Below are 134,216 nucleotides of genomic sequence, written 5' to 3'. Positions count from 1 at the left end.
TATGCACAGGAATGTATCACAAGCAGTTGCTGCAGTGTTTCTTAATTTCTGCCTGTTACCCCATTACCAGCCCACTAGGATTTGCAGACTTTACCAATAGAGAAGAAATGACCTTGCCATAATTTGTCTTTCACAATCTTCAAAAAATTGTTTCCATCAACCTTCCTGCAGTCCTACCGGGACTGAGACTTACTCAACATTTGCATTATAAATGTATCATTTCTGCCAAATCAAAAGCTATTTTAATTCTTTCCGCACACAATTGGGTAACACAGCGGGAATAGTAGAAATATTCATCGTTACTGCAGTTGAATGGCTCTGAAAGAACTATATCTTAGACCAGAGAAATGCTCTGCTAACAAGCACTCTAGACAAAATGAACTAAGACTGACCCTCAGAGCATCAAGATATTGCTTGACTGGCCAGTCATAAATGCAAACAGCAGCTTTCAGGCCTATTGCTGATATGAAAAGTGAACAGTCTTGTTTATTTTTCTATGATCTCAATAAATATTACAATACAAAAGTGGATTTGTTTATCATTGTGAGCCTACAGAAAAACAAGCATGCCTCATCATCTTATCTGATGATGAATGATTTATCAGGCAGAACATGAATCTGCTTCTGAGTCTATTTTCCTGTTTATGCTTGTTGAGCAGATACAATTTAATGAAGAATATAAAGTACTTAAAATCTGTCTACCATTAATAGTTTAATTAAACTGACATGTACTTCAAAAACAGAGAGACAGAAAACATTAATTTTGGTTATAAAGGGCATGGCATTATTAAAGTGCAATTAAAAACAACATTCACTTACAATTAATAGCTAAAACAATTTAATTATTTAACATCTAATTGTCAGTTCCGGCTAACCTAGCCACCCCAAGATAGGTGCATTCTTTGGGCCTCATGTAAAGTATATTACATGGCCGAGACCCAAGCATAAGATAACAAGTTGCTCCTGAGCAATATCTTACTGCAAATCCCCTGACAAAGACCTCACTGTGCCAGTGGTGGCACAGGGGACCCCGATGCCCCTGAGGTGCCAGTTCCCAAAGAATCCCTCCTGAACCCCTCCACTGGGGCAGGCAACAGCCTCTGCTGGGGCTGGTGCAAAGTCTAGGGGATGACTGGTGAGCTGGCTCCTGGTGTTGTGATCACTTTCCCTGGCAAAAGCACTCTTCCAGGACCCTTGGACATACTGAAGAACCTGTTTTCTTCCTAAACTTCATGTCTCACAGCTCTCTCCTCTCTGTCCCACTTGACTGGAATTGATCAACTGGCTCAGCAATTATTTGACAGAAAGCACTGAAAAAGAGGAGCAAAGAAAAGCAGCTCTGACACACAGGTCTCATTTTGCTTGAAAGCAGGACAAAACCCCCTCTCCTGCCAATTTCAAAGTTAAAACCCAAAGAAGAAACATGAGAGTCTGCCAAAGAATTTGTTTAAGATGACTTCTCAGGAGCATAAATCCTTCTTGAACAAAGTAGCAGTGGAAATGTCCCTGAAATTCAACCTACATTTTTTTAAGAACATAGCAACAAATAAGTTTAGAAATTTCATATGAATTTTAGGTTCAGAAGAAAATACAGAGTTAAAACACCGGACTAGTCTGAAAACATGAATACTGTTCAACAAGGAATTTCGGTACTTTCAGAGATATATTGAGAAGTCAGATTTTTGATGCTTTCCACCAAAAGTGAGATGAGCTGTCCCTCATAGCCAGGCTCCCCACTGCAGAGACATCTGTGAATGGAGTGACCATGCCTGGGTTACACCACTTGCCAGGCACAAGTCACCAGGCAGCTGGGATTTCTGGGATACCTTTGGAAGAAAGTTGGGTTTCAAGGATTTTCTTTAGAAATACTATTTATTAAACAATTTTCCAGAAACATTGTCATAATCACAGTTAAAGAAAAACAGCTGCTAGTTTTCTTCATGTGGGCAGCATGTCATGGCAAGGTCCAGGGCTCTCAGCAGAACTCCACAGGTCTCAAAAGTTGACTCCTACAAAGAAATTGCAGAATTAATATCCTACCAAGCCCACCGATCCTTGAACACAGCCTGGAGCAGATGTTATTTCAGGACTATTTCACTAGTTCCTATAACTTTTATTTACTCATTTCCTTATAAGTTGAGGTGTGTGGAGTGGTTGCAACTGCTCCCATAAACCCAAAAGAAGACACAGTCCTCTATTACCTCCTCATGTGGAAAGGAGGGAAAAGCCCAACAACTAATGTATATGTTCACATAAGGTTTTCTTCGTGCCTTTTTTCCAATCCAGAGAGTGCCATCACCTTTGTCACAGCACCTGCTGGTTGCTGGCTCTCTTCTGAAGCCTGGGAAAAGGAGAAATCCTTCTGCCCAGGCTGCAGGTGGCTGAGGCAAGCTGGAGCCTCTGTGACTGAGAAGAGACATGTGCTCAGCCTGTGTCTGCCTTGCAGGGACAGCTTTCACATCTGGGGTGACACCAGGGCTCCAAACCTTTACACTGTGCTGCAAGGAGGGCACCCGGGCTTCCCCTAGAAGAAGCTGGTTGAGGAAAATGTGGTTTTATCCATGATTCCATAGAGAGCCTTTTACTGACAAAAATACGTTTTCACTGCACCTGTAAGCAATATATAAAAATTAGAATAAAATTAATCAGTACAAAATAATATATTCCTGCACTTCAGTTTCTCCATGGAAAAAATATTTTTCTTTATTTTAATCTCTGTTATATTTAACACTTAAATTTCTCTGTGGAGAAATTTAAAAGAAGAGTGAAATGGCAAAGAGTGGGATTCAATAGGATCATTAAAAAATAAAACATAAACAGTGTCACATGACCTTTTCTCCTCTAAAGAGTATTATAATAATATATTTATTTTCAATGCAGCCATTAAGGCAGGCACCTTTTCTTAAAAACATCTGCACTGACACATCTTAGGGTTTGAATTCAGATAAGTCATCCTCAAAAGAGTAAATAGAATCATAAATGGTCAGAGTTAAAGCACTTCAACCAACCAGAAGAAATTATTATGAGAATGGGTGTTCATTTGAAGGTCTTGTGAGGAATTCAGCCACTGAAGCATTGAGAAGTGTTTGCTGGGGAGGTACCAGATACCCCCACTGCGGAGTGATGAGCTGCCTTTCCACTGAGCAAAGCACAGAGAGGTGGCTGCTAAGCAGCTGAAGCCTTTCAGGGGGTTTGGCTCTGCCAGACCACATTAAAGCTTTGTTCCCACTCTTTTCAAGATCTGTAACTAAGATTTAATTGCAGTCTAATACAGACCACCAGAGTGGTCAGAATAGAGGATAAAGTAAATGAAGAGATATGAACAGCCTATACAGCATTGCATATAAGCCAGAAGTGAAATCCCTTGTGCCTGGACCAAGCCTCTGTGCTTGCAGGGGGATTTCTACCAGATTGCTATAACCACACCAGTAATCGGATGTTTGCATATATAGAACAAAACACCAGCAATTACTGAGCTGTGTTTTATTCACGGTTTAGTCACTGTTACATGACTGATGCAGCCTGAAAGACAAACATCTTATGAAGTACTGTATTAACTGACCATGAGTTTCAATGTTTGCTTTGAAGACAGAACACTGCCTATAGATCATACTCAGTTCATACTTTTAAAGTCTATATATCAAGCCTTATCCTATTAAGAACTATATTTTTTTAGATTTTCTGCAAATTTTTGCAATTTTTTGTGCAAAACCACCTCCAAATACTATAATCTTTCAATCAAGGCTTTGCCCCACATAAAATGCAGGTAAAGTATGTCTAAAGTATTCCTGACATATAACTAGTGAGAAAAAACCTACGGAAGTGTGTGGCTGTCTAGGTAGCTTTACAAATGAAATCAAGGCATTAGACATAGACTTTGTTATTATTGTGTTTAAATTAGGCTTGAAATGCCATGCAAGTGAAATAAAATTCAGATGCAGAACAGGGTATCATTTGGTTTCTGAACACTAAATGCAATCAAAAGGTAATAGTACTTATAGACTTTTCACATTCAAACAGATTTATGAATTTGCTCATTGAACTTCAGGAATTTGGGTGGCTTCTTCTGTGAATAATCAAATAAGTTAACTCAGGCAGCTTCTCTGTTTCAATGCTACAGACATACACAATTCATATTTAAAGGGGTACTTTTTAAAAAGCAAGTAACTTTACCATGAATGTAATTTAAGATACTGAGACAAAATATAGTATTAAAAAGAAACCACGTTCAGTGTCCACAGTTGAAAAAAATGGGAAGTCAGCAATTTTCATTTTGTTGCTAATAAACTTTACTTTCACATTTGCATACATAAGAATTTATTCACAAATCCTGAAGGAAGGAGACATTTACTTTAACAATTTTTTTCCTATATATTTGTATTTCACGATTTTATTAAATCATTTTAATTAATTTAAAGTTCCTGAAGAGCTTTTTTCAGTTCAGAAAAATCTTTCAGTTATTTTTCAGCATCTCTGATTACTTTAAGTAACCTGCAGTCTCAGTAAGAGCAGAAAGTTTATTGACTCAGAATTTTCTTGTGATAGCTTTTCAAAACTTAGTATTTAAATTAGTTTATATATTAAGCAAAGCAGCAAAAATGTACTGAAAATTTTAGGGGCCCTAGGGCCTTCTCAAGATGCATGATGTCTCTTCCCTGCTTTGGAGTCTCAAGAATGCTAAATAAGGAGAGAAAAAAAAACCTTATTTCAGAAGAAGAAAATAACCCAAACCAAAACGAAACACACCACTCTTAAAATACCAGATCACATCAAAACTGTGGGAAGAGGTTTCAGCTACTCTTGGCTGTGGGTTTATATTCATGTTCTGCTTGCCAATATTTTGGGTAAGATTCCGAAGCTGCACTTTGATCCTTCAAGGACCTCCTACCCCCTGGGCTCAGGTTTGATTAAGTAGTGGAAGTGCCAGAACAGCAGCTGCTCTTTGAGCAATCTAGATGAAATTTCTCAAGAGCAGTTTTTCTTGCAGTATTTTAAACCAGTCTGAATTGAGAAAAGTAGGGACAAAATAAAAAAGATAAACACAGAAATCAGACAGAGTAAAACCTGGAAGGGGAATGTAGAAAGCAGAATGGGAGCTAGGAAATACACATTTGTGGAAGGACTCAGGAACCAAATGGAAAAACTGAGAGAAACATTTGGAAAAAAACTGAGGAGCAGAAGGCTGACAGAGGAGGCAAAGTCTGTGAGGAGGAAAAGTGAAGAGGGATAACAAACAAGCCCAGAAAGGAAACAAAAAAATACCACTGAAATAGGTAGAGGAAGGACAAAGGGCAGAGAGACAGTAACCAACCACATGAAACAAAAAGAGCAGGGCAGAGAGATGGTGAGGAAGGTAAATTGGAAACAGATCCAAAAGGAAGGCAAAAATTTTACTGAGTGAAAGCTCAACCTGTAAGGCTTCATTAAGTTTACAGGAAATCAGTTTTGAGCAAAGTCCAGGCAGCACAAGGATGGAAGCATATTCATTTCTTTGCCTTCAGGTTAACAAAGGAAACCCAAAAAATAAACATCCAACCTATTGGAACTGGTAAGAGGGACATGGCATAGCTACTGCCTTCTTCCTGTGAACAATGAAATCTGCTCCTTTCGTGCCCTGCTTTTAGAACAGCAGGAATAAACAGGCAAAACATAATTTACAGTCTTGATTTATCTATATCCACAGCCTGTCTGCTGATTCAAACACAGCAGAATGTGTATGTGTGCATTCAGAGACGGCTGTCATTAGACCAACCAAGTTAACCAAGGTAGAAAAGGCAGCACCAGATCAATAATAAAGTTTACACTTCATTATGGATGTCAAAATCCTTGCTGATTTTTTTCCCCCGCAAGAATCTACCTTATTAAATTTCACAAGCAAAACCATCTCCGAGTGAGCATTCAGGAATCAGTTACTTGGAAGCCTTCAGGATTAAAATCTGAAACCAGATATTTCCCTAATAAATTTACAGAATTAGAACAACCGGACATATTAACATACATCTCTGTTTTCATGGCTGTAAAATGACTGGATTCTTGTCTCATCAAATATACATTGTAGAATCTGAATATAGTATGATTAGACATTATTTTAACAACTACATTACAATACAATTTAAAATAAAATGGCCCTTTATATCACACTAATATCAGTGTTTTAAATAACAAAGGGGACTTTTTTAAAAATAAAGGAAAGGATTAGCATTTAGTTTCAATCAGTATAAGCAATGCTGTACCAGTTGGTGTCTCAAAGATTCAGAATTTTATTAATATTCCAGAGATGCATTTGTGTTGCCTCTGGGTACACTGAAAAGCCACTTAAACTGCACTTAAAGCAGCACTACAGGATCAAATTGATGTGCATCAACCATTTACAATAAAACTTGATTATTATAAAGGCATACATATTTGCATAATTACATGTTTGATTTTTTGATAATGCAGCATACACTACAAAATGTTGCTTCGTGTAGAAAGGCATCGTCAAAAAGCACCATCTGCTGTAGTGTTTAATGCACTGCAATGTTTGAAAAATTCTGAAGGTAGATTGATGCAAATCAAAGGAGAAAGCAAAGGAGTTTTGCTAGAACAAGGGACACAGGGAGGGAGGAGGGGACACAGTACAGTACAGTGTGGGCCTTTTGTTAGGCTGTCATCTGTTTCTGGCTATTTTTAAATAAATATTTCAGGGGACAAAGGTAAAATATAACAGAGCAGCACATCCTACAGTCCACAGAACACAGGATTTCTAACTTGAGAGCATTTGGCATAAACACATTTTTGATGTTTTCACTAAAAAAAAATCAGTAATATATGCAATGAAGGAATTATAATGGAAAAGAAAGCAAACTTAACAGGAATGAATATTTTCAAAGGAATCTCTATTAAGCATCACAATAGCTGAAAAGACATAGAACTTGGAAGTAAGAATATCTCCTTATCTTCTCAATTCAAAACAAGAAGCCACCTGATCTTCAGTAATATCTGATCATGACTGAGCAACCCAAACAGAAGCCCAATGGGTTCAGGAAGTTGGATGCTAAGATTGCAGAAGTAAATGTGTATCTTTGATTACAAGAAAAAGCAAACACTTCTAGACTGAGCACTGTTAGCCCAGAGTTCTTGTATCCTAAAAATATGCATCATTTTGATTAGCAATACATGTCTATCATTTTAATACCTGAGGCTTTTTTTCAAAGTGGATTTTGAGACAAGACATTAATCAAATGTAGTTGTAACTGTTTGTAATAATATTCTGCCATCCTGAGGAGTTTTATGCATGCATCCAGAATACACACACACAGAGAAAAGGGTCATCTGTGGCTTTTTCCAAGTCTGTTGCTACCTCTGAGCTATGCTGTGAACATTTTTGGACAATGTGCTGAGCAGTAAAGCACAGCACAGCGCCAAGACACGGAGGATCTGGCAGGGAAGTCAATAGGCATGTACTAGCCTGTTGCTTCCCAGTAGGAGCTCATTCCTTCACAAATTGGCCTTTGGTAAGCAGTGTGATTCATTGCTCAGGGACTGGATTACAAGCTGGAAACCAGCTGACAGAACTTGGGCAACTCATTTCACATCTCTGTGCTATCCATTTTCCTTCCTCCTGTTTTTCACATCACGTTAGTTGAAAATTATAAAACTCTTCAGGGCAAGAAGGACTTTTTCATAATACAAGTTTCCAGCATGTTGGGTATTAAACAAGCTTTTATCTCTGTGGGCACCTCAAGGTATACCAGGATACAAACAACAGTTGGATTATATGCCATGTGTGGGATAAATACCAAGTCAATTAAAAAGCATCTTTAACAACACAATCTGACTGTAAAGTCTAGCAGTCAAGAACAGCATCTGGCTCCAAGATGTATTCTACAGTCCGTGACACCAAAGAGCTTCAGAAACAGATGAAATTTTGTCCAGACACCTGAAGGAAAAATGTGGTTGTGTATGTGTGAATGCAAATATCTCAAAGCCTTCTGTGCCCAAACCACAACAGCTTGCATGTAGATTCATTGAAACCAATGGGATGGCCATAGAACTGGAAGCCCTAAAGCTGCATTGCTGGCCTGTTAGGCTATGCTACATCTGGACTATAATAAATTTACATTCCCACCAAGAAAATAGCCACTGTTGTGTAGTTATGAGACAGATTTTGTTTCACATTATGGCAGAATGTGCTTGAGTCCCCTGTTATGCATCAGATAATTAAACATCCAGGTTTCTTACCCTGACTTATCAGGTACAATTATAGCTTGGCATCAGAGATGCTGAACACCCACACTGTCACTGACTTAGATCAGCACTGTGAAATCCAATGCTTCTAAAAAATCAAATCTTTTGCAGGAGAATATGAAATCTTTTTTTTTTTTAAATAACAAACATATGGTTGTGTGTACACAGTTCATGAAAAACTCAGAAACATTTATCTTTTGGTATTTTCCCCATACCAATCATTTACTGGGTTGAACTGGACTGCGCTATGATGCAGTGCCATTTCTTCTGCCTGCACTTGAAGCAGAAACTGAATGGTTTCTTGCTCATCGGGTACCTGCACTGAAAAGATAATGTCGACTTTATAACATAGTATTGAAAATAGCCCCAAACTATAACAAAGCCTCAAAGGCATCTGTATTTCTCTCAGACTGAAGTCTCTCTGCAAATTTGGTCATAGCACTCAAAAAGGAAACAAAACCAGCCAGGCAGGCACAAACCTTTAGATACAATGTGTTTCCCTTTCGTGCCTCAATATTCTGCTCTTGGTGAGCTTCTCTAACAAAGTCTGCACTAATCGTTGCTGGAATCAGCACAGCAGCGGCTGCTAAGAAAAGTCTTTTTCTCCACCTCTCTGCACTAGGCAGACAGGGTTTTCATTACATATATCATTTTCAACTTGCTGCAGTGATTCCACAAAGACAGGAGGATTTAGAAAGCTAATGAATGGGGGTGGGGAGCAGGCTGGAGTTGGAGCTTCAGTGCTAATGTTTAAGGCTAGATACTACGAGTGGCTTCACACACGGGGCATTGCCACTGATTTTATTTTCATTTCATGGCACTGACAGACTTTGACAGCCAAATCGTTCATCTCTAGTTAATTAATCAAAGTTGGGAGTGGGATTTTTTTGTTTGAACATTTATTGCTACAGGATTTAGGGCAAGGCTCGTTGGTCATTGCCTTGCCCTGATTATTATTGTGCTGAAATGACAGCAAAATTATTTATCTTTTTGTTGCTAATTAAGAACAGAAGTGAAGAATAGGTTTGGTCTGAATACACTATGGTATCTAGGGACCATTTACTACATCATAATGAGATGCAAGAGATGCTGTATAACTCAGTATATCTACAAGTCTCTTACTGCTGTATTATTAGGAAAAAATTTCATCTTGTAACTTAACTGACACAAAGTTACCAGCTAATAAATAAGATTAACATGAATGAGAAATACAACATTACCCTTCTCTCCCCAGGTGAAAAGATACACCCCTTTCCAAGTTCCCTTCCAGGACAGAATACTCTGTTTCACCAATATCAGCACCCTTGCTACTGCTCAGCAGTTTGGTCTAACTCACCTTTTGCAGACATGTCATCAATATTGCCTGCCACTTGGGAGAACAGACTATACTGATTACAAAATACAGGTTCTATAAATCTGATTATTTTAATGACAAAACAGGATATTTTAGGCTTTCTTGTCCCTGAAGAACAAAGAACAATTGCAGATTGATTGTAAACCAATTAAGGACCTTAGAGCTATAAGTTGTGAATATAATTTCTTTCTCCGAGGGGAAGAAAACAAAATAAACATAAAAAATTTTCTAGTTCCTACTTCTCTGCATAATAACTTATGATGTGAAGCTGTTAATTCAGATCTGAGTGTTGAATTATGACTTAAACTTTCTCAAGCCATAGTTATCACCAGATCCTACTCATCTGCCTCTTTCAATGACCAACATTCACTGACATGTCAGGCAGAGAGGGAAGAAAGTGGTGAACATCACAGAACACACGTATATGGCCAAGCATAAGCAATTTTGCTCTTTAGAGGATGTTCTCTGCAGCACTTCACATAAATTAAATAAACACTAGTTGTAGTCAGTGGCCCCACTTCAATACCAATTCCCCCCTTAAATGCAGAATGTTGGGCACTTGAGGAGCCTCAGGGTACAGTACAGCCTTTGAGAAGACATTCTCCAGACTGACCACAGCAATCTACTCCCATCATGGCAGGTCACCACTGTCCTTAGAGCTGAATGGAAACTACAAGGATTAGTTAATATCCTTTATCTTATATTTAAGGCTATTCCCTGCAACTATATCCTGCTGCCAAAGCTCAGTTAATAGGCTCCTGTAGTGAATAACATCATGTGCTCTGTCAATTATTCATAATGAGACAAGCGTTTTCACATCAGAATGCCAACTTGGAATGTGATGAGCCTGTACTGCACCAGCGTATCAAAGCTCAGTCTCATAACATCACTAGTTTACTAAGTGAACTTTGAACAGGATTTATTCCCCAGTCTGTTCAGTCCTAATTTTCATGAATTTTGAAAATAGAAAATGTCTTCTCCTTGGCAACATTTTTAGATTATGGTTTGTATTTTAGATGCTTGATTTACTGCTACATTGCATTTATTCTAACACATCATTGATTCCCTGTCTCATACATCATATTTAGTTACTTTTTTTTTGTATAATTTCTAGGTGACAGTGGCTATCCAGGACAGAAACAGCTGATGGATCTAATTTGATTTTGCCCTTATACCAGCAGAAGTTCACTTACTAGTTCACTTACTCAGAATTCATTGATCACTCAAAGGTCTTCTGGGATTGTGAAATCTCATTCTCAGTGTCTTTTCCAATTGTCAAAGCACAGACTCAATACCACATCTGACATCCTTGCAGCCTGCCTAGTTCTGCATAACACAGCAGTCAACCATGGGGTTATAGTCAATGATGGGACTCTCACAAAGGATGACAAGGCTAAATCTTACTGACTTCAGACATGCCAAAAAGGTATATCTTTCTGAAAGGTGGGTTTGCTGATGATAAGCAAGGGGCAGCTCAGTGACAGCCATATCTTTAACAAGGAAAAGGAAGAGCTGGGAAAGGATGATTAGAGCCAGAAAAGTCGGATAGTAAAGGACATGAAAATGCAGAAGGAGTTTTACACAAAGATCCATAGGTCTAAAAGCAAATAAATTGCACTACTTAGTGTAGGAGGATGACGGAATTCCTCTATCTGTGGGTTACAGTTCCCAGCTAAAACACAAGGCAGTGTCCTGTGCACAGCCCCTTCAGTTCAGTGGCAAGCCAGCAAGCCTCATGGAGGGTACTGTCAGAACAAAAGCCACTGTTAAAGTGGGTGTAAACACCTTCTACTCACTAAGTGCACACAAGGAGGCAAGATGAGGTTTATGAAACCTCAACAACTGCTTATGTTCAGTAAGATTCATCCTGAGGTTTTGAGAGCAGATAAGGTAGAAAAGAAAGATATTGGGAAGGTAGATGACATTTAAAAGAAGCAGTATTAAAGTCCTCCATTACAAAAAAAAAGACAACTATTTTGTCAACACAAACACATTTATCTTCATCTGGGAGAAACAACTGATAGTTCGTCTTACCTGAGGGAATTCTAAACCTGGAGCTAATCCGTGCACCTACTGCAGAATTTTGCAAACATTCATCAATATTTAGGTCACCAGTTTTGGAACAAATGCATGACCAAATACGAGTTTCTTTCACAGTAACAAACACTATAATCAGAACAGACACTCTTTAATCACAGATTGTTTTCTGAACACATTTGCCAGTCTCATTTCAAACTGTTTGAGCACCTGAGCTTTCATTACTCCTATCTGGAAAGTATTCACTATCCTAAATGCAGCCAGCTATGCTAAGTAACTTTGCTCTGATAGGCATTGTTCATTTTCTCCTTTTTTCACTCATCCTTTGGAGGACATGAAAATATTTTTCTCCCTGTGCACTTAAAATCCTTCCACAAAAATCAGCTGTGCCATCTTCTTGTCATAATCTTGTTTATATTCAAATAGGCACCAGTGTTGCAACTTTCCATCAAGAGACTTGGTCAATAGTTCCAAAAACACAAAAGTCACAGGGGAAAATGATGGGGAATTACATTCCCAGTAAAATGGTATTTAAATGGTTGGCTTGCAGACTATGATACTTCCATTTAGAAATACTGTTTTATTTCAAATGGAATTTTAGTCTAACAGAATGAAAGCATAGCTTCTGAGGCAAGAGCTGAAGCCTTGGAACAGAGGGGGAGCGATCCCGTACTTAACATCACCACTCAGAGCTCTGATCACTCTCCATTTTGCTCCAAACACACTGTGCAGCCTTAGTCAAGTTGCTTAGGGTTTTTCTGTGGCTTAATCCCCTATCTTTGAGATAACTATGACTTAGACTCCCTATCTCATAGGCACATAGTGAGGATGAATGCATTAAAAAAAGAATTAATATATCACAATATAGTGATAGGAGTTCAATACCCTGCATACAGAGTAATTTATCTTTTAGTCTCCTGGATCAAGCACAATTTCTAGGTGTGTGCAACAATAAAAACCTAATCTATTAATATATAAGGAAACTAAGCAATCTTCATCCCTACATTCCTGTATATGAAACCATGAACAGAAACACAAACTTGTATGTATAGAGGGGAAATGCTGGGGTAGAAAAGAACAGAATTTCTTCCTTAATTACAATGGGCTTAAGACCAGGACAGGAACCACAAGCTAGATATAAATAAAGAAATCTGTTTGTTCCAACGGCATAAACAAGAAACACAACAAAACCAAAAAACTGCAACAGCTTCATATATAAAGTAGATATATAAGTATTTAGACACATTTGAAAAAAGACACTCCTTCCTGCTATCTTGTGTAAGGAATACACTGTAATTTACTAGTATATGAATTATATACTGTTCCCAGGGTGGAACCTCTGTATTTCTTGCTCCAAACTACTCTGCCTATAAAACAGCTTTATTAGGGTTTAGCGATGTTAGGGAAAAAAGTAAAGGTAATGTTTACAGCTCCCATTAAAAACCAGATCATACATTTTACAGTGATTATAGTGCAATATACTATAAAAAATTAGTTTTCACCAAATATTCAAAATTATAGATTTATTCAAATTCCCAGCAAAAAATCAAACTTGTGAATTGTGCAGATTATATAGCAAATAAAATATTTATTGTTGCACAATGTATATTGTTAACTGTGTTGACTACTTTTCACTAAGGTGCCAGAGAAATGAAAAATTAACAAGTGCAGAATATAAAATACAGGGGGGTTGCGTCCTAGAGCTAGTTCATGAGCATACAAAACAGATTGTATTCAGAGCTGTAATATAGAAATTCTTCAGTGAAGAAGACACCAGAGCTGAATACCTGACAGCAGAACAAAACAGAGAACAGCATTAAAGCCTTGTAGTTGAGGTGCTGCATGCAAATGCAGGAAGAGCTGAATTAATAATGTTGAAGGTCTAGCTAACGTAGACAGTGGCTGTGTCAATGAATGTCTTAATGACATCTTACTAGTTTTAAGGACTAAGAAGTGCATACATGCAGCCTGATGGAACTCTGGAAGTACAGCGAACATGTGGTTTAAAAATCTTTTTGGATTTACAAAAACAAGTAAATATTTGAATATCCTACTTCTCTGCAACTTCGTAAACTGATCTGTGAAAATCACACATGTGGTTTGAGGTGCATATTCCTGTTTTCAGCATTAACCATAATCACTACGAACCTCCTATTGTCTACCATTTATTCTTTTACAAAATTTACATGAATATTCATTTAAATGTCAGCTACAGGGCACCAAATGTTGATCATGCTATGAAAAGAAAATTTGAATAAAACCCAACAATTTTAAAGTATCCTCTAGATATTTTGAACCTTAATGCTGCGGCTTCAAATGCACCTTTTTGTCCTCTTGATTTTGAGATTACTTACAGAGCTTCCTAATGGAGAACAAGGATAAGAAGTAGGCTGGCAGCACCAGACAGAATAGGACTCAGGCTGTTGCTCCAGCCACACTGCAGAGAAAGGCATTTCTGACCTGACCATTCAAAAATTACAGTGGGTAAAAAACCCAAATACACCAATACTCTGGAGTGAGGACTTTCATTCTTGCCCTTGGTCTCTCTATTTCAGCATTTCTTCTTCCAGCCTTTAGCACAGACCACACCAAGTGTGGAAGTGCAATTGCACACTCAGAGTGAGCATGTCCCAACCTGATAAAGTCCTGACAAAACAGCATTTAAACTCAACTTTATTCTGTAGCTGTGGCCCAGCTGGACCCACACTCCTGCCCATCCTCTTCCACTGGAGTGGATTCCTCAAGCTGGGGGTAGGGACACCCCCTCCTCTATGGGAGAAAGTCCAAGCTGCTGGAACAGCAAATGTTCTGCCTGATTCTCCATAGCCCTCCTCATCCTCAAAGCACCATGGTGCTGACAAAGGAAAAGCAGCTGCCTCTTAGGGTTCAGAATTTAAGAGAACAGTTTTTCTCCTCTCACCCCAACTGGTCACGCTGCTTGATATTGAATGACATTGAAGGCAATATATTTGACAATGAAAAACTTTGCTGAATATTTTAGAATTAGCTATCCTAAAGAAACTGGTCCCTAGACTACCCTAGCTCATGTTAAAAGAAAAATAATACAACGACATTTCAGAAAGCCCTTGGAGACATGTGCTGACTTTCTCAGGCCAGGCACACAGCAGCCACAGGTCCTGCTTCTTGAAGAGGAGGAACAAACAGCCAGAATTAATTGAAAAATGCAGGTTAGGTGTTCTCTTAGGATCTTACAGTTCCTGTATTTTTAATTGCTTGTTCTGTCAGCACTTGACACCTGCACATTTTTAAACTCTTTTTGATTTACACTGAAGCAGCTGGATTGTGCCATCAGACAGCATGAACTTGGGGAGAAACACTGCCATTGTCTGCATGCTCCTGGTGTGCAAGGCTGGAGAGGGGAGCATGCGTATGCTTGCAGGACAGAAACCCCATTCCAGCATCTTTTTGCTTAGACAGACTACACCATGTACCTACACAACACCAGGGCCAGATCCAAAAATCTGGGTATCTAAAACTGGGTTCCTAAAATTAAAGCTTGAGATGCCTAAAAAACAATCTCTTGCAAAATTTAAACTATGAAAAAGCTCTTTTGAGACCAGTCAAAGCTTCAGTATTTCCGAATCCACTTTAGTACCTAAGTCCAGGTTCCCATTTTAGGAAATCCTGGACAAGAACCTGTCCCATCTTGATATTTAAATGCACTACAGAGCAGAAAAAGCTGAACAGGTCTGGACAACCTGCACAAATGGGCAGGCAGCAGCCAGGCAGAGCAGTCGTTCCACCCTGCTGACTTACTGCCGTGGAAGGAACCTCACTGCTGAGGATAAAGACAGGCAAGGCACAGAAAATTTGCAGCTTTTTACACACACTAAGCAAAAGGATTAAAAACACCATATAGAACAAAGATTCACAATAGATCAGCCACACAACTCTGTGGAAGGAACAAAGGTTTCATAAAAGAATAAATGAAAAAAAGAAATTCCTGAGACTATAGGCAGCCCTAGAGACTTTTAAGTATCAGTCAGACCAAAGGCTGCCAGATGCTTCCAGAGTCCTGACTGCTCACTGGGGAGCTCAGGACTTTCCAATGGGGCGAGGCAGGTCAGCTGGAGACTAAAGGGGACAGAGCTCTCCAGAGAAAGACTTTTTTGTTATGTTTGGGTTTAAGTGTGTTTCCTTCACAAGACATGGTCTGAGGCTCCATTATGTTTTCTACTTTTATTGTGAGGAAAATAGTGACACTTTCTCTTTCTTTTGACTACTGCCCTCGCTTGAAGAGTTTTGCAAAAACCTGGTGTCTAGCTAACAGTGGCCAGTTCATGTTAACAAACAACACTCTGCAAGTTCTGTCTTTAACAAACTAACTCAGGCTACCCACCCAGAAGAGCTTTCATTCCCATCCCCCATAAATTCTTTCTTTTGCCCAACTCATTTCCCAAAGTAAATGAAACTAATAGCTAAATTATTCTCTTTTTTTCCACCTTTCCTCTAGATTCCTTATAGCTTAGATTTTGCAATCTGAATATTAAAACTTATTTCCCATTTCCATACAAAAGTAGAGTAAGGCAGAGCTGTTGTACAATAGATAGACACAATAGACAATGTACAATAAATGCCTTTATTGTGCCTTCCTTCCACAAGAAGTTCTAAGCAGGCATCACCTGCTCATCCCCACAACATTCCTGGAGCCACGGGAGCTGAGCTGCTCACAGTAAAAAGTGCTTTGGGAACATCACACAATTTTACTTGTCTATGTTTTTCAGTCTCTCACAAAAAAAAAAAAAAAAAAAAAAAAAAAAGATAACAGACAAAAGTTCCCCAAATAATAAATAACCAAAACAAGAAAACAAGAATGGTTGTGTAGGCAGTGCACAGACTCAAGAATTGGATGTGATATGCAACCAGAAAAACAGTTCACTTTTTGACCATCTATTCTCCAGGGACCACTAGCAGGAGATGATAGAGATCTGTGGAAAAGAGAAGTTCATTACTTTAAAGCCTAAGCAAAAAAAATTAGGAACATGTAATGAAATGCGAAGTCAGAAGGTGAGGCTGCCTTTCATTAGGAAAAGGCCCACCACTGCAAAAACACCCCTTATCTTCATGGGAATGCAGCCATGAAGCACTCCTGTGACTCCCAGGGAGGTTCAGACCTCCATGTTGGAGGCACTGCCACCAGAAACAGGAAGTCAATTCAGGAAAAATAATTGCTTTCTTCATTGCTCCATTTTTACTTTAAAGTGATATAAACCTCCACAGATCAGTGAGAAATTTAGTTAAAATATTATATAAGGTGTTCATCTTGATGCCTAGAGAGGCTACCTGGAACAGAGCCTAGACAGAGTTAAAGGAATAAAGTAGGTATTTATTAAAAGGCCTTCAAAGGGTACACCTTGGGCAGTACAAGAGCCTGACTGTGTCTCTACAGAAGATGGACCCAAGATGGACCACAAGTTTTCACACTTTTATAAGTTTTGGTCCGTTTACATATTAGGGTTAATTGTCCAATTACAGCTTCAGGTTATGAAGTCCCATCCTCCCAGATGGCTCTCCTCAATTCACCGTGGTTTGCACTTTTTGGACCTGAAGCTCCAACACTGTCCGTGGTTCTCAGGCTGGAAAAGGACTGTTTTGTTTAACTAAACTGTGAAGAGAACTTGCTGACATTTTATATGAAGTTTAGAGTTACACATTAAGGCAGTATAGAATACGAAAAATATGAAAGATAAAACTTAAGGTATCAGTCTTTGGGGAAGCCAGTGTCTGGCCGCATGGAAGAACTGAGTGAGAAACAATGAAAACACATGCCTGCCAGACTTGCACACAGCTTTCCTTAAAGATCTATCCAAATAAGAATCTACTTTCAATTACTATCAAATATTTCAGAATTGCTTGTTCTAAAACAATTCTTTTTAATTCTATTAAATAATGACAGTACAATAACATGAATGCTTCTTACCTTTTTAAGTTTATCTGATGAGATGGCAATTTACAATATACACTGAAGAACCTCAACTGTTGGCTTTACAAGCTCTTGTCCTTTAGTTAATCCCAGGAGCTCAGTTCAGGGTACTGTAGTCTTCATTCATTCACTTTAATTCTATTTCATATGATGACAATATAATTCTCAGGTGAATTGTCATGGTCAATTGCAACATGATCACTATATTTAAGGTCTTGTTGACATAGAAAAGTTTTTCACAGTGATATGTGTTAACATACATATTTCACTCCTTTTTCTAGAAAGGAATGGTGATACACACATATATATACACATATACACATGTATAAATTTATATACTTCTATATTTAAAAAAATATTAAAGTAAGAACTCCATTAAGGGCAATGATTCATTTATACCTCAAGAGTCTAACAAATATTGTACCAGGGTGCCCCATCCATGCCCAGGACAGGGCACAAAATAAAAGCAAGGGATGATCAATTTAACAAAACTGAAGAATGACTTAACAGGAGGTAGATGATTCTCATTCTTTTTTTCTGAAAGATATGTTGCTTCTCCTTTCATACCTCTGACCAAAAGAGGTGAGTTCAGGTATCTATTTAAACACAGAAGAGAAAAAAAATGGCACACTGTTGTCAGAGGTAGCTAAGGTTTAGATACAAAATACCGAACCTGATACAATTAGATGCTAATACACTAACAGGGTAAATTACTACAATGAGGTATTTTCCTGCAATTTAGAAAAGCTCTTTTGCTTCTTACTAAATTTTCCATGGAACATATAGATGAATATATACAAACGCATATGCTGACACCATCTGAAGTGAGCAGTTCCAACCCCTTTCCCTACAGCCTCCTCCACACCAGATGACACGAGTTCCCTCTCACTGTGACGCATCCTTGTGCCTTCCCTTTTCCCAAGGGCACCTGTCACTTCCCAGCCTCACTGTGGAAGTGCAGGCTCAGCACAGGAGTCCAAGGACAGCTCCCCCCGGTTTGGGGTGGGTGCCGCCAGCCACGCCACGGCGCCAGGCTGCACCATCCAGGGCCAGCAGCACTCATGCACTTGTTTGGATTTTCTGCCACTCTATGGGAACATGCAGAAAAGTTTCAGACTGGATGACCTGATATTTGCAGCTGCTTGTTGATAATCAAACAAAAATTTAGTGCATGGGAATAAATAAACACATATGTGCTCAGTGCAGATCCTGATATCACACTACACACTGATAACAAATGGAAAGGAACCACCATTCACCTGTGGTTCTCAGACCAAGTACAGCCATTGCCTAGTACAGTTGGATGTAACTGTTCTGAGACACAAAACAGATGGGATAGGAAGATGTGAAGTGCTACAAATAAAATCTAAAACTGAACTTTTAAATATTCATTCTGAACTATAAAGAGAGCTGTGGCTTTTGTGTGCTACAGATGGCTTGGAAATGCAGTGCAAACAAAGGACCAATTTCTGAATACTCATAGCTGCTCTACTATAATAGCTGGAGGCCCAAAACTCCAGGGGTTTGAGATGATTCAACTAGATCCTCTTACCTGCCAAATTTCATCAAAGCAACATTGCTTTTAACATCTTATAAGGGATGAAAGAAATATGAATAGTGTGGGGTTTTTTAATGAAACATGGACTGCTTAAGCTTGAACAAAAAATTACAATATGAATGGAATGTGCAAGGTAAAGGAAAAACCATCGTTTTATTCTACATACTTAAAGCATCTTATAAGATGAAATCTGCACTTTTTACAGATTGAAAGATTAAACAGAAATATTTCCTAGATTTAGATAAATGAAGGAAACAAAACCAAAAAGAAGCATAATAAAAATCCCTGCCAGTCATAGTCAATGAGAAACTGCTGACTGATTGCCAAGCATGGCCTTATGTTTAAACCTAGGAAAGACACATGTGTTTCTTTGTAAGGTAGTGGGGCATGACCTCATCAATCAGAGATTATTCTCTGCATAATAGTTTATGGAAAGAAACCACTAACGCCAGCTCCTCATCTGCCTTCCAGACAGAGGCCAGCTGATATGAATACAACTGGAAGGGGACTCGGCCCAAGCAGCACTGCAGTAAGACCATACACTGCTGCATGGATGTAGCAGTAAATTAGCACCTCCTGATGCTATTAGCTACTAGCACAGATTATAAAGTCTTTGGGTCTAGAGAGGGGATACCCTCACAACTTTTGCACGTATTTGAGCTTCTATAAGAATGGAACTGGACAAGAAAATCCAAAAGAAAGATGAAGTCTCTGTGGGGGAGCAGGGAACACCCAAGAGGGAAAGAGGATCCCTGAACTGCCAACAGTCCTCCAAAGAGAGAAGCTACAGAAACAAACGTGCAGCACTGAATCCCAGCTAGAAGTCAGGTTTATGGGTAATTATGATGTGCCACTGCCAGCTGAAGGGAGAGAAAGCGCAGGAATAAGAGGAAAAGGCATGAAGGTCTTGATAAAAATGTAACCATGCTGTAATGACAGTGAGAGCCAAGAGACAGTTGCAGTCTGATACCAAGTGATGGGTGAAAAGATGACAAGTGGGTTTTGCTATCTGTGAAATCAAGGGAATTAGCCAGGAGGGACGGGCAGAGGGAGGCAGCCTGGACAGCATGAGCTGTTGGGGAAGGGATGGTTACTGCTGCATTTCCCAAGGTTAGAGAAAAGGGTTCTGTCAAAAATCAAGTTAAGATGATGGGAGTTGGGTTACAGGTTTTAACTGCTTCTAGAAAAGACAGGAAAAGTGGCACCCTATGGCAGGGAACCAGCCTGCTGCTTTGGGGAACAGCCCAGGTAACAAGTGTGAACTGAAAACTTGAAACCTTGCTGCAGAGACACAGGATCCTTTCCTGCTGGCAGGAGGAAAGGAAGGAGGACTTGGCAAAGCTGGAGGAAACATGGTCAGAGGACCAGGGCCTCCCGTTCAACCATGTTTGTCTGGTGCTGGATCTGCATCCATCAGAGTGCAAGCAGGGATTGCAGTCTGACAGTGTGGCTTGGCTTCTGTTCACAACCAAGACAAGTGGCAGATGAACTTGAGAGAAAAGGGCAGGATCCTCTGGCAGAAAATACAGCTTTTCCAATGACCTTGCTGTCCTTTTGAGAGTAACTGCTTTCCAGGACAGTGTCCCAACAGGACACTTAAATGCCTTCAGCACAGTACAGTACTCAGAGATAAAACTGAACAACTTTTCATGAAATCTGCCTCCAATAAAAACATCTTTACTGCCCTGGGCTAATGTGTAAATTAGTGAGGGATTATAGTTCAGCTTCTATAGCCATTTTATGTAATAGGAAAAAAAAAATCCACAGGGACCTCATCTGTTGGTCCTCTAAAATACAAAAAGAAGTGTTAAGCTGCATTTAATCATGGTAATGGGCTATCAACTATTTTCCTAAACCTTCACACTCACTGCTGTCATTCTAGGCAGAGCCAATCAACCTGACTTAATCATCTTCTTGTGACTTGCTCCACTGTGCCCCTTCCTTTTGAACATATATAAATTCTAATTATTTTTTAATCCTTTACTAAAACACTGTCAAAAAGAGTGCTTCCTTTCTAGCATACAGCTGTAGAAGTTTACAGGGCCTGTTCCCTTGGGGTTGCATGTCACTGGCAGGGCTTGGCAGAGAGCACCACTGCCTCTCCAGGAGCAGTCCTCTTCTGGCTTCTCCTGCTCCTCTTCTAGAATGACAGCAAGCATTATAGTGAGGTTATATTTGCATGTTGTAAGGCCACAGTGACTGGTGCTAAAATAACATAAACCTAACCCTGAGGTGAGTTTGCTTGTCTACAAAGGTATGCATTTGCAAACCCAAACTGCCAGCCCCCTTCCAGGATATGGTTTCCTCATGGACATCCTGATCTGCACCTTCCAAATGCCTTCTTCTGGGCTGTCTCTGCCCTTCTCATCTGATGGAAATGGGTTCCCCTGTGTCTCACCTACCCTCCAGTGTACTTTCACCTGCAGCCTAAATGTACATATGCAGGCTTGCCTGTGCTATGCATTACTAAGAGAAAATACTCCAAAATCAGAAGATGAGCTTTAAAATTATAGGTTGGTTTCAGTGATCACAAATACAGTTCACATTGCAGTTTTGGCTCCATTCACCTCTGCTGCAGAAAGGGGAAGTCTAGCTCTTCATAAAACACCAAGTGTTCAGTGAGACCCAGAGTGAAGGAGGAGTTATTTTTGTTGGTCTGTTGCCTTCTCTAAAGTCTATAATATAACAATTCATGCATACATATCACAAGAGGCAGCAGGGCTGTCACCACCAGTTTGCTGCCTAATGCCTCATGTTTACAGTAGCACAGCTGTGTCCCCTGTCAGCTCCTGCAGAGTGGCAGGCTGGGACCAGGGATCCCACAGGGACAGGTGTTGTCCCAAGTCTCCATGCCTGCAGCCAGAGACAGAGGTGGAACATGCACTGTGTGCTGCTCTAGCTTCAAGACACTGCTCTTAGCATCTGTTGATAAAGTGGGAACTGTCCCACAGTTCCCAAGCAGCAGATGCACACACAGGGGCTGGGTCCATACCGCATTCACAGACCAACCTGTGCTCCTGAAGCAAGCCGTTCATGATCCAGTTCCCAGAGTTGTCCTAACACAGTTGACCGAGCAGGACCTGTGCTTATAAAGAGCTCTTGGGCTCTCTCAAAGTCCTATCCAAGTGTAAAGTCAGGCATTTTCATTCCTTTACCCTCCCAACCAGAAGATGAGACCACCAACATCTCACTGTTCCTCCAGCTATACTACGTATGAAGCTTTCACTTCTGTCACAAGAATAAACAAACCAGCGGAAGCTTGCTCTGCCTACTTTAACGTCCCAATTCCCCAGCCTATGAAAGACTATCTACATTGCAGTATGTTTCTGTCCAAGCCTTAATGGTTAACTCTCCCCTAGGAATCACTTGTTCTTGGGGAAAGAAGCACTGAAAAATCAAACCCCTTGCTGCAGTTGTTTATAGAACAGATCACCAATTCTGAGAGATCAATGGGATAAACATGGCCCAAACTGTTTCCTGTATAATCATAGTAAACTCACAAGGATGCTCTTATAAAATGTACTTTAATTGGAGGAGCTTACTTTTTAATTTGCAATTTTAAATGTGAGCATGTTATAACTTGTAGATGAACATTTCTATAAAGATAATTACATATGGCAAGACAGAAAAACTTTTTAAAACATTTTCTCTTGAATGTGTGCCTGAATTCATTTACAACTGTTGCTGCTTTAAACATTTCAGGCAGAATAAGTGGATGGCACTAAACAGCTTAGCTGCAATTATTATGGAATGTCTGAGGTATAATTTCCCCTGCGGTTTTGTTAGGCGTGCAAAATTCATAATTCTGATTTGTGGCAGGTACTTATTACCCATCGCAGGTGGAGATATGCAAATATTTTTCTAGTAGGGTTGAACAGTCTTTATTTCTGTATTCAGCTATTAACGAGATTTGTGAGTCTGGTACTCTGGGGCCATTTAATTAATTAGATGGTACAGATAAAATATAAATTGTTTTGTAGGCTACACAATTCCAGTTCTAGAAGATGTAAAATATGGCTAAATGAACTTAGTATGGACTGATTTATTGTTTCATGTATAGCAGTGGGTAAAGGAAAATTCTGCCTGTTACTTTTGCCTATATAACCCTGTACAGTATCCTTGCATTGTCAAGCATTGTGAGAAAGGGATGTTATTTATTTGTCATTATTATTAAGAATGTCTATCAGTTATCCTCTTTACAAAAAATTGCTGGCATGCATCAAGCAAACTAAAAAATAGGCATGTTCTTTTATGGAAGTCAATATGTGCATGTTTCAGAAAAAGCACGTATTTCCAAGACATTTAGATTTGGTAGGATAATATTGTCTCAAGGTCTGACACTTCTATTTTAAATAAATCATTTCCATGGGGTAGATAAGCTTAACTTGCTAGGGCGAATGCAGAAGGAAGCTACAGCAGTATGTTAGCATCTAGAATTTCAAAGAATTCTATTAACTGGTTAATTCACATATTTCTTTTCCTAAATTATGATCTCTCTACTCCTCCAGAAGGTTTCTGGATAATTTTGAATACAGGAATTGGGGTTAAAAAAACCACAACGTGCTTTTATTCCCCAAAGTGATAGCTATAATGGCCACTATAAAAGAAACAGCATTTACTAGGAGTTACAGCAAAGTACATGGTGAGACATTCACCCTCCCCTCATATGGAGGAAATAAAATGCACAAGGCATGAGACCGGAAATTGTTAGCAAACTGTCGGCATTTAAAGACAGGCATTGACCATTATATTAGTTTTAAATTGCAGGAAAATACTACACTACACAATTACAGTACTATAAACATTGAATGAAAACCAGTTAGTTTTGCTAAAGGAGGAGTATAAACAGCAGTCACTCTTATTGGTTTATTGAACATATTTTGGGGCCCATTCCAGCTGTCTTTATTAGCTCTAATGCAAATGATTTTGCACTGCTATTTTGCCAAGCTCTGGTAGCTGTACTGCTGCAAACAGAGCCTGCTGCTTTGTGTCTGCTGGAGATTTACTGACAAATATGATAAAGGATACATAAAATGAGTAACAATACAGAACTGGCACCATACAGGAAAAGGAAAACTAACAGGGGGAAATTATACCATAAGGGTAGGAGCTGGTATGGTCTTGTGCATGTAAATCAAAAGCATATAAGTTTAAAATTAGATACATACCAGGAGTTTCTCTGGTCATTCCCCCGCAAGGTGGGCAGAGCTGGTCATGGGCCTGCAGCTGCATCCCCCGGGACCTGTCCACCTGCCTGGAAGGGTGAAAGATTCAGGCTGACAGACCCCACCAAGGTCTGGGGCTAGGCAAGAACAGGAAGAGTCTCATGGAGATGGGAGCAGGCTAGACCAGGCCAAGTGTCGGAGAGGGAGGAGATCTTCTGGCATGGGAGAAGGTCTGCAAAGACATAAGGACTGCATTTTACCCAAAGAAAGAGCTTCTGACTTTGGAAGCATTCTGCACAGGAGAGGTACAAACTCCTTCAAATAGAGCTAGGGAATGACCTAGAAATATGGCTGCAGAAATGAATAAGTGTAATGTAGAAAGTAAAGCCAATTAAAAGGAGAAGGCATTGATTGGGATCTGAGGAAAAGGGCCAGTCATATTTTGTGGGTGAACAGAATTGATCATGTCAGATATTTACTGTGGCTCAATTTTCAGTAAGAAACATCAATTGACTATGGGGTGAGAAATTCCCTGAAGCAGAGGAGGCTGCAAAACCAGGATAATGTGTGGGGAAAAGAGCTGTGGGCAACCGAGTCTGAAAACGGGATTTCCAGCACAGGAGAGCAGTGGGTGTTTTCATTACAGCACTAGCACAGGTAACTTCACATTGAATTGTCAGCTGTGATCTGCACACTGAGAAACTTGGGGAATCTGAGTGCTGGTGCAATGGCAGTGCAAGAGCTATGCTTTCATGGTGCACTTGTGGAAACACCCAACTGAATATTATGACACATTGTGAATATATCACAATATTCAATTCCTAAACAAACCCTGCCAGCGAGCGCCAGAGATTGAGTGAATAGCTTGTGTGGACAAACAGAGCAGAAGTACTGTGACCAGAACTAGAGAAAATCTCAAGGAGGAAAACATATTTTTAGTTAAATACAGAACAATATAAATGACAGTGATATCCATGGAAATGTTTTACTAGAAAAACAATAAATACTTAAGGTGTTTAGACACAATGAGGCCAAGTTACCTGCAGGCTTTAGACAAAATGCAGCAAAGAATCAAACTCATTTCAATCTCACCTCTCATAGCAGTTGCAGAACATGGACTGCATCTCCTCCACATCACAGCAAACTGTTTAGGAAAAAAATTAAGTCTAGATTTCCATAGAATAAATACACCAGAATAATATTCTGCATTTCAATACCTTAAATTGGATAAACAATACCCCACGGGTAGAATCTTTAAAAGACCATTTCTGCAGAAGATGAAATCTAGAAAACAGTTTTAATTAAATCTTTCCAAGGACTTCATAAAAACCCAGGCACAGAAGCAGTGCTGTGTGCAGTACCTCCACAGCAGGTCTGAACTATACAGTCCAAAATGAAGGAGAAGTTCTAGTATTTCCTTTTTTTTTTTCCCTAGGTATGCACACAGACACACATCATTAGTTAAAAATCAATGCACAAATGAGAGATGTGATCAGAGAATTACATCTGTTCACGGTAGCACAGAGAGCAGTGCCATGGGCCAAGGGCAGTTCCTGAGCTGTTGAGGGGAGCAGTGCTGCATCAGGCATTTGATGACTCTCAACTCAGAGGGAACTGCTGCCTGCTGGTGGGTGATTATCACCAGCTTTTTTTCAGAATAATGTAAGTAAGGAATGTTTTAGGTGGCACAATAATATCTACCAGACACAGTATTTGCAGAGGGATAATGGAGCAAGAACGCCTGTGTGAAGAACCTCTGCTCCACCCAAAGACACCGCTGGGCAGGCATCACCCCCCTCCTACAGCAAGCACTCCTCAGCACCACAGGCCCCTGGATAAGCCCAAACCTACATGCAGAGAATCATATGGCCAGCTGGGAGGAGTGACAGGCACTTGAGGCCATGTTCCTGTTGGGCAGCAAGGCAGGAGCAGGAGGGTGAGACCCACAGAGTGCCTATGGGGTCAGAGACACACAGTACATCAGCGCGAGGGTGGCACTGCACCAAGGTGCTCAGGACGAGCAGCACCACTTGCTTTGAGTTCAGCTGAAAACATACCACAGCCCCCCCTCCCCGGAACATTAGCACAGAATTTCTGCACCTCTGTCATACACACAAAACACTGGCAATCACAATAGGCTGGGTAAGGGCTGACTGGCCATTTTGAGAGCACTGGAAATCAGCCTAAAGCTCTGTGCCATATGTATAGATGATGAGCTAAACCAAGAGCAGAGGATGTACTTGAGAAGAAAACAACAAACAACAACGAAACATTACCTTGGAGGAAAAATCTGATAAGCAGCCTAAACCAAAACAGTGCCCAGCCCCATCAAACCACAAGTTTGTTGACGATTCCCTGCCTCCTGTTTTAACAGCTATGTTTATTCACATATTGTGCTTTTTAAGCTGTACATTCAGCCAGTACAGCTCAGTGTAGCTCCCCTGCCACCACAGTAAAGTAAGCCTGCAAACATGACTTCTGCAAGGTAAGATCAATTTACACACACTAAGAAAGCATTCAAAAATTAATGCAACTAATCTCCTGGTTTCACTTGACAGGAGGTAAATTATTGATCTTTGCAATATGAAAGCACCAAAAAGAACAAACTCAGAACAGCACACTTTCATGTGCACCCTTGCCTCCTCTTGTCAAACTTAAAACAGTCATATCCAAAGAGCTGCAGGGAGATTTGAGAAACACATGTTCCCCCTGTACGATTTAATCATGGTGCGAGCAAAAGGCAGATGCTCCAAGAAGCCTGTGGTTGTGTAAACAAGAAAAAGCATAACCTGAACCCATGGCACAACCCCAGGCTCACAGAAATACATGCAGAAGACTGGTAGTTTAGGCTTTTGGAGTCTTTTCTTAATCTTTAATATGCAATTGAGGATGTACAGCTCTACAGCCTGGTACAGGCACTAATACATCACCCATGCTTCTCACTCGAGGGACAAACCTGTTTTATTAACCCAACTTCCTTTTTTCCCATTTTTCCCCCCTCTCCTGGCAACTCTCTACACTGCAACATGAAGCAGAGCTCCTACAAAGGCACTGACAGGCTGACACTGTGGAGTGAAAGCCTCCTGCACAGCAGCCACCCCCCTCACACCTACCTGCTTTCTTCTGCATAACCACCACAAAAATGTGGCATGGGAATTTCCACCCCCAATAGGCAATATATAAAAGAGGAACACAAAATAACTCTACTAACAGTCCCAAATATTTTCCCTTCTTCTTCACTGTCATCATCGTGGAAAAAGGAGCAATTCCTCTTGGAGAGGTCATTGCCCCTAGATCCTAAACACACAGCATCACATCAGGCCACACAAAGTCCTGGGATACAGGTTAACATCTGCTGATATTAGCTAAAAGAATTATTTTGTTACTCTTCCAGTCTGTATACCATGTGCACGGATTCATTATATGAATGCAACAGATAAAATGGTCTGAGGTTTTCATTGAAGACACTGAAATTATATTTTTCTTTTTTCATTTTGTCTATTTTTTTATGCCTGAAAATTCTAGGTTACACCAAACCTTTTTGTCTAACACACACTGTGGCTTTCAAATGTATTTCAGTAGGAGTCTCGCAGCTTCCACCAGGTACATCCCACTCTTCACAAAGCCTATAACAGCAGGAGGAGTGTTCCCGAACTTTGTTTCAAACTGCAGCTGTATTTAGGGTGGCACATTCAACTGCATCTCCCAAAAATTATCCTACTCTCTGCTGGAAAGCTTTTGGCCCTACCCTGTACGGAGAAACATTATCCTGCATATTCTGGCTTTGAGCAGAGTTTGAGCACAGGATAATGGAGAACCCCAGTGTATGGCTGTGACACGATCCTTTCCCAAAATGCATTCAAGAGTGAATTTTGCATTCTACTGAAACATGGCACAACATAGAGCTCAGACACAATTTCGTGGGCAAACCATACCATTGAGAACTTGGCTTAATATTTATCCTAATAATTTTCTGTATTTTATCTCACTCTTGTCTCTATCTCAGATGATGAATAATTTCTCTGTCTTTTCCATTGTTTTATCTCAGAAGTGCTATTGATTAGGAATAGGTCCTTTAGGTCTTTCCAGTTCTACAGATCTGGTTTAATTTTCATCAAGTTATTATTTTCTGCTGTTTTCTGCAGTACTGCTTTCTCCTCCTGCCTTTTCACCTTCCTTTCAAAGACTGGAAATGAGTGAAATGGAAGTTAATGGTCCTCTACTTACCCTGGTAGTTCTGCTAGCTTTTAACTTCAATATTGGTAGTAGTTCACATCTAACCACTACACCATTACTGCCTATTTTGCCTTCAACATGCTCATGTTAACCGGCAAAGATGGTTCTAAAATGAGCTCTGCTCTAAATTTCCTTATAATACCATATTAGTGAAATTGCCCCTTTGTTTTAGGAGAACTTATAGCAACACTCTTCATTATTATTCTGTCAGCTCATCCCTTAGCAAAAGTTTTGCTGCAGCCCCACTGGAAAGACTTTTTTTTTTTTTTATACTGTGCTTATGTATTTCCAGGAGGAATACTATAGGCCATCAATTTCTTTTTTCTTCACTTGTTTTGCAGCATATATAGAGTTCTCTTTCTTCTTTAATCTTGATTGTGTTACTTGATTATATCCCCTTTTCTTGGTTCAAGCACAATCCTTCCCATCTCAATCCCCCTTTAACCTCTGCTTCTTGCTCTTGTACCAGTATTCACTCCTGTGAACTAGAGAGATGGAAGCAGATGAAAGATAGACTTAAGTTTTCTTCTTTTTTTCTTATTATTATTTTATCAGAAGCTTATAATTTTTCCAATATTTGAGGTGTCACAGAGTACAGTCAAAGGCTGAGTAGTTTATCACATTTTCCCCTCAATGCATTGTAATTCACTTGCATGCTGTCTACTTTAAGCACTTAAGTATTATTTTCTATGCCCTCAACAACATCCTGAAATGACAGCAGCATCTTCAGCAGACAGGTTATGTCAGAAGCCAGTGGTTTGCACACTCTCTGTGCAGCTCTGTATCAGTGATTTCCTGCGTTGTACATCCTGTCCCAACCTGGATGTGTCACACTGAGCCTCACTGTACTGCACGAAATCATGGAGAAGGGTAATTCCTTTTGGGACCCCCCCACCTTGTTTCCCGACAGTCAGTGAGTGCAGCAGCTCAAAGGTGCAGCATTTCAGTCATTAGGCACTCTGCCACAGAAGCAGCAGAAGAGTCTCTTGCTCCAGATCATTCAAATCACTGCATTCCCACCACTGATGCTGTAAGCGCAGCTTCAGTGCACTGCACTCTGCTGCAAGCACGGGGTGGGAAAATGCACCTCAGCCATGTGCCCAGCAGGGATTTGTTGATTGCTATTTGCAGTAGACAGCTGTGATTTGCTTCAGCAATCAACCACAAATTAGCATGGTCACATCATAGGCAAACACTTATTTACCCAGAGGTTTTACATTCTTTGTGAAAGGGAAATGGCTCCACATATGCTATTGTCCTGCTGCCTCCCAAGCACCCTTTAGACTACAGTTCATTTTAGCCAAGTGTCTTTCTGCTAGCAAGAACCAGGAAAGAAGGAAAGAATTAACAGTAAGATCATAGGAGTATGCCAAATGATTTAGAGTTGGTATTAAATCCTCAGTAGCATTAGAATCACTCTAGCTGTCACTGTAGCTTCTGCAGCATACATATACATGCAGGTTACCACAAGACATTTCTGAATAGTACCTCTATCTAATAAAAGTTTGATATACATTGTAGTTAGCCTTAGCATGGTAATTTAACCTGTAAAGATTCAGAACTTGTGTTCTAGGAATTATTTGAAAATGCAAGTAACCAACTCGCATCTGGAAAATAATTTAGCACTGAAAGATTTCATAACTATTTCTAGTATCCAGAAGAGATAGCAAAAGAAAAGATTGCCGGGGGAAGGCTCTCCTCATACTTCCATTAGTTCCAAAAAACTAATATTCCAGCTCTGAGTTGCAGGGTACTCAGACAAATTAATTTTGGTGTCAGTGCAAAGGGTGTGGCTTTAGAGGCTTTCTATATGGAAACACGGGTCTTGCTCACTACACCACTAAGAAGAAATAGAAAATTAAATAATAAATGGTGCAATTAGGCAAAACAGTTTCTTTTATCATGCCTTCTGCATGGAACAACAAAACTCATTGTTTGCTAATCAAATACAAAAAGTAAATCTTTTGTGGTGGAATCTGGGCTACTGTCAACAGGGGAGGAGAAGAGACCTGCTGTAGCAGCTGCGTGTGCGGAGACGCCGCATCCTGGCAGGGGCTGGAAGCACCAACTGCAGAGCTCCATCTGATGGAAACCCTAATGGGATGTCTTTAAAACCTTCACACAGGAAGGCAAGTAGGTAATACATGTAGCTTTGCTTAAGCACATTTCAAGGATTTGCACCGCCAACTGCACAGAGGTTTCACTACACACAAAGACTACTTTGTGTTTAATGGTAAGAATATCCATATGAAAGCAGGTCAAGCAGCAGTTGGAGCACAGCTTGATGAATTACAGAAGGTTTCATGATATCTTTTTAATTTGATTTCTTATTTCTAAAGAAGAATTTTCTGGTGTGACAAGTACAAGCCAACTATTAACTATTAAACAAAGGGGAGAATATTTTGGTTAACAGTCTTTTACTCTCTTTTTGAATGTCAGCACATGTCCCCCTGGCAGATTCCACAAATTCAAGAGCTACCAGATGGCTGTGTAACAGCAATGCCCAAAATACACTCTAGAAATTAAAGAATCACAACAGAAGACAATGAGTGGGTCGCTAAGAGACACGAACAACATCTACTCTCAGTCATCACTTGCATTAGGTGGACAGAGCAATGTAAAACAGCACCAGGAATGGCACATCTTCCACCTAGAAGACAGTGGAGCACAGCCTGCCCCAGTGTGATGCAACACAGCAGCACACTGCAGATACAGCTTGAAATTTATATATTTTAGAAGAGTCGATTTTAAAATCAAGGTAGTGGAAGTGAATGGAAAATGACAAGAAACATTTTCTTGCAGCATTTGCCTCTGGGAATGATTTATCTCCACACACAATTTTCATCTGAGTTTTGAAACTTCTACACAGGATTTTTCTTTTTTTTTCTTTTTTTTTTAACTAGGCATTTTACATATCCCCTTTCCCAAATCTATACTCAGTTTCTTTTATGATTATAGGGTTTGGGGGTTTTTTGGGGTTTGTTTTTGGTTTTTTTGGTTTTTTTTTTTGCTATAGTCAGTAACTTTCCCACTTGAAAGCAGGGCTACAAGAAGTGTCCTCAGTTACAGGTGTGTAATTCAGTCATCAGGGATATGTAGATAAAAATTATTCACAGTTTCAATTTCCCCCCATCTTGTTAGCGGCTGCTGCACAAAGTCTTGCCTGACAATGGTATTTTTATGAAATCTTAACTCCCATCGACGAGACGTCATTGATTTAGGAAGTGTGGTCTAAGTGAATATTTATATTCTGAATTTCTGAGAAAAGAAAATGTTACCCAGGAAAAACGTATATGCTCACATGAAGCATTCTCTGCAAGAGGGCAGCAGAACACGACTTCAGTCAGACACCACAGCTTTTACATAAAAGAATTTCAGAGGTGGGAACAGCAGGGCACTGAGTGCTGAGAGAGACAGGGATTTGGGGCTGCTGTCTGTGAATAGGACAGTGCTACAGGCTGAAGCCTTCACGGTGCAGAAGCACATGTTTACAAGAAGATCTCGGGCTTGTAAACAGCAGGGCTTTAAGCAAGCAGAGAAGAGTTCGTGTTCCTGAGAAGAGAGTGCAGCACAAAATGTCCTGCTTCTTCACAGAGTCACCCCGCTTGCAGCTGTCTAAAATTAGAGACACAGCCATTGTTCCAATGGATAATCAGGGCTAAGAGCTTTTTCAGGGCATCTCTTGACAGCCTGAGGGTTGGTACAATTCAGCATGTCAGTTTAGCTGCACTGAAAATCTGAAAAGGCCAAATTACAGGGGTTTTTTTCTGTATTGCATTACAAAGATACTAACAATATCAACAGGATTAATTTGATGATGAGATTAAAAACACATTAATGCCTTTTAATGAGATCAATCATGTTCTGAAAAAATTGGGACTATATCAGGAGGGAGTATGGGGAGTTGGTTAAATGTGAGTGCAAAATTTGGTGCCTATGAAAGATTTCTTGGTAAATTTTTAAATTCCCTTTAATCTCCACATAGTAGAGTCTGGAAGTCCATTAAGGAAAAAAACTACAGTGTTCCAGTTTTGAAATTAGTGCTTGAATTCACCAGAAATTAGTGCTTGAATTCACCAGAAATGGCTCTGCCTCCACTATGCTATCCAAGACACTGTCTCCTGAAAGGAAAATGGATGATTACAGAAGACACCACAGCAAAGTGGTTGCAAACTAAAGAAACAAAACTGTGCAACCTAGGTTCAATAAATAACAAAGAGGGAAAATAGTAGTTACTAAGCATGCCTCATAATCCACAAAGTAATCATTAAGTATCACAAATTATTCAACAGCTTTCTAAGTTTAATTACATTAGGTCTTCGTACAAAAATCCACACCTTTGCAGTGGAAATGTGAATATGACATGAGCAAAGCATTCCAACAATGTATCAACTAGCCAAAAAATGACATTAAAAAGTAATTGCAAACCAGAGCCATTTTTGTGCTCTACAGCAGTAATGTTTCTTTTCTCAGCACAACATGCAGTCTGCTGTCCATGTTATCAGGAACACACTGGTTCAAAGTTTCACAAACGTTGATTCAAAGTTCAAGTAAGCACATCCTGTTCTGTATGATTTCAGACGATTTCAACACTCGGAGTTTATTTTTCTCAGAATTCACTGAGTGCCCCCTCCACATCAAGGAACCTCAGAGGACTCCATAATTTACATAACAGGCTTTCTAGTAGCCTTATCCCTCTGCAAATATATGAGGATGATTTTTCACTGCTATGACAAGGTTATTTTTTCACACTGACTTCTAAACTTGCAATTTGACTGTGAACTGACATTTTGATAAGGACTTAATTGCACACTCCACTCACCAACATGTGTTCACATGTCCTACAGGTAGCAGAGCCTGGTGCACCAACACTCTTTCCAGATGAACTGTCTGAATATACTGACTCAGCTGCACTGCAGCCACCTTACCCTTAGTAGCAACCACCATCTCTAAAAGAAGTCGGACTGCTATGAACAAATACCACGTGAGATACTGCCACACCTTCTCCCTCTGCTTCAAAAGCCCAAGGAAGCTGCCTAGTCAAACAGAAATGCAGCTGGCAGCAAATGCAGTTCTCTGAAGAGCACCACCAGAGCCCGTGCAGCTCCTCAGCCCCGCAGTGCAGCAGCTGCACCCTCCCATCCACATCGCGCTGCCACCAGCTCAGTCCCCAGCAGCACGTGCAGCGCGCCAGGAGCCATCATCCCAAAAGCACAGTCTGTCATGTTCCTTCTTTTCTACACTCCCACAAAATGCCTGTGCACACAGGGAGGAACAGAAAATGACCCTTCAAGCACCTGGGTGGGGAGAAGATGTTATTCCATGGCCTCAGCTCTCCATTTTATAGCTGGCTTCAAATTACTGTTTTTTAGGAAATCTTCATTTCCACCAAACACATTGCATGCCATTTTTACAGCCTATGCTCCTTTCCCCAATCCTATACCATTCCCTATCCTGGCTACAACTGTACCAGTCTGGTATTTTACATCATTTTAATGCCTATTTCTTTCTAACTATCTAGGATGCTACCTTCTCACTGCTTAGGACTGCTCCAGCCTGATGAAGGCAAACAGGATTATTCAAGATAATTAACATTTCTATAGGGCACTGACAATTGCACACAGATTTGAAACCCAGGATACAAAAGAGCAACATCAATTACACTGCTAGGAGGATTCTCATTCATTATCGTGTTTACTTGCAAACACAAAATTAGTAATGCCTGGATTAAGATTAGAAACAACATAAACTAGTATCAGTCAAAAAAAAATCCTTTCAAGCGTATTTTACACAGAATACATGCAGTACATCTTAAGATATGAAAAATGATGCTATCAAAGACACTTTAATGGAGGGAATCTTTTTCTCTAAGAGTAGAAATATATAGAGAATCGAGAAAAAGGCTTATGATAATTTATTTAGATTTCTTGCTAGTAATATACGTTTTAAAAGAAGAGGCATAACAAGCTGTAAACCAAGGTATTATAGTTAAATTAAACTGCAAATTTCAACTTTATAATTCTGAATATTTAAAAAAAGAAGTAAAAAATGGGTCATAAACACAGTTTCTCTTGTTTAAAACTGTTTCTGAAGTACAGAATTACACTTAATTGTTAGAAGCCAATTTAAAAGATAGTTTTGCCATATGCCAGAGGTCATGAGATACAGCTAGTATGTGAAAGACACCAAAGTTGTACTTCAGCCCTACAAAGGATAGTTTTTTCCTAAAACCTTGATTTTGAAGGTGATTGTAAGTAAGAAAAAAAAAACCTTGCAATAATTAGCAGCATTTAGTAAGTCAGAATCAACAAACAGGAACCAATTAAATTCTTTAAACAGAATTCACTCATCCCTGGAGTCACAACCACCCAACTCAAAGGCCCAAGGAAGACCCATTCTTTCACTCTGAAACAGCTCTGATCACTCAGACAAATTCTTGGCTGCTGCAGACTGCCTGGTTTCACCTACAACAAAGGCCGAAAACAAATACACTCATTTTTATCTTTCATACAGAATAATCACAACCATCAAAATCTTTCTTCACTTACAAAGTCAATCGAAAGGACAAGTTCCAGTTCTTAACACCTCTTCCAGCCCGAGACAATGATGTCCTTGGGTTTCCAAGACTGAGGGGATAAAAGAAGCCAAACCAAAATCAAAACCAACAAGACATTATTTTTTCTCAGGTCTTAGGGTTTTTTTGTTGTTGTTGTTTGTTTTTTTGTCCCTGAAAATGAAAACCTGATTGTCTTCTGATCTAAGTCTATGCAAAACAAAAAGCACCAGGTCTCCAGCCTTTGCTAGGGGTCATTGACTTGCCCATACTCATGATGCAAGTAATAATTCCTACTTTACTATATTACACCAAACATCACGGAAGTGTGACAGACACAGTGAAGTCAATAAATACAAGGAAAGCTATAAAGGATTTCTGCACATAAAACAGACTTTGGTTTATCAGGCTAACAGGAACCTCCCCAGAGCCTCCAGAGAGTGGTTGTACAAGGGTGCCCCAAATTCTGGTCCCCCAAATGCTGGTAACAAGGCTGCAAAAGAATTTCACAGGTATTGTTTTTACAGTATTTTAAAGTACTTTCCTCATTTTAAGACAGCTGTAGAAGAGTAACAAAAGCCATTCACCAGACTCATTTTGAAGACAAAAGGAAAAAAAAAAAACTAATATTTTGATTCTGGACTTAAATTTAGACTATAACAATTTTTAAATGAATACTAATAGAAACAAACTGAGTTCTTTCTCACCACTTCTTGTTTACAGTCTTGGAAACTGGGATACCACACTACCAGTGTCACACAGGATGTCATTTTTTCTCTTGGCAAGTGAACACATGTGAAAGAAAAGGCACTGCATTTTTAATGAAAGTAACAGAGCTTGATAACGTAGTTTTTACCAGGTTCCAAAGGACAGCTTCAGGTTTCTGATGTACAGTACAATGTCTTTAAGATCCATGTGTATTTTTCCACCCTGCTGAGTACAGTTTAAAATGCAAAGGCAGCATTTTTCAATATTAGACTATTTCACAGCGCACATGAGTTCAAAACAGAAGAAATAACATTAAAAGCAGTGAAATCAATCAAATGAATTAGCCGAAATAAAATTAGAGCATAAAACAACAGTAGGCCCAGGAATAGGCAGGCCGTCTCCTCTTTTACTCTTGGGAGAGATTTCTTTTAGTATGGGCTCAGTCAGTCACCCTGACATTTCCTTGGATTCCCTAGAGCCCCTTGCAAGGCTGGCTCAGGATTGAGCACTGAAGTTAGAAGATGCTTCTTAGCATTTACTTAACAGTTAACAAGGGAAAACAGCCTCCTTCTTAAAGCAGAGCATATCTGCATTTTGTGCAAATTTCCTAAATCTTTCATCTAATATGTAACTAATTCTCAAGTACTTTTGCAATTTTTTTTTAATCTCAAGACCTCATTCCATCAGGGCTAGCTCTCATCCTTGATTCTACCAGATTTCAGTGTTTCTCCTCTCCAGCATGCTGCCAGTACCAGACTGCTGCTTGGCTCCTGCTCCTAACTCAGTTCCCTTGATTTGAAATAATTTCTCCCTTTCTCCTCAGATATTATCTGCAATGATTGATGGTCAGTAGCTGCTCTGCTCCTACAGCAACTGGCAGCAGGCAGGGGGAGATAGGGCTGCTGCAGAGCCCCCAGCCTGAGGTTTCACCTGAAACCCAACACCAGGAGCAGTGAAAGCCAGACCTTGAAGACAAGCAGCAAGGGATGTCTGCTGGCAGATCTCCATTTAAAAGCAAAAGCAAATTCACAGTGTGAAACTGGAGAGCTCCTTCTGGGAGGAGAAGGAAAGTTTGGGGGTTCCCCCCCCTTCACCAGGGTGCACACCCTTGAGTGGGGGGGTGAAGTGTGAATCAGAAATACATACCATATTTGCAAAATATTACAGCAAAATACAGAGCATGTCGCAAAAGGAAAGAAAAATTAAAAAAGGAGTTACGCTTAAAGGCAGCCCTAAAGGGAGAAAACTTCTGGTTTCTGTAGGAGGAATAAAAGGTTATTGCTCCTACATGACAAGAATAGCATTTTTTACATTCCCCTTTCCAATAAAAGCAGCTAAATTCTCATAGGATTCAATGTTTACGCTCAGAAAAATCAATTTTTCCCTTTTATTAAAAAATTATGTACAGTAAATTGCCACTACAACACAATCTACATTGTTTAACGTACCCTGCTTTGATTTACTGTTCCATTCATAATCTGCTGATGATTAAGCTTCTCAAAAACAATCCACCAGCCTTTCTAAGTGATATCAAGTTGTTTGTTTTTAATCTGCTGAAAATCATCCTGTAGACAGATGCATTATTGAAGAATTACATTTTAATTTATTTTCACGCAGTGCCTGTGATGGGCATTTGGATTAACAGAGTACAATAATGCTTCTTTATGCCTGTATCTATTCAAATCAGAAATTACCTGCATACACTGTCTCTGATGGTGGTCAAAAACTGTACAAAGAACTGAGAATAGTGCTTCTTAATATCACACAGCCCTGCTGCTCATCAATGAGTCTTTTTCTGTTCTAATGCTTTTGTCATGTATATGAAAGTCATTATGTAGTTTAGAAAACAGGAGATGAAGTGAAAGAGGAAGATCAGGGACCTGGGATGCATTAATATTCTACCAGCGTCAAAGATATTTCCCTCGAGGGGCTCCTACAGGCCACACTGTTATTACAGTGCCTATCCATTATCTTGTGCTGTACTTGGTATTAAGACAATAATGGAGAGAATAGGATTATGTGCAGATGATAGGAAATGCGAAGGCAATTCAGCAAGATAGGAAATGAATGGAGACATGATTCTTTCCTCGAAGCTGGGAATGGTTTAGCATAGGGTAAGGGAGAAGATAAATGAAGCAAAATGAAATCTTTACAGGTTAGCTGGGGTAAAATGAGTGTTTACATAGAATCCGATGAGTTTAACCTTTTTGATACAGAATATCACAGCATCTTTCTTTAATGCACCAGTATATATGCCTTCAGAGGTCTGGTTTGATCTGAAAACTCACTCAACACACATGGGGAAATGACTGGTATTAATTTGACAGAGCAGTCTTATGTAATGGAGAACCATTTAATTTGCTCCAATAAAGGAAAAATTCTGAATCCCCCCTCCAGATTTCTGTATTTAAACTACAAGCTTGAAAAATTCTGGCCACTAAACAAACAGACAAAATAAATAAATACTTTTTTAAAAAGCAATAAAGAAGGATCTAGCATAACCAAGTGAAATGTTGATCCCACACCGAAATGCTCACATTCTGCCTTACTATTGCACACCATTCCATTTCACAAGAAAGATTCCATGGCTATTAGCAAGTCACCAAGGCTAATAATTTTAAGAGGCCAGCAATGCATTATGATAGTGATAAACAAAGACAGGACCAGATTGTGTCATTTACAGACATTTCTGTGGCTTATGTCTGTCATATTTTTTTTAATAAGGATAAATCACACACACACAATTTGCAATAACAGCACAATGCCAAAAGAGATCATTTTTGCTCCCTTAAGTACAACTATAATTTTATTCCTTTTAGCAGCACTTGAAGGCTTTCCTTCTGTTAGGTTAAAACCCAACAAAGTAGATCAGCAGGGCGACCATCTAAAAGCAGTCAGCCCTCAGAGGGGTGAGGCGGCTGCGCCGCTGCCCTGCAGCCACGGCTGCCCTCGCTGGCATGGCGAGCGCGTGGCGCAGCGTTCGTCACAGGGCTGAAACGCCACCTTGCACGAGCCAAGGCAACTGAGGCTCCCCACTAGCACTGCCAAGTGACAAAATGTGCCTGTACGCTCAGCAGAGCTCCCCACACAGACAAACCACGCTGGAACTGCTTTGCCACAGCAGGCCTGGCCCTGCATCAGGCCCAGGGCCGCGCCAGCGCGGCTCCATGCTGCTCTCTACTGCTGCCTCCCACTCACATCTCTCACTCCTCCCTTTGTCTCAGGCCCTGCTCTTCGCCCATCGCCACTCAAACATTGACTTTCTTAGGGTGGTGCTGCGATGTACTGATTGCAGTTGCCATTCCAGCTCCATACCTGATGGCCCTCCTGGCTCTGTGGCTGTCCCTACCAGTGACAGCCATCTGCCAGCCAGCAGCTCTTACACTGCTCTGACCCCACAGCAAAGCTTCCCTCCTGGGGCCTCTGTCATGATAAGATTTTTCCCCACTGGAGAGCCTTCCTGTGTTTCACATTGCCAGGCCAGACCCCAAGCAGATGAAAAAGTCTTTGTGCCCCAGAAGCACACACCTGTGCTTCTGCACTACATTGGCCACTACCTGGGCAATAGCAGAACAGTTGTGTTTAAAAAAAAACGATTTCTTAGCTTTCTGACACATCCTACACTGCTTCCTAACATACTGTGCAAGGAGGCAAAGCCATCAACAAAGCAATGAGGGAACCAGGACCTCGTTACAGCTCCTGGGCAGGCAGGGGTAGGGTGGCAGGCCTCAGCGAGGAGAGCAAGCTGCCTCAGAGCAGAAATGGAAACTGCAGCAGCCCAGTAAAACCAGAGCACACCTGATGCAAGGCTCTGCATCCCAGCCCAGCCAGGCTGGGGCAGGGGCCTGGCTGTGTCTCCCTGCCAGCTGCACCCAGACCCAGCACTGCTCAAACCCCATGGCCCCAGCAGTGCAGAAACTGAGGCAGGGAGCTGCTGTGCAGACCCTGGAAGGAGAAAAATGTCTGGAAAATGCTACATTTCAGTAGTGACCCACAGATGACTGGTAGCCCTGACGAAGCCCTCAAACACCAAATAGCTCAGGGCTCTATAGTGACAGGCTGAGATAGCAAAACTTCCCAGCTTGAAGCAAGGAAGTCATCTTGTACCAATAACATTTATTTTACATTTTTGTCTGTTTTCCCAGTATCAATAGGTGTGAAGTTCTGTCCCTCCATACCTGTGTTTCACCCTGCTGTTCAGCGAGACCAGCAAGAGCTGAAAGTCAAGCACTCACAGTGCAGCTAGGAGTGAGGACAAGATTTTCCCAGTGCCTTAAATCATCTTTCCTCACCAGCTTTTAGAGACAAGAAGCACTTCTGTGAAAAGTGAGAATCAGCAAATTTGGGGAATTAGGAACATACTCAGTAATTTTACACAACAGCCACAAATATGGGGAGATGTGAAGCAGCACGAGCAGAGCTAGGTGTCAGGATTGCCCCTTACACAGGCAGGTGGGGACTGTGCTGCACGGCTTGGGGCTCTCTACTCACCACCTCATATCAGACTACACACTCCAACCATACTGCTAGAAAACCCACCAAGAAAACTGTCTAATGAAGAGTAATAGTCAAAACAATGTAGTGTGGCTGGCCAGTTGCTTAAAGAGTGTTTATAACCATGTTTTAATGCTTCTTAGCATAATGAACACTTATATAAATAAATGTTTAATTATGTTTTGAATTAAATTATCAATCCAGACTATCCATAACATATTACAGCAATGAGAAATCACAATTCGTTATCTTGTCACCTTTTAATCTTATGTTATGTTGCTAGTTTTTATAGTAGCAGAAAGAGTTAACACGAACAGCCAATTTAATTAATCTGCTCTACTTACTTTGTATACTGCCATTTCTTTCTCAGTTGAGTACAGGCGAACTACACATTTGCACTAGAAATTACAAGTAAGTGAAGCAAATACCTTCATGAGTCATAAACTTTACCAATCTCCTATATCAATGTCTCTTGTCAGAAGTTAAAGGCAACCAATTGATAAAGTCACTTTCAAAAAAATATGGATGGATTGGGCACATTCCAAACTGCCAGTTTCAGTATGATAAAGTCTGACTGCTTTGAATGACCCAGAAGGTTGCCCTAGCATGGGCTCAGACCCACTCTTAGTTTGCTGCATCATATTTTATTGTCTGGTTTAAGAAACAGCTTGGGGATTTTTCACCTGGCAAGGCTGACTAGATAGAATAGCCTAGAAATAGTAAGGGGAAACCCACTCCTCTAGGTATTTCCACTCAAAGGCTAAGAGCTGTGCAAAGGATACACAGTCAACTTCCCATGAGCAAATCATGCCCATGAACAGAGATGCAGCAGGTAGTCTGTGCCCCACACTACAGGCAAATGCAAAAAAACATGTCTAGAAAGGCAAAGCCACAATTCTCATAACTGGTGATCTTGGGGACAGCCACGGACATGGCCCTGCTCTAATCCTCTCTGCTCCCATCTCCCTGCAGGTGACACATCAGGGTAAGGGCTGAGAAACAGCACTGCACAGATTGTCCCCATCTACCCTGTATGCCTTTTGGCCTCTCTGGGACACTGCTGGCACTGTCGCAATGGGACTCTTGCCCCAGCTGGAGTTGGGGTCCCCATATCTGAACAGGACTTTTATGTCCCTCACAGCCCACTAAAAATATGGCCAAAGTGTTCAAGAACTTCCCTGATGGGACTTCTGGATCTTCTGGATCACTCAGACCAGCATCAGGCTGGAAAATCTTGGGAATCCTCCTGTTTCTTTCTTAAGACCAATGCATGTTCAAATTCAGTGGAATGGGGTCAAGGAAATAGTTTAATGTTTAAAACTATAATTCAATAGCTACAATTGTTTTGCTATAAGGAAACTCCAGGCTTGAAAAGGTTGTTTTCCTGCTTGCTGCCCCCAAGGAACAAAAATGCAGGCTAGACAGTCAAGGTTTATGGAGAGAAGTAATATCTTTTATGACACTAACTATTAGAGTTGGGGGGGAAATGCACAAGCAAAGCAGCCATTCTTTAGGTCTGAAACAGAGGTTTCAATCTACAGCAAAAGCAGTTGGAAAGCTGTGGTCTGGGTTGAAGTTATATGATCAATTAGACATTAGGAGAGGAAAGGACAATTAGCACCTCTGGAGCAGCAAATGGCCACAGCACTGGAAGCCATGCCAGAGTCACTCACTCCAATGGGACAGGAATGAGAGAAACACAGATAGTTGGACACAAGTGAAAAGCTAACAGGACGAGAATGAAAATTACAAAATTACGTGGTCCGTGCTTTTTAGTATTTCTAGAATGGGGACTTTTTGTTTGCAGGTTTTCTCTTTAGTTTGTTTTGTAAATATGCTTTGAAAACCAGAATGTCATAAAAGATGGTTTTTCTGAAAAACAATGTTCAGCCTGTGATAATGATGTTTCTATACCTTCTTGAATGCTGAAAGGAATTAATTTTGGTGTATGGGGCTCATTGACTCTCACTCACACCATTCCCAGGATGCACCTGGTGCACTGAATAAAGCCTACCACAGTACTGATACCTATGTGAGTGTGCCCATGCCATGGAAAAGTAAGCTGGACTACAGAAAGATGAAACAGTACCACTACACAGATTGGAATTGTGTGATTATCACAAAAATATCAAAATAATTAACGGAAAGCCTTTTTTGTCTTCTTCTTGGCTTAGTTTTCATGGATTGACTCGATTAAAAATAATTTACCTATGACCTGCAGATTAGCTTTTCTCCTTTACCTAATACATTTAAAATTTTTGTGGTTACCACAACAATACCACAACGTTCTCTGGAAGAAGAACAAAAATGCTTGGAAACTCACAGAGCAGGCAATAAAATTATTCTATCGGATTACAGAAACTTTACCAAGTCTAACCTAAGGTAAGGATTCAACCTTCTTTTGTCTGATCCAGTGGACATTAAATGCCACCTTTCTGCTGACCTTAGTGACTTCCAGCTCAGAACTGCCACCTCATTAAGGTGATTCCAGCATTTCCATGCATGTAGCTGCTATGGGCAGAGCTGTTCATAACAAATGACTTCTCCCTTCTCCCTGTACCAGCTCCTTTACCTATCAGATACATTCAAAGAGAATTACAGGCTGCATTTATTAAAACAGCTAACAAGAACAACAAAGAAGGCATAACATGGAGATAGACTATGATTTACCAGAAATACTGACACTGCCACGTGGTTTAATTTCTGCTCAAACTGGGAGGAGCTGCTGGCTGCAATGCTCAGTGAGAGCCATCTCCTTCCACAGCAAGCACTCAGGATACTGGTGGCTCTCAGACTTTTCCAGAGACAATCATGGCACTAATACCTCTGTTCTCCACTCATTTAACTTAAGGCTCAACCACCCTTGCCCACCAATATTTGAAAGTGAATGATATTGGAAATCTAAAATCAGGCTGTATTTCAGTTGACATAACTTACCCTCCTCAGAAGTCAACAGTTTCCTTGGCAGGTGATAAGCACCACCTCCCACATTCTACTGTGGATGCTGGTAATTAAACCACAGTGAAATTCAGATAATTAGCAACCTTTTTGAAAACAGCATGTTACTCATTTTAAACCTTTACCCAGACAAAATTATATTTAAGATATTTTAAAAAATCTTCTTTTTTCATGCTCTCAAAATTATTATTCTGTTATAATGGGAAGAAAAGGAAAAAAATAAACAATACACAGGACAAATCACACAGGAACCCAAAAGCCGGGCAAGCATTCATCATCAGCGGTAGTATTTGGATTGTTTGACAAAGCGAATACCAAACAGAAGTATGTTCGATCTCCCTAGCGAAGACAGTCCCTCAGATGATAATGATATGGCATTTATTTTTACATTCTAAAAACAAAACTAGATTTGTAAAACTAATTCAATGCCTGTATACCTCTAGTGGGTGCTCTTTTTAACTTTTGCAATGTATTACATTACCCACATTTGGTACGCAGTGAATTATTATACTTATTTATTTATTATTATACTTAAGCACACATTGCTGGTGTTTCTGTAAAAGGAGATTCGTCTATATTTAGGATTGATATGGAGACATAGCTATCCCACAGGAAATACTGCACATCCATCAAATCCTTCCATTACTCTGCTGGCTGAAACTTCTGTCCACAGACACGTGTAAGGGGACTGACCCACCCTCCTCCCATTCCTCAATATGTATAATATTGCTCAAAACAATGGCCATAAAGAATATACAAAAAAAAAATATTCCCTTTTTCCTCCTTGCTTGCAGTCATAACTGTCTATCTACTCCGTACCCTTCCCATCCTTCCCTGGTATGTTCAGCAGGGCTATTGGAAAGGATGCAAGCAGGGCAGGGTTGCCAAAGCTGCTGTGCTGAGGGACCCCACCTGACCCTTTCTCATTACACTGCAATTCATCTGGGACCTGGGGTGTGTGGTTGCAAGCTTTGTCCTCTGCTGCCTACAGCCCTCGAGCACCCCTACTTACTGTTAGTCAGCTCTTCTCCCCCTTCTACACACCCCTAATCCATTTCTCCTTCATCAGCCTGGGAGTTCTGCAGGGGTTAACTCTGAAAAATTTTACAGTAAAGGCAGCTTTTATTGTAGTGGCAATTACAAAAAGAGAAAAAGCAATTTAGTCTTTTATGTGGTTCACAGTTTCACTAATGCCATAGACTTTCAACTGACTTGAGTTGTTATGCATTAACTCACAAAAGTATGGTACACAAACACTGCTAAAATAAAAAATAACATGAGACACAGCAAATTTGAACTCCTGAAACATAGGCTTAAATCCTCAAATACTAATAATGCTTTTATATAACAACTTTGTTAGTACCCTCAGCTTCAAGCCAAAGTCACTATAAAGTAAACTACTCAAACAAGGCTGCAGAAGAAAAAGGGTTTTAAAAATCTGAAAAGAATTCCTTACTCCTTACCCAAAGAAAACTGCTCCCTTCTCCTTCCCATCAGGTATAGGACTGAATCTCTCCACACAAGATGAGAGATGTTTCCAGCACTCTGCTGATTCTACAACCATGTGAGGCAAAGTTCCTCCGAAGTATCGAGTCCTTTTATCTTTGGCCTGCAAAACAGCACAGAGGATGTATTGAGGCAAACGTAATCACCTGAATTATTTTGTTGAGCCACAGCTTTAAATTCCAGAATTTGTAATTATGTCAGAGGAGTCACTGGCATTGCAGTGCCCAGCATGCAAACAGATGTCAACCACTTACACTGAGGCTTTTCAATTATTTCTGGGTAGCACAATCACAAATAAAGAAATACCTCTGTTATCCTTTGGGATGAGAATGTATATGAACCCCTTAACAAAGCAGTTCTCACTTATCACTTAACATGGTTACACTAAAACCCATATCAGATTAAGGACATGACTACATGACTATGCTTTAAATAAGCAAGCACTAGATATCAATGTCTGTAGTTTTTCTACAAAGGAACATCCAGGGAAGTTAAGATAAACCAACTAAACCCATGATGATAATGCATGTAAGTCAAAATGCATTAAATCCCTCTGTGGATATTCTCACTGAGAGGTAAAGTAGTCTGACTTTACTGTAAAGAGGATTAAGCTACCATGAACTACAGCCATTTTCCTTTTGAATTAGATCATCCACAGAGGAGCTTAAAGCACTGTGGGCTTGGTGCACTTGCTTCACATGTATCCTTAATTTATCTGAATTCTCCTACAAACGGAACAAGCCTCAGTTAACCAAAAGGCTCCTTTACTGAATTTCTGCTGACGTTAAACCACATTACCAGTTTACTTGGTTTACAAATGTCCTATATAAAACAGCTAAAGTTGTTTTACAAACAGCAAAACCAGAGGCAGTTATAGTGCAGAGGAAAATGCCAGCAGCAGGTGCGGAACCTGGGACACCTGACAGCATCACCAACTGCAGTGCTCATCCTAAGCTGCTGCTAATCTTGAAAAGCAAACAAAGAAACAAAACTTGATCTCACTATTATAATCCATCTGGAAATGTCTTATTAAAGATGAAAAGACAGACAAACAAGGCATTCTCACGGGATACATTTAGGATGGAAGGCATTTTTGTCCTCCTGAGCTGGGCTGGCACAACACTGGAATAACCACCTCACTCACCTGAGGTACCCTGATTTCAGCTGGGAGAGAGTTAATTTTTTTCCAAGAACATACAGTACTGTGCTTTGGATTTAGTATGAGAATACTGCTGGTGGCACACTGATGTTTTACTTGTTGCTCAGCAGTGTTTACTGTAAATGAAGGCTTTTTCAGTTTCCCATGCTCTGCCAGCAAACAGGTGCACAAGAGGCTGGGAGGGAGCACAGCTGACCCAAGCTGGCCAGAGAGACATTCACACCACAGGTCACCATCAGTAAATACATTGGGGGGAGTTGGCCAAGAGCTGCTGATTGCTGCTTGGCCATGGGCTGGGCATCAGTCACACAGTGGTGAACAGTTCTATTGTGCATCACCTGTGTTTCTTTAGACCCCCCTCTTTTTCCTATTATTACTATTTTTTAACTTTATTTCAGTTATTACACTCTTCTTATCTCAACCCATGAGGTTTACCTTTTTCCAGATTCCCCTCCCCATCCCACTAGGTACTAAGTGGTACTTACCTGCTGTCTGCAGTTAAATCATGACAAGAAGATACATTTTTAGAGGTTAAATCAGATACACACTGAAATTTATCCATCCCACACTCACAGATGAAATGCTAAGTAATGAGCAAGGAAGAGCAAACATTTCCTCAGTCTGATACTGACTCTGATGTTAGTTTATCTGAATGATAAATTTTCCACTTGACTAAAATGGAATTGATGTAAATCACATTTCTGAGTATTGGCAGGTATTTGAGATGTGGCAAATAAAAATCCAAAGAAAATAAAGCAAAAATACATTAAACAAAGATTCCTCTTGATTGCTAAAAGATAGTTTGGCTCTAAATGTGCTAGCAAACAGAGAGGTCTAACTAAAATACAAAGAATAAGGCAATTAATTCTCCAAATAACTCTCTTTATTCAGTTTTCTCCACAGCACAGACAGGCATATACCTGCAACATAGATTTTGTGCTAACCTATCTATCACCATTACCTATGAACCTGAGATATCAACAATGACAGAGGGAAAGTTGAAAATAAATCTAACAGAGAGATGTTAAGCTTCATTTTTTTAATGTCTTTGCTAATTCTTGACCTTCCCCAGAAAGAATGAGAAGCCATCTGCCTACCCAAAGAGGCAGTAGCTGCCAGAGCCACTGCTGGTCTCACACCTGCAATCCACAGGCCAGCTACAGCAACACCTCTGCAAACCTCGTGCAGAAGCAGCCGCTCTGCTGCCAGTGATCCTGCAGAAGAGCTCTAGAAACTGCTTTTGCTTTGACTCCAAGCAGGTTGCACTTGTCTCTGCTGTGCATCCCCAAATAACCACCATCAAGACTAGGTTTATGTACACTAAGCTGTTGTACCACTTAGATGAAAACTTGGAATAGTTTCTCTGTGGTGATCTACATCAGATTAAAAAAGAGATCTGAGAAGAGAGTCTGGCTATTAAAAAAGTGAAAGACTACCCATATTTCATGAAACAGAGAATATTTCCATCTCACATGTGCTGGTAAAATGTCTTAAATTTGTTCGATCATCGCCTATAAGAAGAAAGAGATCCCTTTTCTTACAGATCTGTTTCATCAAGCCACCCCAGAAAGAGGACCCCTACAACTCCCATAAATATAAGACCCTTCATACTACCTTATAACACAGATTTTTAATTGCTTTTTATACCAAAACTGTGAGAATTTCAGCATGCAATACATTAAATCATTATTATTCACAATGGAAAGATTTATTTAATCTCTAGCTGAAAAATTCTTTGTGTGAGGGGTTTGGAGAGCACACTGTCATCCTTATACTCCCAGCTCTGTTACTCTGTGCTTCTACCTGATGTGGCTTAAAGCTCTTTCCATGCCCATGGAGCCCCTCTGTGTCCCACCCTGCAGCCCATTACCCTGAGGGACAGTGCAAGAGCTCCGCCCAGGAGAGGATGGCTCCCTTGCCAGGCTGTTGGGAACACTGCAAGCCACAAGGGTCCCCATCCCCTTGATCTTCCACTGTCACTGCTCGCTGGGATATGCTATCAACAGGGACAAGCTAAAATGATCATCCTCAAGTGGCAAATTGTACACATGCCAGATACTTCTGTCTGTCACAGCTTGAATCTTCTGCCTCACAGGAAAACATTACTTGGGGGCAAATGTGGCTGCAAGGGACCAGTCATTCAATGCATATTTCTCCTGCAAAACTTTCTTCGGCATCTGCACTGCTCTATGATTATCTGAATGCTATTCAATCTACCTCTAACTTGAGTTACGTAAGTATATTTGCATCTATATTGTAAGCATTATACTAAATGAGATGGGACTGCCTATGTAATCACGCCATGACTTTCCCTTAGGGAAACCTGGTAAAATTATGTTCCATTACATTTGTAAAATACTACCCATTAAAAGCAGGAATAAAACTTTTATGTTCATGTGAAACAAAGCACAAAAGATTCTCCACCCTTTAACTTGTATCAATTTCGATATGAAAGAAGCATTTTCCAGGCAAGAAGGGAATCTGAATTTGACTTCACTATAACGTGCTTTTGGCTGTGATTGTTTGACAGTTAAATCTCTTTCCAAAATTCTCTCTTTTTTTCTTATTTTAACATTATGAAACAAAAGAGAAGAAAACCAGTTCATCCACCTTGAAGAGAACAGACAACTTTGGAACAAATTTTCTTGGGGACTTCTTATTGTCTATGCCACAGAAGAGAACAACTGTTTCTACTGTTCTATTCAGGGTCTTTTGCTGCTGGTCAATTCATTGTTTTAATTCGTTGATGCTCTGGCAAACTTTCAAGTGTGTCATGGGAGAATTTTAAAAATGAAGCATTCATTTAGAAGTCACACAGTGGTGATATATATACAGAGCTTCAATTTAAACCATTATTGCATACCATCCTTTTCCTTTTGTAATAATCTATTAAATGCTTTCAAGTATGGAGAAGGAATAGCAACCTGTAGATCTGAATGGAGCCCAGATGACCTATAAAATACATCCTGCCTCACTGCCTGACTAGTTCCAGCTCTCATCTCTAATGGTTACTATTGTTATTCTACCATTCAGACAACCACACACATCAATTATACATTCTTCTGGGTCACAAATCCATTTTCTCAGGCAACATTTTTGTCTCAATGCATGACGCTTCCTTTTCAACCTGTGACCAAAGCTGAAGGTCTCAATATTAAAAAGATATTTCTTTTTCTTAAACTACGCTGATAATCGGAAAAACAGCTTCATGGAAATCAGAAGGTGCAGCTTTTTGAACTATTTAGAAGAGTATGTTTAGACCATATATTGTCTCTTTATTACAGCAAATGTATTAGGCAGTACTTTGTGCTTTAGGTGAACATTTTTTCTTTTGTTCTATTGGTGCCTGGCAGCACACCTATAATTAAATTTCCCCTGCCTTCACTATTTTATGACACTTACAATTCAGTCATCTTAATTGGACTTCTCCTAACCATATAAATGGCTGGCTCAAGAAGCAAAACTTTTCTCACTGAAGCAAACTGAAAACCTTTCACAGTGAATTATCTTAGCGACTTCTTTGGAGTCTTTGGCTTATGTTTGCCTTTAAGTGATTATGATGACAAAAGCTTCAGATAACTATCTGAAGAAAGTCTGAGACAGGTCTCCAAATTAATTTTTTTGCATATACTACTCTCACAAACAACTCATTATTTCCAAAGGGGCAAAGTAATTTCAATTTCATGGTTGACAAAATAAATAGGGGAGGGTAACAAATCACTTCTAAGGGTTTCTTGCATAGCATGTATATTCTTAAAACTCAAAGTGAGAAATTCAGGGTAAGAGTCCTGAAGCCTCCTCAGCAAGACATGAAGGCCAGGCCTCAGCTTTGTCCAGCCACAGGAGCCAGCAGCACGCCAACAGCAGCAGGGCCTTACCAGCAGTCCCGGGGGCTGGAGGAACACACCCAACCCCACCACCACTCACTGCAGTGCAGAGCATCTGCTGCAAGGAGGTTGCTTCTAGCTATGGGATGCTGAGATGCCATCAGTTTAATCCAACAGGTTCAAGACCAAGTCAGTGAAACAACCCCTGCAGCAAAACTGTTGTATTTTCATCATTTCCAAGCTCTAGTCTCTGCAGCCTTCTCAGCACAGAGCCAGTTTTGCTGGTTACAAGATTAGGCTGCTCTCCTGTAGGCACATTGGGCACCACAACAAAGTCGTAGTATGTTTAAGACATGCAAACAGACCTACTGAGAATGGATATTTGAGATAGACAGTGAATCTTGTAGCTGAATAAGTAAATCCACAACCAAGGAAAGCATCCATTCAGTAGCAGACACAAGCACATGACAAACCAGAACAAATATGCAGATGCCTACAGAGAAACAAAAAGTGCTTCATTTGGATATAGACGTACACACATAAATGTTCACGTTCATATAAATGCACATTTGAGTACACACACACCAGCAGCCACAAACCTAAACAGAACCCTGCTAGCTGGCTTTTTGCTTACTGCTCCCTCCATCCGTGAGGTGCTTTCTCAAGATAGTGTTGCAGTCAGAGCCTTGTGCATAATCACATCAGTCTGATCCTGAAGCATTCTTCTCATATGCTCAGTCCCTGCTGCCATCCTCATTGGGCAGGTCCAGCTTAACTGCCCTATAAAAAGGAGCTCTTCCCTTTAGACACCTATGGCCAGGGGTATGGCTTCATCAGGGAAATCCTTTAAAAAGTATTTTCATGTTCTGTTCATTCTTTCTGGGGCATAAGTCAGGGCAGGGGAATAATTTCTGAAGCTGGCTTAAAAAACCTTGTCCTTTTCAAGCCTACGTAGAGGCATGGGATAAGTTATCTTAACTCACTTGTGTTCTTGTCCTGGTTTCTCCTTCCACTGGATCAGCCAAAGAAGTCATATCTCTCTAAGGACATCAAAATAGAGAGTTTGCAAGGAGTTTAACTCCATGTTCAAACATGTACTGTTTTCAGGACAAGCCAGTGTACAGCACTCAGGATCTGCATCTTCTGCAAAATTCAAGAAAGTGTCTTCAGGTGCTAGGGAACATGAAAGGATGGTAATGGAGCTGATCTCAGGCACTTTATAACCATATCACAAGGACCATATTAATTCCTAGTCTCTACCCCTGTCACCCACTCTGTGCTTTAACTCATCCCACATCAAGACAATTTTTAAAGAAAACCCTTGGTTTACCCTGGTGAGGAGAGAGGCAGCCTTACAGGAGAGCTGAAGTTGAAGGGATGGCCAAAGCTCTGCTTTCCTGCATTTCACATGGTCACAGGCTTTGGGCCTTTAAAGCAGCCAGTGGGAACCATTTAGCTGAATCCTCTTCAGATCTAGGAAAAGTGACAGATAAATATTATTTTAACATAGAAGTTTTTGGTTGGCTGGTTGATTTGTTTGTTTGTGGAGGCAAGGGGGTGTGCTAGGTTTAACTTTATTATAACTAAGCCTATATAAATGCAAATACTGTTTTCATAGATATAATTTCATAAAGCAAAACTACCCACAATCTTTAGCAGTGAAATTCAAGTGGCAATTGTGACAAGTAAAGAAAAATGAATGCAGTTAACTTCAGCCATTCCTGCTCATCTGAAAGCTTGTGTCAGTTCCTAAATAAGCTTTTCATTTCCCCTATTCAGTCTGCTGATCTTTGTTGATTTACAGCATGAATGAGCATGGCACATTGCAACTTGTAGAGTATATTTTTCCTAAATAATAAAACATCTATTGCAGACCCATCAAGCCCGCTAGTAGCTTTGAATTATTATTGCAATGAAGTACCATGTTAACAACTCATTTACATTGTTGCAGAAGACTCTGGGTTAACACTATATGTAATTTAATCCCATTCATGAGAGAGGACTCCCTAAAACATATCTAGAGCTGATAAATTACAATTTGATGGTATTTTTCTAATCAACTGTTTTTCAAGATGAAGCTGCCTTCATCAAGTCCATCCCACCCCTCACTTTCCCTGCTGAGCAACGGCAGCTGAGCAAACCATTTCCACATGGTGTTCTCGGCAAGCTCCAGCCTCAGGCTCTTCCTCTGTCAAAACAAGAAGAAAGTATATTTAGTGGAGAGCTACAAAGATCTTATTGCTTTGGGAAGAAAATAATTTGTTGGGCAGAGAGTGAGGTCTGTATTCTGGTGGCTCTTTGAAGGGTCTTACCTACAGTTTCACCCCTGGCCCTTGACCACTACCCACTGGCCTATGGTGGGTACCAGCCTCCAGCTGAGAAGGCACAGGAGCACAGGCTGCTGATGTGTGCTGGCAGGAGCCCCCGAGGGCAGGGCAGTGCCCAACACTGCCACTCATTCCAGCTGCACGGGACAGAGAGAACGGAGGCACCACACGAAGATGCTTCTGCCCAAGCACTCACACGTTTTGGATTATATAATAACAATAACTATGATAATGATGATAACAATAATAATAATAATAATTGTTATTGTTATTATTTTAAAAAATTTTAAGTCCCCAAGGAAGTACATAATTCTCCTTGTACCAATCACAACTTATCTTTTTAGTCAGAGATTAGAATCAGTGTAACACTTCTTTCCAACAGAATCCCCTTGACATGGACAATACACTGCAAAACCCACCTTTACATGAGCGTCCTGCAACTTTGCAGCAAATGCTCCGAGGCCACAGTGAGGCCAGAGTCAACACAGCAGAGGGAAGGACATGATGTCCAGCACACAGGGACACGCTGTGACTGCCTCTGGAGACGGTGGCATGGTGTTAGAGAGGGCACAAGGCACAGCACCTCCACGATGAGCAACAGGGCTGTCTCTGCAGTTCCCTGCTGCTCTGCCATACTCAGCCGTGTACCAGTGCTGCTGGCACAGCTGCAGCACCGTGCCCAGACTAGCACAGTGTGCTCAGAGCAGGCTTAGCCACCCCAAATCTGATGGGCATATGCGAATATGCTGTATGATATCCTGTGTCACAGGATACCCAAGCTATGACCACTTTTGTATTGTTACACTCTTGTTTTGACAGACACCCACAGTCAAACAAGTTACTGCTCCTGGTGTCTTGTGGGCTTGTGATTTATTTATAAGACCCCAAAAATAATTTTTCAACAGTATTGTTTCTAGTTCCTAACACTTAGTTCTGCTACTTATGAGAAATATATTCTTTCCTGAATATAACCTAATTTGCATCCAATAAATCCAAATTCTTCTTGCATAATCTTCAATTTCTATCTAATAAGTTGGGAGCAACAACATCACTAACTTCTTTAACTCTCTTGGGTACAGTCAGAGTACCCAAAATTTCACCAAATTTTGACCAAGTCCTGTCTAAGAAATACTTTTTACCACATCATCAGGCACCCAGTCCAATCCTGACATAATTCATTAATAATTTGATTCCCTTAGTCCTTTTTTTAAAGACATTTCAAATGAACTTCTTAGCATGCTAAAGTTTTCTGTCATTTTCTAAGTCCCTGAAACTGCTCATATTAGAGGACAGAATATTACTTCTCATCTATTTGTTTTGTTTGCAAAAACATTGTGTTTAGTTGGGTTTTTCTTTCCCTTGTACTCCAGGTTGAATATTGACTTGATTAACTTGAAAGAGTCTCCTACTTTAGTTCCATTTCAATCTCCTTCCAGGGGATTGCATATTGCTAAACCAGCAATATGCACTATTTCCCCCGAAACTGAACAAGACGGAGCCTCTGTCTTATCACCAGATGCCTGATTTAATCCAGCACCAGAAGCCAGATGTCCCAGGCACAGGTGACACTTCCAATACACGTGTACCTGATCTCCTAACAGGGATCAGTGAGAACGAGGCCAGCAGAAAGCAGAAGCCATGTGGCAAAAACTGCTAAATCTCTCCCATTAGTTAGAGAAATATTCCTGGATGCAAAATCACATTGCTCTTACTCAGCTAAAGTTGCATGGCTAAAAAATACAACCAGAAGACCTGCATCCTTTCACCTAATGGTATTAAGTAATGGTAATCTAACATCATTTCAATGCCCTTTTCACATGAAAATGCTCATTCTGCTTTATTTCAAATAAATTACCTAGTTAAAAGGCGCAAATAAGTGAGCATTCTTGTTTGCTGGTTGACTAGATAAGGCGTTAAACATCTAGAGGTGAAGTGGAGGACGATTAATGTACTATCCTGCCTAATTATCATACAATGCCCACTTCTCAGGGAATTAGAGCTATTATGATCTACTCCTACAAATAAATGAGAATTTTAGCTCTCAGAGGGTAATGCAATAGTTTTGGAAATAATCTTTTTATGAGATTGTGGCTTTATCAGTTATGTTTCAGAGTCAGTATAAACACTTTGTATCATAGGAGAAGAACTTTGGACAGGCTTGTAATTTTAATTTCTGTACCCATATTCTTTTAGTTCACTTTTCCTATGCTCTTATTTTAGAAACCAAAAAAAAATTAATTTGCTGCCTTACATCTTTTCACAAAACACTATCATAACAGTAATATTCAAATAAAAATACAAACTACAATTTAAGTGATACAAATTATGCATAAATTGGTTTCCAAAACAACTGAATACCCAGCAAAAACAGTCCTGATGATGCTCAGTGGTATCCATACACTGGAGGGTAACTCAATCACAGCTTCAAACACAAAGAAAGAGGAAAGATATTTCTTTCAGAATTTCACATGACATTGTAAGACATGTCTATTTATTCAATTTTATATAAAAATATTCTTTATGGGACATTTAGTCTCAAATCCTTTGAATCTTTATCAAGAAACTACTGAGTTACTAAAAAGCTGCCCAGTTTCTGAGATTTGTATTCACCTTTCCAGCAGACAGAACAAACCTAAACATACACAAGTTTGAAAGCAGCTTGACCACAAAAGAAAGCTTTAGGAGACCCAAATAGTGGACCATATGTGATATCAAATGGGCAAGCCATTAGCATCAGCTGTGAACATATTGTACCAACTGGGAATGAAAATAAAACATTCAACTACCAACTGTTATAATCTGTAGATAGTCAAACCAATTCTTTTGGGCTCCAAAAATATATGAATAGGGTGACTCATTGGGGTCCCATTGTCCTGTTCCATAGGTAATGCAGCAGATTTTCTCCTAGGAAAAAAAAAAAAAGGAAAAAGAAAAACACAGAAACTGTGGTTAGTGAGATCTGATATTAGCAACAATCTTTGTATATTAAAAGACTCTTGGGCTTTTTGAAACTATATCTAAAGATTTCACATTAGGGATAACAAAATAAAGAATTCTTTTGAAGCAACTTTTCTCTGTACAATGTGAAACATTAAAAAAAACATATCCCCATTGCAAATTATGTTGAGAAACTGGCAGAATACTAGAAAATTTATAGAGGGCACCAAACTACTGAGAATTCATTGTACAGCTGGCAAGTGCACTCTTACCTACTAGTTGCTTCACATTTAATAATGCATGTTTTGAACAGATGGATAGAATGTCAAAGAGGCTCTCTGTATCATCAGTGGTAATGAAATAGTGGACTTTGAATGCTTAATAGCACAGAAAACAAAAAGCCTAGAGGAAATTTGTCAATGTCGTGCATGCAATACTTCAGCAGTGCTTTAACACTGTTAGTGTGAGGCCATATGTTTCTTCTAACAGGATCTACTGGAGCTAGGTGCCAAAAAAAAGTTTGACACTTTTTTTTTAACTCCTACAACATGTTAAGAGCAAATACCATGTGAATCAGTCAAGCAGAGTAGTCAGTAGATGTGCAATATCATTACTCCTTTTTACTCCTTTTCTCAATGAAAAGAAGTTATGGGAAACTTACTAGTAAACATTGTTCTTTATACCTGTTTCATAAATACATTTGAGAGTAATCTCTTTGCAATTAAATATAGAAATAAAGGCACTAACATGTGTTAGGCAGTAGATCTTGTTGTCAAGAGCTGAAGAAGATGTGAATTTAGAAAATACTGCAAGTAAAGAAGAAAATATACATAGCAGCACCTAGATATCAAACAAATAAAGAGGAACAAAATAGAAAATTCTCTTTGGAAAATAATCTTAGTCAAAACTCAGCTAAAATATCCACCAAAAAATGCCTTGGAATAGTCACAATGAGGAGGATAGCAGCAACTGGCCATTCTGAGATGCAGACCTGGGACTATGTGGGAATAAGCCCACCAGGCACAGGCTTTCCCTGTAAAATGGGTGGACAAACAGCAGCCTGGCAGGTAGTAGCACCTACAAAGGCTACAAGAGCACCCGGAGTGCTGTTTCCAACCTGCACACTTTTCAGGGAAGCTGTACTCAATATTTCAGGAAGTGTTAGACAGCTGTGGCAGGTAAGCCTCTGTGAAACACCGAGATCTCAAGTTCCGCAGTACAGCTGGAATCCTAAGCATGTGAAGTCAGCAGAAATCAATGCAAGTTTAACTATTGATTGTGAGAGAACAATTAGACAAGCACTGAGTCTCTAACAGTCTGAAAGCTCCTCAGGAAAGGCTCAAGTACTCTCAGCAGAAAACCAATACATTCTGCCTTGTGACTCACTCCGAAGTGACCAAACTCTCCATCTATGCCCTCCTTCCCCACACAGTCTCCTAAAAACCTTCCTGGGCTGCTCCAGTGCTCTCCAGTAATGATGCCTTGAGGTGCACACCATGCTTGTCAGCCAGGACACTCAAAAGTGTCCCTATTGATTTCAAAGCCACCACATAAGGCCACTGTGGGATGGGATCTCTACCACCACTGAACTCAACTGTGTAACCATTCCTTGTGTTCAAAAGTAATTAGAGAAGTTGACAGACAAACACCATTCCTTAGAAAACAAGCTATGAAAGAAATGACAGTCAAATAAATGACAGTCGAAAGTTGTGTAAGCCATTTCAATTTCTTCCCCTTTCCTGCAAACCAGAACACTCATAACTAATAATAACCAAAACAAATTGCATTCAAAAGAAAGCTAATTTTTCCAGCTGCCTGCAGTTTTTGGTCTGTATAGCACCAGTATCCACCAGCATGCAGCAGAAGACTGCAACTACTTCCTTGCAGAGGAGCAGGATGTGCAGAGAAGCAGAGCCTGTCTCTCAGCGCCAGGAATGCATTGGCTTGCCTGTGCTCCGAGATGGCACAGGCTGGATCCCTTCCTGCAACCCTGAACTATGCAAACACGGGACTGGCCCACATGAGTAAGCCCCCTGAAAACTTGTTACAGCTCTCTGCATTTCCCTGCATGAACATATTTCAATTACTGCTGAATAAGGAGCTAAAATTCAACCCAGGATTTCCAAATCAGACCTCCAGCTTAAGGAGAGCATCACCCTCCTTTCTCTTGCCTTCTGTTTCCTGGGAGGTATTCTGAGTTCTGACCTCAACAGTTGCACCTAACAAAAATGAAGTGAATTTTGTGCAAGCTGCAGAAGTACAAAGACTAAACAGTATGCAGGTTTTCTTGAAGCAGAGCAGCAAGAGGTGAGAAATGAAGAACCCAGTAGCAGTTGGGGATCCTCACTCACAACTTCCAGAAGAGCTGTGCATCGAGAATTAGAAAAAAAGCAAAGGGACTTAAATCATTGATAAAAATAGTCTGCTCATCAGATTTCTCATAGATGGAATCTCCTGTGTTCTTTGGACCCTGAGAAAGAGAACATAAAGAAAATGCTGTGGTGAACATCTGACTGTTGTACGGTTCGAAGGTAAATGTAGTTCACAGCTTAGAAGGTCTTAGGTGGGTTTTTAAAAATCAAAAAGATATTGATAAACTGAAGAAATTTTCTTCAGGAAAAAAAAAATCTATAAATATTTAACATATGTAAAAGCTATCAAAGAAAAACTAGAAATAATGGAAAGAAAAAGCTTAAGCTCAACAGAGTATCAGGACAGTCTTCCTGACAGCGAGATGTATTAGCCTGTGAAATAGTCTCCCAAGAAGAGATATGGAAGCTTTCACTTGGGATTTTAAAAACTAAAGTTGACATAACACTAAAAAAATGTTCTCAATGAAATAATTCTACACTGGAAAAAAAGCAGACAGGATGATCTATTATGTCTTTTATAAGTTTCTTCAGGCTTTGATGCTTTAGGAACATATCTTGAACAGCCAAAGGTTATCAGAAAGGAGCTTCTTCAAATAATATGATGAACAACAAGATTACAAAGGTGATCACTGTGGAAGCCTATTATAAAGCATCTCTCTAAATACTAAAAAGGAGATGCTTTTCAGACAATGGAAGCTCTACCAAGACCTGACATATATAACCTCAATCCACCAGCTTTAAATACATGTTTAGTTTTAAGTATGCCCTTATTTCCCATTAATTTAAAGAAACACAAATCCATGTCTGAATTTCACTTAAAAGAAACAGGCTTCCCAAGAGTCTTTGAACAATTTCATACACTCGGGGAAATACTATGAGTAAGCAGATTTAAGCAAACAATACTATTTGGTAGACATGTACATTAACACCTTTCAAGTCTCCACTGACCTGTTCTGCATATCCATCTGAAACTGTTCTGTCTTACTACACATTGGCATATCATTACCAATATCAATATTTAGAACATACTGTGTTTCATTCACTCCTCCAAGATCACTAAGTGTTGTCAGTAGTTAAACAGAGCCATGGAAATAATGAATTGCTAAGTCAGTGGCTGAGAAAGAAAATAAAGAAAAAGTGGTCAGTAAATATAACCCACAATACTTTTTTTCACCTTCGCTTTGCCAACAACTTATTTAATACTCACATACAAAGTAGTTGTAAACTATTTCCTTAGGAACACTACTGAGGGTAAATCAGGACTGATTTAGAAGGAACTCTCAATTTATGTGCTTTAAATAACAACACACTATTCATATATACAAAAAACATCAATCCACGGACATGCAATATACACCTTCACAATAAAAACATCAAATATCTTTTCATCCAGAAAGTTGCATTTGCAAATAATTAGTGTTTCTACAGCACAGGTGTCCCTCACTCTCTCATCATATTTTAAGTTGTTCACCCACTTCCACTAGGACTTTATCCCAAAATAACTCCCCAGTTTGACAGAAACACAAAATATCTTCACCGTCAGTCACAGGAGTTTCTTGTAAGGAGAGACAGTGGGGAGGAGGAGAAGAGTTAGCTCATGGTCCACTCTCCTACCCATCCCACGGCTCCTTGGGCAGCCAAGTACCCCACCACCCCACAGGGACCACTGCTCCCCTTCCTCACTCCACCTGGACCCTTCCTACCTTTTTTCCCTACACCCTTTTATTTTTCCCTCTTATTATAAGACTTTTCACAAGCATTATTACTATTATTGTCTGAGTTTTACAGCTGGCACATCATCCCCTGCTGCACTAAATCAACACTTGTGAAAGCAGCAGCCTTCGAGTGACTGAGTAGAGCTGCTGCTTGCAGAAGTGTCAATTTGGTGCAGCAGGGGATGGGGTCGCAGCTGCCAGAGAAGAGAGGCCCTATTTTATGCCTCAAAATGATAAAAATGTCAGAGGGGAGGGAAATCTGTACAAAATATAAAAAGGACGTAGAACAAAGAAAAGAAAGAAGAGGGGGAAAGGGTTTCAAAAGAATGAAGGAAGAGGAAAATGACACCGCACAGTGGAACAAAATCACTGCTGAATAAGATACAGGATTTTTGTAAGTAGGCACTTTCAAGGTAAAAACAAGTCGTATGCATATCATAAAATATAAACCTGATGATAGTACCCTTCTGCTTTGGGGGAAAATCTCTGGCTCATTAAACTGAAATTATTGTCTAAACTACATCTGTAATAGGTTAGGATATGCTTCTATACACAAATGCTGGGCATAAAAAAAGATTATTTCACAGAGGGCTTGACTTTAAGTGGAAATTTAGAGTACAAGACTGAGAATCCTGCATTCAGAAATTTGAATCAGCAAAAGTGAACAGAAATTCCATGTTCTGGAGTAAACTTGGGCACCTCTGAACTACCACTGTTTAGAGGCTCCCATTTGAAAGCAGGTACCTATTATTTTGTAAGCTAAAAGGAAAATTAACCAAAAGAAAGTGTAGATCCAAAAGAAGTCACAAAACTCATGTTTGCTTTACACACTTATAAATAAGTGAATCTAATGCATAATTCAAATACCATTATCAATAATGTTTTGCTTTTAAGGATTTCCTTTGTTTCTTCTAACGTTTCTTTGGGAGCTGCCGCTTTACTCTCTATTAATTTTCCAGTGTGTACTTGCAGTAAGGGAAAATAAATGGGCTACACAGCTTAAACACATAGCCCTGCTAAGAAAAAGAAAAAAAAGTAAGTAAGGACACCATTTATCTATTTCCACAGAAATGTGAATCTACCTCCCCTGCACTGCTGTCATGCTTTGACAGACCATGGCACCCCAGGTGGAGCAGAGAGGATTCCTGAAAAAGCAGTGCTCTGCAGCAGAATTTCCTTATTCAAGACTCACAGCCCTCTCAGCTGCACGTTATCATCTGCAGAATTTTTTGCACCCATGAATATTGAAAGTTGCTGCTGGGTCAGCCCTGGGCTCAGAGAAGGCCTGAAAGCGCAGAGGTCCCATTTTTCCTCAGCAGTTTATTGAGAACAACAACTAGCTCAGCTTGGTTGAAATGCTGTGCTCAGAAATCCATCCTGCTCCCTTTTAAGGCAATAGCAAAGCTCCCTTTAGTCTCAAAAAATTTGCCTCTGTAGGTCACCTTATATAGAAAACAGTCCAGCACAGATACATGTAAAGAATGAAGAGCATAATTTCTGCAACTGGTCTTGGAATATAACATTAGCCATTTTTCAAAGACTTTTTGGAAGGAGCATATTTGCAGGACAGATTTCAAATGTGGTCTCAAAACTCAAACACTTTATCATAAGAATTCATTACTCCCCTTATGTCCACTTCATTTTGCAAAGTAAATTGCATGGCTCTTCAGCTCCTATCACTATTCTGTTGCCCATCTGGCAGTCATCACTCTTTATTGATACTCATGTTTGACTTCATGCTTCATGCTCATAAATCTTGAAAAGACACAACCATTCCTTTCTTCACAATTTGTCAAATTTAAACACAAATATTAAAAAAGCCCACAAAACCCTCCAGCTTCCAACTACATCAATATTGAAGTCAATATTCAACAATGACTACCAGCTTAGGTATGTGGCATTGTTTTTCTCTACTGTATAGACTAACAATACAATCAGCACACTAATTATTAAATAAAAACCTCCTTTACTCAGTTGATAGAGCCATTGGGTGCTAAAAAAGCCACGTTTGGAGATTAACACTGTGTCATCTCACTACATTATATCAACATATTGATTCATCAGTCCAGTTGTACAGCTTTCTTCAGGCTTGTTCTAACCTTATCCAAAAAGGCCTCCCAGATCAAGCACTGCTGTTAAGTTAGTTACAGCTTGGCCTATATAAAATACACCATATCCAAAAACAAGAGCAAAACATGCACATTAGGCAGTCCATCAATTCAAATACTGCTCTAAACCTACTCCTTGCAGCAATACCAATGTAATTGAAAATTTCTTCATGAACAAATTTAAAGCCAGAACAGTGACATTAAGCAAATTAATAATTATCAAACAGATTGGTGCCCTTTTCATTTACCTTCTTCAGCTGGAAGGTGTTCATTCAGTTCACTGTGTACATCACATTACAAGAATGCCTCAGACCATCTTCAGAAAGTGTTTGCACAGTATGAACAGTGGGATTACCAAAGACAGAGAGCTAGTCTCCTCCTGCCAAATTCCTGTCTTTTACAAGATCTACAGTGTTTCCATGAAAAGTCCTGCGGTAAGAACTCCTCAGCTTTAAATGTGCTTTCCAGTTATTAAAAAAAAAAAAAAAAAGGGAGGAGGAAGGGAGAAAGCAACAATTTACTTTGATCTTTACATAAATCACCTATTCAGTGTAAACACACATGGAGTGTAAAGCCCAAGTTCTTTAAAATGGGCCTAATTTTGTACTGTCACTAATTCTTTCTCCTTGTTTTCCTTCTCTTGAACTATAGACAAAATACCCCTGCCCATTCAGCAGCAAGAGTCAATTCAACTATTCCTGGTCCTCTAGGCTTGAAATTTTGTTCTAGAGCTGCTCTTGTACTGTGCCATTCTGAATTAACAGACAGGAGACTTTTCATAGTGCTGAAAATGAACCATGGTTAAACAAGGACTCAAACACTTTAGTAATCCCTGCTTTGGATGGGGTGCAATAATACCTGCTTGGTCAAAAGCTCCTGTGCTGGAAATTGTGTTTGGTCCCTGGTTTACATTGGTGACAAACATCAGTTTCACTTATCATGAAAAATGACAGCTGTTAGTCATGGTGTTCATGACACACTGATGTCATACTGGGATGCACAGTATAACACAATTCAAACAGAGCAGAAGAAAACCACACTTTGGGCAAAATCTGTGTGTCCTGCCTTCTACAAGTCCTTATCCACATCAGCTTACACCTCAAAAAGAAAACCAGTAGCAAGCAGCCTACAAGTAAACTTTCCTCTATTACAAAAACTAAATAAATACATTCCAAAATATCCATAAATCCAAATGTTTGTGCCACTGGTTGAATTCCAAAAATTTTTGAAGTAACTGATTTTTAAAAAAAAAACCTTAAGCACGGAAATGAGCAGGTACTATAAAGAAATAATCATATTTTACACAATTATCCATTGTTATCTATTTCACAATAGCCTAAAACTGCATACATATAGCCAAGATCACTGTCTTCACAGTTACAGGACTACCACAGCGCATTTCCAAACCTGGGATTTAACTTCTAAGAACTGACACGGGTCACTGGGATGGCAGTAAAAGTTTGGAGGACACCTAGAGACAGGGATGCTGGGCAGAGGATGTCAGCAAAGGACCACCTAAAGCTGTCTCCATCCCACAGCCCCTTCCTGCCCTGCCCTCCCCACCAGCCCTACTGCTCACTGCTCCCAGACCCATCAACACAGCTACTCTCCAGAGCAGACCAGGATCTGACCAGCCTTTTAACCAAAACCAGAGAAGTTTTATCAGCTCCTGCTCTCAGCCTGAATCCATGGCAGGGCACAGCCAGCTGCAGTGGCCTCGGATGCTGTTTGGTCCCATCAACACTACTGGGTTATTTCTAAAATGCTCTCAAGCAGGAGGGGAAAAAACATTACCATCAATTAATTCTTAGCCTAACGACGATTGTGGAAGTGGAGCAAATATTTATTTTCTAACACGTGTGTTGCCATGGAAACAGCTGCAAACGCCGCTCGCTCCGAGGGCTGCGCGGAGGCTCAGGTGCTGCGCAGCACCCGGGACAGCAGCGCCCAACGGGAGGCCGGGCAAAGCAGCACTAACTCCCAAAAAGCCACCGCAATTTCCGCTCGAGGAGCCCTGACCTACTTTGTAAATAGCAAGTTATCTCATTAATTTGCTCAAAATAGCAGATCACTCTGTGTGAAGGGATGAAAAACAAAATCCATCTTTTCCACTGCAGGAGACCCACCAAAACGAGACAACTCCATGCCTTGTCACTGCAGCTGTAGTTTCTTCTCCGAGGTAACAAACAATGACCAGTCGATCTCTAGGTACACGTGTGAGACAAAAACTGAAGCCAGCACCCCTCTGGAAGCAGCACACGGGAGAGGCTGGTCCTGCCCAAGGCGTTCCACACTGCAGCTGGCAGCACCAAGCTGAGCAGTCCTCGTCCCACCCGTGGCCCCACAGGTTTCCCCTCACTGAAGGGCTCTACAGCAATATTTGGAGACTTCTAAGAGGGAAGTTCACCCACCCTTTTGGTTAATAGTCAGTCTACAAGTGTTTTTCTCCTCAAAGCTTATTTGTCCTTCTAAAGGACATATGCATAGACTTGTGAAAAGCAAACAAGAAAATTTAACTAATACTAACCCTATGACTTTTTCATTTTGCTCTTAACAAATTCTTCCTTGATCTTTTCTGTATGATTTAATTTTTTTGCCTCCATACGTGCAATTAATTTTGTTTTCAGGTTTATATTATGGATATAATAAACACAGTGCATACATACATAAACAAGTTCAACTAGCATTCAGATGGAGGCATGGGAGAATTCCTTTAGAAAAAATCAATATTTCAGTCCAATTATAACAGAAACCAAATCTTCAAACACTGGAGTACAATGTAGCTACCCTAGAGAATAGATATTTGGTTTTCTGACCAGCAGTAAGTTTGTAATTGAACAGCTGCAGAGAAGAGAGGAAACAAACATACAGCAAATTAGTTTTCAAGCATATCTTCACAGAAAATTTCTACTGTATTGTGCTTTCGATCATAACATGATAAACAGAGTTCCTCCCTTCCTTCTCTGTTCTTCTGCAAAACAAATTAGAGTGGTCTGTAGAAGTTTAACCTATTGTATTGCATAATCCCTCACTCACAGAAGCAAATTAGGCACAGAGTAGCTCAAGAACTGAATCTATTCACAATTCTAAGGAGTGTCAGATTTCAAGCAGTAATTCATTTACAATCCCTTTTCAACTTTTTTTTACTACATTTTGCTTAAAAATGGTAACCTTTTTTGTAGTTTTTGGTTGGTTTGGATTTTTAAGTGCCCCTGTCATTATAAGCATTACAAACAAGGTATCAATCAAAAGGACAAGGCAAAATTTTAATCATACTTATTTTAAAAGTGCAAACCCTGTTTCTAGATTGTCAGAGAGAATGGAGGAATGCATAATAAAATATGAATTTAATTCATATATGCATATCTGCTCCTATTTATATTGATATAAACTACTGCTGAAGTCATAAATGTTTAAATCCATCGACTGCGTTTGTTCATTTCCCATTTTCGGGAAAAAAAGAAAAACAAGGTTCTTTACCACAGTACGAAGAAAAATGCTCTAATACCAAAAGATCCAATTAAAATAATAGGGCCATTTGTTTCAGTAGGATTTCACACATACAAGAGAAATGCTAACCCTTGGGAGAATGTTCTCAGCTCATTTAACAATATATGTTTCCTCTGATATGAAAACTTTAGCTTTCGCATTATAACATCATTGCTAACAAGGCACACGTATATATCTCATAAGTAGATGGAAACAAGATTGTGGGAGGAATTATAATAGTTCTTTATCCATACTGCACTCCTCTCAGGATTGACTTGCATCTGTTTTTTACTCACGTGGGTAGCTTTTTCCTCTCCACACATTTAAAATACGCACTCAAAAAACGCTTGGTACTCTGAAAGACAAGAAGATGGTAAGTAAAAACTAAGATACACCAGTCAGGAAAAAGCACTATGAAAGGAATCAAAGGAACTAGAATCAATATTCCAGTTCCAGGGCTACCAAAACATTTCAAAGGGCAGCTGGCATACAGCTTTTTTTCACCAGCCAAAAGAAAGCCAATCTGCTCCCAGAGCACAGTGTATTTGGGGACACCTTGCGCAGCGGGGCTGGGCAGGGCGGCACAGGTGCCCAATAGCTCCTGGGCTTCTGTCAGCAGCCAGGCACAGCAGCACACCTCAGGAGGTGCAGCTCTTACCCAGGCAGTCTTAATGGCAATGAAATAGAAAAGATAAAATCACCTAATGGTCATTAGAATTTACTTCCCATTTTTGTGTACCTGGAAAAAAAATCTGATTGGAGATGAGCTTTTTATTTTTTTAACCGGGTTTATGAGTCAGTTAAAGATAGTCAGGACTAGTATTTGATGTCACTGAACAATTTCTAACACCTGGATATTTTAATTATTGCAATAAATTCACATTCCAAATTTTCCTGTTTATACCAGCATTTAATTTCCTCCATTTGTAAGAGAAAGTTCAAACTTGACCAGTCAGGCCAATAATGAGGGAAGATTTATTTTTGTAGATCACTTTCCACTGACTATCAGCACACAAATATTCCTACCTAAGCATGAGGACAAACGTAAAACTAAGATCTGAAACACCAAATCCCTAAAAGAATTTAGGCAATAATCTCAAATTATAGATACAGTCCTACAGTCAAAATGTCAAAATTATGTCCAACCAATTCAGGATAGAAACATGAATGATGCGATTAGGAATTTCATAAAGCCTACATAAGGGACAGCTCTCTAGGAAAAAGCTGGTCTCCAAATACTTTTTTTCTACAATACAGTACTTGTAAGTCTAGAACTAAAACTTGCACATGCCTTGTATATTTGATTGACTCCATAAGGTTTTCATCTAAATTCAAAATATAACTGTGTTTAGATATATTTGAACATTTTATTGCATTTAGTTATGAGAGATGAATTTTTCCTGAGAGAACCTAGGGCACACAACATTGCCAGATCATTCCAAACAAGTTAATTCTGAAACGGGCTTGAATCAATAACACAAAACAGGCGGTAAAGCCAATTTTTACGGTAGTCATGGTTTCATAAAATAATATCAAGACAGTCAAATTGTAAGCTCCCTGCATCTCAAATATAATTTGCAACCGACTCTAAGCACAAAGAGGAAATAGATAGGTGGAAGACATAGATAAAAACAAATGATAGATAGATGAAACAAAAGGAACTAGAGGTAAAGAAAGAATGAAGAGTAGTTGCCATTCAACACAGCGTGAAAAAAGCCAAACAAGTGCAGCATGTAAGTAATTCAAGGGAAATAGAATGCTTTTCTTTCATTTAGGATTTAAAATTGTTATGAAAAGCCTCTTTTTTCACTCTATCTGTAAGACATAGGCAGACGGGATGAATGTATAAATATGTTGCTGCAATACATGGCTTTTAATGGAAATGGATTTTTAATGATCCCAAAAGCTACATTTCTCTCTGACTTGCTCCATTTCCAGACTATCAGCATGAAGTATGCACAGCAAATGCACTGGTTTGCATGTCCTTCACTAAATCCCAGGACAACCAAGTGTCCAAGCACTGTACAAGCCAGAGCTGCCATTATGCAGAGCAGATACAGAGAAGCTGCACGTCCTTCACTGCTTCTATTGAACTTTCAGAGCTCCGTGACACTGCTGTGCCTCCTCCCACAGCAGACCCCAGTGTGGGTTACATTGCACTCCATATGCATAAATAAAGGATGATGCATGGCAATGTGCCTTGCTGTTGTTCTCTGCCTCAAGGACACTTGTTAAAAGTGTGCACTTGCTCCCAACTCCCCCAAGCAGGCACATTGTGTTGATGTGCTCCATGTAAAACTCTGAGCACACAAATACCAGAGGATTTAGTTCACAAATGAAGAAAAGTCACAAGGAGGAAAGAGGCTGATGCAATCCATAGCCTTCTAGCTATCTGAACACAGTGAATTCTTCTTTCCAATGTCAAAGTTCCCCTGTCAGTCAGTAACAAACAAAAAACACACTGAATAATGTGCAAAAATGTACCAGCTAGTATAAATACCATTTTTCCTGTTTTTTCATGTAGGCAATAATATTTTTTTTTTAGATTTCAGCATCATCATAGAATAAAGGAACATTTTCCTTACTTTATCACCATCCATGAAGTTTTATCTACAAACATTTCCTGTAAGGCAGGTCCATAGATTAGGAAATTATAATATAGTTGTCATAAAACCAAGATAGCATTTGAAATGGGCTTGGACTCCTGTATTCACTTCATGTTCAATGCTTCAAGGTAAGCTTTGTGCAACCTCTGTTACTTGGAAAAAAATTATCTTCATGTTTATTTCCTGTGTTATCATTTTTGCTTCTTTGAAATAATAGAAGACAGAAGGAATCCAAAAATAGAACACTGATGAAAAAGATAATGACTGAAAGGTACCACACAATTGGTTAACAAATGCTCCTATCCATTAATGAGTCAGAGGGCACAGCCTTATGAAGGGCTCCACAGAATCACAGAATCAACCATTTACATCACCTAACAAACAAATAAACAACAAAATAAAAGCCCCCAAAATCCCCATTTGCTGAGCACTTTCAAATTCACCAGTTTTTCAATTTTGTTTGCTCTCCTGACTCAGAGTGCCTTCCAATTAATATTTACCAAATGTCTCTCCCTTATTCATTTAAATCAGTTCAAAAACTGCACCTGTTTCATGAGACCTAAGTGTCCTTCTGACAGCTGATATTTGAGAAAAAACAAAGAGAACTTAAAAATCCTAACTAACTACATTAAAATGTAATCAAGAAGGAGAGTGCTAAGATTAGCTCTGCCAGTACAAGACATCAGCAAGGCACGTGGGGGTACCCCAGTGATGCAGTGGTCTTCAGGGCAGTTAGGACTTGGTGAAGGGAAGGAGAGATCTTGACTCCATTTCAGAAGGCTGGTTTATTATATTATGATATATATTACATTAAAAAAGACCACACTATAACTATATTACAAAGAATAGAGAGAAAGATTCATCAGAAGGCGAGACAGGAATAGAAAGGAATGAATAATAAAGTTCTGTGACTCCCAGAGAGTCCGAGAGCTGCTGCTTTCTCGATTGGTCAGCAAGTAGTAACATCCCACATTGACCAATCAAGAAAGCATCTGCTGCATTCCACAGTAGCAGATAACAAATTGTTTACTCTGGAAGCTGAGGCCCTCTCAGCTTCTCAGGAGAAGAAAATCCTAGCAAAGGGATTTTCATAAAATATCATACCTAGACCCCAGGGACACAGGTGGCTACATTTGTGGTGCACAGCCTGTGAAGGACCCCACACATCTCATGGCATCAAATGTGGCTGAAATTCAGCAACAGCACACAACAGTTACTGAGTGCCCTGGAGACACCATATTCACCTCATTCCTCTAGAAAATAAGGCAAAAAACCACTTGCAAGAGTGCCACAAAACAAAACAACAACAAAATCAAGCTACAGTACTCAAAGCCAGAGTTCATTTTAAACAATAAAACGTGAGAAGAGCTTAGAAAACAGGAAGCAGCCACCGTGAATGACAGCCAGAGGATGCTATCAAAGCCAAGGCACAGACAGCTAAAGTCATTTGCCAATGTGCAGATTCACTCCAAGCTCCACTTAAAGCAATCACTGCTTCTACAGAGTACACGGAAGGAACCAGATTTGTCCTAAAAGGCTATACAGGACTCTTTTACATCCACTTTTGCTAATACACAACAAAGTACTTTGTACAGCACTTTTGTTGCTTCATTTTAGCAGCTCTCCCACATTATCTAGATGAGAGACAATTGCACAATGGCAGGTAAATCTTGTTAGAAAGCATCCTAAATGATAGGGAAGATCTTGCCACTAAAATAAACAAAAAAGATCACAAGTCTATGTTGTGCATGCTGAGGTATTCTGCCTAGGATTCTTTGAAGAGAATTTGGTGAGGAAGAGACTTGCAGCTTTTTGAAGCAGTTTCCTTTAGTACAAATTTCAAACTACTTTTCTTTCCCTGGCAGCTGTTAACAAACTGGAGTTACTGGAGCAGATTATCAGCCACAGGAGCCACAGGACTGTTTTCTACGGCAGTCAGCACAGTCCCAAGCCCACAGGAGTCTGGTGGATGTGTCCAACTGCTGGTCCAAACCCAGGGACTGTGACATGACCCCGAATGTTAGAGGTTCGTGCACACTTCTGCATTATTTCAGAGATCCCTCCATTCCAGAGTACCCTTAACAGGGTCTAGGTCACTTCTGTACCACAGCTCATACAAATTAACTTCTTACATATTTCTGTCAAGCTAATGGACAAAATTCAAAGAATGTACAACCTTAAAGACATTTTAATGTGTTATTTTCAACTGCCTTATTTAAATGGTATCATTTTTTTAAAGCAACGTCTTATATCCTTGAGTCATAATTGTTAATTCCCTATTAAAATGCACCCCCTTTTCTCACTAATAGAGCGTTTTAAATTATGCTCACACATTTTTAAATTCCTACTCACTATTAATCAAAGCCGTAATTCTCATAAACTTAAGCACAGGTTTCATTCCAGGTGCAGACAGTTTACATATTCTATATGTTTTACACATACTTCAGAGAATGCAAGTTAAACAACATTTAATCGGTCTAAGATTAAAGTTTATTCCACTGACTTGAACTACTTTTGAATGTGAAAGACCCAGCAGTTATCTCAGTGGTGACTAGCTCTGAGTCTTTTTGCAGTCTCAGATATGCTACTGACATCCACATGCCCAAGTGTAAAGGAATGCCAGCAATTTCAAATGAAATTAGTTTTATTAGTTAGATGTTACTACCAGTGTTAATGCAGCTCTTCAATGCCTGATCTCGTTTCGAAAAATCTTACTATCTCCTTTTTACTTTCAAAATGCTTCTTATTCCCCTGTTGCTGAGAAAACCTGGCTGTGTCTATAAACTCTTATTAAATGTTTTCAAAGCTAAGCAAGGCAACAAAAAGAAAATTCTTCCTCCTACCTTTCATCTATAGTTGTCTTTGAAATTATGTAAATACATTGGCTGTACATTTGGGCATTTTTGAAAAAGAATATTTAGACAATAACATGAATTAAAGTTTTTTGCAATCTTTAAAACACTGCCCTCATAAATATCTGTAAAAACAGTCTCATTTAAGTACTGGAAAAATGCTGCTGTGCAACCTGCCTGAATAACAGTTTTAGGGAAATACAGATGAGGTTCTGGATTTCTAGCTGCAATAAGACAAAAAACTTCATAATCATAATCCAAAGAATCCTTACTAGTTCTTTCAGGTTTTTTTAATACTTCATTAAGAGTATAGTAGTAGTAGCTAGATGCATAAATAAGATATTTTCAGTACAATCTAACAAAATCATGACTATAACCATGATTCATTTTTTTTAATAACCTTAGTTCTCCAAGACTTCCGATCCTAATGGGGCAATCGTGCATCACTGTTGTGTTCCAACAGAACTATTAGGCTCTGTGCTGTGCTAGTGTAATTGCAGTCTAATGGTTTACACTATCATAATGGTACTAAATATTTTACTAAACAAAGTACAATATCTAAAACGTTATTTAAATTGTTCCAGGTTTAAGATCGTACATCAAAGAAAGAACTGTTCCTTTCTTTCTGAGTCGAGAGTAACAAAGATGTCACAATTAGTGTCTTGTTTCGCTTAACAAAGTGGATAAAACATAACATTAGAAGCAGAGTTTAAAAATTACAGCAAAAAATTACTTTGTATAAAATGAAAAGTATTAAAATATTTTGAGGCATTTTGATGCTCTGCTTCAGCAGCCTGGCACAGCTTAACAAAGGATATAGAAATACCCTATTCAGAGTCAAATTGGGATTTTTAAATCAGAATTTCTGAATATTTACTTTAACAAAACTTTTAATAAAAATCCCACTCTGTGCAAGTGTAGCAAATCATAAACTATCTAAGCACGAGATAACATAATTGTGGTGCAGATGTGATCAGTGGCAGCAGCAGAGCAGCAGAGCTGGCAGCAGAGCCCAGCAGAGCCTCCCTCCCTCCCCAGGAGCCCCGCCCGGCGTGGCCGGGCTGTGCCTGGCAGGAGCAGGGTGACCTGCCAGCACCTCAGCCCATTCTGACTCACAAAATAACTCCATGAACTAAGTCAGACTAATTCTCTAAGGAGGGACAATCAGAACAGGCAAGGATTTGTAAATCTGGCCATTACGCACCAGAGTAGCCCCAGCTGCACCCTGCAATGTGCTGCCTTACTCCCTTGGACAAAGCCAAAAATATCTGTCACTCCAAAAGGGGCACTGAAGTTAGTACTAAAAGTGCTCACAGCTTCTGAGATTGCCTCCAGAACTCCTGAAATTTATTTTTAAAAATCTACTTTGCTTAAAGCAAATTTATTCTTAATTCAATTCACTATTTTTATTAAAAAAACCTTATTTTTTACTTCTAGTTAAAGTTTTCATTTACAGTGTTTTTCAAACACTGTTTTCTTGCAAAATAAATATTTTCTTTTCCCCAAAAATCAGGATTTTTTTCAGAAAATTATTTTGAATCTGGACTAGGACACCAGGGATTTTTTTCCAAAATTTTGTTTACTACTAGTGTTTTCTACAACACTAATCTGCTTAAAAAAAAAAAAAAAAAAAAAAGCAAAAACATGTTTGTACTATCTAGAGAACATTTTGTAGAGCTCATAACTCCGTGATTTAGGGACTGTCAAGATCTAGATCACTTTGTACCTGGAGAATAAATTAGTTCTTTTAAAAGAGAATAAAATAAAACCTGTCTTTTACCTGGCACAGGAACTTTTTTAAAAACGTGAAATATAGTGAATTCAGTAATTTGCTAGTAAATAATCTTTGAGCTTGCACCAAGGTACCAAAAACAAGAACTAATTATTGCCCATCCTGTAAGTGAGAAGCTGTAACTTTCTAACATTGATGATACATTCTCTTTTTAGCCATGCTCTGCTCAGGTGTAGAAGCACCTCTCCAGCAATCACTCCTAAAGGACTCAATATCTGCACTATGTTAAAAAAAGCGAAAAACACAAAAAATACCCTCAAGCATTTGTTAATGAAAAATGCTACTTAAACCAAACTTCTCCAGTAAAATTATCCAATTTTGCCAAAAAGCATTGAAAATGCACTTTGGGGTTTTATTTCTCATTTAAATTAGGAAATTTTTTAAAAAATACAGATACAAAAAAAAAAAAAACAGAGTAGAAAATCTGTTTTCTAAAGATCTCTAGGATTTATTGATACAGTATACACACTGAACTTATTACTCTTAGAAAATTACCTAACACAATATTCTACTTACATGAAGAGATTTAATTTTAATTTACAGTTTAATTGTCCTACTTAAAAGTAAGCCTGTCACCTGTGTCACTTCGTGGCTCATAACTGTAATCCTCATTTAATTATTTACTTCAAGGGAGCATTTTAATTATAGACATTACTGCGTGTGTAGAGTAACTTACACTCGAGGGCAGTGAAAATTTATACAGTGGAGTGCTCACCTGAATTTCCAGTGGCCACAGCTCCATGTGCAGTGGCTCAGCTGCAGAGCCTACTTAGACTGCTGAGAGATGCTCCTCACTTCTCTGACCTAGGACCACATTTGGGGTGTCTGAAAACAGGCAGGACCACCAGGGCACAAAGAGCTTGGATTATGACTGCAAGGCTCCCAGCTGAAATATAAATGAGACTATAATAACTTCTCACATCTACACTTGACCCTGCAAATCACCTTTGGACATGGGAGTGGGCATACAGCACTGGCTCCAGGGCGAGGCCACCACTGTGCCCCATTTCTGTGGTGATCACTAATGGAGTGGCAGAGCATGAGCTTTCCTCTGATTTATTTCCTGAAATTTGAGCAAGCGGTGATTTATGGGTTTCCTAAGATAGGGGCTGCCTATCAGCTTCTTTTTTAATAGTTACCAGTTGACCAATATTCTATGAAATTATCTAGTATCTATGCAAACTAGGTCTATTTTTAGCTTTCAAAGTATCACATTGCAACAAGCTCCATCATTAAAAAAAAAAAAAAAAGAGAAAAAAGAAAAGAGAAAACCACCGCTTTGTGTTTGCTTCAAATTTGTCAGATTTGTGGGTTTGTGTGCTATTGCTGGGTCATCTTTACAGTAATTTTAACTTCCAAGGCAGACATTTCATCATCACACGAGTGGCACTATGCAACTTCCCTGCTCTGGACCAAGCAATATTTTTCACTGCCTGAAGTCCCAATAGGCAACTTTGTTAAAAATGAAAGTACTTTCAGTTTTTTATAACAGGATCCATTTCTCTGCAGGTACATCCAACCAGAAGGGATGGTAAAGGATGCTTTGTCCCCAGGCTTGCCAGCAAGTGACTAGGGCTCTGTGCCTGGGGCAGATGGGGACAAGGGGCTGCCCAGCCTCCTGTTCTACATACTGAAAAGATGTGCCAGAGTGAAAGAGCCCAGGTTCTGCAGAAGTCCCTTCTTACCATTAAAACACTTCCAGGATTTGTGGTGTCCCTGATTTACTGTGCAGTACTCCTGACTCGCGCGTCTTGCTTAATGCCCACCCATGGGCAGCCAGGGGTGTTTCCAGCTGGGATCCTTCCCTCTTGGAACAGTTCCTGCAGCAAACTTCCTCCAACACAGGAGGAGACACCAAAGCACTGTCTCCCTACCAGGAGACAAAGAGAGTGCTGGTGGGATTTCTGAGGGGCACAGCTCTCCAGCACATCCAGCAGTGCAGAAGGGGGACATCGGGCACGTGGGAACTGCAGGCCACCTGGTTCTGAGGTAAGTGCCTCTCACAGTAGTCACTTCATTATTAACAACCTCCATATCTTCATAAGATGCTTATCTTTTTCAATAAACAGAAACAGTTACTGAAGGTTTTGTTTAGTGCCTTTTTTTTAATATTGGGATGAATCCAAAGATTGCTTTCTTTAGTATCTACCTTTCTTCAGTGATTAATGTTTTTTCATGAGCAGTGTTATTACATACAATTTTTATCATCTAGATTGTTCTATTTTATTCAGCAACCTAGAAAAAAATTTCCTCTTTCTGTTTCTAAAGAAGTAACCTTCAACCTTCAATTTGTCTGCTTCTTCTTACAGTATCCTCAGCACAGCCACGGCCCCTAACAACTGGGGGCATTCAGCACATTCCAGTACTGAGTATATCACATTTCCCATCTGAAATTGCTTACCTCATCAGTCACTAAGGGCCCAGTTTGGAAGTCATTAAAAATAATGAGAATGCTGGCACTTCTCCCAGCAATAATGGCATTGGATTCTGTGTTGCTTTTATAATTTAAGACATTTGTATATATCCACAAATCATTTAACTCTTATCTTTGTACTGCCTTTACTGAAACTAATGGCTGCTCAAACTGTGTAGGTTTTATTCTACTTTTTATTTAAATAAGCTTCTGCCCACTTCATCATAAAACAACACAAACACTTACCCAGCATATTACATCACGAAAGCCCCAAAGTGTTTACCAGGATCACTATATCCACCACTAAAATGCAAGCACTTCTCAGTCAATAAACACTTCAGCTGACAATACAGCCACAAGAGAGTTTTCAGAAGGAAAGCTGAAGAGCAACAAATCCAATTTTCCCAAAATAAATTTAGAACCAGGGTCTTGCATTTTCATCTCCATCTGTATCTACTGTAGCCTTTCCCTCCTATGACCATGCACAAAAAAAAAAAAAAAAAAAAAAAAAAAAATCCAACTCCATATTAACTCACTGAGTAACAACATCACTCCTGCAGGGTCCATATCTTACAGGCTTTGACAGGATAATGAGCCCTCAGGAACATGCTCCAGGCCAGCACTAAATGCACCCTTAGAGTTTCAACTAATTGTTGGAAAACGCATATTGATGCATATTAAAACCTTAAAAGAGTCACCCTTAATATTCAAGGTCTAGCTTAGGGCTAATGTAAAACTTCTCACTGCTACACTTTTCCCAACAGGAACACATACTATTTACATGGTTTGAAATAAATAAGAATATTACAAATATGGAAAAAAATCTCACCTTCTTTAGATGTGTTTATTTGCTCCAGGCATACATTTGAACTTACATTAAAAACAGACCTGTCATGAGGACAAACACAAACATTACAGATCCAGCACTTCTGCATAGGAAGTGTGATATTCCAAACTCACAGAAATTAATGACAGTATATAAAATGACTCACACATTTTGACATCACCTGCTCACAAAGGAGGTATCTCTAAGATGCAAAGGACTTGAACTCCAGTCACCCTGGAAGTCCATCCACAGTGTGAAAAATCCAGAGATCCTGGACTGCTGCTGAAAGCTCTGTCTTGTTGAAAGTCAGTAGAGTTTAGTGTGACTAAGCAGACTGATTTACCTAGGTGGGAGCATAAAGAAAAGGCAGGTGCAAGTCAAATAACAATAATTCTAACCAATAATAAAACTACAAGTACCAGAAGTAATAAAAAAGTTCCCCAAATGCTTCATAAGGTGAACTTTTAAGGTGTTTTGATGTTATTATCAGTATATGTGAAAATCTGGAAAACATTACCACTGCATAGAACTTAATCTAAAAGCCCATTTTGTAAGGTTATTAAAAAATATATTTTTAAGGCTGTTAAATGTTTAATACCTTTGCAAAGTATTTTCTCTGCATTTATTTTTAAGTGCTGGATAAGGTCTGCTTTTAGAACACATATTGCTTAATGTACCCTTTAGTTGGTGTATCACCTTTAATCTCAAAATATTTTAATCCATGTTACAAATATCTTACCAAGCTCCAAAAAACAAAAAAAAAGAAATCACCCAGCCATCCTTAGCAGTAACTAGAATATCATTAGTTTGAATTTTTTTATCTATTAGATCAAGGAATGAAATGACAGCAAATTAGCTTTATGATTATCAATCTAGTTTGAAATTATCTACCACATATCACCCACAGAACTACTAGTACAAGCTACACAATTTAAGCAACAGGTGCAAATGCTCGGGCATCATAAGTGATCCCACCATTTTAAAATGATGGACATGAGAACATCCTTATGCAGCACAAATAAGGGAAGAAGAATGTCAAAATTGATTTGAAGAGAATATTTAACAGCAAAGACAAATAACATTGTGGCAATTTTATTAGATAGATATATGTTTTTAGAATATTTGGGAAGATTTTAAATTCTATTTTCTCCTGCAGTGAATGGCAAAAGGAAGATAGTAGTTTTCAGATACCAAAAGCCTGCCTGTGGCTCATTATCCAATTAATTCATATGAGTAAATTAGCTGAATCAAGCTAAATGACAGCTAGCTGCTCCACAAAAGCTAGTAGTATATCACAATAAGGGGCTTTCAGAAAATTAGATCAGTGCAGAGGTCTTTCCTTTTGAATCTTAGAAATGCATTAAAAGATATTTCTATCCTCACTTTCAGAAAAATAAGCACTTAAGAAAGGGATGACATGTAATTCATATTCAGAAACTCACTGAGAAGATTACAGGTGTTCCAGTAGCAGTGGAGAGTTTCATGGCAGAAGCATGACAGAATATTTTCATCCAGATCCTCTTCCATGAAATGGATAAGATCTCTCATACCTATTATCTCAGATGTCTCTCTCCTACCTTTCTCAAGGAAAAAGGAGGCAGCTTGGTAGCTCTGTTCTTCCATCCCCTCTCACCACTGCACCTGCTGCACCCATGTGAAAACATCCTGCCATCCAAGGTGCTCCTTTTTACACCAAGATGGGAATGACTCTCGGGACAGCTCAACCAATCTTGTTAGCCTCTTATGAAATTACATGGGACCACTGCTTTTTAAGGCCTTGTAAGAATCCTGCTTTGGCTTTGTGCAAATGTAGGATAGTACAGGGGATGGCACAGGACTTAAAAAACATAGTTGAACAACTAGGGAGAACTGAATCTGGATTCATTATACTGGGAGCAGAATTAGAGATTTAGTGCCAGGTAATGCAGAAAAAAAAATATAAACAACCCCTCTTCTGTTTGGATCTAAGCATCAATTCTAACTAAACTGCAGGGTTAAACTCTGCTCTTAGGAAAAATAATCACGTAAAAGCTCTAAACTCCTAAGCGTGAACTCCACTGCAATGGGGAATACACTCACACATGCTGCACAGAAGCTTCCATTATGTGAAAAAGAAAAAAGCACAGCTTTTCTTACCACTGAGATGTATCTCACAGTTTTTCATTTTAGTGGTGGTTTGTTTTCCACTCTCCTCCCTCCTGTCACCTCAGACAATGATAGTTCAAATGGGCAATACAAGCAGAGGGGACATTTCTATTCATCTCACTCCTCCCTCATTTTTTGTTTTTGTTGCTTTTGTTTTACATGCATCAAAATGAGAATTTTGCCCAAGACATTGCCTGCATGAAAAAGTTTGTGTCACTCAGAGATTCTGAGCACCAGGTATTCATTGATGGCTTTCAAGTACATACTGAAGCAGCAGCCAAGAATTTACAGCTGAGGGAGCTGAGGCTGTTTAGTCTGGAGAAAAGGAAGCTGAGGGAGACCTTATCACTCTCTAAAACTGCCTGAAAAGAGGCTGCAGCAAGGTGGGGCCTGTCCTGGAAAAGAAGCAACAGCATGAGAGGAAGTGCCTCAATTTTGCACCAGGTGACGTTTAGACCAGATACTCGGAAAAAGTTCTTCACTGAAAGGGTTGCCAAGCACTGGAACAGGCTGCCCAAGGAAGCGGCTGTGTCACCATCCCTGGTGGGATTTAAAAGATGCATTTGATATAGCATTCAGGGACACGGTTTAGTGGTGGCCTTGGAGAGTTGGTTTAATGGTCAGACATTATAGGACTTCTTCATCCTAAATGGTTCTGTGATTCTATCTTCCCAAAATATTGTACATCAGCAGAAAAAAATCAAGCCTCTGGTTTTCACATCCAAATGTTAGCTAAGAAAGTATTTAACCCTGGAGACATTTTCAGAAAATTAGTTCAGTGCCTTTGCACAATATAATCAGAAGTTTTAAACTCTGATTGTGCAATTAAACACAATATACTCTTGCAGCTGCCATTTATTACACTGCTACCATTTCAAGTAACCTGGCCAACAAAACTGTCTGGTACCTAGGAGTGAAGAAATGAGAAGGATAATGTTCTGTAGGAAAGCAGGTCTATCCAACATTTTACAGTGCTAAAAATACCCTTGGGACTTGTTCTGATACCTTGTAATTATGCACACATATCCTGATTTATGGTCCATGTCTGCCAGCTCAAAGTGGTATGCACTCTGTTTCATATCTTGCCCTATTTATGTGTAAAATACTCGAGTCTGTAATGCCATAAAAGAGAGGACAGGCTCATTGCACATGCTACTATCGATTTCATATCAGCATAGGCATAATCTAATGATCCTTTTCAACTAAGGATAAATATGCACAATTTAGCCTTAAACATATTCAGTGTCAGATAATTTCAACTGCTGCCTTTGAGAAATATGCCGGTGATGTTAAAGATCTCTGCTGTCCAGTCAACTCCTTAAGACTGTAGAGAGTGTGACAAAGGAGACAAATATGTCCAAACTGGAAAAGGGACAAGAAACATTGTCAGCTGTGTATCAAGACACGTATCTACTTCAGGCCGAACTTGTGAATTCATGTTCCCCAACTTTCCCCTGCTTCTCTCCACCTCCACATGACCCTGCTCTCTCACTGACCACCTATGTAATTAATGAAGAAAAGAGAATCCACCTTGTCCAAGTGAGTACTAGCAAAGAGAGAGGTGGTTGATAGGAAAATTAATAAGCATTTTACCTGTAACAATTACTGGAACTATCCTAACTACTAGGTATATGCAAGTTCATTTCAAAAGAAGAAAGGACAACCTGGTTTAGACAAAGAGATCTGATTTCCATTCCCAAAGTCTGCTCTGAAATACTCACACAACCACTGGCATGTGGCTGAAATCCTCTCTTTGGAAACAAAGAGCAAAGGAGGCACCCAGCATTTATTTGCTAGTGGGTTGGTTCGTTTTCTTGGGTTTGTGTTGGTTTAGGGTCTTTTTTTTTACTTTTCCACCAGTTTCAAAATAAGACAACACATGCAGATTTAATGTTGTGATGTGTTTCTACTCACCTTTTACATGCTAATCTTTGAAAAAGGAAATGTGGTATAGTGCAATGGAGTGGCCTTAGCTGCTGTCTGTACAAGGAAGAACTGGAATATGCATGTATCCTAATAAGGGATACAAAGACTATTGCAGGGAGAAAGGTCTTCAATAAACTGTGGCTAAAAAATCTGACTACTTTTTTTTCCCTAACATATCTTACATTTGGTTGACTGTTGGGTGCATATTTATTCACACCTTTTGCACAAAGGTGAAGGTTTTGCAGTGTTCTTAAAATAATTTTGAAAAAGGACTTGGCCAACTAAAGGTCCAATTCATCCATGAAATAAGTCCATGTTTTTGCTGACTACTTTTTCAAAAGCAATTTAACTTGTAGGCTGAATTTACCCTTATTTCATTTCACAACACAGCTTCAATTCTGTGTTTGTCAGTTCTGACAACTCTGTACCTTTTTCCTACTTGTATGGATGCAATTAAATATGTACTAATGTACCAAATATAAACTTGCATTATTAACAATCACTGAAACATAATTAGCAATTCCCAGAAAAGGCTACAACACAAACCTGAAAGGTACATAATATTATTTTCATTTATTTATTTTTATATTAAACTACATCTACTGCACATTGTTTATGTTCCTCTTAATGGTAGCTCCACCAAGTTTTCTTACAGTATGGTAGAACTATTTTTTTCTATTCAGATTCATGTAAGTTTTTCATCTTCATTCTGGAATTGGTGCATGAATTAAGATGTAGATCAAAAGAATATTTTTCCCCATGTGTGCAGAAACTACAAAATTTGTGGAAAAGGAGCAGCCTAGGGAAAGTTCCAAGGAGTTCTCATGCTTTTTCAGCAGGTTCACATAGACAGCTATGCAGTCAATTTTGTGACTAACCTAACCAAATAAAACTAAGTGACACTTGTATTTAATAATGTCTTTCAGGAACAATCTAATCTGCATATATCTCACTTTCCATACTTTAAACTTTTTTTTTTTTTTAAATCAAAGCAGGTTTGCTTTTCATGACCTCTTTTATGAATCTTTTAAGCACAGTTCCACTACCCATGTTTATTAGCATTTTCCTTCTCTTTTGTTTTTCTTTTTTTTAAAGGGTATCTGCATTCCTTCCAAAACAAGATCATTTTTCTTTTCGCCCCACTAATTTTTTTAGTGTTCCCTCTTTCAAAGGTCTTATCTATTTAAACAAGTAAGGACTCTGGTGCACCATCATGCACCAGATGAAGCCTAGAAATAATTTTATCCATCCAAATTCAATTAGGTGCTGTGACAGTAAGGAGCAAAACTAGATTCCTTAAGACAGAACCCAACATTTTAATGACAATCAATCCCTCCCTCCCTCTATGTGTGAGCTCTCTGATTATTATTATTAATCTTGATACATGGGAAGCTGAACACTGGACATGGTGAAGGACTAGACTGTGCCTTTGCAGCCAATGTGCTGAACTGAATGAACTGAGTGCAGGAAAACAGGAGTAGGACTTTTAAATTTTAATTATCTCAGAGAGACTAAGCCATGAAAATAAAGTTCTTATCAACACACTGCCAACAAATTGATAAACCAGGTGCAGAATAACTTCTTTTAAAAATAAATTAATAAAAATTAGAGGAAATAAAGAGACAGACTATTCAGAAAAGCACACAAGAGAGTTTAAATTTTTTTGGTTTTCATGCAATTTTCTTACGAGATCTCATCAGAAGAGGAGAAATGAACCAAGAAATTCTTGAACTATTTACTTACATGGAACAAAGGAGATATCACCGAAACAATTGTACATATAAACAATTTTAAAACTTTCCTTGGCTCATCTAAAAACCCACCTACAAATAACAAAGATAGGAGCAAACTTAAGCAGTGTGGAGCTATAGTATGCATCTTAACAGCCTAAAAATAACCAATGAAAGCTTCTACAGCAAGTCAAATACACAAAATAAGCTATCACCATGTCAAAAACGAGTATTTTTATAGTGATATTCTATAGGAAAAGTCAAAATAACAAATGCCCGGATTCAGAAAATTAGAGAATGTAATGGCATTGCTACTTTCTAGCCATCTGGATCCACAGAGATATTTCATACTGCTAAGAACTAGGGCCTAAACTGAAACCAGAAGGACAAAAGAGAGAAAGATGGACATAAGAGAGTCATTTAGCCTCAACAGCCCAAAGCTGTCAGGAGTCTACCATTTTTAGCTTGTAAGATAGAACATGTATTTAGCATCTGAAAAGTCTGGATTTTGTAATAAGCACCAGACTCAATCTTAATGTGCAGAGGATACAGCCTCTTTGTAAGGCATTCAATAACATCATACTTGATCATATAAGAAGAGCCATTTAGACTTCACATATTGAGCAATGGCTCATCTACAAAATATCAGTGTATAGAAAAAGCAAAAGAACACATTACAAAAGGATATCCAGTCCTCACGATAAGACTTTAAAGCAATATATAATACACCCTGGATTAATATCATATTAATAGCTGTGGCAAGCTCATACCCTTCCCATTTCAATAGCTTAGCCAAATAGGGAATGCATCTGACTATCTTTTCAGTAATTCTACTTTTTAAGTGTTATATTGAATCAGGTCAAGCAGAACCCAAGATACTTTATTTCAAGGCTATTTCTACAGTTAGAGCTGCAATTTAAATAGAAAGCGAGTGGTACTGTTCTCTGTACTTTAAACTATTTTAATAGTTTAAATAAATGAAAGTTATTGAAACTGGTTTCCAGAAACGAACTTGAATCATGCACAAATGTGCTGTCTTAATACAGAATAAGATCAGCAGTGCAGAAATGAATTACATTAAAAAGCAAAAATATGCTAAATCAGACAAAGATTTGAAACTCCAATACATCACAGGTGATTCTCCAGTAGCACATGTTTCCACCCAGAATACACCTATTGCACATAGAAAGCAGAAAATGAAAAGAAATGCTAATCCATGCAACAATGCAGCTTCACAGAAGCAATGAAGGGCTTCAGTTGGGTCCTTAAAAGCAGGCACTGGGGCAAAATGAGATATAGGAGGAGGCAAAGGGAGGAGGCAAGTGACTCAAAGATAGGTTCTCACCTTCTTCTCTACCCTGCTGTCCATACTCCAGGAAATAGATGCCTTTGGCATTGCTAGAGTACATGTAGGAAAATATATTTGAGAAAGAAAGGCACAAGGGGTTACATGGTGGTGCCTCAAAACATGATGTTTCTAAGATCATTCTCTCACTCGCTTTTCTATTTCTTTTTATAGACACAGACCCATGAAGGAAAGACCTTGCTGACTAAAGCAGTTTCTCTGCTGAGATGTGCTATTGGCATAGAGCTGGCAAAACGATACTAAATTTGAATAGAAAGCTTAGAAGTTATCTTCACTTAAATACAAAAGCATACACATACTCCACTCAAAGTGGAAGAGCAACTAAACAGAAAATAAAAGGGTCTGTAACAGCAAATTCTTCCTTAGCTGCAATAAGAGTCACACTCACACAGTTATTGCCTAGGGCTGCCAGGCCATCACGGCATGGGAGGAACAGAAAGAGCTGGTAGGCCAAGTACCCTTGTGCCAGGCTCCCCAGCAGTGCTCAGAAGAGCCAGAGGAGCTGCAGATCCCCCAGACAGTGTCCACTGCCTGGCACCACACAGCACAGCCACCCTGTCCAGAGCCTCTCCAACACACCCCTGGACAGCACGTGCCTACAGCAAACCTTGGCCACAGATCCACCATAGATTTCATTCTTAGGTACCCATATTTTATATTTCAAAACAGAACTTTAATCCTCACAACCTACATCAACTAACCTTGGGACTGCTAAGGTTTTTATCACAAAAGCTTAGGAGGTCCCAAAATTTCCTCATCCAGCCGGCATGCCCAGAAACATACCAATTCCAGCAGGTTGGGAAAGTCACATCTTTGAGGCCTGAGCTTCACTAGGAACTGCAGAGTTACTCCTCCTAACATTTTGCCTGAGGATATCAGTCCCACAGGTAGGCAGTACTTTTACCTAGAGAGGTTCCATGCAAAAATGCATCAGCAAGGACTTTCCTCAAAATCAATTGTCATCATCACTGTGACTAATCCTGCACTTTACCAAACAATCCTTCTCAGCTAGTATGTACAGAAATCTGTTTCCTATTTCAGGCAAGTGCAATGAACACAAAAGGTGGGGCAAGAACCCAATGACCAGATATTGCAATTACTCACATGCTGGCTGTAAAGTCCCCTTACAAACCCACACCTAGCTTCACTTGCAGCTCATTCTGTGTCTGGAGCGAAGGAAGGGGAACAATTATACTATCTCAAATCATCATTATTGTTTCAATGATTGCATTAGCATTCTCAAAGCATAAACCGCCCACAAAACATTTGAGGCAGACATCTAATGATGGATTTTCCCAACAGAGAAAGCAATTCCTCTAAGCAATAAAACAGTCTGTGAGAAATCCTGCAGTCATAAATCTAGTATTTCTCATTACAAAATTTACATCAGCCACAAAGTGATTACTTCTGAAATTACAAACCCTTGTGGGCAGAAATATTAGTGGGTTACCAATTGCCGTTCTCATGAGTCATGAGAAAAGCAGTTCAAGTCATAATAGTCTTGCAAAATATCAAAAGAATTAATTGTCTTACTATGGACAGAAAGTTTAGGGCATCCACATAACAAGTATCTAGGCACCAAAACACAAAAGCCAGCAGTAAGTTCCCATAGAAACTTTCAAAGGTTACCAAGTAATATCCAAGCAATACAGGTTTGTAACAACTTTTCAACATATCCCCACAGAAGTACCTAGACCCTTCAAATCTCCCCAGCATTTCCCACATGGGAGGATGCAATGCACAGAAAGGGAAGAGAGGGAAGAGAGAGAAGAGGGGAAGCATCCAAGGCCTTCCACTCTCGCAGAACACGGGCAGTGATTTCAGTTCCCCAGGGGTAGGGCAGCACTGAGCCCCCCTGGCTCCCACATGTGCCAAGTGCTGGAAGCACACAGGATGCGCAGCACAGGGGCAGGTCCCATGCTACTTTTATTTCCTTACTACTCTTAGATAATTATGAAATACATTTCATTACAACCCCAAACCAGAAAACTTCTACTTTTTACAGAGCAAATGTATCTTCAGTGGCAGCCAAGCTACTTTCCCCGCACTGCTAATCCAATGGGACATGACATCACCCATGATCAAGATCAGTCATCTCCACATGAAATTGCTTTCTGCCTCTTTTTAAAAGATGCTCAAAGATGAAAAATTATTTTTGATATTAAAGTTAAAACACTTCATCTTGAAACTGTCAAAATGAAAACTTCCAATTTCCTGGATTGTTTATTAAAATCTCAAAATAGTTTTGCTATTTTTCAAAGCCTGATCTGGCAGGGAAGGAACTGAGAAGAGAAACTGTTCACTAGATTAAACTATAGTTCTTATACATTCCCACTCCTTCCCCAGTCTGATGAAAAAAAATATATATATTCTCTTGGATTTTGGGAACACAGTATTAAACATGTGGTGAAAACACCATTTCACTCCAAATCTTTCAGAATTCCTTTTGAGTATTTTCATTTCCAATTTGAATGAAGAATTGAGATTGATAATACACTACTAAAATTAATTAGAGCAATTATTCAGGACAGGGGAATTTAAAGAAGAGTATTTTTCCAGAGAGCAAAGATCCACTTTCACACAATGAATTCCCGAACTAAGAGGCTGAACTAACATCCACAGCACCTGGCCCACTGCACAAGTGGTCACTCTTCAGAGTGCAGTCAAGAGACCAGGTGACCAGGTTGTGAATTTAATCTCCTTTATCACATCAAACAATGTACTTCAGCTGAGAGGCTTCTTGCCATATTGCCAGAGCATGAATCCTGTGCCTACAGCATCTTCCAGTGCGGAAACTCAACCCGCAAGCGTCTTCTTGCAGGGTTCTGTCCTCATACTTCAGGACACAGTTTACACCTAGCACCCCAGTGCAATTTATATGCAAAACATATGCCTCCTCCAAATTCTGCTAATGTTGCAAACCTGATTTATAAGCCACCTCTTTAGGAGGTACATGACAGAGGTGAACAAACAGGTACTGCTACTTTGGTTTCAAGGATGAAGCACAATTTACAGGTTGCTTTCACATGGGCTTTTTCAGGGATCTGTCCTAAAGCTTGTGAAACAAAAACTTCCTAAACAGTCTAGAAATAGAATAAATAGAGATGTGAATGTGCTTACTGGAAATATTCCTTTCCTTACAACCCCCAAAAATTTAGAAACAAGGAAACACTGCAACAGAAATTTACAAACTAAGTAACTGGGTGCTAGATACAAAACCAGATTAAGTTTTTTTTAATGAAGTGATACACATGGAACAGGAGATGTAGGAAGAGGGAAAGGATTTTCCATATATACATATATACATATATACATATATATATATATATATATATGTATACATGAACATACACATACACATATATATGTGTGGTCCAGGCTGATTGTCACCAAACAGTATAGAGACTTTGGGTTATACTGAATAACTGAATTGTTAAATACTGAATTGTCAGATACTGAATTGTAGCAGACAAAAAGCCATATTAGAAATTATTAGGAAAGGAGCAGAGAACAGAAAAGATAGTATCTTAGCATATCTGCATAAAAATGTAATATTTGCTGCTTGAATTCTTTCGTGTATTTCCTCTTTCCATGTACTTCGGCTAGAAGATGTAAGAGGAAAGGAAAAGGTGGGAAAAAAATTCTGCCTGCAATATGATGAGACAGACGACAATGCCTCAGCCAGGGCAAAGACAACAGAGGTGATGATACACATGTATTCAATGGCAGGTGACATTCAATGGCAGAGACAGTGGGAGGGAAATCACTGCTCACCATCTCTTCCAGCACAAGAACAAGGGTCAAAAAGAGAAACTGGTAATATCAAGAGATGCCACTTCATCCACTGAGTAACTAAACTGTGGGAACTGTCTGCTAGGGGAATTAGGTGATAAAGATTTATCTAATTTGGGGAAGTCTGGAGAAAATTTATCAAAAGCTGTTACACATGAAGATGCCCTTCTGGCTGAGGAAGTCCTGAGCAAGTTATAAGACCCTCCCACAGTCTTTTTTGGTGCATCTTGTAGCATGTACCAGGGAGGCAATCCTATGCTCTTGAAACATTCTTGGCTGTTTCTTAGGTATCATCTATTTAAGACAGAGACAGACAAGGCCAGACATACCAGGGGGTTTTTGTTACAACAGTATCTGGGCTTTTTTATACAACACTCTTATGTAATTAGAAAAACTCATTTCAAAAATGTTACCTCAAGCTCACCCTTATTCTTACTTCCCAAGAACAAATAAAGCCTTTCATTATAAAACCCATTGCTGTCAGGCTGATGCTGTGACTTTGGGAAGTTCAACCTGCCTTGGAAAGGGAAGGCAAAGGACATCAGCAAGAAGAAAACACTGGTAATCAGGAGTGGAGATGACAGGCTGGTGAAGCCCTGGTATCCTCACCACTCACAAGCTCCAGAGAAGGAGGCCTCAGATGGTCACAGCATGGTGCTTCACTGCAGCTCCTGGCGTGGCTGCACAGAAGCAGACTGGGTAGGAGTTGTTCTCTGCTGGTGCTCTTTGAGGGAACTTTTATCGGGTTGGTTTAGACAGTAACATTCACCAAGAGAAACGTGTAAGTAGCCAGTTGTTTTTGCTGAAAGGAAGAGGTGGGATATGAAATGGGCTGTTTGAGAACCAACAGTGTATGAAATATCTATGGAAATATTTGGAAGCATATTGTTTTGGTTTTACCTCAGATAATGTTTTCATACACTTTTTCAGTGTCCTGCACACTAAAAATGAAGTACAGATATGAATTTTATTTGTCTTACAGTGAAAGCTTAAAAGCATTTTGGATCATGGGGGCATTTACACCTACTTTGATTTCTTGAAAAATAATTTAACAGTACTAGCTAGAGAGTGTGACAAAATAGATATATTAGTTGAAAAAAAAATTTATTCTTCCCAGATAAGACTACTAATACAAAATTTTCCCAGTGAGAAATTTTAAAAACTGGCATGGGGTTGTTGGTTGGATTTTATTGCTAGTGAAATATATGTTGTTGTGTCATGTCATAAACAGAAAACTGAAGCATCGTTTTTAAATCCTCAGCACTGCTGACACTTCCAACAAGTACTTCCGTATTGGTTTTAGTCTTATCTGTTTCTAACAGACAGCCTCATGCCTTGGAAATCTGACCTGAAAGAAAAATTCAGCCCCAAGTATCTGCTGTCAATTGTGCAGAAAATAGGAGATGACAGCAAAGTCACTCCTGCATGCCAAATTAGATCTCTTTCCAACATCTTCTAATGTCATTATTAGCACTCAAATACACTGTGTCAAAATGTGTCTGTATAGGGAGATGGACCAGGCAACATCAAATTTATCTCTTAGTCAATATGACAAGCTGGTTTTGATTCAGATTTCTGAATAGGAGAGACTCTTAGGAAAAAAAAATCTGCTCCATCATGAAGGTTTGTTTACAAATATGGATATTATAATAGATGGAAACAAAAAAAAAAAAAAAACAACAAACCGTATCATGCAGTTTCATTGGATTTCTGAAATCAATAGTGTAATAGGAGTTAAAATCATCAGTGTGAGCCTTAGGGTCTACGCTCCAAATAGTCAATGGTGCAATGCAAAGAGTTAGAAGATCATCTTCAAGAAGACTGTCTGCTTCAGAGATAGCCTTAACAGAAAATACTCATTCTAAAGCAACCACATAAATGTGAATTTAAGTGTACCAGATGGTTTTAGAGCAATATTCAAAGGAGTGAAAAGGAAACCACATCTGCAAAGATTAAACTCCAGTAATTTGTTCACGGTTTTATTTCTGACTAAGTGTACCCAAATAAAAGTGAATTCCCAGACACAAAAGGCACTTAACTACTGACAGAAAACAATTCCTGGAAGATCAAAGTCTTTCCCTGTAGCACTGAGAAGAAAAAAGAGAGTATCATCTAAATACAGCGCCACTGCTTAACATATAGCCTAAACAGCAGACATTACAGCTCCATACCCTTTACCTGTACAGCAAAGTTCAGAAGGTTAATAGAAGAAATTAAATAAACCACAATGAAAAAGATTTTTAGTATCATACACATGGGACTATTAACTAACCTAAAGAGAAGACTGTTTAATTCCACTAAATAAATGGATATTGATAAACTTCACCTATTCTAATTAGCAAGATTCTTCCTGTTATTTCATCTTTATATGACTTCTTAACACCCATTTCATTCCACCAAAGACAATTATTATCTTGTAGAGACAAAGGAGTTCTGTACCTTCTCATTAAACTTGGACGAACTCTTAAAAAATGTTTAGAAATGTTTAAATAAATACTTCATGTTTGGTTCTTAGTGAGCATAGGAATCTGTGCTCATGGCAGCGAGCATGGTGTGTACTGAAAACGCTTCGGAAAAAACTACAATAATAACCAAAGTAGTCCAAACCCTTCCACTACTTAATAAAATTTAATCCCACATAACAAGAGCAAGTTTGTGCAAATCTTAGCATTCTAATTTCTTAACTTCTTAAAGCACATGATGTTAACCATGATCAACACATATTTTAATGCAAAGTACCTCATTATCTTCCCAGAAGTGAATTTTTACTTTTTCCTATGTTAATTGCAAGTACTTTTGAAGAGAATTTCAGAATACAACTTTAACACAGATTTTAATCATCTCATTACCATAAAATGTATAGACACAGTTTCTCATACCACAAAATGATACTCCTTAATAGAGAAGCATGGTATCGTTTCATTTTCTGTGTATACACTCTATATATGATACACCAACTTTTGCCAGCTACAGCAAAATGAACTCTTACCTGCTCAGCTCATTGCCAAATTAAGACTGAGCAAAAGACATACACAGATGTTTACTCATAACTTTTTCCCTTTCTGTTTCTTTTCCCAACAGCCTGCACACAAACAACAATTTTTCTGTATGTTGCTTCCAAGGTTTAAAGTTTTGACTGTTTGTTCCTTTCTACGAAAAGAGTAAACCCCCTATTGGTTTAAATGAACGGATAGAGAGGCATGGTCCATTTCCCCAACTCTGCCACCTCCCACCTGAAGTCAAAAAACCTTGGTATTATTTTTAATCTCATCACAGAAGAATAAATCCAACCAAGCCTGCCTCCACACCCTCAGACTAAAACAGAGAAGTCAATATCAAGCATATTTTGCATTAGGGAGCGGGGCAAAAGGCATAAGGACAAACATTGGCTATGGTTACTGCCACTCAATTAAGTCTTTCCAGGCTGTAAAATCTTCAGGGTAATGAATTAACTCTGAATTACAAGAACAAGCTAGCATAGTCTTGCTCTGTATCTTCAGCTGCCAACTGATATATCCTACACATGAGTCTGCAGACTAGTACTCCTCCAACAGATGTACCAAAGATCAAAGATTTTTGAAAATAAACTGTAACAAGATGCGGGTATAAGCAAGGTCACTGCTGTAGTCAAAAATGAATGCAACAAACAAATTATTGTTTTTAAAGCAGCTCTTTACAAAGACTGAGCAGGAGCCAGGCACTATTCACAACCACAAGGGCACAGCATCAGAGCTCAAAAGGAAGAGATGGTGGCAGGCAGCCTTGCATATAGGAAGGAGAAATGCCAGAAATTACTGAGTGGATGTCGCTCAGTGTTTCTTGCATCTCCTGGTTGGGAGAACGTGAGCACCTTCTGACTTAGTTCAGCAGCTGCCTCCCTGTGGTCACAGCACAGCAGAGCTGGGGTTTCAATTGCTCTAATTTGGTCTCGTGACAGGGGATGGACGAGATTTTTATCCCAGATGGACAAGTATAGGGAAATTGATGGTGGGGAAATACCTGGAAATTCAGTTCTAGCAGGGATGGTGTAACATATCCAACACAAGTCATCATTTGTCAGAGCCTCTACCCCAAATAACCCAAGCTCTAAATAGATACAGGAGAAAGCCTTGTTAAGTACTTCTGAAATGCACAAAAAAGAGGCAGTCAAATTAATCTATAGTCCTAACTTTCTCTTCTATATTCCCAAAGACAGACAGAATTAGAAAGAAAAATAAAAATCCTAGAAGTCTAGACCACATGATTTTTAAGCCTGTTAAGCATTTCCTGAAAGAGACAGATACTTGTCAGGGCCATACAGTTAATCCCAGAGATCAGATGCATATGTTTTTATTTCTCAAAATGAGTTTTTAAGTTATGAATTAGATGGAACAGCCACCCTCTTCCTGTCTCTGCCAAGTAAATGGCAGTAACAGTTGAAACCAGGAATAAAATGTGAAATTGAAGAATAAGGTAACTAAAATTGATTAAAAATTGTAACAGTGTTCATAAAAATTTAATGTTTAACATCAAAGTGCGACCTCCAGCCCTCTCCTGCACATGAAGGAGCCAACAGCTTGAGATGGTGACATGGCATAAAGTAAAAGGTGAGAAAAAGGCACATCATGAATCACTCTTACCACAGATGAAGTAACCGACACACTGTTTACCAAACATGCCTCCACACAAATACCTTGACATTTAAGTTTGGCTTACAAATACCTCCCATAGCTTTAGTCACAATTATCCTTCCAGTAGCTTTACAATCCTGTGCACAAGATGGCAAACAGCCTTGGCACGGTCTGTGAACCAGAAGGAATGAACTGAATAAACTTCAGTCACTGACACTAGTGCTTTTGCCTGCCCCCAAACCCAGTGACACAGCAAACCAAACACAGGAGGCAGCCACACCACATCATCCCCTCACCTACCGCTACTCAAATCCACTTTCTGATTGGACCACCTAACAAAATCAGAAAAAAAAGAGAAGGAAAAAGAACAGGGATTACCCAATATCTCTTTAAAAATTATCAAGTCTGGCAAGTAAATAATGAAGTCAAAATAACTGCCATGGACACTAAGTACATGCAATACAGTACTTGATCTTCAAGTCACACAGTTCTCTAATTTAATAAACCAGTTGTAATGGTACATAAGATGCGTGCAAGCTTCCCTCAGCTGTGCAGCAGAAGAAAGTTTCTAGTTCAAGGAATAATTAGATTTCCCTAAAATGATCTTATCAATCTCTCCTGCACAGAGGAGCCAGGCCCACCCATGCTATACTACATGAGCAAACAGATTCACAGACTAAAAAAAGACTGATACAACTTTCCCTTAGCATTCCTCACACTACAGGCATGAAAATAGTCACCAAATAAAATTAAACAAATCACTTTTTCCCTTTTTTGGGTGTGTTTAGATAAAGCATGAAAGCAATCAATAACACTTTTCAGACCATTAAGTTTAATTGATGAGAACATCCATTAACAGAGTAATTTCTGAAACTGTAGGTATTAATTATTTTCTTTCAAAACTTATTACTCATTTTTATGACTTGAAGGCTATTGGGCACCCAGGAAAATGGCCATATTAACGCTCAATACTTTCTATTTACTCTGTTTTACAAGCTATCTTTCAAAGAGCCTCAAAGGTACCAGACAGATCTAACAGCAGTGCAGCCATCACACACATCCCCCCAGCACTGCCTATCCTGGCCAACAAATTGTTTTGGCCTCCTACTGACCGTAATCAAAGGGCAACTTCAGAGGCTTTACATAAAGTTACCTAGAACATCAGAGATAGTATAAAGGCCCTATAAGCATTCAGGATCTATCCAACCTACTTTTCCATATAAACTATCTTTTTGCACAAGCTATTAAGAGAATCAACATACTTTCAACGAAAGCTAACTTTATTTGAAACATTACAAAGGATGTTTTGCTTGCTTTTGGTTTGTTTGGTTTTTAAAAATAAAACTTCAATTTCACTTTAGAAGAGCCAAGATTTTGACTTTATCTCATAGTAGAAAGACTCATGCAAGACAAAAAAAAAAAAAAAAAAAAACCAAACAATTATACCAACACACTTATAAAGAAACCAGGTCCATGGGTATCCTCACATTTTAAAATTAGGCAAGTCAGACCCTGGCCCTGAAAAAACCCTAAATTCAATCTATTTATATCTATTTTTCCACAGAAAAGCCATATTCTAACAGCCAGAGAAGATTATGGACTTGCTGTTGATGATTTGCCTATGAGTTTTACAGATACTCACATTAATAAAAGAAACATCACTATCTGTATCAAACTTATAACTAGTAATGTCAATTTTGCTTTAACCATTTCCTCAATAGTGTGGTTTTGGGACCCGTATAATGTTATAAACAAATCACACCACTGCCTAAGGGAGAAAAGGGCAGAAAATTACTTCAGCAAAAGTGAATGAAAAACACACTTTCTAGCTATAAACTCATATCTTTGTGGTCAATATTTAATAGTATTTGTGTAGCAATATTTCTGCAATTAAGTTTATGCACACTGTGCACCATAATCCCAATGAATCAACACAAATATCACTTTCATTTGCAAGAGTTTGATTTCTGAAAAGAACATAAAATTAGCTACAATAAAGTTGGCTGGTGTTCAAGATTTTTTTTCTTAAAAAGTCATTTAAGGAAGAGACTGGTAGGAAGTATACTTCTCTCAAGTTTGCAGGTCCAGTAGCTCAAATGTGTGCTTTGTTTCTCCCTTTGTAAGTTAATTAGCATATGCACAGAGGATGAAAAGACAAACTAAAGACCTACTTTGATAGACCCATTCCCACTTTATGCCCTCTTCCCCTCCCAAACTTCAAGACTTAAAAAGAAATAGCAATAATGGCATTAATTTCCTCAAAAGTCCCCTTGATCAGGGGCTGAAGGACTTCAGGACTGTGTGAACATTCATTCATTGGGGGCATTCATACTCTGTGAACAGTGCATTCAGTTTTTCTACTATCCACTTACCTGTGCTAACTTAACGTTCTCTTCCAACCCTGATGACTATGGTTCTAAGATCACCCAGACTATCAGTCCAGCGCCACCACTGTAACCACTAAACTCCATTACTCACTGCCAGATCCAGAACTGTATTACCCAGTGCCTTAAACACTTCCAGAGGGGTAACTCCACCACCTCCTGGCCAACCTGACTACCCTAACAGTGAAAAAAATTCTCTTATCTAATCCGAATCTCCCATCTCAGTTTAAGGCCATTTCCTCTGGTCCTTTCACTGCAGAAGAGACCAGCCCCCACCTTGCTCCAACCTCCTTCCATGTGGTTGTAGAGAGAGGTGAAGTCCCCTGAGCCTCCTCTCCTCAAGACTCAGCAAGCCCAGCTCCCTCAGCCATTTCCCATCTGACAAGTGATGGTTCTCAAGCCTTGCTGTACATGTTCCAATGTCTGTATGTCCTTTTAAAGTGAGGGGCCCAGAACTGGAGACAGAACTCGAGGCACAGCCTCACCAGTGCCGAGTACAGGGGGGTGATCACTGCCCTGGGTCCTGCTGGCTACATTATCCTTGATCCAGGACAGGGTGCCATTGTGGCCAGAGTGGCACTGGCTTTTACACAAGAGGTTTTAGAATCAGACATTAGTTTGGGTTGAAAGGGACCTACAAAGATCCCTACAAAAGGATCTACAAACTATTTTGCAATGAGCAGGGACAGCTTCAACTAGATCAACTTGCTTGAAGCCCTGTGCAACCTGCTCTTGAATTTTACCAGGGATGAGGGATCTACCATAGCTCTGAACAACTTGTTCCTGTGTTGCACCAAGCCCTAAAAAAAAAAAAAAAACCAAAAAAGGCTTCTCTCTAGTCTCAGGCTATCCTCTGCTACTTTAAAACCAATACCCCATGTCCTATTGCTACACCCTGCTAAGAAGTCTGTACCACTCTTTCTTATAAGCCCCCAGTGAGTACAGGAATGTTGCTAAGAGGTCTCCCCAGAGCCTTCACTTCCAGGCTGAACAATCCCAGCTCTCCCAGCCTGTCTTCATAAGGCAAGTGCTCCAGCTCTCTGATCAGCCTCATGGCCTCATCTGTACCTCCTTCAAGAGGTCCATGTCTTTTCTGTGCTGAAGACTCCAAAACTGGATGCAGCACTGCAGATGAAGTCTCGCCAGAGCAGGGGGCAGAATCCCCTCCCTCAGCCTGCTGGCCACACTGCTTGTGACACAGCCCAGGAGGCAGCTGGCTTTTTGGGCTACAGGCTCACATTGCAAGGATCTTGCTCTTATGATTAGCCACATACTGAATAGTGTTATTCTTTAAAAGGGATGCTACCAGCTCACTATGTATGGAGATCAGACACACTGGCCAGTAATTCCCAGGTTACCCTCTAGAACCAAACTTATGGACAGGACTTACACTGACAACCCACCAGCTTCCTGCAAGGATGGGGTGCAGCAGCAGCACAGCTTCTCGATACTCACTCCAGGCTGATTCATTTCCTCTGACCCACCTGCTGAAAAACCAATCACCACCAGTACAAAACACAAGAAAAAAATACACCACCACCCTCACACACATAAGAAGAAACTCCTGTGAAAGATCTTCCCAGCACCTTCAGCAGCAGAGACCAACACAAAGAATTCACTGACCATCCCTGGGCCAGGCTTTCCACTGAGTGCCCCCAGTTACACTGCTGTTGTCAAGTAGTGCCACTGATTTCCTGGGTTTGATATACTAAGGAGCTTTTTGTCAACAGCTTGAGCATCTTTTGTAAGGCATTCTTCTAATTCTTTATGAGATTTTTAATTTCCTGGGTTTGATTGACCTGCCATGTTTTAAGGACTTTCCTCTATTGTTCATTTGAGCAGGTTTTCCTGTATCCAGCAGCTGGCCATTTTGTTACAGTACCCTCCACTGAGGTTTCTATCTAGTGAGGTAAGCTCCTGAGGATTATTTACTTTTTTTCTACTTTGACATATATGTGGAGGCTTCTGATAACCTTGTTAGAATAACTGTGTTAATAGCCCTCAGGATGCTTATAGGCCTTTTAGATTAATTCTTTAAGTTTTTGTTGTCCAATTGTCTGCTTGTTCTGCAGATTCTGTGCTTAAAATCAAATGACCATGTTCTGCATGTGTTTATTTTGCTCCCTTCAGCTGTAGAGCTCAATGTGATCTTATGGCAGTCACTAGTTGCCAAGCAGCTCCAGTGCACCACTCGGGAGCACATCCAGAGTAACACCTTTCTGGATGCACCAGGTGTTCTGGGAAGGAGCCACTTTGCACATCTGGATGCATCCTCTCTTTTTCCCATCATGATAAGGCACCAATCCACTCTCTACAGGGCACCTGTTGAAATGTCTCACTGTTGCTGCCTGTACTGAATTTGCAGCTTCCCTACTCTCATTTCACATTTCCTGAGCACTATTACAGGTCTGAGTGGGGGGCTGGTAACACAATCTTAGCGCTGCATTTTCATTAGAGCACAAGATTTCTGCCCACAGTGGTTCCATGGATCTGCTCTTCTCCAATAATATTTTTTATGCTGTTGTGCTTTATATAATGCTTCCTGTACAGCACCACTCCCATACAAATGAATGTTGCTCTCATCTTTCCTATAAAGCTGATATAGCAGCATTGATTACCCTCCTTTTACCAGGTCTGTTTTCCAAAGTTACCATTTTACACCAAATTCTCTCATCTTACATTATAGGCCTTAAAGCTGGGGGGACAGAACTCAAGTTTTTCCTTTTCTCCATCTCTCATTACTGCTTCTCACTGCCTCTGTTAAATGGCATTGCAGATGTTCTGAGAGGACACCCTTTCTTCTTTCACTGTGCTCCTCTTTGTCCCTTGCAGGCTTATTTGGTGTACCCTGAAAATCAGCCACGCTCCCATGGCAACCTTTGACATTCCTACCCCCGAAGATGCCCCTGCTACAGGAGCACCTCACTGCAAGAAGACACTACAGCAGCAGCTGGCAACAGTTGCACCTGAGCAATCAGGCCACTCTTTCCTAACAGGTGCTTCCCTACCTGGAACTTGCATCCTCCACAGCAGTGCAGAGGCTGCTGCCATGGTGGAGGTTTCACCTGCAGCCGTGCCGGAGTCCCACTGCTTTGTGCACAGCTAACTGGGAGACACACACAGTGCAGCTCTACAAGGCTTTTTCACTTAGTGTTGAAAACAAGTCATAGAAACAAAGCAGACAAGAAGAACAAAGAAGAAAAAACCCTGAATGGGCAAGGTCAGACTATATGAAATCAGCCCCGATCCCACTACTTCTATTTAACTAATATTCATCACCTCATCAGAAAAACCCTGCCTGCATTCTGCACTCCTTCCTCAGCAACATCCATCTGTCAAATTATGCACTCCTTGCTGAGACCAGGATATTGTGGCTGCAAGAAAGCATTAAGCCCATCATGGCTGCTATTGCTACATAATAAATAATACTTAAGGGAAAGGAAAAAGAAAGTATGAGACTCTTTTTTTAATTCCTTTTGACTGAGCTGATGGCCTTCACCTCTTAATACTATGTTATTATTGCTACAGTAGGAAGACATTTAGCTTCTAAATGTGTTTGAGACATCTGTGAATGACTCATTATCACTTTCTTTTCTTAGAAAAAGATTGGCTTCTGGTTCAACTCCAAAAAAAACCCACTGGAACACCTGGACACAGAACCATACTGCTGTGACAACTGATCCACCTGCAAAACAAGCTGGCAACCTGCCTGATCCAGGATAGTTCAACAGGGAGATACTCTTCATGCTTCTCTATAGCTATGCACCCCTCACCCAGAGACAAGGGGCAATTTGTTAGTTGCTCACTAAATCCCTCAGTTTCCATCTAGGCATTTTGGAAATCAACTAATCTGTAATCAGAAGAGGAACCAGAAACAGAGGTTTTAGCAAATGAACAGGGACTCTAACAGTAGCAATTTAGTTTCAGTGGGAGATGATCTCTTATTGACTCGGTTTATCAGTTTATTTCATAACTTATTGAATTATGACTGCAATAAAGGTACCCGAACAACTTTAAAGTATTTTTAATTGGTCTGCATGACATCATTGATAACCAGAATTTTTCTAGAGAGACAAACTGCCTTTTGGTTGTCTGTCTACTATAACAGCTACAAGCTGAATAATCAAATCCTTTCAAAATAGCCTTCTTTTGTCAAAATAAATAGAGAATGAAAACAGACATTACATGCAACTTCTAATGTCTTTCTATTTTCCTCCATATAATTAAAGGGCTTGATATTCCAATAGCTGTTTTGCTGTTGTTTGTACTAAAGTGTATTAAATATACTAAATGTACTAAAATTGCAATTATTCTAAAATCTCTATCCATATGTAGACAAGAATTTCCATTATACAACACTACCATTTTAAAAAAGTTACTACAAGTAGCAATTCATTTTTACTTCTCACAATGGACAAAAATATTTCACACTGGCAGTACCTTGTTACCCCCAGCTGAGATGCCAGAAGTATTTTTCCATAAAAAGAAGGAATAGCATAGAAAGAAGGAATAGCATAGAAAGAAGGAATAGTTTATTATAGCAACTATTACCTTTTGGTTTGAGAAGTTACATGTTCTGCTTGCATTTAAGTATTGCATTAAGTCTTGAGTTAAACATTTTCAACAACTTCACTATTTCTAACTTCTAAAGCAAAACAGGTCATGACTTGAGAACTTTCTCTATGGGATACTGGCCTCAGGAATTACATTTAGAAGTTCAGCCTTCTGAGTTAATGGGAAAATCCCAGTTCTCAGTCCAACATATCAGAAGTATAGAGAAACATTAAATAAAAGAAAAAATATTATTAATAATCAATAGACTAATCTATTACCCATAAATATAAGAAAAGCAGTACAAGCCAGCTGTGTACCTGACTAAAGTTAAAGTCTGCATCTTGCAAAGATGTGTTTGAAGTGATAAGGCAAAGAGGGAAAGGATTGTTATGAACACAAAGTGCTAATCTGCTAAGTCTTACTGAACCTCTCCCCTAACACATAACATAAAACGCTTTCAGCTCTTAAATTCACCTTCCAAAACCAGTAGGAGGTTAAAGCAAGACCCGATGGGAGGTTACATTTATTTAATATTCAGTCCTTTCTCAGATGAAATATTGCAGTCTGTCCTCCCAGGTATTTGTAAAACCATTAAAATAATGGCTTATAACTATTACTTGAAATAGTCATTCTATTTGTAACTGCCATTGACAAAGGGTAAGCAAAGTGCATTAATTTTCTTTGAAAAATACCCCAAACCTTTGCTGTAGAGCACTGAGGGAATGTGCCCCATTAACTAGTTCAAAGCTGTAAGCTGTGGCAATGCTAGTAAATATTGTTCAGCTAAAAGGAACCTGCATCTCTCTAAGACCAGCTGTACCCTCCATGCCTCACACCTCTGCAGCTCACCGCAGATGCCTCCTACAAGCTCTGATACAAGTTCAGATGCTGTACCTTGACACATTAACAGCACCTGTAAAGATAATATTCATACCTAGATCTAGAAATTGGCTATTTTTTTAACAGCCGCTACATTTGATGTATATTATTGTTCTTACATTTTTCTAGTATCCATTAGAAATAAGATCATCCCAAAGAAGCAGCAATAACACAGAATCCACAGAACCATCAAACAGGACCTTTCGCAGAAATCTTTCTGGGCCATTTCCTTGACATGCAATGAGCACAGCTTCCCTTGACTCTGTAGATCTCAAATTCAAATCTGCACTTATGCCCTGTGATAGAAATTTAATTTTCACCTTTGTATCTGTATTTTGCTGAGAATTTTAAGAAGTAACTAGAGAGAAATACATTTATCTTGTTCAAACAGGAATCTTAAGTGTGGCCAGGAAGTTTTGACTTGTGTTGAAAATTTTTCATTTATACATCATTCTTAGTGACAGTGGATGAAAGAACGATGAGTGCTTGTTGCTCCCACCTTGAAAGGTATCCTTTAATGAAAAGCTAATTTGATGTGCAACACTGCCTTTTATTGAGAACATCCAGTTAATGGATTATTTTTTCAAATCCTGTTGAAAAAATGCACAAATCTAGTCTTTTTATAGTTTTGCAGTCATTAAATAACTATTGATAAGAAAAATATATAGACTTTCTCATGCTATTTTGATTCTGCAACAGCTTTTCCCAAAGAAAATGTGTTTGCTCTGATTTAGGTTTTTGCTTTAAAAAAAAAAGGTTTAAAACTTGAAGCCAGCAGCATCCCTTCACTGTCACAGTGAACACAACCAGGGCACAGCTTTGGGCCCTGCCAGCTGTAGGTTTCTGCCACCCCCACTGGATGTGGATGGTGCCTTCAAAACACCTGCAGCTGCAGTCCACATGCAAAGGACAGAGAAAATTCTCAGGTTCCTAAGCAAGATATTCTTTCCCTTGCTCCCACAGCCATTGCTGAGGTGAAGCTATACTGCTGACAATTATGTTCTTTTCTTTCTCAGATAAGTTCCTCTTAAAAAGACTTTCCTGTTACTGCATCCCGTTATACTCACTATGAACATCTGCATATCTGGCTGCTACTTTCATTACTGTCTCAATTCCAGAATTCTTACCATATTTTTCCTTTTTCTTTTTTTAACTATACTTAAACTATGAAACACCTATAATTACATTTTATGTATAATCAATTAATTATGATAGTAACCACAGGCTTCTCAGAAGGAAAATGATACTGAAGGCCACAGCTGAGTTACATCATTACAAATGTAGACACACAGCCAGGCAGATGAACTAACTCTCAACCACTGCTTCCCACATAACCTTCTGGCCCTTTATTTTTTTTCACAGCTCACAAAACTGTGAAGTCAACAGCATTAAAATGCTACAGGCACAAGTACAGCATCTGTGCCAAATCCAGACATGTTCATTTTCACCAGCTACCAGTGACTTTATGATGAGTTTATGAAATAACAGCAATAGTTGATGATTGCTCTGCTCCTGATCCAGCACCAAGCAGCCAGAGGAAAGCCACCACAGATGCTCAAGAGGCCTCAAAAAAGTGACATCACTGCTGGTTGCCTGGCACTAGCTTGCACCTTGCTGCTCTGCCTTGAGAGGCACAGTGGGTCTTCTTTGTTCCTCTTAATGACTTTTTAGAGCAAAAATCAAGTGGGAAACACTAACACTGAGGAAGACATCCTGTAAAATTTCCAAGGATGCCAGGAGCCACCCTGATGTCAGAGCAGCCTGCTGAGCCAGAGAATGGCATCCCTGTTGAGTACAAGGCCCTGCGAGCACAGTTGAAACCAGAGCTCCTCAGAGATGCAGGCATCCTGGCAACATAAGGGTTATATATACTGAGGATTCAATTGCTAGTTTGCTTCTTGGCCTTTGATAACCAGAAACCAAATTGCTTTTCTGTTGAATAAAGTATCTTTCAAATTCAATTGCTTATCTCCTCATTCATTCAAGAATGGGAGACCTCAGATTTATAGAAATGAGAGCCCACAATAGAAATATGCTATATTAGACATAGAACAGACACCTGAAAAATAATCAAAACACACTCTATTGATTTTAACCTTCAATATCAAGGTATCCTTCAGCAGTCTCAACTGGATCCAGGCTATAAGAATTTCCAATTATTTTAATATCTGTATACGGGATAAGCATTTAGTTATCAACATCCACCATAAAACATATTTTAGGTTGTTATTAGAGCACTAGTACTATGAGGAATTGACTGCATTGACACTTCAGCCCACGCTGCCACTGAAGTGAGAGCAGCTGCAGACACAGTGCCCAGTGCCAGGGCAGGCACCCAGGGCAGGGCAGGGCGGCTGCAGACACAATGCCCAGTGCCAGGGCAGGCACCCAGGGCAGGGCACGGGCGCTGCCAGCAGGGCAGAGCTGCCTGCACCCCAGGCACTGTGCCCGCACGCTGCTCCAGTGCCACAGGCTGCAGGAGGATTCACTCACAGTGCTGAGGGACTCTGCTTGGTGACAAGTCACGTTAATGTGAAAGGCACATGTCCCTCGGGTGTCTGCAGCACCAGCAATGATGTCTTTTGCTTCTTAACTTCCAAACTGTGATTCTGAAAAATTGCTGTATATGAAGAGGGAAACAAGGGGGTGCAGGTGGTCCCACACTGGATGCAGGGCAGCCTTCACGGGGTCTGGCGGAGCCTGGAGGCCCTGCCCTGGGGCACAGGGGCTCTCTACTCCCACCAGAAATTCTCTCTTCCTGGAAGAGGAAAGAGGAGGGGAAATCTTTCTCCACAAATACTTCTTCCCTGAAATCCTCTGCCACGGATAACCCAGAGGGAACATCAGGGTCTATGTAACACTGGCAAGCACATCTGGCCCCCCCACACAGGTGTTCTGAGGCTGGGCCGGGCCTTGTCAGGCACAGAGGGAGCAGCGGCCAAGCACCGGCTTCACAGCGGTGCGGGAGGGCGGCCGGCTGGGCAGGGAGCAGCTCTGCAAGCCCCAGGTGCCAGGGCTGGGTCACCGACCCGCCGAGGCAATGCTCGGCCATTCCAAATCATCCTGCACTGCCACAGCAAGATCCCGAGGGGCTCCAGGCGTGGCAGCCAGCCAGCAGCTCTTCCTGCGCCCTGCCCCGGGCACCGCGGCAGCTCCTGCGGTCATCAACACCCACACCTTGCTCCGGTGCCAGCTGCTCCATCCCAGGGTGGCACAGAGCAGCCGAATGCTCCGTTCACAGAAAGGGCTGTGCAGCACCGAGGAAATGAAAGAGGAGCAAAACACTTCTTCTCCTTATGAGGATTGTTTGACTGCAGCAGTACCGGCAGTGAGGACTGAGTATTATCTGCCTCCTCTGATCACTCAGGAGAGTCAGCCCAGATTTACCAAAACCAAAAATGAAATTGAACAGAGCATTATGGTGAAAGGCATTATCACAGACTTCTCTGACTCATTTGCACCGCTGCAGGGTAATACTGCAAAAAGTATTAGTACAGATGCATTTGGTGATTTAAATAAAAATAAAAATTTTATTTTAGTCCATTGTTTCCTCAGCATTTTCACAAACACCAACCCAGAGTTTTACAGACTTACTCTAAAAGGGTAAAACTGTTCATTCAAATAGTACTTTTCATTCTATTAAAAAGAAATGAATATAAAAATATTTAAAATACTAATATCAAATTCTCATTAATTGACATTAATGAAACCTCTGCTAAGGGACTGTTCCTGATGAAAGGACAAGCACCACATCTGAATGCAGAATAAAATCCTCTAATTTTTACATAAGCTGTAAATCCACTGACTAATAGACTAAAGGTTACATATAATTCCCCAAAATAAGCTCCTGATATTCCTCATCACTGTACTTTGACTTTCCCAACTTCACCATCAGAGGTACTGATAGCTGCATTCTGTTGCTCATGTGGCAGATCCTTAAGAGTCTCTCCAAGCTTTTTGATATTAGGGGTTTTTTTCCATATCAACTCAAATATTACTTCTCTACTTGTAACATCAGTGACCAAGTGAGGGCAACAAGCACCAGAGCAGACATCTGGAAAGTGCTATCCTACCTTTGCAGCCTCAGGCCACAGACAAAGCACCTTTTGCACAGAGGATCCACTCTGACTTTCTTACAAGGTTTCTATCAGGGTTACCTTTGAAATTAACAACTGATATGAGACAATAAACCTATTTGGAGACAGATATACTTTTAGGTTTACTCCACTTTACACAGATCTTCTGACCGAGGTTTGAAGAGAACGCTTGAAAAGCCGACACTAAACAGTCTCCAAAATGTAGCTGCAGAGCCTTGTCAGACTCCAGTCCCAGACAATTATAGCACATGAAGCAGCTCTCCAAATTCAGGGAAATTTTGATACACTTCTGTCTGTGTCACCTTAACACAAACTTACAGCATGCATTAGCTTATCTTGAGAAAGACTGATATTACACTTAGTATCAGAAACCTTTCCTACCTACTGTCATTATGAGCTGTAAAGTCTAAAAGGATGATAATAAATGAACCTTCCTAAGGTAAAAGTAATGATATAACTTTTAATAGTTTCACAGCTGCACCTTTATAATCAAAAAAAGAAAGGTACTGTGTCTGACTTTTGTAAATTTAGCTAATTTTAAACATCCAAAGTAACTTCTAATAGGTGCCATTATGGAAAAGATGACACAAATTTCTGTGGAGTCACATTTTCTTATTAGAATAACCCTTTTTAGATAATCCTCCAAATTTGCCAATGTCTTTATTATTTCCCACACTGAACCTAGGAGCAGAAAATCTTTATTGTATATTTGTTTTTAATGTTGCAAAAGGAGTTTGATTACTTTGTATGCCAACTTACACCTAAAGAGAGTTTAGAAAATGATCTTAATGTACTAGTAAATAGAGAGGTTTGATTAATATCCTTTAACAACAGTGAAAAGAACCACATTTTATTGTACTCCCATGACACCGCCAAGCAGTGGCAGCAATAATCCTTCACCACACTGTATAATGAAAAAAGCACTACAACTTAAAAAAAAAAATTACAATTCACTATAGCTTTCCTTTAGAGTGCTATAAAATGCAACCACATTCACATGACAGTGTGTGCGTGTATATGTGTCTCTTAATAAAGCTTCTCTGAAGGGCAATACAGCATGTACCATGGAAACAGGGGTTGCCATGGAAAGAGTGCTTTTTAGTAGATGGCAAAAGAAATGAGGATTTGATTCCCTCTTTCTCACTTGTCTTAAAAAAAAAGATATAAATCCGTGTAACTATTGACATCAGCAGAGTTATTCCTGAAAAACGTCAGTGTGAACAAACAGACCTGATACGTTCACAGCAGAGAATTTTTGGCATCGGGGCTGTGGTAATGTGTACAGCCCTGCATTTTCAGGGCAGCTCTCCAGCTATCCCTTACACCACACACAGCTCTGCAGCCAGCCCCCCTCAGGCACACTTGTGACATATCCTTCGAAACTCTGCAGGAGCCAGAGCCACAACAAGCCACAGGAGAGTGGATTTGCAAAGTTGCTGTTCCTCACTGGCTCAATTCTCATGCAGAAAGTGCCAGAATATTCTACCTGCCAGATCTTTTCTTTGCTTGAGTACAAAATATTTTCTGTTATAATGTAAATGGTGTTACAAATGAATGAAAAGCATGAATCAAATTAACTTAAAGCATATTGGTTTTCAGACATGCTTAAAACGAAGACTGTATTGATGCGTTTCATCTAACTTACTCATTAAAATGGCATTCTTGATGTCCTCATGTTACTGTAATCTCTGAAGCACTGGACAAACAAGTACATTTGTTTATCACTCTTTCCTTACTAAAGAACAGGGTTTTATTAAACAGATCAATCACTTGTGTACAGTTTAATAGCCTGAGCTGTGCATGTAAGACAGAGCTTGCTTCAATAGCCCACAACTCCCGAAGTATAGAGGGACATGTAAAACCATTTGTTGCTTTAATAAAACAAAATATTTCTCAGAGCTAGCAAGTACCCTATTAAAATTAGCAATTTGAGACAGAAAAGCAGCGCTTAGAAGAAACAAATTCTAATAAAAGCAGCAGAATCAATCCTGCTCACTTACTTCCATGAGACCCTATGCTTCTAACCAGAGACACAGAAACACTTTACATGCTTAATGCACTGCCTTCCCTCTTATTGAATCATGCTTATTGTGGAAACAGTCTTCTGAGACTTCTGGCTGTTTTGAGGTAATTGGAGGATTGCTGCCTCTAATGAATGGTCTTCTCATAATGGAGGCCAAAGTGTTCAAAACAATGTCAGAGGCAAAGCGCACAAAGGAAAGCTTTTCTCAAATGCCAATGAACAATCTTGAAATGCATTATTTTACTAAAAGATGATCTTTCTTACTAGGCTACAGCTATAGTGTAATGAAGTCATATTAGTAGAGGAAATAATGTTTTATTAACACTGTTGGATGTTACTACAAATTGCAACAGCCACCCCTTTTATGATGAAAGGCAGCAAAGAAATCTAACATTAATGACGACTTCACTTTCTCACAATCAAGAGTCAGTAAATAGCTAAGCTGTTTACTTAACTGTCCAAAACTGTCCTTTTACCTATGTTAGAGTGAAGAACAGGAATTTTCTCATTAGATGAAAACTTGCAGTTCAGTGCCTGTCAAGCTTTTGCGAGTTCTAATTAATTTTTTTAACTATTTAGCTTCATAACACGATTATCTGTTTCATTTGGGGGAAAAAAACTCCCTTTAACTGCCAACTTTGATTAAGCAGTGGTTTTAGCAAATGGACATGTCATGCAAAGAAGCTGTTAGCAGCTGTAACAAGAAAGATAAAAGCTATTGAAATAAAATTTTATAAGGAAACAAGCCCATTATAAGTAGCAGTAACTAAATAAAACACTAAGGTGATCAAGAAGTATTTCCCAGATTTTGAAAATAAAGTCAAAAACACAGAAGAAAACCAATCCTTCATCTCCTATCAGCTGTTCCTGTTGCCAATGATTATGGCAATATTTCACAGAGAACATATGGCAGTGTTTATAGCCATCAGGCAGTATTTCACAGAAGCTGCGACACCATGTGTCCACCAACTAGCCTTTCTGATTGCAATTAATTAGAGAAGCAGGAGGCACTTTTAAAATAGCATTACATCTTAGAGATTCCTGAAGTTTCATGGCCCATGTACAAGACTAAGTGACAGGAAAGTCTATTAAAATTGTAACAAGCCTAGTACAGTGAGTCTGTCCTTGAGGAACAAGACCTAATAAAAAAAATACTCTCCTTAAGGAGCATGAGAAAGAATAGAAATATAATAAGCCATTCAGGGTGGTACTTTGGAAGCCTGCAACAATAAGGAAATATTGAAGACCTTTAACAGGCCATTTTATGAAACAAATTCTGCAGAAAAGCTGCCATAGTGAAAGCTATAGAGTTGGTTTATAGTTGCAAGGCCCAAGAGGATGTGTACCAAAATTACGTGGGGATCTATTAAGGAGCCAAAACTTATGAAATTAACTGTGGCTGTCATTTCATGACTCCTATTATAATAAAAGCAAGGAAGAGAGGAAAACTAAGGGTAATAACCACCCAATAGGTTTTCATACAGAAGTGGAAAGCTGAGCTTACCCAGCCAGCCCCTGCAGCTGAATCCAGCGCTTCAGGTAGCCCCAGTCAGAGAGAAAGCAGGGGGTGGCCAGAACCACCCCACACAGCTGCAACTTCAGCAGCACTGCAGACTATAGTGCAATTATTCCCATGAAAAAAGCTTTCCATTACAGAGGCATTTTCCCAACAGTGCAATCTGAGCCATTAGGAGTCAGCCAGGAGAATCACACAAGCTGAATTTTATGCTAAAAGTGATCCAACAGGCAAGACACCAGTCAAAACTGATGTGAAGAAGTTCAGCATCATGTTCCTGCATTTGGGATGGGCTCATAGCACCCTCTGTCCTTACTGATGCCTTTGCCCCGTACAGCCTGCTTCCCTGCTGCTCCTTGTCTTGAGTTAGGATTCCATTCCCTGCAGATATGGAATATGAGAGCAAGTTTGGAGGAAGTCTGTCCAGCTGTAGCCTTAGCAGAGCTACTTTCTTACAAATCTCTAAGCTCTGATCACCTAACTGAGGTCACCCTGCAGCTCTTCCCATGCCTGGGGTACAAATGCATCTCTCTCTTCTCTCCAGACTCTTACTCTCATACAACTTCTAGAAACTCAACATCTTTGAGATCCCGCTACGTCCACTGAATTTTTCTAAGTTGGCCAGCAATCTCAGAAGTTATTCAGACATATCAACAGTGCAGCCATACAAGCCTCTTTTCCTTAAGAAAGCAGGCTTCAATATTCCTCTGCCATTATATTCTTGTTATTTTAGTATTTCCTTCATTTCCCCAAACCTCTAACCTCTAATTTTTATTACAGAATTCTCATCTTGGGACACAGCAATTGCAAATGGTGTTGGTAATAATGGATACATTTATTTTTATTATTCTTAAGAGCAAAATTCTACAATATTCTCATGGTGGATCTTGAAAAGGTAAACTAATCACCACAGTACACCTGCCTAATTGTAGGACAATAACCTGGGATCTGTTGTTCACACACGTAACATGACAGAAAATGCGAGCCATGTTTAAAAGTGTATCAGGCTGTTGAGATTGGTAACAATTTTTCCTCTGGAACTGGGCATGCTATTTAAAACTCTAGGTGCAGCCTCAACACCAAGCAGCAGCTAAAAATGAGCCACCATTCCACCCACCACTACTCTGGCATGATGACAATGGGGTAACTTTATAAATAAACAAGCACCAAAATAAAATGACAGCTGGCAACTTCACCATCCTTGTCTACACTTTCCTAGAAGCAGAACTAATATTTTGAGCTGTGCATGTTGAATGCTTTCAAGGTTTGTACTCCATCAAAAAAGTTCCCAAACTGCGAGGCTGACAGCTGCCACCAACTTAACAGCTATACTAAAGTTCCTGGCACAACTTACAGTGGCTGCCCTAAAATTTAAGAGTAGCTTCAATGCTGAAAGAGAATTGCAATATATTCCTTAATAAAATATATTTCAATGAAAAGAAGAAAAAGCTCAGAGAGAAATTCCTATGCAATATGCACCACCAGCTGTGGTGCCATTTCTGCAGCACTTACTAATGCTATTTTTAGGACAGTAACACAAATGCCACTGATAATCAAGAGCTGTGGCAGGGATCACCCTCCTCATTAAATCCCTCCTTTTGCCCCTTTCAAAAGGCTCCCGTGGGTGCCCTGCATTCCATGTGGGCTGGGAGCTGGACAGGCACCCAGCCCATGCCTGCAGGACAGTCAGAGGCTGCAGGCTCTCCCTTCCCTGCTGAAATGCAAAGGCAAGGAGCAGCTTATGCCCTTGGACTGATCTGACCCAGTGATCCAGGTCTAGCAGATGCAGCCCAAAGCCAGGGGAGGAGTTGAAGGCAGCAGGATGGGGCCTGGGTTTGGACAGCAATATCACTGTACCTCAGCCTTAGACTTTACCAACATCAACAGAGCTTTGGGTATGACCCACTACATACAACTATGGTCTTTCAGGGAAAGAAAAAAAAAAGGCTAAAAACATTAAGGATTTCAGCAGGAAGGAGATACTCTACCTCCCACAGTAGCTAGCTGGAAAGATAAACAGACGAAAAGTAGAAGAATAATTTATACTCCACACTAGCTAAAGTGGGAAAATTATAATTTGTCCCCAAAACACCAGGATGTAACAATACAGCTTTCTTTTGGACAAAAAAAATATTCTTGACTCAACTATATCCATAGTTATCCTTGTAACAGTCATGTCAGCAGAGTCATAGCAATAAAAACAAATATATATAGGATACCTGTGAAAAAGCCACAGTTTGAGCAGAGCTCATCTGAGCCCCAGCACTCTGCACCAGCCAGCCTCCTAATACCAGAGACCCAACCAACCCTAATGCCAGATTTGAAATGCTTTTTCTTTTTAAACCTGAGGTGTACAACCTGGCACCCCCCTGGTGAGAGACCACTGACTCCAGTCCATCACCTGATATGCTGTCAGGCCACTGAGTGATCAGGCAACTAGATGAGAATGAAATGGAAAACCAAGATGGTTCTGGCAGTCACACCTCACACCTCTCTGCAACACTGACGCTGCCCCGAGGAGCTAACAGAGCAGCTGGTGATCAGTGGCCCATCCATTCTGTGTTGGAGAGAGTGGGCCCTGCCACTAGCTCACGTTGCACAAATGAGAAATAATTAGGAGATATAAATGGTCATTTTAATGAATAATTGACTTCTACCATAATTATTAGAGCTCTGATCACCTTCAGAATTTATTTGTACAAGTACCTCAACACCAAGATTAATTTAATTTTCTCTTAGGCTAACAAAGGGATTAGATGAATAGCTGAGTTGAAATAAAAAGTTTTCCCAATATCAAGCAAAGCTACGGAAAACTGAATTTCATATTCCCTTCCTGCACACACCTTGAAAGAGTCAAGTTAAAAATGAACAAATCTGAATTTCCAGTTCTTGTTTAATTAACCAAGTAATGCTTTAAAAGTTCATGTAATGCTTTTAGAACTCTTCTAGTAGAACACACAGTCACTCTGAATGAACTATACCTTCAATGTAGATTACTTAAAGATGTACCTACACACATTACATGCTACTGTCTGGATTACCTTTAACAAGAATAAATGTATAAGACAAATATGCTCTTTTTATGCATATGGAATTTGGCAATATTCTAATTTCCTTGCACAGGCTATTTAGAAGGGAGTGCTGTTATCATATGTCACAGGCTACTTGGCACCTTTGCACATATCCCACAGAGGAATGACCAAGAGCATTAGCATTCTTAGCCTGAGCTATCCCAAACATGACACACTTCAGATTCTTTCTGCCTAGAATAGTGATGCTGCAAAACAAACAAACAGTTAAAAATCTAAGCTAGATCAAAAGCAGGTTTTTTCCTGCAAAAACAGCCACAAAAATCACACTGAACATACCTGTTTTGGAAGACCTTTGAAATAATATTCCTTGATTCTTACTGCATTATTCAGATGATTTTTAATGATGCATTAGTCTTTACACCATGTAGTCTGCTAGTTCTAAAGACAACAGTACCTTCTAGGTCAAACTGCCTCCTGGCCAATTTACATTAAGAGAGTTTATGGTTTATGTGCCATTGTTACATTAAATAAAAACTACCCCAAAAAATCTAGGGGGAAAAAAAAAAAGTGTGATAGTTCTTAAGCATTTGAGTGCAATGAAAATGGTCACAATGACTTTTGCTAATGAAAGTTTCTAAATGAAAGACATGCCAACAAAAAGTAAAATAAGAATCAAAATGAAAGTTGCTTTTTTTACTAATAAAGTATTTTCTTTTTTTTTTTTCCTCAGGAAAGGTCATTTAGATAGCAGTTAACAGATTTTTTTTTCTCCTTTTAAATATCTACTTCAATTTAAATTATCTGAATGAATTTTTCTTGTTCCAACCATTCTTTTGGTCAAGACTAACTCAGAATCAAGAATAATCATTAATAAAAAGCGAAGGCAAAACCCAGCTTCAAACAGATAAAGATACACTAAGAGGAAAAAATATACATTCTAATTTATTTACTTTTACCAAAATTCAAAGCTGATTTAATAATATAAACAGTATTCTTATACACCACAACTTTTTATTCAGGGTCAACTATATATTCATTATCTATTTCAAAATTTTCTTTCCTCAACAAGCGAGCACAAATTACTTTAGAATACAGCCCAGGGCTTAAAAAAAACACCACCCAACAAGAATATTACAGAGTTCCCAACAGAAATAATTATTCTAAAGACAACTTGAGACCATCATACACCTTCTACAAAACATTTACATAAATCTTCGGAAGGTGAAAAATGGAACACTTAAAACCTTTGTTAAACTACCCTAAAAAAATTTGGTCAAGGATTTCAAGAGCAGATCTTTCTCCATTATATACAGGCTGTAATGGGCATACCAAAATGTTGAGGGTTCTGATTTTTACAGTTTGGAAACATGCAGGGTCATGCTTGTACTATACCCAAGCAAAGGCTACAAATAACTCCTTAGGCACTTCTGAAAGAGCAGCAGGGTTGTGCCTACTCCTGAGCTAGCAAACAAACCTGAAGGGCTTGGAAGATAAGGGGAAGGGCTGGTTTGGTTTGGGTTTTTTACATTACTTTAGGAGAAAAAGGAAAAAAGGAAGTACCTATACTTGCCTGCACACTGTGTAGCTTGGGCCTTCTGTGTGCTTCAACCCTGAAATCCCACAGCCACGAAATTCCACACCCCCAGAGCTGCACACCTGGACCAAAAGCTGCATCCTTGATAGTGGGTGCTCATCCCCATTGGGAGGGGTTAAACAAGTACAACTCATTGGATGAAATCTGGGACTCACTTTTAGAGGGAAAGAGAAGAGGCACCTTCAAAAGAAACATCAGAAGCAACACTGGGAGGTGCTTTTTTGTTTGACACTGGTGTTCAGCTCATACTCTCTTTTTTACTACTGTAAAATAAAACACAAGCTTATATCACATCCGTGAAAACACAGAAAAGAGGGCTAAGTAGGAATGTTTTGGCTTTATCCAAGGGCACCCTTTTGCATGGCAAATAAGCCTAAGCTGATCTGCAATTAGAATAGAACAGAGTAACTCTCACATGCTTGTACTTGTTGTGTTGTGCCTTTTTTTTCCATCTATTTCCCATAAGATCTAAATTCACAAGGCATTATTTGGGATAGGAAGGATGCTAATAATTAGGCTATTTATGCTTTGTTCGCAATTTCTTCAACTGAAAATTACTGACGTTGGAATGATATTTGCAAACCGATTTGTATTCATATTTCACTCTTTGGAGGCAATGATAATTCTCCAGGACACAGAGTTCTCCCTATCATTTTGTTCTGAGTAAATGCAACAATAGACTAGTAACTCACAGCTTTTGATTATGCTCCAAAAGAGTTGTAAGTCTCAAAAAGGACCAAGGGGAACCAACCACATATCCACAAAGGCTTCATGCTTCTAGTCTACAGCAGGGTGAAAATTGAACCACTAAATCTTTAGGGCAGTAAATGACCTTGAAAACTCACTCAAGATTACATTTCTTCATTACTGTAGGATTTATCTGTTCTGGACATCAGACTTGCTTCATCACCATGGACTTGCTTGGCGACTACTGATGTGTGCCTGACCCCAATTACTGTCCTGGGCCAGCCCCAGTCACTGTGTGAGGGCACTGCAGGATGGGTACCATTCCAAGGGTCCCCTGTCATATTTGTCCTCTAGTCCCAGTTTGCCAACCCTTGTGGATCAGCCAAGCCCATGTTGCCCTCAGCACAATTTTCCCAGACTTTTGGCTTCTAGCACAACCATGCATCAAAGATTTAGTGTTTAACTCATGTTTGCTGTCAGTGCCCAGTCCTGATAGAATGTTTTGGGTATTAGAAGAGTTTTACACCAATCCCAAACGACCACTGCATCCAGACTGTTGAAGTTCACCCCTATTTCTTTTAATCTTGAGAGAGTCCTCAGTCAACAGCCAACATCCTGGGCCAGGACAGTATTCCATGGATGAACGAGGTCCCACAGTTCTGTCCCTCAAATCTAAAGAGGCAACCGGCCACCCAACCCACCTTGATTTAACCAAAAAAGTTGCTGATGTGGGCAATGTGCAGATGTGCTGCAGCATGGATGACACACATCACTCTGAAAATGCTCCCTGCTCAAGTTCAGCAGCAATAAATAACAAAAATAGAGCAGCTGCTGCATGACTTGGCAAAGCCCAGTCTGGGCAGGTGCAGAGCATAAGATCCCCTCCAGTGAACAGCACCAAGATCTCATTAGGTCTGCTCAAGTCATGAGTGTTTGGTTGTTTGGGTTTTTTTTAAGGCATTGCCACAGTTCTCAAATTGAAAGCTGGAGATTATAAATTGCTACCTCAATCATTTCTTGAAAACCTAGACCAGTTTAGATCGCCAAGGGCATTTGAAGCAGACACCTTCCTTGAAGCTGCAAAAATGACAAAGTGAGAGCAGCACAGCACATGGATACAAAGGCAGGAGGACACATTTTACACTTTCTACTGCATCACAGATTTTTGTTGTGTCCATAATCTCTCCAAATATTACAACAGCATTACTGCTACTCCTTCAGCACAATACATGTTTTCAAACTCCACTGATCTGAGCATGCTCTGACTTCCAGAGTATTCTTCGAGATCATCTTTCCTACATTCTCATCTCACTAACTGGCCTCAGGAAAGGGCATGTCCTGCAACAATACCAAGAAGTTCTCCATTTTCTAGGCTCCATCAAGAGCAAATGGATTCCAATGGGTTATGGATCAGAGCCGCAAAAACATCACAGGTCACAAAGTCGTGTGGAGTGATCAGGTTAGACGGAAAGGGTACAGAAATCCCTAAACACTAGCCAGCAGGAGCTCTCCTCTGGCCATACCCTAATTTGAACCTCCTCTCACCCCTCCAAACATTTGCTGCCTTGGCATTTGGCCAGTTTGCTCAATGCTCTCTGAGAGCAAATTCAACAGACCCTCAAAACACACAAAGAAAAGCAAATTTATGAAGGGAAGCCACTTCTGCTGTGACTAATGAATATAATGGTGGTGGAGCAAGTCAGCCTAAACAGAAAACACACTGTGAACAGTGAATGCATCCTAACACTTGTTTATTTCTTGGTCCCCTAGTTAAAATAAAGCTCTTCTCTTTTTTGGCCTCATAATGTCATGTCAGATTGTCCTTCCTTTTCAGCCGTTTTTGGTTTTGCATGTATTTGATTTTTTTTTAATAAAAGTGGAGGTGTTCTTGGCATTTCTGCCACAACAGCAGGGCTTGAACTTAAGGTCAAATTAAAGGAACAGTGTGTTCTGCTACCATGACAACCATTCCAGGCTAATATCAGGTACTAAGATACCAAGAATGAAGTGATAAAATCACTACATTAGTTTAATAAACAAGTTCCATTGTCATCATTTTACTGTATATATATATATGGTTCATTGAAAAAATATCAAATTTCAGAGCTTATTCTGCTTGGCCTGTCATTCATTATCCAACAAAAAAAGATAAATTATTACCTTTCTCAAGAGCTTCAGAATTACAGGTATATTGAAAATTCATTAAGGCTGCTATAGATTTTTAAGCCATATTCTAGGTACACCAGATTTTGCAGACCCTAAAGCAAACCCTAATATGACATTTAATTTCAATTCTCACTTTACATATTCATACTCCACCTCAGCCTTTTAATAAATGTATAATTGAATTTTAAATATAAATCTTAATGTGTCAAACTATAAAGTTAAGGGCACACCTTAGAAATTCTTTATACCAAGAGGACAAATGTGAATGAAAGGCCTTCTCAGCACACATCCAAAAGCTGGTCCAGTGAGCTACAACCTGGGCATGTCTCACACATCCTTTACCTCATATCCTGGTCCAAAGCCAGTTCCCAAGCCAGAAAGACTAAACACCCACAGTGTTTGCTGGAGCTGGATCCAGCCTCCCTTGCAGCTAATGAAGGGAACAGCATTTGCCAGGCCTAGATGCAAAGTAACCAACGCCACAGGGTTTGAGGCAAGCACCTTGAGAAGATCCTGGAAACCCAGGCCAACGCCAGACAGGGAGAAGATGATGCTGCATTTATTACTGGAGTGAGAATATCCCACCCAGCTCTGCTTCCCACTGACCCCCTGGGCAGCCTGGACTTAGATGGCCAGTGAAGGTGCCAGAGACATAGATCACCATGCTGAATGAGTGCCTCTGTATCAGAATTGCTAATAAGACAAAGATTTAAAATGTCACTTTTGGCTAGTGCTGACAGTAGTGGCTAGAGAAATAATTAACACTGATTTCCATATTACTGATAATTTTGCAAATGAAAATGAATGGGGCCAAATGGTTCTGAGAATTTAAGATAACTCCAGAAAGTCAGGAAATCCAACAGAGTCTGAGCACTTTATTTGCAAAATAATTTGAAATTACTTTGCATAGTAATGGGATTCTGGAGATATGTTGTTAACCATGCAGAACAGCCACATTGATTGAGAGCTGCAGTAGAGAAAAAGAAAAGTTTTTTCCACAACAGAGGATTGCAAGACATTTTTGTGACCTTTTCAACCAGATTAAAAAAAAAAGAAGTCATCTCAATTCACCCACCACAAATCACCAGCACATCACTCGAAAGACAGAGATAGGTCACCAGGCCCCACCAGAAGAGACACTGCCTGTTTTCAGCAGCCAAACCAAAGCAGCAGATCCAGACAAAATTTCTGCAGCATTTGCCCAGTTTCCTCACGCGCCCTCAGACTTGCTTATATGAAAGTCACACCATCACTGCAAAAAATTCATCTTTTCAGTATATGAGAAAACATTTAGAAAACATGGTAACAAATTTGTCTTATTTATTACATGTAATAAATGTATACACCCAATATTTACTTTTCAAATAAAGTCAGATAAAAAGTGAATTGCTGAGTAACAGAAACATGCTCAGAAGCTGCTATCAGAGTGCTGCTGATACCCTTCCATCTCATGCATTCATCTGCTTCTTGGAACATGCTGGTTGACATGGATTTAATGCAATTGTGTCAGCCTGGCATCAGTAAAGCAAACACTGCACAGGAGTAGCCTATGGTCTTCCAGCCACACATCTACACACAGACTCAAGAACTGTAAGCTGTAACTGCCAGTTTCTCCTAAAGTCTCAGGGCAGGGGGACTAGCTGACCTTACTGGGGGGTTGTTTGAATAGGTTTTGCAGTGAGGACACAGCTAATCCTTGGTTGACAGGCCAGCCAGGGGATTTTTATTTTTTTACCTGTGATTAATGGACTTGACATCCATGTTCCCACAGCTTTTGCTAAACATGCAGTTCAGACCTTATTGTTAAATACCACCAAGATCACAGAAAACTAAACTCTCATGACAGCAGAGTGACTCTGCCAGAGGGCAGACTGTTCTGAGACAAGTATTGGATTACTCCAGAAATGTAACACAGACTAATAGTGCACTACAGAAATGTTCATTATCTTGGGCCCCTGAATACCTTGCACCCTTAAAACTAGACTGACCTTTTTGAATAGAAAATAGATTGTGAGAGTTCAGAGATCTAAATAGATAATGTTATTCAAAATTATACTGGGAGATCATACTCACATACGTGTTTATCCTATTTAAGTCGGGGCATACACAGTCAACTTGACCTTTCATTTTGTATTTAGTCACTGCTCAAAGCAATATGACTAAAGCATTGGTGGAGGTCTCCCTCCTTCAGAACTCACAGGTTGGAATGTGAGACGAAATGCAAGATTCAGAAATCCTAATTTCTGGTTTTCCTCTACATTTTGCACAGATGCCAATAACAAAAAAGTTAAAACATGCCAGTCTAAAATAGAAAAGCAGTGTCAGTTCATAAGGGATGCTCTTTAAACTGTTAGCTCTGTCTGAACTATTCTTGTTTTAGACTGAGAAGTATTTTAAACCTTAATTACTAAAGTCTGCAAGACTGTGACAGATCTGTCTTTTCCTTATGGGCATCTTGCCAGGATGAAGCATGAATTCTTTTAAGATCACCATACTTAATTAGTGCTTCAGCCAAGTTTATGGAGCCTACATGATTCAATAGATTACTTTGGCTTTGGCAAGTGGATCTGTCTGTTGCAGTTTGGGAGCTGCTAAGGTCAAAGCTATTTTTCATGCATTTTCACAATTTGTCATTATGTCTTGTTTGTGCATGAATTTTGACTTCTGTATGTAAAGTAGAGACTAGGAAACTGAAATTCCCTGGACCAAAAAAAAACTTACTTTGAATATTCCTTATTGTATCAATAGTCACTGCTTGATGACAGTGGTTCAAAATGTTGTTATAGAACTCAGGTAGGCATGTAAAACAACAGCTCTGCATGGCAATAGAGATAATAGAGATGGAAGAGCTAAGTCATTGTCCAGGAGACTATTCCAGATTCTGACAAGCACAGCTGGGACATGAGAACGATGATGTATTAAAAAAACCAGGAGAATAACCTGGGAAAACCAGTCTTCCTTTAGCACTACCTGTCACCTCTTGGAGTGCATCTGGGCTGCAAAACACCCCCAGCACCATGCCATGGCACTGCCTCTGCCCAGCAGAGTCCCGTGGCAGCAGGGAGCCACCCTGCAGTGGCGCAGCCATCGGCCACTGCCATCCCTCAGCTGCACCTCCTGCACTCTCCGCTGGCTGTGCCTGACAGGGGGAGATGACTGATTAAAGTGACAGGGTTTCAATCGAGAGAGGAGCTTGTTTTAGCACAGGCTTGTCTACTTCAGTAAATCTTTGGCTTTATCAGCTCTGTGCAACTGACTCATTTAGCCCTGATCGGTGGCAGCGCATCCCTGGCAGCCCCTTGTCAGTGACAGCCCTCAGGTGCCTAAGCACGGCAGGCTTGATACGAGTCACACCCTGCTGCGAACAGATTAACCTGCAAAATCATGCAGGGCTCCTTTTAAGTGTGTATTCTAGCCAGGCACGGCAAAACCACAGACTCCATCAGACTTGGTAAACTTTCTTTAGCTTCTCCATTTCCTACGCCTCATTTACATTCACTCTGGAGGGTGAATAAAAATAACCAACGACCCAGGTAGCCTGACTACTGTGCAGAAACCACACGAGCCAAGACATTTCTGAACAGTCTTTGTATAACCAAGTAGTTTGCCAGACAGCACAGTAGTGGCTTTCAAAAATCTGCATAGCCATATAGAAGATGAAATATTAATAAATTTAATATTGAAATATTTGATTAAATTAATATTAATTCACCATTAAATTTTTAAGACTTTCATATTTCATAAGAAAATCACAGTAAAACTACCGATAGGGACTTAACATGTGAAACCAATTATACAAGACCATTAAGCAATGCCTCAAAAAGCATCCAAACAGCTCACAGTGATAAAGAGGAATTAAGTGAATTTTGTTTACAAACTGGTTTGTGCAAATTCTCACTGGAAAGGAGATTTGTTTTCATTCACGAATGTATCATGTATGTTACTAGAACATTAACATATCATTCTTCTTCAGTTCTGTAATACACACATATGGTCCCTTTTTTCTTTTTACTACAGCAATAAAGTAGACTAAACCCTCTGAATTCTTTCTATGGTTATTGGTAAATGTTCTTGAAGATGCTGACTTACTGATGGGTGAAAACAAAAGCTTTGATTGCAATCAATTATCTTCTGGCAAAGCAATAGAGACAATAGTGGAGGTTTTTTCAAGTGGGTCTATTCAATTTCTGCTAGTAGTTCCAAGTCCCACAGTTAACTTCTTCTTGAGGATCCAATTTTCCTTTCCACAAGCACACCTATTTTTCTTCTATCAATGCTCTTCTTAAAAAATCATCTTGATAATATCAGATTCATTTAAAGTATAAGCAATAGATTTTGTTCAGTTAATTCCTTTCCTTTATATGTTCTTCTAAGGCAGTTCACTTTTTCCCTCTCAAGTATTCATAGAGTCCAACAAACTGCAGTCAGAACATCTCAGTCAGTTCACTTGAGATGTGAGCTACCAGCTTATAAAGTCACAATGCAGACACATTAAGTCACAATGCAGACTATCTTTGACTGTAGCACGGCTTGCCCAGACTCAAATTATTTTTTCAATAACATTAAAATCTTGTTTGTCTAACGAACAAGACTGGACTGAAATGGTGCACAGGGTTTCATAATTAGATAAAGCCATTGTTTAGAGTCAGACAGTGCCCGTTCACAGTTCAATAAACCACTTGTCACAGTTGCTTGGTCAGAGCAGACCTGGGTGTCAATGCGAACAGTTAACAGCGAGGTAGCGAAATAAATTGGTCTCCTGGGTAAATAAATTGAACATCAATATGAATATGCCTCATCAGTAAAGACTGTAATTTATAAAGGTTTTATAAATACTGTTTTATTGCACTGACGTTTAAGGAAATGCCTTTATGTCTTTTATGCCTTTTTTTTTAAAGCCTTCACAAAAGGCCTAACAATGGCCTTTTGTCCATAAGTTTCATACATATTACTGCAAACAATACAAAATCATGCCATCACTTACAGGAAACCAGTATGTTGGGTATTTTTCTTAATGAATAAATACAAATATTTATACCAGATTAAAGTGTGTTTACATTTCTCATGTTAGTTTTGCCATTTGGAAGCACCCAAGAGAATCAGACAGAAGCCCATTGAACACTACCCTGCTTCTAGCCAACTGTAACTTCTTGCTCTCCCAGCACCATCAGTCTGTGTCCATTGGTGAAACCTAGCACACGATGCTCTGGAACTAGAACACAAATTTTAACTTTTCATTGTGAGACTACTCTATCCCAAACTCTACAATGGGTTAGATTTATTTCTACTTTTGCTTGAGATTAATCTCAAGAAAGCCATTAGTCCCACACAAGATCATATACACTTAGATAGCCAGTGCTTCTTAGTTCTTACTTCACCAGATAAATGGCTAAGAATACAAATTATGCTGAACTGTCTGCAGACTTAAAGATGGTCAAAGAAAATTTCATGCACATCTACTGTCTTTTAACACATATATACACATGCACAAATCCCCCATACACTGCAGCTGTTCAAAATTCATGAAAATCCAAATACAAAGGTTCCAATTAATACTGCACTCATTTGCAAAAGTGATCATTATTTCTGTCCTGTGTCTAGACTGAAGAAAAACTGATGGATTGCATTTTCTGAAATGCTTCCCAAATCAAAGGACATCAACAATGTTATTATTTCCATGGAAATAGTTTGCTTAGCCCTAAATCAAATTTCCATTTTAACACATTAATCCATGTACACCTATAAAAAGAGGAGGTGGGAGAGTGGAGAACAATAACATTAGTAAAATTATACATAATTTTGGAAAGAATTAGGGAAACACACTCTGTCTTGCTGTTTCCTTTACTGTTCATTATATTCGTCCCCTTGACACTACTAAAAAGAAAGGCAAAAATATCTATTGGGTTTCAAGTCCAAAGCAATTAATCACGTGAAAACTATTGAACTGTTTAAAAAGTTACCTCTTCAAAATGCAAAACATGTTTGTTCTTAAAAGATCATTATTTTATTTCAATGCCATTCATAAATGACTTATCGAACTGAAATGCCTCTTACTTTCAACTCTCAGCATATATTCCAGTGCTTCTGAACTCCCTCTGCATTGCTCACCCAACATTATTTTTCTATTCTTTTCAAGAGAAACAAAGCATTCTCTTTTGTACAAACTGCAACACTTCCATTTACCAACCCACAGAAACAATTAATTAATTTGCTCCTCTTTCTTCAGAGGCAATTCTCATATTCTTTTTTTTTCTCTCCAGACATCAAATATTGAACTTTTTATTCTAACTCAGTCCATTCTGTGATCAAATACCAAGTTCATTTCACTTGAGAACAGCTAGTTCTATTTTTCTTTCCAAAGCGAATCTCAGAAAGCAACTCAGGTCCAACTAATTACCAGCAGGTTTATTAGAACAGTCTAGATATGGGTAATTCCAATAGAAATCTCTGCAGGAAGGGAAGAACTGCACATTACTGTAGAATACAAGTGACAAGGTCATTACAAGCCCCCTGTGCCTCCCTTAGCATCTCAGGTCTGTTCTCCTTCAAATTCTGTGTCCTCTTTATATTCAAACACGGATGTCATAGTTTCAGTTCCTCTCTCACTTTCTACTATGTTGGAAAATTAATTTTTCACTGTATCTGAAGGTTGGCTTTAATGATCCTGATACATACTGTCCAAAACAACTTGGAACAACTCATTTGTATTTCTTTTCACAGCCTTGATCTGACAGGATCCTTTCAGGGCAACATGACTTCACCTGCTCAGAGGCATATTTCTGTTAAATATTTGCTCCTTTTTTTTTTTCCCATGTAAATTCCTAATTAATTCCTAATTATTTTTATTAAAATTTCTTAGACTGTTTCTCTAGCTGTCACCCCACTTTGTTATACTGAAACACAAAAGTAGAATTCCCTGCACAGTATTTATATAAAGTTTGATAACTCAGGGCCAAATTATAGATTTTTTTTCCCAGACATAGCATTTCCCTCTTTTAATATTGTTCTTTTCTTAAATAGACACAAATCACCAGCATAATTCTGTTTGTACCCACCAAAAAGGAAGTTTCCTCCAGGAGGGATCCAAGCTACAGTTCTCATAATGGAAAACCAGACAAGGAAGGGAAACCAACAAAAAGTCAAGAGCTGGGGAAACTGTGAGCATGCAGCCTCTTCTAAAGGCATGGCTTTCTATTTAAGTGCATAATCAAGACTTTGACATTCAATCACACACATATGTGCAGTATGATTATTTCAGTGAGTTAATAAGAAAGGCATTGTTGCCACAAGAATAAAATAATAATTTGATGCAATAAAATTCAGAGACATCCCTAAAATTACTCAATACCACAACCAGAAAAATATAGAAATAAAAACTGAAACTAAAGCTCTCCAGTCAAAGATCAACACTTGTTCTTTTTCCAAGCTGGACAATAATTGCATTCAGTTATTTAAATTCTTTTTTATTTTGTAATTGATTTACAGTGGAGGATATGCCATAAATTAACCTCATTTCCAGTTTCAAGTTTTTACCTCTAGGAGATAAGTAACACCCCACCACGAAAAAAAACACCCCCCTACATGAATCCCACTCTGTCTTCCCTCAATCTTTCCACCATTTCTGGCTCGGAAATTACAAAACTCAGACTTCTGTCTTTAGTATTCCCCAAAAGGCCTACTGTACTGATAATTGAAAACCATTTTAAACTGAAATGGCATTATGAGCATTACTGTACAACTGAAATAGTATGCAAATTCTAACAAAAGGCAGTATCATAATGCATGAGTATGAAAGTCCTAAAACATGACACTGACCGTGTTAATCCTGGGATCTCCTCCCCCTACTGAAAGCGTGCCTTTGCAGCCCTCATGTTCCCTTAGCACAGCTTTATTTTAGCACAGCAAATAAAGGGAAACGCTTTCTTCTTGATTCAGGCTGGTTTTCCTTCAGGTAGATGAACACTGAAGTAGAAAGAAATTGTCAGTGTAATATCCTGCTTGAATGCAATCACTATGCCTCTTATCACAGAGCAGAACCAAGAAATACATCAATAAATAAAGATGTATTATTCTAGACTGTCATTTTGGTTATTAGGGTAATGTATTCCAGAAGGAAGGGAGGAAGAATAGAGTACTCTTCCCGTAAATATGTGGCTCTGCAGGTATTAACTGAACAGAAATACTGTAGCAGAGCTCCAATTTGCAGGAGCCTGCAGCAAGGTTGCATTCACAACAAGGTCAGTAAAAAATGGCAAACACATTAGCAAGTAAGCTATTCTCATAAGTGTATGACACTTTTTCCATCAATATTTTGTGGGAATTTAAACCACAATGATTTTATTATTTTATAAATCTAGGTTAGCATGTGTATAATGACATGGCAGTTCACGCACAGTGTCAATATTAAATGCCAGTTTTGAATTCAACCAGGCATGTTATTAAAGTGAAAACTGATTGACATTTCCAAGAAGCATTAGCTCTCCCATAAGTAACTCAGACCAACCTCCTAAAGAGTGCAAATTATGTCCACTTCAGTGTCTGCAGTCCTCCTACACAGGGTATGAGCAACAACTCATTTCCACATACACCACTTCTGGATTTAGTCCAATATGATTCTGTTATTTTTAAAATAAAGATGCATACTACCACAGAGGTACTGGCCATCACTTGCAGAAAGGTCCAGAAATACCTCTGGCTGCGAAGGATACTGCACACAGTCACAGTTATCGAGAAAAAGACTTGATTTAAGTATCATATAAAGCTTTGGCAGCTTGAGGAAGAGTAAGAATAACCTGCAAGTGATCTGATAATTTCACTGCTATTTTTCATCTGATTTGTCAGTTAGTGGTTAAATTCCGGTGTTACTGAATGCAACCAGACTTGTGTCACTGACTTCAACAGACTAAATATCTCCCACCACAGAGACCTTTCCTGAAACTGTAGTCAATAGCAATGTTATTAACTTGTATAATTGTAGAAAAAAAAGCCTTATTACATCCACTAGTCATTACATAATATAACAAATCATGCTTGATTCAATATCCTGTAATTAAAAATACTTCTTTCAACAGCTGGATCATTTAATGCAGTGAGGCAGCATTCCCTTTCACACTGCTAAAACAATGCCTGGCTAAAGGAACTGAAAACAGACCTTACCTGTGCCAACTGACCATACTGAGCTAAACATAACAATTGCAAAGCTGAGTATGAGAGGTCAGAGCAAGTCAAAGCAGTTAAAGGGCCACTGAGGCACGGCTGGGCTGCACCAGCTGAAGGTATTTCAGCAGGGAAGAGGAAACATGGTTTTGCTGAGTCTGCAGAATAGGTTGTGAGTGGCAGGATGGATTACAAGGGTCAGTGAGTAGTCATGTGTGAGCGCAGCTGAAAGGAGTTTAGGAAATCTTGGAAACTGTTAGTGGGAAAGGGATGACAAGTAATGGGTTTCAGGGGGAGGGGGTGGATGAGAGCTAAAAGATTCCAGCATGGTTCCAAAGACCATGACCAAGGCTCTTGTTCCAGGTTTTCTCTTCAGCAATAAACTTAAATAAAAGGTTTCTTAAATTTATTTTTATTAAATTTTTCCTAGCTTTTTCTAAGGCTCTCATAATTTGTCTCTGATTACTTCTCTGGGCATTTATAAATATACAAAGGCAAGATCTTCTTGCATGATCACAGATATTTGTCTTCCATACACATACTTTTTCCAAATGTAAACACCCTAGAAAATCCAGCCATTGGCTACCTGCTTCTTGCAGAGCTAAAAAGACAAGGTATTGACACAAGTCCCTGAACCAATCCATCAAAAACCATCAAGAGAAGGCAGTTGTTACTAAAGCAAATATATACTTGGCACAACTAATATTATGAGAAGAGTGTTCCACCAATTTCAGCTGGAGTGTAGGGCAAAATTGAGTAGAAAAGGGGGCAAAGTACATGTCTGAAGTTTACAGGAAACATGACTATTTATTAGTAGCTGTGACAAGGAGAAAAACTGAGTACCATGACATTACAGTCAGAGCTGAAAGTACTGTTTCTGGTGGTACAGCTCTGGGTCTCTACCCAGAACAAGTAGAAAGAGAACTAGGAGGTGAAGACAGTGTTCACTAAAGTCCAGATGTTCTTAATCAAAGGGGCAGGCAACCAGCTCCCCCCCCTCAAAGAGCTTTCCACCACTGACCAACACTACCTCTGGTTTTTACAGAGCAAGATGGGTATTTTTTAGCCAGCTCTCATGTCATGCAATCCCATCAGTCACACCTGCATTTATTGAACCTATTCCACTGAGAGCACAGCTGCCCATTTTGGGATACAGAGCTTTTCTTCACCCTAACTGTATTACTGCTATTATCACCATGCATTTGATCTCAGAAATCAGGTACCTATTTACAAGTTCCTACAGCGGCTGCATTTCCACCTCACCTTCAATTTATCCTGCCCACAGACCTGCATCCTGCCTCTCATCTGTGCTATGGTGCATATGCTTATGCAAGTCTGCAGCAGCAAGGATGGGGCTTCCCTGGAGCTGCACTGTGGCTCAGCTGTAGCAATGACTGTCTAGTCAAACAAAGGTAACAGCACTACAACAGAGAGTTCTGGTTTACATTAGGAAGCTATTTTCCAATGGCCATTGCACCCAGGTTTCAGCGTTTGAACTTGTCTCTATTCATTGCTCTTCTAGGAATTTCTAAAGCTTGATGTGAAGCGTGGCTCTGTCTCACCACAGAACAGAGCAGCACAAACTCCTTTAGCTCCTTTACAGTCCAACTGGAGATACTGCAAGGGTAGAGGGATTTTTAAAAACTTATTATTAGATATTGAAAAAAAAATTGCTAATAACTGATTAAACAGATGTGGTGTTCTAGAGTGTGTAGGTATTTTGGTTTTGTTTTTGATGAAGAGGACCATCTTCACCATCAACAAATAATTATCCATTTAAAATATAAGATGTAGATGTAAAAACTTTGAGTCACTTACTGCAGTTGGAAATTACTGATGAGTACTGTTGATTACCACTGCAGTTTTTCAAAAAGCTTCAAGATTAAGAGACATTCACTGCTCTTCTTCTGTCAGGTGCCTCAAAAAGAAACCATGAGAAGAGACACACAATGAAAAACGGCAGGTTATAGCACATGAGACTCCTTATTAAAAACATAAAATGCCTTTCACTCTTGCTTTTATTAAGTCTACTTTTCAAGCCAAATGAAAGTTAGGTGAGCCGATTATAATACAAGTCACGTCTAACTATTTCATTATCCACGTCCTGCAGCACGATCGCCCACAGAACACCTTTTGAAAGCTCTGGAGTGACGGCAGCAGGTTGAATATAATGAACAGTGTTACAAATGGGGACATGAGACGACAGGTCTGGTGAAGAAGGAGTCTCCTGGAAACTGTATGGCTGTAATTACTGAGTGCTGGTGCTGTCTCAGTTGGCTTTGAACAAAGGTAACCGCCTTCAGCAAGTTATATTTCCTCAGCTAGCTAAAATGAAACCAGTCAGAGACACAAATATTTATGATACACAATACATAACCAAAGTCATTGTCTGCTTTTATTACCTTTTTTTTGTTGTCGCTCTGAAGTCTCCCATATCAACAGCACAAGAGAATTAAACAGTGAAGCACTGAATTATTTTTAAATTAGACTTCTAAAACTAGAATGTTGAAGTCATACTTACAGGAAGATAAAATGCTCTTATTCTGGGCACTATGCTTGCACGCCACCTCTATTTCTCAATAACTCGATCAGTTTGTTGTTCAAGAATCTGCCAAGCAGAAGCCAGTGAGAGCTGAGACCCCTGCCTCCTTGCATGTGAGCACCCCTCTACAAACACTCAGCAAGAATAGTTTGGTAATAAAGGGAGCATCTGGTGCAGGCAACATTGGAGACAGCAAGACTGAGAAGAAAGCTCAGGCTCATCTATGTTTTCTCATCTGTGATCTGTTAAATCTCAGAAATGGGCTCACCTCCCCCTACAGTAAAATACCAGAGAACAGCAGACAATCATGTCATAATTAGGTAAGACACAAGGTGAGAAAGAATATCTCTGTTGAAGTTATTTCTGTTATTATCTGCGTGCCCCCAACTCCTGTTTCCCTCTTACCTCTTTTCCTGGAGAATCATAAATTCTGAAAATTAATTTCCCAACACTAGTGATAATCATTAGGTTGTATAGGAGAGAAGACAACTGGAGCTATTATATCATTATTCTTCATCTTTATACCAGTTATGGTTTAATGCCTGCTGACAACTAAGTACCACACAGCCACTCACTCGCTCACTCCCCCAGGCAGGATGGCAGAGAGAATCAGAGAAGTAAAAGTGAGAAAACTTGTGGGTTGAGATAAAAACAGTTTAACAGGGAAAGTAAAAGCCATACACACAAGCAAAGCAAAGTAAGGAATTCATTCAGTACTTCAGGCAGGCAGGTGCTCAGCCATTTCTAGGAAAGCCAGGCTCCATTGCTCATAATCATGACTTGGGAAGACAAATACCATCACAGAATCATTGAGGTTGGAAAAAAACCTCAAATATTATCAAGTGCAACCACTGACCAAATACCACCACCCCCATGAAACCATACAGCTGAGTGCAATCACTCCAAACACCCCTCCTTCCTTCTCTTTCTCCCAGCTTTATGTGCTGAACATATCTCCATATGGTCTGGGATATCACTTGGGGTCAGCTGTCCTGGCTGTGTCCCCTCCCAATTCTTGTGTACCCCCAATCTCCTCACTGGTTGGGTAAGGTGAGGAAAGGAAATGGCCTTGATGCTAAGTGCTGCTTTAATAGCTAAAACATCAGTGTTCTATCAACACTGTTTTCAACACAAATCCAAAACACAGCACCAGAGCAGCTACTGTGAAGAAAATTAACTATGCCCCAGCCAAAACCAGCATAATGCCATATTTTTCAGTCAACTTTTAAAAGAATAGAAAAAAACACAAATCAAAACCAAAATAGGTTCATAGAGGTAAAACGAAAAGTACTACAAGTTTGGAAAAAAAACCTTTATAATGAGCAATTAAAAAGAAGGGAAAGTTAGCTAGTGAAAAGATGAATAAAAGATGAAACAATATGACACAAAATATAGTGAATGGAGTGAGAGAGGTCAGCCAGGTGCACCTGTACAGCTCTTTAATGTTTTCAAAGATTTCATATCACACCATGCTCTCGATGATACAAGAAGGCAATGTATTTTAAAGTGGACAACATGACATATAGAATGAGCCTGCAGAAGTTACTGCAATAGTATTTGAGTTATATCCAAAAAATCCAGAATTTCATTTTATTTGTGGGTGACCAATTGTGGTTCACCTTTCACTGTGGAGCTGCAGAATCACCACAGCAGTTCCTGCCTGCCCATCAGCCAGTTATGGCTCTGTTATTGTCACAGCAGAAAAGTGTTGGGAGCACACAGGAAAACTGGTCTGCAGAAGTGAACTGGCAATAAATGAAACAGCAAAGCTTTTACATACAGGTACTGTGAAAGAAAAGTTCTTTTACCACTAATATCACAACAGGAAAGCAGGAAAAAATGCAGCACAGATTTACAAGGTAAAATCAGAGCCCACACACTCAATCTCACTTTCACTATCCTGCAAGTCCCACATTCTCATTTAAGCTTCATGAATGAGAAATTCATTTGACAAGGGGGTTTCTATTCTTTATTCCTCTGTTCTCCCTGAAGAGGCATAACCAAAGCCATAAGGGAGGCATCCTTTGTCAGGTCAAGGATCAAACCCGGGGAGAGTCCAGGACTAGTGCCAGGACAAGAGCACACAGGTTTTAGTTGCACCAGGGGAAGCTTAGCTTGGACATTAGGAAAAAATTCTTCACTGAAAGTGTGATTAGACATTGGAATGGGATGCCCATTGGGCATTGGGCATTGCCCAATGGGAGATGGTAGAATCACCATCCCTGGAAGTGTTTAACCAAGACTGGACATGGCACTGATGTGTGGTTAACATGGTGATGCTGGGCCATATGGTTGGACTTGATGATGTCAGAGGTCTTTTCCAACCTAACTAATTCTGGTATCCTGTGACTATTTTGGGGTCAAAGTGACAGAATTGCTAAGTCCTATCCAAAAAGAGTGGCTGCTGTGGAGTCCTGCTTGGCAGACCCCAAATGGATAGAAGTGGCTACTGAGCCCCAAGGACACATGAGACAAGGAAATGGGGCCAGCTGAGGCAGTTCAAATGGAAAGCAGGGGCAGAACTCAGCAGATTCGGCCAATGAGGTCACATGTCAGAAGCCAGACATGTAAGTAGGGATAAACTTCTCAGGAACAGATGTCACAGAACTGTGGCATACACTGACACTAACCCTAGAATACACAAGGTAACTTCTGGTGGATCACACTGTGTGTAGCTGCTGGATGGTGAGCAGGCATTGTACACAGCCCTGCACGCAACAAAGTCTCCTGTGCAACTAACTCATCCTTTCCCAAGGCGCACCCACACTTTTACCCTGCCTACCACCCTACCAAAGCACTGCAGGACAAAAAAAATACAAGACCTTTATACTAGGCAAAGAAAACAGTGACTGTTAGTAAAACTTCACAAATAGAGAAAAGCAAGTCTAACTGCCAGTACACATTCTCTAATTCTTCCCCAGAGGCTCACATCTTACCACTGCTATAACTACTGTGCCCTAAAGACCTCTGTGCTGCAACTGCAGCTCTGGCTTTTTTAACAGATTCCTGCCCTTCATCACACCTGTTACCACATTACATCCTCCCACTGCTACTCTAAACCCCTTCTCTTCACTGTATTGACAATGGGCAATTTCACAAGGAGGGCAAAATAAAGCAGCCCTGCTTAGTCTGGAGCACACAAATTTACCGACTGTAAACTATGTTCATACTGTTGGTACTACTTTAAAGTGTTTGGCACTGCCAGCAGCCTGAGAGGCTGAAAATCAAGCCTAATTGAGATGTGAAATTTCAGCTTCCTTTTCCTTCTGTGCAAGCTGTAAGTATCCTGCAGGCCACAAAAGGTAAATACACCCGAAATGTCAACCCATTAATTTTCTAGGTTTAAGCTCTTGAATGCACCATCTCAGCAGGTTGGCATAGAGCATTAGGAAGCCACAAAACAGGCTGCAACATTTGACACGGAAAGCAGCACAGGCCCCAGGCTGCACAGGCATGGAGACCTGTGGAGCTGCCACCTAGCCAAGGCCCCCTTTCAGCAGAGCCACCTTGCTGAGAGCTGCATTGCTTGGCCAGACACAATTTAGCCCAAACCTCTGTGCACTGGGGAGGCAGGATAGCTAAGGGCTGCCTGGATCATCAGGTCTACTCTCCCACCATCAGGCAGCCATACCATACATACCTTTTCCTATCAAACCACATCTTAAAACTACTTGAGTAGGTAGAAAAAGGCAAGATAAGGTACTGCTATTAGACTGAAATTACTGCATCTAAAATTGAGAAATGCTTTTAACCTGTGCAACTAACAGGACAACTGAATTTGCTTTTAGAAAAAAAAAAAATTAAAAACTTTCTTGAGAAGCTGTTCAGCTCATAGGTATAATACAGCTTCACTCCAAACACAGAAACACCAGATGATTTCAATCACTGACTCCTAGATAAAATATTCAAACAAATGAAGTGATAAATAAGATTGAGAGTCTTTTGCCATCTGATAACAGTGTGTCATGCATGGTTACTGAGGGCATTATGAACACACACACACACACACACCCACAGTGGTGAAGACTTGAAGGTTTTCTATATCCAAGCTAGTAAAATTTTTCATAGGAGAGTAATTTAAGGCATTTCTATGGATTTTTTACGATGATATTATTTTATATGACTAATATGGACAGTGAAGGGGTTTTGCCAAATCAGTTCCTAGTTGTGCTAAATCAAATACAACAAAAATATCTATCAGGACAATGGCACCTGCTACCATGTGATTTTTACTACCTAAACCATTTTAGGTCAGACATGGAAATTTTGACTGAAAAAAATTCAGATCCTAGTTTAAGGCTTCCAGATTTGTCCTAAAAGTAAGGTGTCACTGCAAGAACTATATAAATAAGGAAGTCAACCTGAAACATATACCAGTAAAGCCAAAAGCATTCTCAGTTGTGTTCATCACAAAAAAATAATTCAAAGGCTTCACCCAAACAGTTTAAACAATCTGTGCACTGTATTAGTAGTGATAAACATCCACTGTCTGACATTTAAGAGATCTGGATGGCCAAGAGTAATTATTCTTAAAATAAGGTCTCAAAAATCATTGAGATAAATGTTTATATCTCTGTATTTCTTATCAAAACCTTAGGATGCAACTGAGAATACATGGCAGAGCATATTTGCCCTACAAAATCAAATCTTATACTAGGAAGCAGTTGCAATCATTTTGAGCAGAGATTTTTAAAGAAAAACAAAGAGGCAGTAATTGCTAATGTTAGTCCGTTCAGACAGTGTTATCTTTTATCTGCAGACTGCCTGTAACACTCCCAGTAACGACTTGGTAGGCACGGCAACAAGCAGTATCTTTTCCAACTTGGTTCCTAGTTAAGGAGTATCTATCCCTTCCTATATGCTACACCACTTACATTGTTCACACTGCTGTTGCTATCAAGCGCGCTCCGCTGCCAAGTGTGCTGAGGAATTCAGCATCTGTTACGTATCTTTCCCCTATTTAGGGTAAACAGTATGTATTTATCAAGAACCCGTCTCTGTTGATTAACCACCCTGTTTCTCCCTTGCTTCCCCATTTGCAATTCTCTTCCATAAAATTTCTGCCTGGACTAAATCTTTGCCTGCACACACACCATATGGCACAATGATATAAATGAGATGAGACTAAGTTAATTGATTGTATTAGACCCCATGAAACAGATTTTAAGTTCAATGATGAGCATTTTTTCACCAATGCAGAACACAGAGGTGTCACCCAAGCCACGGAGCAACAGGCTCTTGCACATACAAGTTATTTGTGCACAGAAGAGAGGAATTCTTCCTTTCATAAACTGGAAATGAAAGAATAGCAGTCTTTCTATGCATATTTGCTTTATGAAACTCTATTTGTCTCCCTGAAGTGTACATACCTAAAAACTGGCACAGCCATATCTAGACTCAAAACATATGCGAAGACCTTTACCAAGCAAAGCAATGAAAATCCTAAGAGTCCAGCAATCACGTTGCAGTAGCTTTACTCACAGAGAAATTAGAACCAGGCTGAAAGAGACTACAAACAAGTGACTTTCTCTGCTTTTCCTGCTGTTTGGTTTTTTTGGGGTTTTTTTAATTACTTCATTCTGGGATTTAGGGATACACAAAAGTCAGATAAACATTTCTCATGTAGCTTTGCTATCTGTTATGTCTAGCCCCCTGGCAAAATTTTTGCATCACCTGTGATGAAATCCAAGGAAAAGGAAATCTGTCACTTTAATACAGCTTCCAAATCATACATAACAAGACATTTTAGAAGAGAAGATTTGATATCTATTCAAAGAAAAGAGCAAATATGAAGCATTTTTCTAGACACAGAGAAAACAATCATAAAAAGAACCTTAATATGCAGTAAAAAAAAGAGACACAGAGCTGCTGTTGAGCATGGACATAAATCAGATGCTGGTATGCTCCCTGCTGCTTATGTGTGGTGTTGCTCATCACTACCATAATTTATACAAGGAGAAAAAGTCCTTATTTTAAAAAAATTAGGGTGCAACTGATTTCAATGCAAATTCAGGAACGTAAACAATGATACTCACAAACAAATATTTTCTACTGAGGTCACTGAGCAAATGGGAATTCTCAAAGAGCATGACCAAATGCACTACATGGGAAAACATCCATTTCAATGATTTGTTAAGTTCTAGTTATTCATACAGTAGGTACAGGAGGTTTCAATTTTTGTTTATAGAATACAAAGTGTATTAGTTGTATATTCATGATTTTTTTTTTACTGAAACTTAACATGATCTGTCACTATGTTATTTTGCATTATTTTTATTCTCAAAATGTAAATATTTCCAGATAGAAGCATCTCCACTTTCCAAATATTTCTTGAGGCCTTTGTACTAAACCTTGCAAAGTAGTTAATTTTTGTTATTTTCTCCTGTCCCCTCTCTTGCCAGTAGAGGAAGAATCACAAGAGATACAGGCTGCAACTCCAAAGCAAAAGTTGGCTCTGCATCAGTGAGTCCCTGCCCTTGGTGAGTACAAGGTACTCATGGCTCCAAGGGCTCACTACAGCCCCTGGAAGGGCTCTGAGTCCCATGGGGGGGGGTCTCAAAACCCAAGAATCAAGTCTTCCCAGGGACAGCCCTTCCAAGTTCCACTGGGGCATCTGTCCCCTTTAAAAGGCAAGCAAACTTTTTACTACAGCCTTTCCTACATGAAGGAGGGTCATTACAGAGCAGGGAGCATTCATGGATGCTCCAGAGAAAAGTGGTTTGCTGTTGGATCCACTTTTTTCTCAGGAAGAAGGGTTAAGGCTCTGTCATCCAGAAAACCAGAACAAATAACATAAGACTGGTGGCAATTCTGCTCCAAGGGAGTGGGGGGAAACTCAAAACAAAAGAAGTGAATGCAGTTTGCAATGTCAAGTCATTACCAAGAGAAAGATTTGTGGGGTAAAGTGCTGCCTGAGCATGCAAGTTCAGGTTTGCCAGTGTCTCCTTACTGGGTGCAGGGAAAGGCTGTACACATGCTCCAGGTAAACAGAGCATCACATCAAAGGCACACCTGACTCCACCAGCCACTTTCCTGCCTAATGGGAATAACCTGCAGGACCCCAAATACTGCCTAACAGCTTGGATCAAAGAGGACAGAGAAATATTTGCTATACTCCCGCAGAATTGGAGTTTGCACTACAACGAAGATAAAAGAGTATTTGTTTGTCCTCATTACATGAAGCTTTTTCAACAAAATAATTAACTGTAGCATAACAGAAAGCTTCACTGGATAAGAATTTTTAAAGCATGTGTTGAAATCCAGCTACTGAAAATGAATTTGAAAGGCCATGTAAAAACACGGAAAAAAGATGTGAGGCTTTTTTTAGATTTTTTTTTTTAATATTTTCTACCCTCTTAAAAGCATAACCATCAAAGCAAATAAAAGTTTAATAAGTAAAAAAACATTTTAAATGAAAAACCATGATTAACTTATTAAGATCCATTAAGTGTATAATTACAAGGATTCTATTACATTAAGATACCAATTTCTTTAAAGCCAGAAATAATACCTGCTGAAACTTTAATTATTTAAATGAGAAGAGAAAAAGGCATGTTATCTTCTCTGACAAAGATTAAAATCAATTTAATTGCTTCTCTGCTGCATTGACACGATTCTTGCTGTGAGTCAAGCAACCAAAAAGGGAAATTAATACTGCAGCTGTTAATCAAGTGATATTTGTGTGCTTCATCTTATTATAGCAGGAGCAAGAATAACTACTACTTTGGAGAGTTTGTCCACACTATATTTCACAGATTTTTTTTGCTTGAAAGAGCATCTTAACTTGAGTTGCAGCCCTCTCCAGGTGACATAGAGCCTGAGAAAATTCTATGTTACATTGTTTGATCCCCTCGTAAAAATTGTTCTTCCAAGAGTAAGGTTTATTTCAAATTAAATTCACCCTCAGGTATCTGACTCGCTAGTATGAAATTACCAAGTCACACCAAAAAGCGATAGAAATACAGCTGGAGGAGAAGGTTGCCTATGAATCATACTTTCAAGGAAGAAAGCAGGTCAAAGAAATCAACAATTTCAGTAAAATTAGAACATGCATTTGAAAACATGTAGCTGCTGAGCACACAGCACAACCCATGGCTTCTATCTGCTGATTTAAAAATGTTTATCCTTGCAGTGCCTTTTTTAAACCTCTGCACCAAGTGAATATTCAGCAACATCTACAATCGACAAATTAATGTATCTGATTGTAAGAAAAATGGTATTGTGAGATATTTATGAGTTCTGAAATACAAACCGTGTGGTACCTCATCATCTCTTATCAGCCCTTGTTAACTTTACAGATGATGAGAAGCACCAGAATAACTGAGGTTGTCAAAACTAATAGATCTCAGAGGCTCGGCATCAGCACAGTTCAGTTCCATCGACAGTCCACTTTTGAGAAATTTTAACTCCTTCACCTCTCTTCCCTGAGCAGGAACCAATTCCATTACCTGTGCTGTTATTTACTGCTGGCAGCATCAGGCACTGCCCAGGATATTTCAAGAAGAGCAGGCAGCACTTTTGGAGAAGAACTTGTGTTTAGTGGCAGAAGAATGCCAAGCAGCTCAATTTAAATACAACCTAAAGTACCATCTGGATCTTACTGGAAATTCTAGGATCTGGGAACAGCAAAATAAAGGTAAATTTTTTTGAGAAGGGCTTTTCTAGGACAGTATGGGTATATTTGCCAACAGAGTAGAATCACTTGTAACACTAATGCACAAACAAGCATTAAGTAACTAGGTACAGAGTTAAATTACTGTTTTCCACTGAAAAACTGGTTTGAGTTTTGTTTATTGCAAAGAGTCAGTGAACATGAGGAGTCAAATCTCTTTTCCTTCCATATTACTTGGGCGA

The 134,216-nt window shown here is 39.5% G+C and overlaps 2 long non-coding RNA genes across 8 annotated transcripts; both read right to left on the bottom strand.

The window, feature by feature from the left end:
* Positions 1-16,446: 16,446 nt before the first annotated feature.
* LOC119704158 lies at positions 16,447-75,223 on the bottom strand. Of its 7 annotated transcripts, none has more exons than XR_005257850.1 (12): positions 74,585-74,790; positions 72,641-72,811; positions 58,312-58,477; positions 55,739-55,797; positions 51,869-54,958; positions 51,058-51,200; positions 44,699-44,844; positions 35,071-35,148; positions 25,379-25,430; positions 24,290-24,518; positions 17,561-18,159; positions 16,447-16,568 (listed from the first exon to the last, which is right to left on the bottom strand). It is a non-coding gene; the product is annotated as an uncharacterized LOC119704158 (long non-coding RNA). The 7 variants fall into 7 exon arrangements; XR_005257851.1 differs by lacking the exon at positions 55,739-55,797 and having other exon boundaries at positions 17,561-17,701; positions 18,131-18,159; XR_005257849.1 differs by lacking the exon at positions 55,739-55,797 and having other exon boundaries at positions 51,869-51,915; positions 54,841-54,958.
* A 128-nt stretch (positions 75,224-75,351) lies between these two features.
* Positions 75,352-125,910, bottom strand: LOC119704160. The gene is made up of 4 exons (XR_005257855.1): positions 125,769-125,910; positions 124,640-124,739; positions 121,481-121,627; positions 75,352-75,507 (listed from the first exon to the last, which is right to left on the bottom strand). It is a non-coding gene; the product is annotated as an uncharacterized LOC119704160 (long non-coding RNA).
* Positions 125,911-134,216: the final 8,306 nt, after the last annotated feature.

Source organism: Motacilla alba, chromosome 8 (assembly GCF_015832195.1).
Source record: "Motacilla alba alba isolate MOTALB_02 chromosome 8, Motacilla_alba_V1.0_pri, whole genome shotgun sequence".
NCBI classification, from domain to species: domain Eukaryota; kingdom Metazoa; phylum Chordata; class Aves; order Passeriformes; family Motacillidae; genus Motacilla; species Motacilla alba.
Note: the sequence above shows the minus strand (reverse complement) of the source record. Positions and strands in the feature narration are given on the sequence as shown.